General features: G+C 46.0%; 1 protein-coding gene across 1 annotated transcript; it reads right to left on the bottom strand.

Moving 5' to 3' along the window:
* Positions 1-63,571: 63,571 nt before the first annotated feature.
* On the bottom strand, positions 63,572-131,284 carry LOC146203078 (uncharacterized). Its single transcript, XM_084588502.1, has 9 exons — positions 130,725-131,284; positions 103,799-104,654; positions 102,899-103,064; positions 97,218-97,335; positions 95,470-95,642; positions 73,889-74,068; positions 72,689-72,811; positions 66,420-66,734; positions 63,572-64,814 (listed from the first exon to the last, which is right to left on the bottom strand). The coding sequence occupies exons 1-9, from the start codon at positions 130,730-130,732 to the stop codon at positions 64,792-64,794; spliced, it is 1,962 nt and encodes a 653-aa protein (XP_084444628.1). The 5' UTR covers positions 130,733-131,284; the 3' UTR covers positions 63,572-64,791.
* Between the last annotated feature and the right edge of the window lie 12,895 nt (positions 131,285-144,179).

The raw sequence follows: 144,179 nt of genomic DNA, 5'->3' as shown, positions 1-144,179 counted from the left end.
GAATAAGGTACTTCGCTCTCTACGGAGGCTTGAAAAAAAGTTCGATTGACTGACAACTGGGAAAAAATCACACGGCCGCTTGGAGGCCTGAGTACAAAACTTTCGGATAAGGTACTTCGCTCTCTACGGAGGCTTGAAAAAAAGTTCGATTGACTGACAACTGGGAAAAAATCACACGGCCGCTTGGAGGCCTGAGTACAAAACTTTCGGATGAGGTACTTCGCTCTCTACGGAGGCTTGAAAAAAAGTTCGATTGACTGACAACTGGGAAAAAATCACACGGCCGCTAGGAGGCCTGAGTACAAAACTTTCGGATAAGGTACTTCGCTCTCTACGGAGGCTTGAAAAAAAGTTCGATTGACTGACAACTGGGAAAAAATCACACGGCCGCTTGGAGGCCTGAGTACAAAACTTTCGGATAAGGTACTTCGCTCTCTACGGAGGCTTGAAAAAAAGTTCGATTGACTGACAACTGGGAAAAAATCACACGGCCGCTTGGAGGCCTGAGTACAAAACTTTCGGATAAGGTACTTCGCTCTCTACGGAGGCTTGAAAAAAAGTTCGATTGACTGACAACTGGGAAAAAATCACACGGCCGCTTGGAGGCCTGAGTACAAAACTTTCGGATGAGGTACTTCGCTCTCTACAGAGGCTTGAAAAAAAAATCGATAAGATCCCCAGGTGGTCGAAATTACTCCGTAGCCCTCCACTACGGCCCCCCTTTCTCTCTATCCACTTTCACTCCCACCTTCATCCCTTCCCTTACGGCGCGGTTCAGGTGTCCACAGAGCAAGTGTGACAGATACTGCGCCTTTCCCTTCCTATGAACCAACCAACCAACCAACTGACAACTGGGAAAAAATCACACGGCCGCTTGGAGGCCTGAGTACAAAACTTTCGGATAAGGTACTTCGCTCTCTACGGAGGCTTGAAAAAAAGTTCGACTGACTGACAACTGGGAAAAAATCACACGGCCGCTTGGAGGCCTGAGTACAAAACTTTCGGATGAGGTACTTCGCTCTCTACGGAGGCTTGAAAAAAAGTTCGATTGACTGACAACTGGGAAAAAAATCACACGGCCGCTTGGAGGCCTGAGTACAAAACTTTCGGATGAGGTACTTCGCTCTCTACGGAGGCTTTAAAAAAAGTTCGATTGACTGACAACTGGGAAAAAATCACACGGCCGCTTGGAGGCCTGAGTACAAAACTTTCGGATAAGGTACTTCGCTCTCTACGGAGGCTTGAAAAAAAGTTCGATTGACTGATAACTGGGAAAAAATCACACGGCCGCTTGGAGGCCTGAGTTCAAAACTTTCGGATAAGGTACTTCGCTCTCTACGGAGGCTTGAAAAAAAGTTCGATTGACTGACAACTGGGAAAAAATCACACGGCCGCTTGGAGGCCTGAGTACAAAACTTTCGGATAAGGTACTTCGCTCTCTACGGAGGCTTGAAAAAAAGTTCGATTGACTGACAACTGGGAAAAAATCACACGGCCGCTTGGAGGCCTGAGTACAAAACTTTCGGATAAGGTACTTCGCTCTCTACGGAGGCTTGAAAAAAAGTTCGATTGACTGACAACTGGGAAAAAATCACACGGCCGCTTGGAGGCCTGAGTTCAAAACTTTCGGATAAGGTACTTCGCTCTCTACGGAGGCTTGAAAAAAAGTTCGATTGACTGACAACTGGGAAAAAATCACACGGCCGCTTGGAGGCCTGAGTACAAAACTTTCGGATAAGGTACTTCGCTCTCTACGGAGGCTTGAAAAAAAGTTCGATTGACTGACAACTGGGAAAAAATCACACGGCCGCTTGGAGGCCTGAGTACAAAACTTTCGGATGAGGTACTTCGCTCTCTACGGAGGCTTGAAAAAAAGTTCGATTGACTGACAACTGGGAAAAAATCACACGGCCGCTAGGAGGCCTGAGTACAAAACTTTCGGATAAGGTACTGCGCTCTCTACGGAGGCTTGAAAAAAAGTTCGATTGACTGACAACTGGGAAAAAATCACACGGCCGCTTGGAGGCCTGAGTACAAAACTTTCGGATAAGGTACTTCGCTCTCTACGGAGGCTTGAAAAAAAGTTCGATTGACTGACAACTGGGAAAAAGTCACACGGCCGCTTGGAGGCCTGAGTTCAAAACTTTCGGATAAGGTACTTCGCTCTCTACGGAGGCTTGAAAAAAAGTTCGATTGACTGACAACTGGGAAAAAGTCACACGGCTGCTTGGAGGCCTGAGTAGAAAACTTTCGGATAAGGTACTTCGCTCTCTACGGAGGCTTGAAAAAAAGTTCGATTGACTGACAACTGGGAAAAAATCACACGGCCGCTTGGAGGCCTGAGTACAAAACTTTCGGATGAGGTACTTCGCTCTCTACGGAGGCTTGAAAAAAAGTTCGATTGACTGACAACTGGGAAAAAATCACACGGCCGCTTGGAGGCCTGAGTTCAAAACTTTCGGATAAGGTACTTCGCTCTCTACGGAGGCTTGAAAAAAAGTTCGATTGACTGACAACTGGGAAAAAGTCACACGGCCGCTTGGAGGCCTGAGTACAAAACTTTCGGATAAGGTACTTCGCTCTCTACGGAGGCTTGAAAAAAAGTTCGATTGACTGACAACTGGGAAAAAGTCACACGGCCGCTTGGAGGCCTGAGTTCAAAACTTTCGGATAAGGTACTTCGCTCTCTACGGAGGCTTGAAAAAAAGTTCGATTGACTGACAACTGGGAAAAAATCACACGGCCGCTAGGAGGCCTGAGTACAAAACTTTCGGATAAGGTACTTCGCTCTCTACGGAGGCTTGAAAAAAAGTTCGATTGACTGACAACTGGGAAAAAGTCACACGGCCGCTTGGAGGCCTGAGTACAAAACTTTCGGATGAGGTACTTCGCTCTCTACGGAGGCTTGAAAAAAAGTTCGATTGACTGACAACTGGGAAAAAATCACACGGCCGCTTGGAGGCCTGAGTTGAAAACTTTCGGATAAGGTACTTCGCTCTCTACGGAGGCTTGAAAAAAAGTTCGATTGACTGACAACTGGGAAAAAGTCACACGGCCGCTTGGAGGCCTGAGTACAAAACTTTCGGATAAGGTACTTCGCTCTCTACGGAGGCTTGAAAAAAAGTTCGATTGACTGACAACTGGGAAAAAATCACACGGCCGCTTGGAGGCCTGAGTACAATACTTTCGGATAAGGTACTTCGCTCTCTACGGAGGCTTGAAAAAAAGTTCGATTGACTGACAACTGGGAAAAAGTCACACGGCCGCTTGGAGGCCTGAGTTCAAAACTTTCGGATAAGGTACTTCGCTCTCTACGGAGGCTTGAAAAAAAGTTCGATTGACTGACAACTGGGAAAAAATCACACGGCCGCTTGGAGGCCTGAGTACAAAACTTTCGGATAAGGTACTTCGCTCTCTACGGAGGCTTGAAAAAAAGTTCGATTGACTGACAACTGGGAAAAAATCACACGGCCGCTTGGAGGCCTGAGTTCAAAACTTTCGGATAAGGTACTTCGCTCTCTACGGAGACTTGAAAAAAAGTTCGATTGACTGACAACTGGGAAAAAATCACACGGCCGCTTGGAGGCCTGAGTACAAAACTTTCGGATAAGGTACTTCGCTCTCTACGGAGGCTTGAAAAAAAGTTCGATTGACTGACAACTGGGAAAAAATCACACGGCCGCTTGGAGGCCTGAGTACAAAACTTTCGGATAAGGTACTTCGCTCTCTACGGAGGCTTGAAAAAAAGTTCGATTGACTGACAACTGGGAAAAAATCACACGGCCGCTTGGAGGCCTGAGTTCAAAACTTTCGGATAAGGTACTTCGCTCTCTACGGAGGCTTGAAAAAAAGTTCGATTGACTGACAACTGGGAAAAAATCACACGGCCGCTTGGAGGCCTGAGTACAAAACTTTCGGATAAGGTACTTCGCTCTCTACGGAGGCTTGAAAAAAAGTTCGATTGACTGACAACTGGGAAAAAATCACACGGCCGCTTGGAGGCCTGAGTACAAAACTTTCGGATGAGGTACTTCGCTCTCTACGGAGGCTTGAAAAAAAGTTCGATTGACTGACAACTGGGAAAAAATCACACGGCCGCTAGGAGGCCTGAGTACAAAACTTTCGGATAAGGTACTTCGCTCTCTACGGAGGCTTGAAAAAAAGTTCGATTGACTGACAACTGGGAAAAAATCACACGGCCGCTTGGAGGCCTGAGTACAAAACTTTCGGATAAGGTACTTCGCTCTCTACGGAGGCTTGAAAAAAAGTTCGATTGACTGACAACTGGGAAAAAGTCACACGGCCGCTTGGAGGCCTGAGTTCAAAACTTTCGGATAAGGTACTTCGCTCTCTACGGAGGCTTGAAAAAAAGTTCGATTGACTGACAACTGGGAAAAAGTCACACGGCCGCTTGGAGGCCTGAGTACAAAACTTTCGGATAAGGTACTTCGCTCTCTACGGAGGCTTGAAAAAAAGTTCGATTGACTGACAACTGGGAAAAAATCACACGTCCGCTTGGAGGCCTGAGTACAAAACTTTCGGATGAGGTACTTCGCTCTCTACGGAGGCTTGAAAAAAAGTTCGATTGACTGACAACTGGGAAAAAATCACACGGCCGCTTGGAGGCCTGAGTACAAAACTTTCGGATAAGGTGCTTCGCTCTCTACGGAGGCTTGAAAAAAAGTTCGATTGACTGACAACTGGGAAAAAATCACACGGCCGCTTGGAGGCCTGAGTACAAAACTTTCGGATGAGGTACTTCGCTCTCTACGGAGGCTTGAAAAAAAAATCGATTGACTGACAACTGGGAAAAAATCACACGGCCGCTTGGAGGCCTGAGTACAAAACTTTCGGATAAGGTACTTCGCTCTCTACGGAGGCTTGAAAAAAAGTTCGACTGACTGACAACTGGGAAAAAATCACACGGCCGCTTGGAGGCCTGAGTACAAAACTTTCGGATGAGGTACTTCGCTCTCTACGGAGGCTTGAAAAAAAGTTCGATTGACTGACAACTGGGAAAAAATCACACGGCCGCTTGGAGGCCTGAGTACAAAACTTTCGGATGAGGTACTTCGCTCTCTACGGAGGCTTTAAAAAAAGTTCGATTGACTGACAACTGGGAAAAAATCACACGGCCGCTTGGAGGCCTGAGTACAAAACTTTCGGATAAGGTACTTCGCTCTCTACGGAGGCTTGAAAAAAAGTTCGATTGACTTACAACTGGGAAAAAATCACACGGCCGCTTGGAGGCCTGAGTACAAAACTTTCGGATAAGGTACTTCGCTCTCTACGGAGGCTTGAAAAAAAGTTCGATTGACTGACAACTGGGAAAAAATCACACGGCCGCTTGGAGGCCTGAGTACAAAACTTTCGGATGAGGTACTTCGCTCTCTACGGAGGCTTGAAAAAAAGTTCGATTGACTGACAACTGGGAAAAAATCACACGGCCGCTTGGAGGCCTGAGTACAAAACTTTCGGATGAGGTACTTCGCTCTCTACGGAGGCTTTAAAAAAAGTTCGATTGACTGACAACTGGGAAAAAATCACACGGCCGCTTGGAGGCCTGAGTACAAAACTTTCGGATAAGGTACTTCGCTCTCTACGGAGGCTTGAAAAAAAGTTCGATTGACTTACAACTGGGAAAAAATCACACGGCCGCTTGGAGGCCTGAGTACAAAACTTTCGGATAAGGTACTTCGCTCTCTACGGAGGCTTGAAAAAAAGTTCGATTGACTGACAACTGGGAAAAAATCACACGGCCGCTTGGAGGCCTGAGTACAAAACTTTCGGATGAGGTACTTCGCTCTCTACGGAGGCTTGAAAAAAAAATCGATTGACTGACAACTGGGAAAAAATCACACGGCCGCTTGGAGGCCTGAGTACAAAACTTTCGGATAAGGTACTTCGCTCTCTACGGAGGCTTGAAAAAAAGTTCGACTGACTGACAACTGGGAAAAAATCACACGGCCGCTTGGAGGCCTGAGTACAAAACTTTCGGATAAGGTGCTTCGCTCTCTACGGAGGCTTGAAAAAAGTTCGATTGACTGACAACTGGGAAAAAATCACACGGCCGCTTGGAGGCCTGAGTACAAAACTTTCGGATAAGGTACTTCGCTCTCTACGGAGGCTTGAAAAAAAGTTCGATTGACTGACAACTGGGAAAAAATCACACGGCCGCTTGGAGGCCTGAGTACAAAACTTTCGGATAAGGTACTTCGCTCTCTACGGAGGCTTGAAAAAAAGTTCGATTGACTGACAACTGGGAAGAAATCACACGGCCGCTTTGAGGCCTGAGTACAAAACTTTCGGATAAGGTACTTCGCTCTCTACGGAGGCTTGAAAAAAAGTTCGATTGACTGACAACTGGGAAAAAATCACACGGCCGCTTGGAGGCCTGAGTACAAAACTTTCGGATGAGGTACTTCGCTCTCTACGGAGGCTTGAAAAAAAAATCGATTGACTGACAACTGGGAAAAAATCACACGGCCGCTTGGAGGCCTGAGTACAAAACTTTCGGATAAGGTACTTCGCTCTCTACGGAGGCTTGAAAAAAAGTTCGACTGACTGACAACTGGGAAAAAATCACACGGCCGCTTGGAGGCCTGAGTACAAAACTTTCGGATGAGGTACTTCGCTCTCTACGGAGGCTTGAAAAAAAGTTCGATTGACTGACAACTGGGAAAAAATCACACGGCCGCTTGGAGGCCTGAGTACAAAACTTTCGGATGAGGTACTTCGCTCTCTACGGAGGCTTTAAAAAAAGTTCGATTGACTGACAACTGGGAAAAAATCACACGGCCGCTTGGAGGCCTGAGTACAAAACTTTCGGATAAGGTACTTCGCTCTCTACGGAGGCTTGAATAAAAGGTCGATTGACTGATAACTGGGAAAAAATCACACGGCCGCTTGGAGGCCTGAGTTCAAAACTTTCGGATAAGGTACTTCGCTCTCTACGGAGGCTTGAAAAAAAGTTCGATTGACTGACAACTGGGAAAAAATCACACGGCCGCTTGGAGGCCTGAGTACAAAACTTTCGAATAAGGTACTTCGCTCTCTACGGAGGCTTGAAAAAAAGTTCGATTGACTGACAACTGGGAAAAAATCACACGGCCGCTAGGAGGCCTGAGTACAAAACTTTCGGATAAGGTACTTCGCTCTCTACGGAGGCTTGAAAAAAAGTTCGATTGACTGACAACTGGGAAAAAATCACACGGCCGCTTGGAGGCCTGAGTACAAAACTTTCGGATAAGGAACTTCGCTCTCTACGGAGGCTTGAAAAAAAGTTCGATTGACTGACAACTGGGAAAAAGTCACACGGCCGCTTGGAGGCCTGAGTTCAAAACTTTCGGATAAGGTACTTCGCTCTCTACGGAGGCTTGAAAAAAAGTTCGATTGACTGACAACTGGGAAAAAGTCACACGGCCGCTTGGAGGCCTGAGTACAAAACTTTCGGATAAGGTACTTCGCTCTCTACGGAGGCTTGAAAAAAAGTTCGATTGACTGACAACTGGGAAAAAACCACACGTCCGCTTGGAGGCCTGAGTACAAAACTTTCGGATAAGGTACTTCGCTCTCTACGGAGGCTTGAAAAAAAGTTCGATTGACTGACAACTGGGAAAAAATCACACGGCCACTTGGAGGCCTGAGTACAAAACTTTCGGATAAGGTACTTCGCTCTCTACGGAGGCTTGAAAAAAAGTTCGATTGCCTGACAACTGGGAAAAAATCACACGGCCGCTTGGAGGCCTGAGTACAAAACTTTCGGATGAGGTACTTCGCTCTCTACGGAGGCTTGAAAAAAAAATCGATTGACTGACAACTGGGAAAAAATCACACGGCCGCTTGGAGGCCTGAGTACAAAACTTTCGGATAAGGTACTTCGCTCTCTACGGAGGCTTGAAAAAAAGTTCGACTGACTGACAACTGGGAAAAAATCACACGGCCGCTTGGAGGCCTGAGTACAAAACTTTCGGATGAGGTACTTCGCTCTCTACGGAGGCTTGAAAAAAAGTTCGATTGACTGACAACTGGGAAAAAATCACACGGCCGCTTGGAGGCCTGAGTACAAAACTTTCGGATGAGGTACTTCGCTCTCTACGGAGGCTTTAAAAAAAGTTCGATTGACTGACAACTGGGAAAAAATCACACGGCCGCTTGGAGGCCTGAGTACAAAACTTTCGGATAAGGTACTTCACTCTCTACGGAGGCTTGAAAAAAAGTTCGATTGACTTACAACTGGGAAAAAATCACACGGCCGCTTGGAGGCCTGAGTACAAAACTTTCGGATAAGGTACTTCGCTCTCTACGGAGGCTTGAAAAAAAGTTCGATTGACTGACAACTGGGAAAAAATCACACGGCCGCTTGGAGGCCTGAGTACAAAACTTTCGGATGAGGTACTTCGCTCTCTACGGAGGCTTGAAAAAAAGTTCGATTCACTGACAACCGGGAAAAAATCACACGGCCGCTTGGAGGCCTGAGTACAAAACTTTCGGATAAGGTACTTCGCTCTCTACGAGGGCTTGAAAAAAAGTTCGATTGACTGACAACTGGGAAAAAATCACACGGCCGCTTGGAGGCCTGAGTACAAAACTTTCGGATGAGGTACTTCGCTCTCTACGGAGGCTTGAAAAAAAAATCGATTGACTGACAACTGGGAAAAAATCACACGGCCGCTTGGAGGCCTGAGTACAAAACTTTCGGATAAGGTACTTCGCTCTCTACGGAGGCTTGAAAAAAAGTTCGACTGACTGACAACTGGGAAAAAATCACACGGCCGCTTGGAGGCCTGAGTACAAAACTTTCGGATAAGGTGCTTCGCTCTCTACGGAGGCTTGAAAAAAAGTTCGATTGACTGACAACTGGGAAAAAATCACACGGCCGCTTGGAGGCCTGAGTACAAAACTTTCGGATAAGGTACTTCGCTCTCTACGGAGGCTTGAAAAAAAGTTCGATTGACTGACAACTGGGAAAAAATCACACGGCCGCTTGGAGGCCTGAGTACAAAACTTTCGGATAAGGTACTTCGCTCTCTACGGAGGCTTGAAAAAAAGTTCGATTGACTGACAACTGGGAAAAAATCACACGGCCGCTTGGAGGCCTGAGTACAAAACTTTCGGATAAGGTACTTCGCTCTCTACGGAGGCTTGAAAAAAAGTTCGATTGACTGACAACTGGGAAAAAATCACACGGCCGCTTGGAGGCCTGAGTACAAAACTTTCGGATGAGGTACTTCGCTCTCTACAGAGGCTTGAAAAAAAAATCGATAAGATCCCCAGGTGGTCGAAATTACTCCGTAGCCCTCCACTACGGCCCCCCTTTCTCTCTATCCACTTTCACTCCCACCTTCATCCCTTCCCTTACGGCGCGGTTCAGGTGTCCACAGAGCAAGTGTGACAGATACTGCGCCTTTCCCTTCCTATGAACCAACCAACCAACCAACTGACAACTGGGAAAAAATCACACGGCCGCTTGGAGGCCTGAGTACAAAACTTTCGGATAAGGTACTTCGCTCTCTACGGAGGCTTGAAAAAAAGTTCGACTGACTGACAACTGGGAAAAAATCACACGGCCGCTTGGAGGCCTGAGTACAAAACTTTCGGATGAGGTACTTCGCTCTCTACGGAGGCTTGAAAAAAAGTTCGATTGACTGACAACTGGGAAAAAATCACACGGCCGCTTGGAGGCCTGAGTACAAAACTTTCGGATGAGGTACTTCGCTCTCTACGGAGGCTTTAAAAAAAGTTCGATTGACTGACAACTGGGAAAAAATCACACGGCCGCTTGGAGGCCTGAGTACAAAACTTTCGGATAAGGTACTTCGCTCTCTACGGAGGCTTGAAAAAAAGTTCGATTGACTGATAACTGGGAAAAAATCACACGGCCGCTTGGAGGCCTGAGTTCAAAACTTTCGGATAAGGTACTTCGCTCTCTACGGAGGCTTGAAAAAAAGTTCGATTGACTGACAACTGGGAAAAAATCACACGGCCGCTTGGAGGCCTGAGTACAAAACTTTCGGATAAGGTACTTCGCTCTCTACGGAGGCTTGAAAAAAAGTTCGATTGACTGACAACTGGGAAAAAATCACACGGCCGCTTGGAGGCCTGAGTACAAAACTTTCGGATAAGGTACTTCGCTCTCTACGGAGGCTTGAAAAAAAGTTCGATTGACTGACAACTGGGAAAAAATCACACGGCCGCTTGGAGGCCTGAGTTCAAAACTTTCGGATAAGGTACTTCGCTCTCTACGGAGGCTTGAAAAAAAGTTCGATTGACTGACAACTGGGAAAAAGTCACACGGCCGCTTGGAGGCCTGAGTTCAAAACTTTCGGATAAGGTACTTCGCTCTCTACGGAGGCTTGAAAAAAAGTTCGATTGACTGACAACTGGGAAAAAATCACACGGCCGCTTGGAGGCCTGAGTACAAAACTTTCGGATAAGGTACTTCGCTCTCTACGGAGGCTTGAAAAAAAGTTCGATTGACTGACAACTGGGAAAAAATCACACGGCCGCTTGGAGGCCTGAGTTCAAAACTTTCGGATAAGGTACTTCGCTCTCTACGGAGGCTTGAAAAAAAGTTCGATTGACTGACAACTGGGAAAAAATCACACGGCCGCTTGGAGGCCTGAGTACAAAACTTTCGGATAAGGTACTTCGCTCTCTACGGAGGCTTGAAAAAAAGTTCGATTGACTGACAACTGGGAAAAAATCACACGGCCGCTTGGAGGCCTGAGTACAAAACTTTCGGATAAGGTACTTCGCTCTCTACGGAGGCTTGAAAAAAAGTTCGATTGACTGACAACTGGGAAAAAATCACACGGCCGCTTGGAGGCCTGAGTTCAAAACTTTCGGATAAGGTACTTCGCTCTCTACGGAGGCTTGAAAAAAAGTTCGATTGACTGACAACTGGGAAAAAATCACACGGCCGCTTGGAGGCCTGAGTACAAAACTTTCGGATAAGGTACTTCGCTCTCTACGGAGGCTTGAAAAAAAGTTCGATTGACTGACAACTGGGAAAAAATCACACGGCCGCTTGGAGGCCTGAGTACAAAACTTTCGGATGAGGTACTTCGCTCTCTACGGAGGCTTGAAAAAAAGTTCGATTGACTGACAACTGGGAAAAAATCACACGGCCGCTAGGAGGCCTGAGTACAAAACTTTCGGATAAGGTACTTCGCTCTCTACGGAGGCTTGAAAAAAAGTTCGATTGACTGACAACTGGGAAAAAATCACACGGCCGCTTGGAGGCCTGAGTACAAAACTTTCGGATAAGGTACTTCGCTCTCTACGGAGGCTTGAAAAAAAGTTCGATTGACTGACAACTGGGAAAAAGTCACACGGCCGCTTGGAGGCCTGAGTTCAAAACTTTCGGATAAGGTACTTCGCTCTCTACGGAGGCTTGAAAAAAAGTTCGATTGACTGACAACTGGGAAAAAGTCACACGGCCGCTTGGAGGCCTGAGTACAAAACTTTCGGATAAGGTACTTCGCTCTCTACGGAGGCTTGAAAAAAAGTTCGATTGACTGACAACTGGGAAAAAATCACACGTCCGCTTGGAGGCCTGAGTACAAAACTTTCGGATGAGGTACTTCGCTCTCTACGGAGGCTTGAAAAAAAGTTCGATTGACTGACAACTGGGAAAAAATCACACGGCCGCTTGGAGGCCTGAGTACAAAACTTTCGGATAAGGTGCTTCGCTCTCTACGGAGGCTTGAAAAAAAGTTCGATTGACTGACAACTGGGAAAAAATCACACGGCCGCTTGGAGGCCTGAGTACAAAACTTTCGGATGAGGTACTTCGCTCTCTACGGAGGCTTGAAAAAAAAATCGATTGACTGACAACTGGGAAAAAATCACACGGCCGCTTGGAGGCCTGAGTACAAAACTTTCGGATAAGGTACTTCGCTCTCTACGGAGGCTTGAAAAAAAGTTCGACTGACTGACAACTGGGAAAAAATCACACGGCCGCTTGGAGGCCTGAGTACAAAACTTTCGGATGAGGTACTTCGCTCTCTACGGAGGCTTGAAAAAAAGTTCGATTGACTGACAACTGGGAAAAAATCACACGGCCGCTTGGAGGCCTGAGTACAAAACTTTCGGATGAGGTACTTCGCTCTCTACGGAGGCTTTAAAAAAAGTTCGATTGACTGACAACTGGGAAAAAATCACACGGCCGCTTGGAGGCCTGAGTACAAAACTTTCGGATAAGGTACTTCGCTCTCTACGGAGGCTTGAAAAAAAGTTCGATTGACTTACAACTGGGAAAAAATCACACGGCCGCTTGGAGGCCTGAGTACAAAACTTTCGGATAAGGTACTTCGCTCTCTACGGAGGCTTGAAAAAAAGTTCGATTGACTGACAACTGGGAAAAAATCACACGGCCGCTTGGAGGCCTGAGTACAAAACTTTCGGATGAGGTACTTCGCTCTCTATGGAGGCTTGAAAAAAAGTTCGATTGACTGACAACTGGGAAAAAATCACACGGCCGCTTGGAGGCCTGAGTACAAAACTTTCGGATGAGGTACTTCGCTCTCTACGGAGGCTTTAAAAAAAGTTCGATTGACTGACAACTGGGAAAAAATCACACGGCCGCTTGGAGGCCTGAGTACAAAACTTTCGGATAAGGTACTTCGCTCTCTACGGAGGCTTGAAAAAAAGTTCGATTGACTTACAACTGGGAAAAAATCACACGGCCGCTTGGAGGCCTGAGTACAAAACTTTCGGATAAGGTACTTCGCTCTCTACGGAGGCTTGAAAAAAAGTTCGATTGACTGACAACTGGGAAAAAATCACACGGCCGCTTGGAGGCCTGAGTACAAAACTTTCGGATGAGGTACTTCGCTCTCTACGGAGGCTTGAAAAAAAAATCGATTGACTGACAACTGGGAAAAAATCACACGGCCGCTTGGAGGCCTGAGTACAAAACTTTCGGATAAGGTACTTCGCTCTCTACGGAGGCTTGAAAAAAAGTTCGACTGACTGACAACTGGGAAAAAATCACACGGCCGCTTGGAGGCCTGAGTACAAAACTTTCGGATAAGGTGCTTCGCTCTCTACGGAGGCTTGAAAAAAGTTCGATTGACTGACAACTGGGAAAAAATCACACGGCCGCTTGGAGGCCTGAGTACAAAACTTTCGGATAAGGTACTTCGCTCTCTACGGAGGCTTGAAAAAAAGTTCGATTGACTGACAACTGGGAAAAAATCACACGGCCGCTTGGAGGCCTGAGTACAAAACTTTCGGATAAGGTACTTCGCTCTCTACGGAGGCTTGAAAAAAAGTTCGATTGACTGACAACTGGGAAAAAGTCACACGGCCGCTTGGAGGCCTGAGTTCAAAACTTTCGGATAAGGTACTTCGCTCTCTACGGAGGCTTGAAAAAAAGTTCGATTGACTGACAACTGGGAAAAAATCACACGGCCGCTTGGAGGCCTGAGTACAAAACTTTCGGATAAGGTACTTCGCTCTCTACGGAGGCTTGAAAAAAAGTTCGATTGACTGACAACTGGGAAAAAATCACACGGCCGCTTGGAGGCCTGAGTTCAAAACTTTCGGATAAGGTACTTCGCTCTCTACGGAGGCTTGAAAAAAAGTTCGATTGACTGACAACTGGGAAAAAATCACACGGCCGCTTGGAGGCCTGAGTACAAAACTTTCGGATAAGGTACTTCGCTCTCTACGGAGGCTTGAAAAAAAGTTCGATTGACTGACAACTGGGAAAAAATCACACGGCCGCTTGGAGGCCTGAGTACAAAACTTTCGGATAAGGTACTTCGCTCTCTACGGAGGCTTGAAAAAAAGTTCGATTGACTGACAACTGGGAAAAAAATCACACGGCCGCTTGGAGGCCTGAGTTCAAAACTTTCGGATAAGGTACTTCGCTCTCTACGGAGGCTTGAAAAAAAGTTCGATTGACTGACAACTGGGAAAAAATCACACGGCCGCTTGGAGGCCTGAGTACAAAACTTTCGGATAAGGTACTTCGCTCTCTACGGAGGCTTGAAAAAAAGTTCGATTGACTGACAACTGGGAAAAAATCACACGGCCGCTTGGAGGCCTGAGTACAAAACTTTCGGATAAGGTACTTCGCTCTCTACGGAGGCTTGAAAAAAAGTTCGATTGACTGACAACTGGGAAAAAATCACACGGCCGCTTGGAGGCCTGAGTACAAAACTTTCGGATAAGGTACTTCGCTCTCTACGGAGGCTTGAAAAAAAGTTCGATTGACTGACAACTGGGAAAAAATCACACGGCCGCTTGGAGGCCTGAGTACAAAACTTTCGGATGAGGTACTTCGCTCTCTACAGAGGCTTGAAAAAAAAATCGATAAGATCCCCAGGTGGTCGAAATTACTCCGTAGCCCTCCACTACGGCCCCCCTTTCTCTCTATCCACTTTCACTCCCACCTTCATCCCTTCCCTTACGGCGCGGTTCAGGTGTCCACAGAGCAAGTGTGACAGATACTGCGCCTTTCCCTTCCTATGAACCAACCAACCAACCAACTGACAACTGGGAAAAAATCACACGGCCGCTTGGAGGCCTGAGTACAAAACTTTCGGATAAGGTACTTCGCTCTCTACGGAGGCTTGAAAAAAAGTTCGACTGACTGACAACTGGGAAAAAATCACACGGCCGCTTGGAGGCCTGAGTACAAAACTTTCGGATGAGGTACTTCGCTCTCTACGGAGGCTTGAAAAAAAGTTCGATTGACTGACAACTGGGAAAAAATCACACGGCCGCTTGGAGGCCTGAGTACAAAACTTTCGGATGAGGTACTTCGCTCTCTACGGAGGCTTTAAAAAAAGTTCGATTGACTGACAACTGGGAAAAAATCACACGGCCGCTTGGAGGCCTGAGTACAAAACTTTCGGATAAGGTACTTCGCTCTCTACGGAGGCTTGAAAAAAAGTTCGATTGACTGATAACTGGGAAAAAATCACACGGCCGCTTGGAGGCCTGAGTTCAAAACTTTCGGATAAGGTACTTCGCTCTCTACGGAGGCTTGAAAAAAAGTTCGATTGACTGACAACTGGGAAAAAATCACACGGCCGCTTGGAGGCCTGAGTACAAAACTTTCGGATAAGGTACTTCGCTCTCTACGGAGGCTTGAAAAAAAGTTCGATTGACTGACAACTGGGAAAAAATCACACGGCCGCTTGGAGGCCTGAGTACAAAACTTTCGGATAAGGTACTTCGCTCTCTACGGAGGCTTGAAAAAAAGTTCGATTGACTGACAACTGGGAAAAAATCACACGGCCGCTTGGAGGCCTGAGTTCAAAACTTTCGGATAAGGTACTTCGCTCTCTACGGAGGCTTGAAAAAAAGTTCGATTGACTGACAACTGGGAAAAAGTCACACGGCCGCTTGGAGGCCTGAGTTCAAAACTTTCGGATAAGGTACTTCGCTCTCTACGGAGGCTTGAAAAAAAGTTCGATTGACTGACAACTGGGAAAAAATCACACGGCCGCTTGGAGGCCTGAGTACAAAACTTTCGGATAAGGTACTTCGCTCTCTACGGAGGCTTGAAAAAAAGTTCGATTGACTGACAACTGGGAAAAAATCACACGGCCGCTTGGAGGCCTGAGTTCAAAACTTTCGGATAAGGTACTTCGCTCTCTACGGAGGCTTGAAAAAAAGTTCGATTGACTGACAACTGGGAAAAAATCACACGGCCGCTTGGAGGCCTGAGTACAAAACTTTCGGATAAGGTACTTCGCTCTCTACGGAGGCTTGAAAAAAAGTTCGATTGACTGACAACTGGGAAAAAATCACACGGCCGCTTGGAGGCCTGAGTACAAAACTTTCGGATAAGGTACTTCGCTCTCTACGGAGGCTTGAAAAAAAGTTCGATTGACTGACAACTGGGAAAAAATCACACGGCCGCTTGGAGGCCTGAGTTCAAAACTTTCGGATAAGGTACTTCGCTCTCTACGGAGGCTTGAAAAAAAGTTCGATTGACTGACAACTGGGAAAAAATCACACGGCCGCTTGGAGGCCTGAGTACAAAACTTTCGGATAAGGTACTTCGCTCTCTACGGAGGCTTGAAAAAAAGTTCGATTGACTGACAACTGGGAAAAAATCACACGGCCGCTTGGAGGCCTGAGTACAAAACTTTCGGATGAGGTACTTCGCTCTCTACGGAGGCTTGAAAAAAAGTTCGATTGACTGACAACTGGGAAAAAATCACACGGCCGCTAGGAGGCCTGAGTACAAAACTTTCGGATAAGGTACTTCGCTCTCTACGGAGGCTTGAAAAAAAGTTCGATTGACTGACAACTGGGAAAAAATCACACGGCCGCTTGGAGGCCTGAGTACAAAACTTTCGGATAAGGTACTTCGCTCTCTACGGAGGCTTGAAAAAAAGTTCGATTGACTGACAACTGGGAAAAAGTCACACGGCCGCTTGGAGGCCTGAGTTCAAAACTTTCGGATAAGGTACTTCGCTCTCTACGGAGGCTTGAAAAAAAGTTCGATTGACTGACAACTGGGAAAAAGTCACACGGCCGCTTGGAGGCCTGAGTACAAAACTTTCGGATAAGGTACTTCGCTCTCTACGGAGGCTTGAAAAAAAGTTCGATTGACTGACAACTGGGAAAAAATCACACGTCCGCTTGGAGGCCTGAGTACAAAACTTTCGGATGAGGTACTTCGCTCTCTACGGAGGCTTGAAAAAAAGTTCGATTGACTGACAACTGGGAAAAAATCACACGGCCGCTTGGAGGCCTGAGTACAAAACTTTCGGATAAGGTGCTTCGCTCTCTACGGAGGCTTGAAAAAAAGTTCGATTGACTGACAACTGGGAAAAAATCACACGGCCGCTTGGAGGCCTGAGTACAAAACTTTCGGATGAGGTACTTCGCTCTCTACGGAGGCTTGAAAAAAAAATCGATTGACTGACAACTGGGAAAAAATCACACGGCCGCTTGGAGGCCTGAGTACAAAACTTTCGGATAAGGTACTTCGCTCTCTACGGAGGCTTGAAAAAAAGTTCGACTGACTGACAACTGGGAAAAAATCACACGGCCGCTTGGAGGCCTGAGTACAAAACTTTCGGATGAGGTACTTCGCTCTCTACGGAGGCTTGAAAAAAAGTTCGATTGACTGACAACTGGGAAAAAATCACACGGCCGCTTGGAGGCCTGAGTACAAAACTTTCGGATGAGGTACTTCGCTCTCTACGGAGGCTTTAAAAAAAGTTCGATTGACTGACAACTGGGAAAAAATCACACGGCCGCTTGGAGGCCTGAGTACAAAACTTTCGGATAAGGTACTTCGCTCTCTACGGAGGCTTGAAAAAAAGTTCGATTGACTTACAACTGGGAAAAAATCACACGGCCGCTTGGAGGCCTGAGTACAAAACTTTCGGATAAGGTACTTCGCTCTCTACGGAGGCTTGAAAAAAAGTTCGATTGACTGACAACTGGGAAAAAATCACACGGCCGCTTGGAGGCCTGAGTACAAAACTTTCGGATGAGGTACTTCGCTCTCTACGGAGGCTTGAAAAAAAGTTCGATTGACTGACAACTGGGAAAAAATCACACGGCCGCTTGGAGGCCTGAGTACAAAACTTTCGGATGAGGTACTTCGCTCTCTACGGAGGCTTTAAAAAAAGTTCGATTGACTGACAACTGGGAAAAAATCACACGGCCGCTTGGAGGCCTGAGTACAAAACTTTCGGATAAGGTACTTCGCTCTCTACGGAGGCTTGAAAAAAAGTTCGATTGACTTACAACTGGGAAAAAATCACACGGCCGCTTGGAGGCCTGAGTACAAAACTTTCGGATAAGGTACTTCGCTCTCTACGGAGGCTTGAAAAAAAGTTCGATTGACTGACAACTGGGAAAAAATCACACGGCCGCTTGGAGGCCTGAGTACAAAACTTTCGGATGAGGTACTTCGCTCTCTACGGAGGCTTGAAAAAAAAATCGATTGACTGACAACTGGGAAAAAATCACACGGCCGCTTGGAGGCCTGAGTACAAAACTTTCGGATAAGGTACTTCGCTCTCTACGGAGGCTTGAAAAAAAGTTCGACTGACTGACAACTGGGAAAAAATCACACGGCCGCTTGGAGGCCTGAGTACAAAACTTTCGGATAAGGTGCTTCGCTCTCTACGGAGGCTTGAAAAAAGTTCGATTGACTGACAACTGGGAAAAAATCACACGGCCGCTTGGAGGCCTGAGTACAAAACTTTCGGATAAGGTACTTCGCTCTCTACGGAGGCTTGAAAAAAAGTTCGATTGACTGACAACTGGGAAAAAATCACACGGCCGCTTGGAGGCCTGAGTACAAAACTTTCGGATAAGGTACTTCGCTCTCTACGGAGGCTTGAAAAAAAGTTCGATTGACTGACAACTGGGAAAAAGTCACACGGCCGCTTGGAGGCCTGAGTTCAAAACTTTCGGATAAGGTACTTCGCTCTCTACGGAGGCTTGAAAAAAAGTTCGATTGACTGACAACTGGGAAAAAATCACACGGCCGCTTGGAGGCCTGAGTACAAAACTTTCGGATAAGGTACTTCGCTCTCTACGGAGGCTTGAAAAAAAGTTCGATTGACTGACAACTGGGAAAAAATCACACGGCCGCTTGGAGGCCTGAGTTCAAAACTTTCGGATAAGGTACTTCGCTCTCTACGGAGGCTTGAAAAAAAGTTCGATTGACTGACAACTGGGAAAAAATCACACGGCCGCTTGGAGGCCTGAGTACAAAACTTTCGGATAAGGTACTTCGCTCTCTACGGAGGCTTGAAAAAAAGTTCGATTGACTGACAACTGGGAAAAAATCACACGGCCGCTTGGAGGCCTGAGTACAAAACTTTCGGATAAGGTACTTCGCTCTCTACGGAGGCTTGAAAAAAAGTTCGATTGACTGACAACTGGGAAAAAAATCACACGGCCGCTTGGAGGCCTGAGTTCAAAACTTTCGGATAAGGTACTTCGCTCTCTACGGAGGCTTGAAAAAAAGTTCGATTGACTGACAACTGGGAAAAAATCACACGGCCGCTTGGAGGCCTGAGTACAAAACTTTCGGATAAGGTACTTCGCTCTCTACGGAGGCTTGAAAAAAAGTTCGATTGACTGACAACTGGGAAAAAATCACACGGCCGCTTGGAGGCCTGAGTACAAAACTTTCGGATGAGGTACTTCGCTCTCTACGGAGGCTTGAAAAAAAGTTCGATTGACTGACAACTGGGAAAAAATCACACGGCCGCTAGGAGGCCTGAGTACAAAACTTTCGGATAAGGTACTTCGCTCTCTACGGAGGCTTGAAAAAAAGTTCGATTGACTGACAACTGGGAAAAAATCACACGGCCGCTTGGAGGCCTGAGTACAAAACTTTCGGATAAGGAACTTCGCTCTCTACGGAGGCTTGAAAAAAAGTTCGATTGACTGACAACTGGGAAAAAGTCACACGGCCGCTTGGAGGCCTGAGTTCAAAACTTTCGGATAAGGTACTTCGCTCTCTACGGAGGCTTGAAAAAAAGTTCGATTGACTGACAACTGGGAAAAAGTCACACGGCCGCTTGGAGGCCTGAGTACAAAACTTTTGGATAAGGTACTTCGCTCTCTACGGAGGCTTGAAAAAAAGTTCGATTGACTGACAACTGGGAAAAAACCACACGTCCGCTTGGAGGCCTGAGTACAAAACTTTCGGATAAGGTACTTCGCTCTCTACGGAGGCTTGAAAAAAAGTTCGATTGACTGACAACTGGGAAAAAGTCACACGGCCGCTTGGAGGCCTGAGTTCAAAACTTTCGGATAAGGTACTTCGCTCTCTACGGAGGCTTGAAAAAAAGTTCCATTGACTGACAACTGGGAAAAAGTCACACGGCTGCTTGGAGGCCTGAGTACAAAACTTTCGGATAAGGTACTTCGCTCTCTACGGAGGCTTGAAAAAAAGTTCGATTGACTGACAACTGGGAAAAAATCACACGGCCGCTTGGAGGCCTGAGTACAAAACTTTCGGATGAGGTACTTCGCTCTCTACGGAGGCTTGAAAAAAAGTTCGATTGACTGACAACTGGGAAAAAATCACACGGCCGCTTGGAGGCCTGAGTTCAAAACTTTCGGATAAGGTACTTCGCTCTCTACGGAGGCTTGAAAAAAAGTTCGATTGACTGACAACTGGGAAAAAGTCACACGGCCGCTTGGAGGCCTGAGTACAAAACTTTCGGATAAGGTACTTCGCTCTCTACGGAGGCTTGAAAAAAAGTTCGATTGACTGACAACTGGGAAAGAGTCACACGGCCGCTTGGAGGCCTGAGTTCAAAACTTTCGGATAAGGTACTTCGCTCTCTACGGAGGCTTGAAAAAAAGTTCGATTGACTGACAACTGGGAAAAAATCACACGGCCGCTAGGAGGCCTGAGTACAAAACTTTCGGATAAGGTACTTCGCTCTCTACGGAGGCTTGAAAAAAAGTTCGATTGACTGACAACTGGGAAAAAGTCACACGGCCGCTTGGAGGCCTGAGTACAAAACTTTCGGATGAGGTACTTCGCTCTCTACGGAGGCTTGAAAAAAAGTTCGATTGACTGACAACTGGGAAAAAATCACACGGCCGCTTGGAGGCCTGAGTTCAAAACTTTCGGATAAGGTACTTCGCTCTCTACGGAGGCTTGAAAAAAAGTTCGATTGACTGACAACTGGGAAAAAGTCACACGGCCGCTTGGAGGCCTGAGTACAAAACTTTCGGATAAGGTACTTCGCTCTCTACGGAGGCTTGAAAAAAAGTTCGATTGACTGACAACTGGGAAAAAATCACACGGCCGCTTGGAGGCCTGAGTACAAAACTTTCGGATAAGGTACTTCGCTCTCTACGGAGGCTTGAAAAAAAGTTCGATTGACTGACAACTGGGAAAAAGTCACACGGCCGCTTGGAGGCCTGAGTTCAAAACTTTCGGATAAGGTACTTCGCTCTCTACGGAGGCTTGAAAAAAAGTTCGATTGACTGACAACTGGGAAAAAATCACACGGCCGCTTGGAGGCCTGAGTACAAAACTTTCGGATAAGGTACTTCGCTCTCTACGGAGGCTTGAAAAAAAGTTCGATTGACTGACAACTGGGAAAAAATCACACGGCCGCTTGGAGGCCTGAGTTCAAAACTTTCGGATAAGGTACTTCGCTCTCTACGGAGGCTTCAAAAAAAGTTCGATTGACTGACAACTGGGAAAAAATCACACGGCCGCTTGGAGGCCTGAGTACAAAACTTTCGGATAAGGTACTTCGCTCTCTACGGAGGCTTGAAAAAAAGTTCGATTGACTGACAACTGGGAAAAAATCACACGGCCGCTTGGAGGCCTGAGTACAAAACTTTCGGATAAGGTACTTCGCTCTCTACGGAGGCTTGAAAAAAAGTTCGATTGACTGACAACTGGGAAAAAATCACACGGCCGCTTGGAGGCCTGAGTTCAAAACTTTCGGATAAGGTACTTCGCTCTCTACGGAGGCTTGAAAAAAAGTTCGATTGACTGACAACTGGGAAAAAATCACACGGCCGCTTGGAGGCCTGAGTACAAAACTTTCGGATAAGGTACTTCGCTCTCTACGGAGGCTTGAAAAAAAGTTCGATTGACTGACAACTGGGAAAAAAACACACGGCCGCTTGGAGGCCTGAGTACAAAACTTTCGGATGAGGTACTTCGCTCTCTACGGAGGCTTGAAAAAAAGTTCGATTGACTGACAACTGGGAAAAAATCACACGGCCGCTAGGAGGCCTGAGTACAAAACTTTCGGATAAGGTACTTCGCTCTCTACGGAGGCTTGAAAAAAAGTTCGATTGACTGACAACTGGGAAAAAATCACACGGCCGCTTGGAGGCCTGAGTACAAAACTTTCGGATAAGGTACTTCGCTCTCTACGGAGGCTTGAAAAAAAGTTCGATTGACTGACAACTGGGAAAAAGTCACACGGCCGCTTGGAGGCCTGAGTTCAAAACTTTCGGATAAGGTACTTCGCTCTCTACGGAGGCTTGAAAAAAAGTTCGATTGACTGACAACTGGGAAACAGTCACACGGCCGCTTGGAGGCCTGAGTACAAAACTTTCGGATAAGGTACTTCGCTCTCTACGGAGGCTTGAAAAAAAAATCGATTGACTGACAACTGGGAAAAAATCACACGGCCGCTTGGAGGCCTGAGTACAAAACTTTCGGATAAGGTACTTCGCTCTCTACGGAGGCTTGAAAAAAAGTTCGACTGACTGACAACTGGGAAAAAATCACACGGCCGCTTGGAGGCCTGAGTACAAAACTTTCGGATAAGGTACTTCGCTCTCTACGGAGGCTTGAAAAAAAGTTCGATTGACTGACAACTGGGAAAAAATCACACGGCCGCTTGGAGGCCTGAGTACAAAACTTTCGGATGAGGTACTTCGCTCTCTACGGAGGCTTTAAAAAAAGTTCGATTGACTGACAACTGGGAAAAAATCACACGGCCGCTTGGAGGCCTGAGTACAAAACTTTCGGATAAGGTACTTCGCTCTCTACGGAGGCTTGAAAAAAAGTTCGATTGACTTACAACTGGGAAAAAATCACACGGCCGCTTGGAGGCCTGAGTACAAAACTTTCGGATAAGGTACTTCGCTCTCTACGGAGGCTTGAAAAAAAGTTCGATTGACTGACAACTGGGAAAAAATCACACGGCCGCTTGGAGGCCTGAGTACAAAACTTTCAGATGAGGTACTTCGCTCTCTACGGACGCTTGAAAAAAAGTTCGATTCACTGACAACTGGGAAAAAATCACACGGCCGCTTGGAGGCCTGAGTACAAAACTTTCGGATAAGGTACTTCGCTCTCTACGAGGGCTTGAAAAAAAGTTCGATTGACTGACAACTGGGAAAAAATCACACGACCGCTTGGAGGCCAGAGTACAAAACTTTCGGATGAGGTACTTCGCTCTCTACGGAGGCTTGAAAAAAAAATCGATTGACTGACAACTGGGAAAAAATCACACGGCCGCTTGGAGGCCTGAGTACAAAACTTTCGGATAAGGTACTTCGCTCTCTACGGAGGCTTGAAAAAAAGTTCGACTGACTGACAACTGGGAAAAAATCACACGGCCGCTTGGAGGCCTGAGTACAAAACTTTCGGATAAGGTGCTTCGCTCTCTACGGAGGCTTGAAAAAAAAGTTCGATTGACTGACAACTGGGAAAAAATCACACGGCCGCTTGGAGGCCTGAGTACAAAACTTTCGGATAAGGTACTTCGCTCTCTACGGAGGCTTGAAAAAAAGTTCGATTGACTGACAACTGGGAAAAAATCACACGGCCGCTTGGAGGCCTGAGTACAAAACTTTCGGATAAGGTACTTCGCTCTCTACGGAGGCTTGAAAAAAAGTTCGATTGACTGACAACTGGGAAAAAGTCACACGGCCGCTTGGAGGCCTGAGTTCAAAACTTTCGGATAAGGTACTTCGCTCTCTACGGAGGCTTGAAAAAAAGTTCGATTGACTGACAACTGGGAAAAAATCACACGGCCGCTAGGAGGCCTGAGTACAAAACTTTCGGATAAGGTACTTCGCTCTCTACGGAGGCTTGAAAAAAAGTTCGATTGACTGACAACTGGGAAAAAGTCACACGGCCGCTTGGAGGCCTGAGTACAAAACTTTCGGATGAGGTACTTCGCTCTCTACGGAGGCTTGAAAAAAAGTTCGATTGACTGACAACTGGGAAAAAATCACACGGCCGCTTGGAGGCCTGAGTTCAAAACTTTCGGATAAGGTACTTCGCTCTCTACGGAGGCTTGAAAAAAAGTTCGATTGACTGACAACTGGGAAAAAGTCACACGGCCGCTTGGAGGCCTGAGTACAAAACTTTCGGATAAGGTACTTCGCTCTCTACGGAGGCTTGAAAAAAAGTTCGATTGACTGACAACTGGGAAAAAATCACACGGCCGCTTGGAGGCCTGAGTACAAAACTTTCGGATAAGGTACTTCGCTCTCTACGGAGGCTTGAAAAAAAGTTCGATTGACTGACAACTGGGAAAAAGTCACACGGCCGCTTGGAGGCCTGAGTTCAAAACTTTCGGATAAGGTACTTCGCTCTCTACGGAGGCTTGAAAAAAAGTTCGATTGACTGACAACTGGGAAAAAATCACACGGCCGCTTGGAGGCCTGAGTACAAAACTTTCGGATAAGGTACTTCGCTCTCTACGGAGGCTTGAAAAAAAGTTCGATTGACTGACAACTGGGAAAAAATCACACGGCCGCTTGGAGGCCTGAGTTCAAAACTTTCGGATAAGGTACTTCGCTCTCTACGGAGGCTTGAAAAAAAGTTCGATTGACTGACAACTGGGAAAAAATCACACGGCCGCTTGGAGGCCTGAGTACAAAACTTTCGGATAAGGTACTTCGCTCTCTACGGAGGCTTGAAAAAAAGTTCGATTGACTGACAACTGGGAAAAAATCACACGGCCGCTTGGAGGCCTGAGTACAAAACTTTCGGATAAGGTACTTCGCTCTCTACGGAGGCTTGAAAAAAAGTTCGATTGACTGACAACTGGGAAAAAATCACACGGCCGCTTGGAGGCCTGAGTTCAAAACTTTCGGATAAGGTACTTCGCTCTCTACGGAGGCTTGAAAAAAAGTTCGATTGACTGACAACTGGGAAAAAATCACACGGCCGCTTGGAGGCCTGAGTACAAAACTTTCGGATAAGGTACTTCGCTCTCTACGGAGGCTTGAAAAAAAGTTCGATTGACTGACAACTGGGAAAAAATCACACGGCCGCTTGGAGGCCTGAGTACAAAACTTTCGGATGAGGTACTTCGCTCTCTACGGAGGCTTGAAAAAAAGTTCGATTGACTGACAACTGGGAAAAAATCACACGGCCGCTAGGAGGCCTGAGTACAAAACTTTCGGATAAGGTACTTCGCTCTCTACGGAGGCTTGAAAAAAAGTTCGATTGACTGACAACTGGGAAAAAATCACACGGCCGCTTGGAGGCCTGAGTACAAAACTTTCGGATAAGGTACTTCGCTCTCTACGGAGGCTTGAAAAAAAGTTCGATTGACTGACAACTGGGAAAAAGTCACACGGCCGCTTGGAGGCCTGAGTTCAAAACTTTCGGATAAGGTACTTCGCTCTCTACGGAGGCTTGAAAAAAAGTTCGATTGACTGACAACTGGGAAAAAGTCACACGGCCGCTTGGAGGCCTGAGTACAAAACTTTCGGATAAGGTACTTCGCTCTCTACGGAGGCTTGAAAAAAAAATCGATTGACTGACAACTGGGAAAAAATCACACGGCCGCTTAGAGGCCTGAGTACAAAACTTTCGGATAAGGTACTTCGCTCTCTACGGAGGCTTGAAAAAAAGTTCGACTGACTGACAACTGGGAAAAAATCACACGGCCGCTTGGAGGCCTGAGTACAAAACTTTCGGATGAGGTACTTCGCTCTCTACGGAGGCTTGAAAAAAAGTTCGATTGACTGACAACTGGGAAAAAATCACACGGCCGCTTGGAGGCCTGAGTACAAAACTTTCGGATGAGGTACTTCGCTCTCTACGGAGGCTTTAAAAAAAGTTCGATTGACTGACAACTGGGAAAAAATCACACGGCCGCTTGGAGGCCTGAGTACAAAACTTTCGGATAAGGTACTTCGCTCTCTACGGAGGCTTGAAAAAAAGTTCGATTGACTTACAACTGGGAAAAAATCACACGGCCGCTTGGAGGCCTGAGTACAAAACTTTCGGATAAGGTACTTCGCTCTCTACGGAGGCTTGAAAAAAAGTTCGATTGACTGACAACTGGGAAAAAATCACACGGCCGCTTGGAGGCCTGAGTACAAAACTTTCGGATGAGGTACTTCGCTCTCTACGGACGCTTGAAAAAAAGTTCGATTCACTGACAACTGGGAAAAAATCACACGGCCGCTTGGAGGCCTGAGTACAAAACTTTCGGATAAGGTACTTCGCTCTCTACGAGGGCTTGAAAAAAAGTTCGATTGACTGACAACTGGGAAAAAATCACACGGCCGCTTGGAGGCCTGAGTACAAAACTTTCGGATGAGGTACTTCGCTCTCTACGGAGGCTTGAAAAAAAAATCGATTGACTGACAACTGGGAAAAAATCACACGGCCGCTTGGAGGCCTGAGTACAAAACTTTCGGATAAGGTACTTCGCTCTCTACGGAGGCTTGAAAAAAAGTTCGACTGACTGACAACTGGGAAAAAATCACACGGCCGCTTGGAGGCCTGAGTACAAAACTTTCGGATAAGGTGCTTCGCTCTCTACGGAGGCTTGAAAAAAAGTTCGATTGACTGACAACTGGGAAAAAATCACACGGCCGCTTGGAGGCCTGAGTACAAAACTTTCGGATAAGGTACTTCGCTCTCTACGGAGGCTTGAAAAAAAGTTCGATTGACTGACAACTGGGAAAAAATCACACGGCCGCTTGGAGGCCTGAGTACAAAACTTTCGGATAAGGTACTTCGCTCTCTACGGAGGCTTGAAAAAAAGTTCGATTGACTGACAACTGGGAAAAAATCACACGGCCGCTTGGAGGCCTGAGTACAAAACTTTCGGATAAGGTACTTCGCTCTCTACGGAGGCTTGAAAAAAAGTTCGATTGACTGACAACTGGGAAAAAATCACACGGCCGCTTGGAGGCCTGAGTACAAAACTTTCGGATGAGGTACTTCGCTCTCTACGGAGGCTTGAAAAAAAAATCGATTGACTGACAACTGGGAAAAAATCACACGGCCGCTTGGAGGCCTGAGTACAAAACTTTCGGATAAGGTACTTCGCTCTCTACGGAGGCTTGAAAAAAAGTTCGACTGACTGACAACTGGGAAAAAATCACACGGCCGCTTGGAGGCCTGAGTACAAAACTTTCGGATGAGGTACTTCGCTCTCTACGGAGGCTTGAAAAAAAGTTCGATTGACTGACAACTGGGAAAAAATCACACGGCCGCTTGGAGGCCTGAGTACAAAACTTTCGGATGAGGTACTTCGCTCTCTACGGAGGCTTTAAAAAAAGTTCGATTGACTGACAACTGGGAAAAAATCACACGGCCGCTTGGAGGCCTGAGTACAAAACTTTCGGATAAGGTACTTCGCTCTCTACGGAGGCTTGAAAAAAAGTTCGATTGACTTACAACTGGGAAAAAATCACACGGCCGCTTGGAGGCCTGAGTACAAAACTTTCGGATAAGGTACTTCGCTCTCTACGGAGGCTTGAAAAAAAGTTCGATTGACTGACAACTGGGAAAAAATCACACGGCCGCTTGGAGGCCTGAGTACAAAACTTTCGGATGAGGTACTTCGCTGTCTACGGAGGCTTGAAAAAAAGTTCGATTCACTGACAACTGGGAAAAAATCACACGGCCGCTTGGAGGCCTGAGTACAAAACTTTCGGATAAGGTACTTCGCTCTCTACGGGGGCTTGAAAAAAAGTTCGATTGACTGACAACTGGGAAAAAATCACACGGCCGCTTGGAGGCCTGAGTACAAAACTTTCGGATGAGGTACTTCGCTCTCTACGGAGGCTTGAAAAAAAAAATCGATTGACTGACAACTGGGAAAAAATCACACGGCCGCTTGGAGGCCTGAGTACAAAACTTTCGGATAAGGTACTTCGCTCTCTACGGAGGCTTGAAAAAAAGTTCGACTGACTGACAACTGGGAAAAAATCACACGGCCGCTTGGAGGCCTGAGTACAAAACTTTCGGATAAGGTGCTTCGCTCTCTACGGAGGCTTGAAAAAAAGTTCGATTGACTGACAACTGGGAAAAAATCACACGGCCGCTTGGAGGCCTGAGTACAAAACTTTCGGATAAGGTACTTCGCTCTCTACGGAGGCTTTAAAAAAAGTTCGATTGACTGACAACTGGGAAAAAATCACACGGCCGCTTGGAGGCCTGAGTACAAAACTTTCGGATAAGGTACTTCGCTCTCTACGGAGGCTTGAAAAAAAGTTCGATTGACTGACAACTGGGAAAAAATCACACGGCCGCTTGGAGGCCTGAGTACAAAACTTTCGGATAAGGTACTTCGCTCTCTACGGAGGCTTGAAAAAAAGTTCGATTGACTGACAACTGGGAAAAAATCACACGGCCGCTTGGAGGCCTGAGTACAAAACTTTCGGATAAGGTACTTCGCTCTCTACGGAGGCTTGAAAAAAAGTTCGATTGACTGACAACTGGGAAAAAATCACACGGCCGCTTGGAGGCCTGAGTACAAAACTTTCGGATGAGGTACTTCGCTCTCTACGGAGGCTTGAAAAAAAAAATCGATTGACTGACAACTGGGAAAAAATCACACGGCCGCTTGGAGGCCTGAGTACAAAACTTTCGGATAAGGTACTTCGCTCTCTACGGAGGCTTGAAAAAAAGTTCGACTGACTGACAACTGGGAAAAAATCACACGGCCGCTTGGAGGCCTGAGTACAAAACTTTCGGATAAGGTACTTCGCTCTCTACGGAGGCTTGAAAAAAAGTTCGATTGACTGACAACTAGGAAAAAATCACACGGCCGCTTGGAGGCCTGAGTACAAAACTTTCGGATAAGGTACTTCGCTCTCTACGGAGGCTTGAAAAAAAGTTCGATTGACTGACAACTGGGAAAAAATCACACGGCCGCTTGGAGGCCTGAGTACAAAACTTTCGGATAAGGTACTTCGCTCTCTACGGAGGCTTGAAAAAAAGTTCGATTGACTGACAACTGGGAAAAAATCACACGGCCGCTTGGAGGCCTGAGTACAAAACTTTCGGATAAGGTACTTCGCTCTCTACGGAGGCTTGAAAAAAAGTTCGATTGACTGACAACTGGGAAAAAATCACACGGCCGCTTGGAGGCCTGAGTACAAAACTTTCGGATAAGGTACTTCGCTCTCTACGGAGGCTTGAAAAAAAGTTCGATTGACTGACAACTGGGAAAAAATCACACGGCCGCTTGGAGGCCTGAGTACAAAACTTTCGGATAAGGTACTTCGCTCTCTACGGAGGCTTGAAAAAAAGTTCGATTGACTGACAACTGGGAAAAAATCACACGGCCGCTTGGAGGCCTGAGTACAAAACTTTCGGATAAGGTACTTCGCTCTCTACGGAGGCTTGAAAAAAAGTTCGATTGACTGACAACTGGGAAAAAATCACACGGCCGCTTGGAGGCCTGAGTACAAAACTTTCGGATAAGGTACTTCGCTCTCTACGGAGGCTTGAAAAATAGTTCGACTGACTGACAACTGGGAAAAAATCACACGGCGTCCCCCATCCCTCGCAATTCCCATTACACCTTCCTAATGTCGCGAACCACATTGCAGGTCCCACTCCGTCCTGCTACCTCCAAGGGGAGATTATATGGCAGGCCTACTTCCTTGGCTGAGGTTTCGCTTTATAGCTCCCCCCCCCCCCTTTTCTTAAAACTATATATTTTTTTTCTATTCTACCTTCGCTCGTACGAAGGAACTTTTTAACCTCCAGGACCAATCCATTTACTCTTTCTCTTGGTCAGACTCCGTTGTATAGCATATCAGTACAGGCAGGGACTTAATATGCCCGAATTATTTAGGTTCACCCGAACCTAATGAATGTCGTTCTCTACACTTTCCTTTTCTCTACTTTGGGGTGGAAATATATAATGGTTCTATTCCATCAGAAAACGATTCCATGCCATCGCCCTTACTGCGAATGGGCGGGCGAAATTTGAATATGTGCATAATGAGCTTGCGTTGCTCAACGACACGTGACGTCACAAGGAAGTGAAAAATATGGCGTCAAAAATGACATATATGCACTAATTGGATCATAAGATGCGCTTTTTTGGTTGGAATTGTATCAGGTAGTCCCGTCTGTGTGGAATAAAAAACAATTACGCCGCTGTTCCTCGCGGAGGCTCTTGCGAGGCGGCAACTGCCGCGACTGCCGAGACGTACGCGATCGACATATGCGGACGAACAGTCCTAATGCCGCCCTTGACTGAGGAGAGGAATCAAACTGTGCAGTGACTGTGTGGAGAACTAGCTGAACAACTCAGTGGCGTTCGCGACACCGCCCTTCGGTGGAGCGGTAGGTGCGGGCGTTGCGTTGTTTTGGCGAGAAAGCATATCACTTTGCATCGAGGGAGCAATTGGACAGACGCAACCTTCCATGAGCGCCTGCGTTTGGCAAGCAATCTCGGCCGTGTTGGCGCGCAGAAGTGGATCAACTTCGCTGGGACGGCGGAGAAAAAAAAAAAAAAAAAACGATATTTCAAGGAAGCTTATCTCTGGCACGGCCGTACGCTCAAAAGCAGAATTTTCGCATCGCAAAGCCTACTAAGCCATTAACACAATGTTTGAAAGGATGTCTTTTTGCGTCGTCTCTTGACGCGTGCACGACTTTTCTTAACGGTTTGCGCTTCCGGGCAATGCCTAACCACAGGTATGCGACAATGACATGAAAATTTTCACCATTAATGCTCGACGGCTGGCCTTCGTACACGACACCTTCGTTTGACAAGGTTGAACTCACAGACCGATCGCAGTTTGCAAGGTTATTTGCATATGAGGAAGCCTCAAACAACGTCTATCGCACCCAATCGCACTCACCTACTCTACGGCAACAGAAGAGCGATATTATTGATAAAGCCTTGGTGTCATGAGCTGATCATACAACAGCACAGTTGCCTAGAAGAAGCCGGATTGGATCCGAAACGAGCTGTTGTCGGCTGTAAATGAGGCTCCGACTATATAAAAGCAATATTTTTCTGTATATTGTGAGTTGTTTACACTTTTCCGTTATTACGTAAAAGTCGTCATCCATTATTATACATCTTAGTGCTACTAAACTATTACAAAATCAAATTGCTAGAAATTTAAACTTGTTTTATGGGTCTTTGTTAAGAAAAAAAACAAACAAAGCAAAGCATTTCTGTGTGCCTTTTACTATCTCATTGACTATTTTCGTAAAACGTCAAGTTTTGGCGTCATGTTGACGCTCCTATTGTATTCACCTCATGCGCTGTTTTGACGTCGTCGCCTGTGGAATGCAATCGATTTTGGCATCGTTAAATTATTGCACTTCTGACTGCGTTGTGCCACCATCGACACCTGCTTTCCCTTCCACTCTGACAGGGCGTTGTGGTTTCCGTCGCCCCTCGTTCCTTTTCCCAATTCTTCCTCTTCTCCACTTCCCTCCTCGCCGTCATCCTCGGAGGCTTCACACGGATCACAATGACGCAGATAATAAAAAATAAAAAATTCTACTACTACTGCCCGTCCAGTAGCAGGAGTGATTCAGAAGTAGGAAGTTTAAGAGAATAGGCTCTTGGGGCAATGTCGCAGGCGACTTGGGAGGCAGGTCGGAGCAACAGCGCATTTATGACAGAAAAACAGCGCGCAGACAAGACAAATGTAGCCGAGAGACAAAAAAACAAAACATTTGCATCACTGAAATGCGAAAACAAAACGACTACTGGTCGCGTCGCTCAAAGTAGGAAAAGAAAAAAGAAGGAGGTGTCAAAAAAAGAACAAATAGGTTCATGTTGATTTCACACCCAGCGCAAGGAAGGTTAGTGGCCGCAGCAGCGCGCCAGAACTGCTGCCGTGGCAAATATATATATATATATATATATATATAAAGAACACGAATCACCTATCATACAGACAGCCTTGATATTTCTTCGTGATTAATAATGTGACCGACGGTGTTAAGTCGGGAAGAATAATTACGGGCCTAAGTGATCACTTTACTATATAAATGATCTGCGAATGTAATGTACTTATTAAAAAAAGGTTAACCACTCCGATTCTCACACTGTAATAGATGTACAGGAACCTAGAGGTGTTTAGGAATGAAATAAGCCATTTAAAGATCAGCCCGGTTTTTGCGTGCAAAATTGCTCAGCAAGCGTATGAATTATTTCTTTCATTATTTAAGTCATGCTATCACAAATGTTTTAGGGTAAAAATTATAAACAAATCTAAAAGGTTACGCAAGCCTTGGATGACAGATGAGTGCTTTAAAATGATTAAAAGAAGGGAACAGTTACACGCAAAGGTCGTGAAGACAAGGAGCTTGGATGACTTCTCAGCTTTCAAAGAATATAGAAATTCTGTCGCAGCCACTTTGCGTAAAACCAAAGACGCGTATTTTGAAAACTTAATTAATAATTCAACTAGTCAGACTGATGTTCTATGGCGCGGCTTAACGAACTATTGAACACTGGTACACGAAACAGTCAAGTACTTCAACTAATAGTAAATGCTAAAACACTAAAAGGGAAGGACCTTTCGGACAAATTTAACAAATGCTTCTCAAATCTCTCCTCAAGAACACCTATACAAGATAGCGCTGAAATTAAGAAATATTTAGGTGCACCTAATAATAAATCTGCCTTTTTTGAACCAACAGCTGATGAAGAAGTTTACTCTAGCTCTATGTCCTTAAACAATAGCAAGCTCGGGACGTTGATAATATTGAAATTAAACCCGTTAAATGCCTCTTAGACCTACTGACTCCAGTTCTGTCACATTTACAACGCGTGTTTACACACTGGTGCCTTTCCAGATATTATGCAGTGTGCTAGAGTAGGAGTTGTATATATATATATATATATATATATATATATATATATATATATATATATATATATATATCAGCCGATAAAATGAAGTTTTCCAATCACCGACCAATCTCGATGTTGACTAGTTTTTCCGAAGTACTAAAGAAAATAATATGCAAGCGAATCACGTGTTTCTGTAATAAGCACAAGCTTTCATCTCCACAACAGTTTAGGTTCCGTAGAGGCATGTCCACCGAATTAGCTTTGTTGACACAGAATTATATATGTTTAGAATGTTTGAAAATAACAAATTGAACCTAGGTATTCTGATCGATTTTTCGAAAGCATTCGACAGATTTGAGCATGAAGTTTTTCCTACAAAATTAGAGCATTATTGGTTTCTGGTAACCTTCTCAAGTCATATTTAAACCACCGCAAGCAATGCGTCATGAATAGCGAAGGTCACTCTTGCCTACTAATTGTCACTTCAGATGTGCCGCAAGGCAGCATATTCAGACTGGCTTTATTTACTATTTATAGAAATGATATAATAAACTCCAGCACACTTGCATCTTACATAATTTATGCAGACCACACAAGCATTTTTTTTTTTTTTTCCAGTCAACTAGTGTCGAAGAACTCACTGATCTTGAAAATATTACACTTGCGAAACTCTTCCAATGGACTCAAACAAATAGTTTACAAATTAACGTTGCCGAAACGAAAGCCATATTATTTACTCTATACAGAAGGTTATTCGTCAGGACGTTACGTGTATGGGGAGTACATTAAAGAAGTAAAACGTTCTGTTGTATGAGAGTCATATCAGGCATTTGCTACATGACGAATTGCTTTCTTTTGCAATAGCAGCAATTAGGTAGGGCTCAATTAAATTGTGTCATTGAATTATAAAAAATTAACTTAATTTTAGTTGGAAGCATCATTCTAAACTTAAACAGCACCCCTCAAGATCTTGCCAAGTTTCCCACCACGAGTTTCTCGTGGGCATTCATATTTAGATGTTCACTGAAGGTCACTCCCAATGTTTTTATTTGTTCGGAACCAAGTTTTATGTTAAACTTACAGAAACTTAATATCGTTATGAAGTAAAAACACAGTGTTAAAACTAACAACGACACTTTCAACTTATGTCATTTACAACGGCCCTTAGAAGTACCCTACATATTAGAAACAGACAATACTGGTCTATACTCTCTTCTCACACTAATCAGAACCGACATATGCTGCAATGCCACATGCCTGCTTATTTCATTTTCCTACAAACAGAAAATTTAGATATAAATAAGCTTAGTAAATACAACTGGCAGAATACTTTATTCTAGTAGACATATGGGTTTAATTAGGATCATTTCTCCGACACCAATCGCTCTTGTACTGCGGATGTATTGTAACCTTTTGTCACCGTCTACTTTCCTGCTTCTAATACGTGAACTTGTGTACACTCGATTGTACCTGGCTCTTTGGAGCTGCGGGCACCATTGTTGCTTTCCTGTAAATTATGTTTCATTCGTTTTCTGTGAGTTGAAATGTATTCGTAATATGTATATCATAGTCTGTGACGAGTTGATATAGATACATATGCATTTCTTACATCACAATTATTTCAGACATAGCACCTGTCTATATTGTACATTCTTTTGCATACTTTTTGTTTGTTCTACATGCATATATATATATATATATATATATCTGAGACATGGCAGTAATTGAATTACAGTAATGAAATTACTGTAATTTAATTACTTTTTGGTTATTTGTAATGTAATGAATTACTTTTTCTAAATTGCGCCGCTACTCCTTCAGTAGATAACAAAGTAGAGTGCGAAAGCAAAAAAGAAGCGAAAGCAGAAACGACGTGCGGCGAGCTGAAGCCAGCGTAAGGGATCGGCAAAAGGAGACAAAATTGAGCAGAACAGTGCGTCTGAGACCTCGTGTGTAGCAGGATCACTTAGTGCTGCTGTCCCATGGCAACCATTCTCCAAGCAGTAGGATACAACGCGTCAAGAGAATGCCGAAGGGAGAGATGGTGCAAGAAGGCTGGTTGAAAACTAGTTGGGAGCGCGGCGTGGTGGCCCTCCCTGTTGCATCGGCTAGGGCGCAGTGATGCCTGGTTACACTCGTCACCACGGGGCGAGGGAAGATTGATGTTGGGGAAGATAGGCAGAAGGGTCCATGGCGTGAGCCACCGTGGCTTGAGCATTACTGAGCAGTGAGCACAAGTTGCCGACGTGGATTCTTGGGACTGCGGAAGCAATAAATAACCTAGCTTCTTCGGCAACTTCAAATGTTGGAGACATCTCCGGGCCAGCAAGACGCTGAGTTCGCCAGTCATTTCAAGATCGTTCGACCATGCTTCTGCTTTTTTTTTTGCTCTTCTCTTGTTTTTGTAATGGCAAGTGCTGTAGGAAAGAGGGAAGGAATAGCTATCTGGAACGGAATTTGGCGGGAAGACGAAAAAAATGTGTGTGCTTCGCGTCTGGAGAACAAGTTGTTTTTTGTTTACTAGCTTTACTTAGTGTTTGCATGGATGGAAACTAGAAAGTAATGTAAAAGTAATTGAATTACTCAGTAGAAGTAATTGTAATGCAATTTCATTACTTTTTGGAGCAGTAATGAGTAATGTAATTTATTTCCTTTTCAAAAGTAATTTTGCCATGTATGATATATATATATATATATATATATATATATATATATATATATATATATATATATATATATATATATATATATATATACATATATATTACATTCTGTATAAAATAAAGCATAGTGAGAAACAATACCAAAAGTTCAGAAACAAGTAATCAAATATATTTTTACGAAGCGGCAAGCCGATGAAGACAGGAGACAGAACATGACCGATGACGATGGTAGATGACGTTTTTTTTAACGTTCGTGGGCCTAGCGCGAGCGCTCCTGCCCGCGCCACTGCCCGCTTCTTCTTCCTTGTCGTCCGTAACAATATTATCACTATGCAGTGGCAGAGGCGAGAAAATGCTAAGGCAATCGTTCGGTCACACATTATTGTCTTAGTGCGTTGAAAGTACAGCTTTCGAGTTGTACGTTCTCTCTGTTCACTTTATTTAATATTTTGCAGTGTTTGCAAACTATCGTTGTGCAGTATGTTTTTACAGTCCAATGTTCATTGTAACGGGTGGCAAGGTTCGGGACATTGCTTTGTAGTTTCGTCAATTGCTTTAGAAATATACCACCGTTTTTTACTTCCTCTTTAAAGAGGTTACATAACAAGAAATCACACATCATCATAATAGGTTATTAATATAAACAGCGCGAACACGAAGACAAGGGACAAGAAACAAGAAAGCCACAGTACATGCGCTGACACACAACTAAGCCTAAGCCGTTTACTCCAAGGCCCAGAAAAACAAACATGAAGAAAACGAAACAGTCACGTGAAACAACCCTTGGGTTCACCTGCTGCATAAAAAATTACTTTAAAAAATCACTTAAAAAAGACACCTCTTTGCTTGAAAGAGCAAGAGACGTCTTGCTGACACACTTATCGTCCGTTGAAATAAAATATGATTCCACTATCTCTCTCGTTATCTTCTCTTTGTGGCGATATAAAATCTTAACACTGTCAAACTTAGGAGTGCACTTCTTCTTGTCCTTCTTCATTATTTCACATGACTGGCAATGGGATACCAGAAACGTTTTGTCCTTTCCAATTTCCAAGTTGTTACAGAGCAAGACGTCTCTTGCTCCTTCTAGGAAAGAGTTGTCTTTTTTAAGTGATTTTTTAAAGTAATTTTTTATGCAGCAGGTGAACCCAGGGGTTGTTTCACGTGACTGTTTCGTTTTCTTCATGTTTGTTTTTCTGGGCCTTGGAGTAAACGGCTTAGGCTTAGTTGTGAGTCAGCGCATGTACTGTGGCTTTCTTGTTTCTTGTCCCTTGTCTTCGTGTTCGCGCTGTTTATATTAATAATGAATAAGTACCAACTCGCCAAACAAAGTATCTTGGTAAATCATAATAGGTATCACGTCGTGATTTTAAGAATAGTCCATTTGTGTGAAATCGAGGATGAATATTTCCTACATTATGAAGAGATCGTTTTTGGAGTGCGTGGAACTTTTGTATATTTTTCTTTGTTGTAGATGCCCACACTAACTGAAATTACCATAACCTTAAGAAAAACAAGGTGTTACAAATGGCCATCATGACCTTTCGGCGAAGAATACTGCGTTTACGATATATGAGGCCGACTACATGGGACAGTTTTGTTGCCAAAAAGTCGATGTGGTAATCCTAAAAAAAGGATTTCATGAAAAATAACTGCAAAAGTTTAAAACTGAAAACAATTTCGATTGGAATAGACTGCAAGGTTATATTCCTGTGTACGCTTATGTATCTTCCTCTCGTCTTCTACGGCGTCTCATGTAGCCTGAGTCGCTTTGGGACGTTAAACCCCGCAAACAAAACTAAACGTCTGATAGGAATAAAATGCGTTTAGTCTTCGGTACATTAACTGTCAGGCAGTTTTTGTCAGTCCATTCTTTAAGGGCAAGCATTATGAAGTCAGCATAGTCAAAAAATTGTTCTATATCCTTTCTTCTTAAAAAGATGCTCATGTGGTCGGCATATATAATAAATTGTGCAAAAGGGGCGATTTTATATTATTATGTAGTACATATTAAAGAGAAAAGCACCCAAAATACTGCCCTATGGTACTGCACTAGATACTTGCAACTGTGCCGAGATAAAGACCTTAACAGTACCCGCATACCTCGTCAAGCGAACAAAGCTGCAACCATAAAACATACGGCGCACTGCAAGACGGCGCACGTAGAATGGAGAGACAGGGCGAATGCTTGAACAGCTGTGCTGCTGCTGCCCGTGGCAGCTGCTCGCTGCTTCAGCTCACCAGACCGGGCGCGACGTAAGATGAGCACTGAGATGTACGCGCCGAGTGCGGGGCTTGGCATTCCTTGAGCGCTCTACAGTCGTGCGGTTTTCGGGTGACGAGCGAGATGGCCGGAACTGGTTCCACCGCAGCAATTGAGTGTAATTACTATCGCTATAGAAGTCATGCTGCTGTAAATGACGGGTAGCTACACACCTCTAATTACAGCGATGTACCCAACTACTGTACCTAAACAGTTTAATTGAATTTATAGTTGACCAGTTTACCAGGTTACTAGCTGACACGATTCACCTGTTTTCGATGTCTGTCACCACTCGGTTTACTGTGCCGCAAAAGCCAACCTTAGTTTTAAATGTTACACGTGTTCCTTGCCTAAATGCCCTTAAATTAATTAGCAGATAGAACGAGAAGAAGAAGATGGTTTCCACGGTATGAAGAAGAACTGAACAAGAGTAAATGGGGTCCACTTGTCGAAACGTTGGCTCATCTGCAAACTGAGGCGTGCCCCATTTACCCTTGTTCAGTTCTTCTTAAATAAATTAGTCACGCAAGGCTGTATAGTCCACCTAAATACTGAGGAGTATTCTTCTCAGCGCAATTCAATTTCGAGCAGTGTCGCTCCGGCAAGCACTCGCGGAGAGCCTCGAATAAGACTCTTTGTCTAATTAGAAGTCGTCCACGCGCCGGTATTTCCGTGTTTCCCGAGACTTTCAAATTCGTTCCCCGGTTGGAATACGATGCGACAATGGGAGGCAAGGAACATCGCGAGGGCCGCGCTCTGTATTTATACACGTGCCTTCAGCGAAAACACTGAATTGACTTTACGGTGTGTGGTTTGAGCATGTTACCTTATTTTGGCACGCTCGCGACATTCCGAATTTTGATGAGGTATCTATTTGTGAAGAAGACCGACTGTTGTCAGCTAGCATTCCATCGCACATTGGTAGCTGGCCGGGCTTTGGCTCTCTTTACGCGCATCGTGTTCACCGCTGTCGCCTGGTCCCCGATATCCTCTGAGATGTCTGTTTTGAATGCCAGTTTGCATAAGATGTGGCTGGAAGGTGCGTACTTTTTGAAATTTCCGGACGAATAAATGTTGTAATTTAGTAGGAAAAAAATCTGGAAAGTGTGGCGGGCGCGTTTGGAGCCACTAACTGCCAGGATGTGATGGAAGGACCGTGCTTAGAAACGTTTTGGCAATACACAACAGCAGCGACACCCAGGAGTATTTTTCCAAATAACCAGAGCAGTGCTTAGAAGCCATCTATATACCGTTTGTGCGTTCTCTAGGACTTCCGCCCTAAAACAGCGCCCTATTTTTACAAAGTGACCTGTGACAGAGTCGGTATAGCCTGCTGAGTGGTGTTTGTATTTTAATTCAATAACGTTCATCTCTGGGAAAGTTGGCTCTTTGAACGTGGCAAATTTTCTTAACTCTCAGAACCACGTTTACCGCGATACTAAAGACGAATTTTGCTTTGTTTTTGTAGTTGTCATTCTTTCAAGCGTTCTATTGGTTGCGGGTCAATCACTCCCTAAAAATGGTCCTAAGCAGCATGAATTGCTTACTCACAAAGTCTTCTATTTATCCTGCACTAATATCCTCCCTCTGCCCGACACAAGCGCCTACCAAGGACGCCTTTAAGTCACTCCTAGGCGTCCAATTTTCCCCGCGCCTTGCAGCCCAGGTCTCAATTTACACCACCGATAACTAACCCGTTGAGGCTTGTTTTCCTTGCTCCCTACAATGCAAACTGTGACGATTCTGTGGTGACATCTTCGCAATAGCTATAAAACAGTCGCACATTGTACACACTGAAAGGGCTGGTGCTGGGTATGTCTCTCTGATACTCCGAATAAGTCGTCATTTGAGCAGTCCAAGGTATTTAAAACACATCATTTGACGTTTAAGCAATTATATAGATCAAAGACACCGGGCAAGCATCGATAGGTGACTGTGCAATTTAGTTAGAAATTCGAACTTCAAAGCAAAGGCTCCGCTTTAAAATGCCATTTGAAAGTTTTCGAAGGCTCCTTTTCAGAGTCAATTGCATTAACTCCACATTATTGGCTTCTTGTCAGTCTTAGAGACGGTGTGGGTATAGTAGCAGTTTGGTGTCGAATTCTGAAAGCAACCGCATTCAACAAACAGCTCTTGAGGGCGCCTCGTCTGTCTGTGTGGGCTTATTTTTGCTCCTCGACAATTGCGCTTCAGCCGTCTTGACACCACAGATCAAGACGTCGCTGACACGGAGTGCTTACCGTTGTGAAAACCCGCAGCACGGCTCCTCCGCCACTCACTTCCAGCTGTCGTCTCGATGGGCGCCGCGGAACTTTGATGGTGTTCCCACCGAATACGTGAATTGTCACGCAGGTAAATTTGAAAACGCATACCCTCCCACGGCAGTTTACAGAATCTTACATTTGCGATAGGTATGCCAGAGGGCATCAAATACGAAACGACAGCTTTGAAAACGATATCCTTTGAATGTAGCGAGGGGTCGGCAAATTGCGAATGCCTGATGGAATGCCGACCGACAGGAGTCGATCTTCCTAGTAAGCAGAGGCTTCATTAGAATTCAGAAAAATTTTTCCGAGTGCTCCTAATGTAGGCGGCCTGTTTGCGAAGTACGCCGCGGAAAAGTGAAGCTTTCTTGCTGAAGGCATGCAAATAGCCTCTAAAAATAGGTCGCTGCTCTCGCTACATTTCACTTCTCGCGTTGTTCTTTCTCCTATGAGCGAATTCGGAAGCTCATGAAAATGCAACGACACCAACCTGAATGATTTCTGATGAGAAAAAGCGGTCCATCCAAGGCCATTCCAACTTTCGCACTAGCGATGCCATGTCAAACTGAATGCTTCAATGAAAAACACTTTTCAGTGTCTTGACGAGTTACAGATTTTGTGCAGATTTGTGTTAGACAGATCACTGCTATTCTAGAAGGCGTCTATGTATATCGAATGCGAGAAAGTATATGACGTAGAATTTCCCTACTTCCTACACGTCCTGCGTTGGCTATTTAAGAGCTGAATACAAAACCAGCATATAAACTGGCACACGAAACATAACGACGGGAGAGCTTTATACAGTTTTATTGGCACTGTGGTTTGCGCGAAAATAATTAATATTCAGTGGCGCACAGGTTATATGAATGTATTTCTTCAGCATTAGCCCGAAATTGAATGCTGTGTTATGCTCGCGCACGAGGCGTTCGAAGAACTTGGGCTACTGAGCCGCAACGTACAGTATCCTTCAAATGAATGCGCAGATACCGTGCATTTCCTGAAAACGCCGAAGCTAACGCCGGTAAAGTTCATGTTAATATTACTTGTGACCGTCCATTCTGACGCTCCGCCACTGTGATCGAATCCTAGCCACGGCGGCCGCTTTTCGATGAAGGCGAAAAGCAAGACGCCCGTCTGCTGTGCGATGTCCGTTCACGTTAAAGGACCCCAGGTGGTTGAAATTGCCCGAGCCCTTCACTACGGTGTCTTTAATAGCCTGAGTCGCTTTGGAACGTTAAGCCTCATAAAACCTGAACCTGAATCTTCCATTCTTGTGAAGTGAGATACACCACGTGGTTTAAAAACTTATCCGTGTTCATGCGAGTTAAACAATTTAGTTCGAGCGATAGTCGACAGAGCTGCAACCTCTATTATATTACTTTATTAAAACTTTTCAGCGTTTCGTTATGCGCAAAGGCAGTCGCACAGCTTTCATTGGCTACTTCTGACTGGTTACTGCCTATATGCAAAGCAATTTGTACTCTAAGAAATTTTAATTCCAAGAGCTCTTAGACTTCCGAAAAAGGGCTTAATGCCATGATTGGCATCAGGCCTTTAAATATAGCCGGGCAATGATTTACTTTTGGAGAAAATTGCACTTGCACTGCGTGTGGTAACATTGAGGAACGCATGCCTTTAAGTGACATCTGTGATTCCTTCATGCCATACTTCTCTCTCTCTCTCTCACCCCTCACCCTCCTTTGCACATTCTCACCCCAATTTACTTTTGGAATGCAGTTCTTGGTATGGAACTATAAATTGCAGTAACTACTTTGAATTCCTCGTTGCACTAAATGAGAGCGGTCGTAGGTTGTATTTTACTGCGAGTGTAACTTCGTGAACTCTTCTTCGGGGAAGAACTTTGCAATTGAGAAATAAATGATAATTATTCGCAAGTACAGTCCCGGTACCGCGGTCACCTCCTCCATGTACTCACGTATAGGATTCTAGGACATCTTTCAATTGTGAGAAACGCAGAACAGACTTAGACGCAAATTTTTGCCACGATTCGGAAGCTTAGGCTATTCCTATTAAAATGTGCATTGCAGCTTTGGTTCTCTGTGGAAGTTGCTACTACGGGCTGGAGCAGAGAAATCTTTCAGAGCATTTTGTAGCGAGAGCTCCATTGGCCACAAAGCCGCATTTTCGCCGGGACGATGGCCGCGCCGAGGCGGTGGCCGAGTGGTGATCGCACCGCTCCTACATCACATCTGACGAGCTACATCAGTGGTGTGGTACTAATAAATAATGGCTTACTAGTCACTAACCAGTACTAACTAGTGACTAACCGGTCAATAACTAGTACCAGCTAGTATTAGACATGACTAAATCGTCAGAAGTAATAAAAATGAGTGGCTATGACGTCACCACATATGACCGGATAGGACTTCATAATGACGTCACCAGGAAACTTACGCATATACGAAGTTGACCCCGCCGGGCGCTCGAGTCAGGCTAAATCAGTGGTGTAGTACTTACGACTAATGGCTAAGTCGTTACTAACCAGTACCAACTAATGAGTAACTAGTCACTAACTAGTATTAATTAGTTATTAGTCATAACTAAATAGTCATGAGTAATGACAATGACTGGCTATGATGTCATCACATGGTAACGTCATGACCGGATGACATCCGGTCATGTCTATGACCCAGAAGTGACATCATGATGGCCTGTGGAAGAGCATCCGCCTTGCATTCGGGAGGTACCAGGTTCGAACCCTGTTTCCACCGGGCACCTACCGGTTTGCAAGGGGTACAAGGTTTCCCCCGGCCTGGTGCTTGGCTCATCTGGGGTGAAATCCTTGGAAAAGGGGCCATGGATCAAAAATCTTCTTTCAAAGCGAAAAAAAAGCCACATAATGGTTTTTCTGCTGCGAGAGGCGCACTTACTGTTTTCCGTTTGCGGTACGAATCACTTTCCCATCGGCGCAACTATTTGGGACCAATGCTTTCCCAAGCATTTCAACCCAAGGAGATGAGCAACACGGCGGGGGAAAGCTTATGCCCATTTAAAACCGGTGGCTACCCGGCGGCACCAGGGATCGAACCTGGTACCTCCCAAATGCGAAGAGGATGCTCTACCACAAGGCCACCGCTTCGGCCTAAGAAGCTGCCCTGATGGGACAGTGATCCGTTCTGCCATCGGACAATAATATCAAAAGCCCATAATGTGACCCTTTTTGGGACCTATGAACCCTTTACCAAGCATTTCCCCCCAAAGAGCCGAGCACCAGGACGTAGAAAACCTTGTACCTACTGAAAAACCAGTGGGTACCCGGCGGCACCAGGCATCGAACCTCCCCCAAATGCGGTGCGGACGCGCTACCACAAGGCCACCGCTTCGGCCTAAGAAGCTGCCCTGATGGGACAGTGATCCGTTCTGCCATCGGACAATAATATCAAAAGCCCGTAATGTGACCCTTTTTGGGACCTATGAACCCTTTACCAAGCATTTCCCCCCAAAGAGCCGAGCACCAGGACGTAGAAAACCTTGTACCTACTGAAAAACCAGTGGGTACCCGGCGGCACCAGGCATCGAACCTGGTACCCCCCAAATGCGGTGCGGACGCGCTACCACAAGGCCACCGCTTCGGCCTAAGAAGCTGCCCTGATGGGACAGTGATCCGTTCTGCCATCGGACAATAATATCAAAAGCCCGTAATGTGACCCTTTTTGGGACCTATGAACCCTTTACCAAGCATTTCCCCCCAAAGAGCCGAGCACCAGGACGTAGAAAACCTTGTACCTACTGAAAAACCAGTGGGTACCCGGCGGCACCAGGCATCGAACCTGGTACCCCCCAAATGCGGTGCGGACGCGCTACCACAAGGCCACCGCTTCGGCCTAAGAAGCTGCCCTGATGGGACAGTGATCCGTTCTGCCATCGGACAATAATATCAAAAGCCCTTAATGTGACCCTTTTTGGGACCTATGAACCCTTTACCAAGCATTTCCCCCCAAAGAGCCGAGCACCAGGACGTAGAAAACCTTGTACCTACTGAAAAACCAGTGGGTACCCGGCGGCACCAGGCATCGAACCTGGTACCCCCCAAATGCGGTGCGGACGCGCTACCACAAGGCCACCGCTTCGGCCTAAGAAGCTGCCCTGATGGCACAGTGATCCGTTCTGCCATCGGACAATAATATCAAAAGCCCGTAATGTGACCCTTTTTGGGACCTATGAACCCTTTACCAAGCATTTCCCCCCAAAGAGCCGAGCACCAGGACTTAGAAAACCTTGTACCTACTGAAAAACCAGTGGGTACCCGGCGGCACCAGGCATCGAACCTGGTACCCCCCAAATGCGGTGCGGACGCGCTACCACAAGGCCACCGCTTCGGCCTAAGAAGCTGCCCTGATGGGACAGTGATCCGTTCTGCCGTCGGACAATAATATCAAAAGCCCGTAATGTGACCCTTTTTGGGACCTATGAACCCTTTACCAAGCATTTCCCCCCAAAGAGCCGAGCACCAGGACGTAGAAAACCTTGTACCTACTGAAAAACCAGTGGCTACCCGGCGGCACCAGGCATCGAACCTGGTACCCCCCAAATGCGGTGCGGACGCGCTACCACAAGGCCACCGCTTCGGCCTAAGAAGCTGCCCTGATGGGACAGTGATCCGTTCTGCCATCGGACAATAATATCAAAAGCCCGTAATGTGACCCTTTTTGGGACCTATGAACCCTTTACCAAGCATTTCCCCCCAAAGAGCCGAGCACCAGGACGTAGAAAACCTTGTACCTACTGAAAAACCAGTGGCTACCCGGCGGCACCAGGCATCGAACCTGGTACCCCCCAAATGCGGTGCGGACGCGCTACCACAAGGCCACCGCTTCGGCCTAAGAAGCTGCCCTGATGGGACAGTGATCCGTTCTGCCATCGGACAATAATATCAAAAGCCCGTAATGTGACCCTTTTTGGGACCTATGAACCCTTTACCAAGCATTTCCCCCCAAAGAGCCGAGCACCAGGACGTAGAAAACCTTGTACCTACTGAAAAACCAGTGGCTACCCGGCGGCACCAGGCATCGAACCTGGTACCCCCCAAATGCGGTGCGGACGCGCTACCACAAGGCCACCGCTTCAGCCTAAGAAGCTGCCCTGATGGGACAGTGATCCGTTCTGCCATCGGACAATAATATCAAAAGCCCGTAATGTGACCCTTTTTGGGACCTATGAGCCCTTTACCAAGCATTTCCCCCCAAAGAGCCGAGCACCAGGACGTAGAAAACCTTGTACCTACTGAAAAACCAGTGGCTACCCGGCGGCACCAGGCATCGAACCTGGTACCCCCCAAATGCGGTGCGGACGCGCTACCACAAGGCCACCGCTTCGGCCTAAGAAGCTGCCCTGATGGGACAGTGATCCGTTCTGCCATCGGACAATAATATCAAAAGCCCGTAATGTGACCCTTTTTGGGACCTATGAGCCCTTTACCAAGCATTTCCCCCCAAAGAGCCGAGCACCAGGACGTAGAAAACCTTGTACCTACTGAAAAACCAGTGGCTACCCGGCGGCACCAGGCATCGAACCTGGTACCCCCCAAATGCGGTGCGGACGCGCTACCACAAGGCCACCGCTTCGGCCTAAGAAGTTGCCCTGATGGGACAGTGATCCGTTCTGCCATCGGACAATAATATCAAAAGCCCGTAATGTGACCCTTTTTGGGACCTATGAACCCTTTACCAAGCATTTCCCCCCAAAGAGCCGAGCACCAGGACGTAGAAAACCTTGTACCTACTGAAAAACCAGTGGCTACCCGGCGGCACCAGGCATCGAACCTGGTACCCCCCAAATGCGGTGCGGACGCGCTACCACAAGGCCACCGCTTCGGCCTAAGAAGCTGCCCTGATGGGACAGTGATCCGTTCTGCCATCGGACAATAATATCAAAAGCCCGTAATGTGACCCTTTTTGGGACCTATGAACCCTTTACCAAGCATTTCCCCCCAAAGAGCCGAGCACCAGGACGTAGAAAACCTTGTACCTACTGAAAAACCAGTGGCTACCCGGCGGCACCAGGCATCGAACCTGGTACCCCCCAAATGCGGTGCGGACGCGCTACCACAAGGCCACCGCTTCGGACTAAGAAGCTGCCCTGATGGGACAGTGATCCGTTCTGCCATCGGACAATAATATCAAAAGCCCGTAATGTGACCCTTTTTGGGACCTATGAACCCTTTACCAAGCATTTCCCCCCAAAGAGCCGAGCACCAGGACGTAGAAAACCTTGTACCTACTGAAAAACCAGTGGCTACCCGGCGGCACCAGGCATCGAACCTGGTACCCCCCAAATGCGGTGCGGACGCGCTACCACAAGGCCACCGCTTCAGCCTAAGAAGCTGCCCTGATGGGACAGTGATCCGTTCTGCCATCGGACAATAATATCAAAAGCCCGTAATGTGACCCTTTTTGGGACCTATGAGGCCTTTACCAAGCATTTCCCCCCAAAGAGCCGAGCACCAGGACGTAGAAAACCTTGTACCTACTGAAAAACCAGTGGCTACCCGGCGGCACCAGGCATCGAACCTGGTACCCCCCAAATGCGGTGCGGACGCGCTACCACAAGGCCACCGCTTCGGCCTAAGAAGCTGCCCTGATGGGACAGTGATCCGTTCTGCCATCGGACAATAATATCAAAAGCCCGTAATGTGACCCTTTTTGGGACCTATGAACCCTTTACCAAGCATTTCCCCCCAAAGAGCCGAGCACCAGGACTTAGAAAACCTTGTACCTACTGAAAAACCAGTGGGTACCCGGCGGCACCAGGCATCGAACCTGGTACCCCCCAAATGCGGTGCGGACGCGCTACCACAAGGCCACCGCTTCGGCCTAAGAAGCTGCCCTGATGGGACAGTGATCCGTTCTGCCATCGGACAATAATATCAAAAGCCCGTAATGTGACCCTTTTTGGGACCTACCTATGAGCCCTTTACCAAGCATTTCCCCCCAAAGAGCCGAGCACCAGGACGTAGAAAACCTTGTACCTACTGAAAAACCAGTGGCTACCCGGCGGCACCAGGCATCGAACCTGGTACCCCCCAAATGCGGTGCGGACGCGCTACCACAAGGCCACCGCTTCGGTCACCACTGGCGGCAGCGTCATCGGGGGATTCATGCACATACGAAGTTGAATCCGCCGGGCGTTCGATCCAGGCGTCCGTGCGGCGCCTTTCATTTGGCGCTTCCTCGAACTCCGCACCACACAGCATATGGAAGCAGACTCAATGCAGCAGGCGTCAGCGGCGTTTCAAATTGCTTTGCAGGAAAAAAAAAAGGCGCAGTACCTGTCACAATTCGCCGCGGACGCCTTAACCGTGTCGTACGGAAAAGGAGGACGGCTGGATTGAAAATAGAGCGAATGAGGTGCCGTAGTGCAAGGCTTCAGAACACCGCGCAACACACGCTTTCGCCTCATCTCACTATACGGGTCCAAAGTGCCCCTAGGCGTAAGTAAAGCTGTTTCTCATAGTTAAATATGAATGACCGCAACAAGCTCAACCAGGGAAACGTACCGTCTTTGCCAAAAGTAACCAGGCTGCGTGTTCTGCTTCTCAGTCGTGTAACAGAAAATTCGTATCACTATTGAAGCTGCTAATATGTGTATAGTAATTACGAGCTCCTGTCCTCACTTTTTAACATGTTGTGATCTTCTGTGAGTCCACGTGTGCTTTAGAATACAAGCGAGAAGCAAACCATGCAGCCTGGTTACTTTCGGAAAAGACGGTATCTGTCGCTACGTATATCCTGGCATAGCTGAGCTAAGCCACTGCCAACTTTTTGCATATGCTGTTCATACAGTCGATCCTGGATATATCGAATTATTGCTTATATTGAACTCTCAGAACAAAATCTTGAAATTTCTATGCAACAGCATAGGAGTCGTGCTCGCGTTTATCGAACGCCCGCTAAATAGAGCATTCATATATCAAACTGCTCGCCGTACCCCTGCAAGGTGCGCTTTTCCTGAAGACATCGTGACAACTGTTTTTCGCAAACGAAGCTGGATCGTCTGCGCAATATTGGGCAGCTCCTGACTTGGCTAACTGTGTAAACCAGCTTGATGCGGTAAACGTCGAGTCCGCTTGAAAGTGGCCTTCTGCCTGCCGTGCTTGCTTGCGACGTGACACTGCTGCGATGCGGAAAAGCCAGCGTTGAATGAATCAGTTGTCACGTGGTGAAGCCAGCCTAGCTGAGGGAAGGCTTACCGCAATTGTCGCATGGCATGCTTCTCTACTGAAGACAAATAAATCAGCTGTACAGTGCTTTGTACATCCTTGTACTTTGTGCAAAGGAAAATAAAATCTGATTTGATTTGATTTGATTTATTTGTGTTATTATAGCATTTATAAAGTGTCAATAACAGAACTACATTTCTAGTGAGCTGTGGCGTTTCCCAAAGTCCAACCGCAGTAGTTTTGATGTAAACCTCAACACCAACGGCACATGTACCAAGCGGCGCTAGACGTTCGGTGTGAGCAGCGTGAGTTTCGACGCTCCAATCTGTCTCTACCAAATATTTAGAGCACGCGCCCGCGTCCACGGAGCGGCACGTAGGGGTGCGCTCCTTTTTTCGGCGTCTGCCGCGATGTGAGCCTCTGCACGGGTGCGCGTACGTGCGCCGCGCGGGTCGCCATGCCCTAGGCGAGCGGTGGGTGTCAGTACGTCGGCGTGGAGCACATCGCTGCAGGAAAAGTGCCGCTAGATTTGCTACTTCGCATTGACGCTTCTGTGTTACAAAGAAGCTCATGCCTTCTCATGTTTTATATATCGAACTTGGATATATCAAACTATTCAGCGATCCCTTTTGAGATGGATATCCAGGATCGATGGTGCTGTTATGCGTATGTTGATGGGAATGGTCTAAGATTTTGATTCGCGGCCACTATTGAATAGCTAAAATTGCCATAGAAAACCAATGGGCTGCGTTTTTGGAAACAATTGGGAGGCAACTGTCTACTTGTGTACGATGATTTTATGCGCATATTGGTAGAAGTGGTCTAAGCTCCCGGTGCGTAGTAGAACTTTAGTTGTGAAGTTTCTTCTACACTCTGAAGTAATAGAGACTGCCAACGAGCACAAATGGGTGTGGTTTTTGAAAATGTGAAGAAACTAAAAGCCTTACGAGGGAGGATCTGTGGATATACTGTTTGTTCTCGTAAAGTTATGCAAAATGGGATAAAATTACGCTCGAAAATTTTCGCAGAAAACGTCCATAATTTTTGGGTATGTAATCATCCATCGCTAGCCAGCCGCGCTGAGGTATGTCTGGCCGTCTCTCCAGGAGGTGTCGTTGGAGAGATGAACTGCTGGCCGGAAAAATAATGAGTTGCCCCCACAGAAGGCACACATAAAAAGACCAGAGCTGGGATGGATACATGTAAGAGAAAGAAGAAACAAAGAAAGCGTCGTTTAACTCTACCTGAGGTGGTGCGCCGCTTTCCTAGAGTCTCGGTGGAATTAGCTTAGGGTCAACGCGTGAGTATTCTCAATTCCGGAAAGCTAGCACGATCTCGCACGTAGATTAGTCGATGGGTGTTTATTTTATGTGTAGGAAGTCTGCTAAGTGCCACAGCAATATATGGTATAGTATGTTTGGGAATAGGTGGTTCGAAGGGGGCCTGAGAACGGACAAAAACGTGGACAGAGTTGTGTTGGCCGCCTGTGGTATGCATTTAATAACTGTAATTACGGTTCGTTTTTTGTCGTATTGAACAGGGTGAAGCGAACGCTCAGTGACGCATAGAAAAGATCAAGGTCGTTTTGCAACTGTTCTGACCATCCGATGACGTGGGCCTGGTGCCATGTCAGGGTTTCGTACGATCAAAATCGTCAGGTTTCTTCGCTCTGCAGGGCCTTAGAAAATGAGTTCTTCGTTTCAAAAACTGATATGGCACCGTATTGCTCACGGCTTCGAGCTCCCCATTGAAACTAACCACAGAGAAGTTAATTAGTAGTTTTAGTTAGTTACAGTATATAAAAGAATTTTGCAGAAAATTTTGTTCATCGCGCTGGGGAATTATTTCTGCAAATATTTTTTGACACAGATGAACTTGGTATAAATGTGACATGAACCGTAGTGTGTGGTGCCGAGAATCAGGGTTGCAGAAAAACTTCACACTAGGCTTGTTGGTTCACAGTTACTAAAAGGATTTGCCGCGCTAAAGGACGACACACGGAGAACGACACAAACTGTTCTTCTCTGTGTGTCGTCTTTTTTATTTTAAGCGCTGCGAATACTCTTAATAATCAGGGTTGTACCGCTGGGACTCGCACTTGCCCAGCTTTTCCTTCCCTTGTCTCTCTGTCGCCGGTCATATTAGTTCGGCTCTACACGCTGTTGCGACCGTACAGCTGGCGGGCTGTTAGCGCGTCGTCCGACCAGCCGATGTTAGATGAGAGTGCGTTTCCAAGCGTAGGAATGTCCAGCAGCGTCTCCCCATGTTTCGTTGGACGAGATTAATCCTTTCCCGGGCGAATCTGCTGATAGCGACTGCCCGTCACGATGCCGCAGCTGTTCGGGACAAGAATGGGACCGAGCGATAAAACTTTTGCCCACATCCGTGAAGAGCCGTGTTAAACAGTGGGCCGGCCGCCGTTGTTGGAAGCCGGCGCCTGCGACGCCGTACGTTCCACTTGTGCGCAGAAGAATCCGCCTGCACCACCGTGCAGCTGTACTGAAGTATGAAGGGGTATCCTTGCCGTTCCCACAATCTGACAAGAGGAGCGACCGCGCCTACTGAAACATTACTATAAAATCTTATGCACCATGCTCGCTGTGCAGGGATGTGTGTGGTTGGCTGTTGATCTTGGATGGATGTGCCTTGTGTTTGATTGGATAGCTTCATAAGAGAGGAGCTGGACCTGAAGGGATTTAAGGACGATGCTCAGTTGAAATGGATGCTTTAGGAACGGTAATGAAGGCTCACCAGGAGTCCCGACGCTTGTCGTATTCGGCTGTAGCTTTGAACAAAAAAAAAAAAAAAATAGCAGCAGCTCGTCCAAAGGCTTACCGCAGTGCAGTATTAGCTCTTGATAATATTACTTCTTTGATAATATTTGGCCTGGGTATAAGCTCTCTCAGGTTGTGTTTACGAATTCCCTGCAGTCGAAACTTTCCGTATCAATAGCCTCTTTAGTACAAGTTGACCACCGGCGGCCTGATACTATAATTTCATTTGATGACCCCCTCCCAGGGAATGCTAAGCATTTGTCTGCCAATGTATTAAATGCCCTTATAGAGGATTATCTAGACAATTCTCCGAGCCATATTACCATTTTTACAGATGCGTCTCAGCAGGATGAAAAAGCAGCTATAGGCATATACTCCCAGGCTCTTGACTGGAGTTATTCATTTCGGGTCCCAGACTATACGCCAATTTTCGCTGCTGAGTTTCTGGCCATTGAGTTGGCCTTGACTAAAATCCCTAGTAATATTTCTAAGGTCATTTTTCTTTCTGACAGCCTATCCGTGCTGTCATCGCTCGAAAATTCGAAGGACACTCTGCTTTGCCGTTCTTTTTATTTTTTCCTTCCTCCTCACATTTCAGATTTGCGTTTTGAATGGGTCCCAGGCCACTGTGGTATTACATATAATGAAAGGGCTGATTTGTTTTAGCAAAATCCGCTCTTAGTGGACCTCTTGTTCCATTCATACTTAATACCGTTTACTTAACTTTAGCACGATTTCAAAATTTCCAACATCTCCATCACCTCAGTAACGAGCCTCTCCTGTCTGCACCAGATTACCAACACCTCAGAGGACCTTGGCGTGGCCGCATGTGTGTTCCAAGGCTATGTGAAGTGTCTATGACTCTCTTGCGCTGGAGATTACCGAAACTAAATCTGTATTTATGTCGTTCGGGGCTATCCACTACTAACCTCTGTGAGTCTTGCAAAGAAAATGAATCCATAGATCATTTTTTTCTTCTGCCGGAGGTTCGCATCTCTCCGCAAAATTTTCTTAGCAACTCGTCTCTCGAGATTAGGCCTTCCACTAACCATTCCAGTTCTCCTCTCCTTTGGGGCAAGCGTCAAGGGACATGCCTTAAAACCAGTGTGCGATTTTATTCATGATTACATAATTTCATCAGGTAGATTCCTATGCTAGGTACGATTTCATTACCTTTTCTTTTCCTTTTTATTTTTTCCAAATTCTAGTTAAACATCCATATTTATCTGAATACTCCGGTCCATGCACATAAAAATTTACAATCTACAATGCACCCTGGCCAATCCACCGCCGTGGGTACGTGCCATTTTGTCTCAGGTCATCATCATCATCACAACAGAAGACAGTACTGCGTTTCTTGCTCGTATATTCATAAAGGTAAATCATAGCGGTACATGTGTTAAAATTTGGAACCATAAAAATATTAATAAACTGAGCCGTTTCACTACATCTATAGTACAGCAGTGATTATTCATTGATTGCTACAATCTGCGCGGATCGGTATAGTATCGACACACTCCCAGCTCGGGGCGTCTCCTGAGCTAGCGAGCTACCTATCGTCGGCAGCAGCTCATCATCTATCGTCTTATGTCATCGCCTATAGTCGCCTTCGAGCATGCTATACTACTTTTACTTGAAACAACTCGTCTTCCATCAAGGCAACAGGACCCCATTTGCCTTTCCTCTCAGTATGCATCTTATCCCCTTTTCCTTTTCGCCTAGCGGCTTCTCAAGACGGAGAGTCGTGACCACATCAACAACGCCCGCGACTGGCCATCTATCACTCCCCTCTGCGTGCACCTTCTTCCGGAATGGTACATAATCAACAGGCAGCGCACGCGTATCGAGCCTTTCATCTGGCTGCGCCATTTTAAAGCTTACGCTGCCTCGTGCGCGCATATGAGATGTAGGTCGCACATATCCGCCGACGCCGTCAAAACAATGTTCTCGGAAGCAACGAATCTTGACAGGCCGCCCCCGGCCTGTACCCGGACGCGCGCGGATACGAGGAGCGACAGACGTTTGCGATGCCGTGCAAGGTCTATTTCGCTCGTGTCGCTGCCGCGGACGCGGCGTCGTGATGCGAGCGCGCTCAAAGGCCACCAGCTAACAGAAGAGAGCCGACGGAGAGCGTTTGCGAGTTGGGGAGGTCGCCCGGTAGTGCACCCACAAACCCATATCCTGAGCAGTACATCCTGTGCTTGATGTTCCGGTGGCAGCGTAGCGTACGTTGTGCGTTGCACTCCTCGTGCTGTCATTCGAGGCTGTCCAGCCGGCGCCGTCACGCCACCCTACCAAGTCCCTGCAATGCTGCGCGACCCTTCTGGTCGGCAGCTAGTTGACAGACAGGATAGTGGCTTCGCTGCCGCCACGGACACCCAGTGGGCTATGATTAGTGTGAGCGCTAAAATTCCGCTTTTCTGCACGTTGCTACCCGCTCATGGTCGCGGGCTTAAATAACGGGGAGAGGAACGTGCGTTAATGCCAAGAGGCCTGTTGATAATGCCTCTGGTGAAAAATGCGTGTTCTGATTTAGCGGCGAACGTGTTCTTAATTTTCGGTATCATTCGGGGGTTTAGCGAATATAGTTCTAAATGAAAAACAAATGTTTGCCGGCATAAGCTTTAGGCCACGACGGACACCTCTTGCTGCAAAACCCTCTGTTTATACTGCTAAGTACTAAATCTCTCTAATTAACCTTTTTTTTTGCGCAGTTCGGCAATTAGTGGCAATCGGAAGTTTCAAGCTGGAAAAAAGGTTAGCCATATCGGTTTTTGAAACAACTTAAAACTTGAACGCTACAGGTGTTTCGTTTGGGCTAGTTGGTAGCGCCCGTCCTGTCTACTTCTGTGTCGTCCTTGTCTTTGTTTGGGCTTTGTTTTCAAGATATCAGTGCTCTTCAACGCAATAAATTCTTGTACATGATTTTTTTTTTTTTGCGAGAAACCGAAACTATGTGCATTAGCCGCAAGGAAAGTTCGGTACAGATGCGAGACGTCTGGTGCTGACGTGTTGCAGCGCTACAGTGGCATGACACTCAAATGGAAGCGTACTCATGGATGCACGTAATCATGGATGTAAGAAGGGGGAATTGTCCTCAGGGAGTGATTAACACTTCCTCGTGTCTACTGAATGTGCTACGACTCGAGTAGGAGCCTAATGCGCGGATTACTTTCGGTTTCTTATACAACAGGCTCCTTGTGCTGCGAAAATGGCTCTAAAATGCACCCTTAGGCATCTAGTACAAACACCTGGCGCCTGCATCCGAATGTATGCAGTTGGTATGAACCCACAGCATTCGGTATTACGGCACGGGTTACAACGAATGTAAAGCGCTGAAAATGATTTCAGGGTAGTCACGATGTGAAAAACGATACAAATGACCAGAACAACCCAATCTCAGGTATTGTACGATATGCAGGAATCGGAGACGCAGTCTCAGTGCGCTGCCAGTCGACAGCCAGGCATGTGTCGTATACTAGCTCTACGAAATTTTTACATACAACTAGGCTGAGGCGCATGAATTCACAAGACCGCAACAGGGCTTTAAGCCGTGCAAATAACTCCTTTGAGGCTCAGGCGGTCCTTCTGATAGCGTCTTGCACCGGCTGTGCATGGGCCCTTGGATTGCGTTTACTGCATGTATGCCCCTGAACTTTTATCTTGGCCCTACGCTGGTTTTTGCTTCCTAAAGCCCAGTCAGCTGATCAGCCACGCTCCTATTTTGGGAAACTCGGTCCACGAACTGCAATGTCACACGGCTGTTGCTGCGACTTCAGCAACTTGAACAACTTTCGAAGTACACCGAGGCAGGAGTCCCGGCGTTTGTCTGTCGGTATCATATATATATATATATATATATATATATATATATATATATATATATATATATATATTCCATTTCTCATTCCACTGCTCGACTGACTTGCCTTTAACTTGCGTGCTTGCAAAACTCGAGCCAGCGCTGTTACCTGTTAGCTGTTACCTGTTAGCACAGTGCCGATTTTCGCATTTTAGTATGCACTGACAGCTCGAACGCGGTGCATTTTATGATGGGAATGCTATTGTCAGCTCCTTATTAATCATGATTATGAACCAAATGCCGTTTATTGCTGCTTCCTCTTGAAAGTGAGCTCCTGCTCTCAATTATTGGTTGAGATATCAAAATTTTAAAGTGAGCTCTATAGTTTGTTGTCTTCACCTCAGTTGCTTGCCGCGCAATTTTTACTTGCGAAGCTGACGAAAACAATAGCATATAACAGACAGTTCCTCTCGCGATCACGAATAAACACGTGTACATAGCTGACTATATTCTATATATTTAAGGTTAGAACTAGGGGAGTAGCCGGCATAAAGCGAGTGGCGCGTTTCTCTGGAATCCGTACACCGAATCGCCCGTTTACGAACCACGCTGTAGCCCCTTTTCTTGCGGGTGTTAGCGATAGAGTAGAAAACTAACTTGTTCGCGGCACCTTACGACGCAAGGCAGTGGCGACAGTGACGATAGGTACACGGCAAGATCGCTGCCGCATGCTTTGAAAATATAGCCGGAAGGCACGCGCACTGATACTTTTTTTTTTTTAATTTTAGGCCACCGCCGGCTCACAACGAAGTCAGTGAGACACTTCGAGTCTTTTCACGATCACGAATGGGCAGAAAAAAGTGCGAGTCGACGTAGAATGCCTGCGAGATAGGCAGCATACGCACAGGCGCCGTTGTACTAACCCAGTCAGCTTTTTCTTTGTCGCCACGAGGCGGTGGTCCCGTATTCAAAACTCCAGCGCAAGACTCCTATATAGCTCCGTCGAAGTGGATTTTGTGGTCGTATGCCTCGTAGTTTTCAGCTACGGCGCTGCGGTGACTGTGCATTCCCAGACATAAATCAACACACCAGGTGTTGGCGGAACTCCGTGTACAACTCTATAGCACAGCGCATTAGAAGTGTGGACACAGGCGCCCAACCATACCGGCAACAGGAAAGGAGACATCAGTGGAGTATGGCGGATGAGGAAGTTCTGTATTATGCTATGCTTGGCGAAGACTTTTGTGACGCTCAAGGCATCGTGTCACTTTGGATTATCTTGCAGAAGGCTCCATTAAACGCCCATCGGTCTTGGTGACGGGATCACATTGCATCATACATGCGTTTTAACACATGAGATATGAAATGCTTCACTAACTTTCGGCCCTTGACACCTCTGGCATCGGACAAAAATTAGAGGGCCTCTTAAATGTATCTTAAGAGGAGAATGGCGTAAACCTACCCTTCCTATTCTATAATTTGCCTCCCATCGTTAGCCTCTTGTCGGCATTCGTTGCAGTGCTACATATAATTATAATTGGCTTACAGGAAAGGAAAGGCGCAATATCAATCACACTTTCTCCGGCAAGTGTGAGTTTGGACGGTACACCATCGCTCCGGTCGCGCGGCGTTCCTTGGCGCGCTTTCAAGTGTGGCATTGCCGATGGCAGGAACGCATCCCGCCTCAGCCAATCAGAATGCCGCAAAAGTTGGACACACTTTGTCCACGACAGCATGAGCCATTAAAAGCTTTCGCCTTAAAACCTGTCAACGTCATCCTTGCTTTTGACTTCTGGCTCCGCACGTGTGACGACGCCAGAGAGCTCATGAACGGCCACTCGGCACTTCTGCTATTTGTTTCACGCCCGCGTGTCTTTGCGGTCTTGGGAAATAGACGACCATTTCTCCAAAGTGATCCACGGTAGAATGCGCCAACGACAAGTGGGAATGGAGCCTTTCAACGCTGAGTTGTATTCTGCGGCTGCCGCAGCAATTAATATACACAACACACGCTGACCGTCAAAAAAATAAAAATAAATGCGCTTCCACATGCACCGACGTTTGTTTGGGGGACCAATTTCTATAGAAGAAAGTAAACCTACGTGTCGGTACGGACAAACATCGGGTGTTTGGGCGAGCACTTCCGAAAATTCCTAAAAATAGTAGCTTTGAAATAGAAAAAAAAAAAAAGAACACTTTGCAGAGATATATTCTATACTTCGGCGGACACAATATGCTGCAAACCTCCTCTAATAACCCGGCTGATAAACTGAAGCCGAATAATAAAGTTTTAAATAATCTGATTGGGTAATTACTCTCAATGGGCAACGATCACAAGTTTTTCAATAAAAAAAAAAAAATAACGCATTTTCGAATGCCCTGCAGTGCGAGCAAATCCGATGCTTTTTTTCCGTAAGAAAGAAACTGAACCCAAGAGACGCGCAGAAATGCTCGGTACAAAAGCGACGTCCGGTGGTGAAAGGATGACGTGGCAACGGCGCCAAATTCGATCTGCCTGCTCTGCTGTGACGTGTCATGCTCTTTATTTCGCTCCGTCGCTCTTAAAAGCAACCAAGACGCAGCTAGCAATGACTGGCCTTTCCCAAAAACCATGTTGTGAGGCAGAATTATGTGTCATGACGTGGCGCAATACGGATTGTAGTTCGAACTGAGTGCCGTAGCCATCGCCGGCCGCCACTTCTGCACTGAGCTTTTTACGTCTCTGTTACACTCAGCTTCGGTTTCGTGCGGGAAAATTCCTTCGCGCTGCACGGCAAAACAAAGCAAAATGAGTTTTCCTTAGTTTCAAAAATTGATATGATATTATCTTATTCACGGCTTAGAACTCCCCGTTGGGTCCAACCACCTAACGGCGATAGTTAAAAAGATAATAAATGGGTTGAGTTAATCATGCAGCTTGATAATTAGAAGAATTTTCTAGCATACTGCGTCCGCTGCGGCCAAAAGTTTGTTACTATTATTATATTATTTATATTTTGAATCCACTATTTTCAGGAGTATTTTAAACAATTCGATGAAACACCCGGTCTATACATGGATGTCACACAACTTTCCCGATTATCCTATTTTATTCTAACAACAGTTTCGGATAGTGGACAGTCCTTCTACAGGGTAGAATTCTAAATTCAGCCCTGAAGAAGGACGGTCCACCGTCCAAAACTGTTGTTAGAATAAAATAGGAGTTGTGTGACATCTTTTTTTAATTTCCCTGACCCATTAGTCAAAAGCAAACTGTCTATAGTTATATAGTTAAAGAACTTAAGTTAAGAAGTTAAAGAATTTATATATAGTTGAAAACGTTAAAGGGTATTCGCTGATTTCCGAGCTAAATTTAACCAAGCTCCTAAAAAAGCGGTGTGCCCCTAACCCCAGTGAAACAAACTGAGAGACGTGCAAATCGTTTGCACGTCTACGCCGATGGTTCAGTGAATGCCGTGCGTTCTTCAGGCTCCATGGTTATACCCTCAATTAATATAGAAATAAAAGTTAGGACAATTCACCCGACTTCTTCAACAGCTGCAGAGCTAACCGCTCTTCGTGTCGCAATTAGGCATATCAGTCAGCAGAGCCCCCAGCGGTGGTCTATTTTCACAGACTCAAAAGCAGCCCTGCAAGCATTAAAAGCGGCTCTTCGCCGTGGAGCTCATGAACAACTCGTTGCGGAAATATGACAAATTCATCCCTGTGCAATTAATGGAGGACATGACATCATCTTCCAGTGGCTTCCAGGACACAGCGGCATAGCGGGCAATCTTCGGGCGGACGAAGTCGCACGAATAGCCCACCAAGACGGCGATTGTGTATTGATTCCCTTTTCCAGGACAGACGCAGCGGGCAGGCTTCGCGCACTTGCGCGGGAACACACACTCTCCTTGTCGAATTCTGGCCAGTTTGCGAACTGCCGCTTAAAATCCCTGGACCCTGACCTGAAGCTCCGCCTTCCACCTGGCCTACCCCGACGCGAAGAAACTTTGCTGTGCCGCCTGTGGGTGGGTGTAGCATTCACAAACTCGTATTCTTTTATGATAGGCATAACAAATGGAGCCCTACATGTACAAACTGTGGATACGACGAGTCTATAGGCCACTTTCTTTGTGAGCGCCCGATATACAGTGAGGAAAGGAAGTGTCTGTGCCATTCGCTGGAGAATTTCGATGGACACCCATTGAGTGAAACTAAGATTTTAGGTCCCTAGCCACGGCGATCGTATGCGGCGAAGGCCTCCCAGGCACTGCTCCGCTTTATGAGAAGCACAGGCCTAATCGAAAGACTATGAGTTTGCTATGACATGACTGTAACGTGATGTGATGTGGTGTGTCTTTTATGTGACTGCATTAACTTCAACTATCCCTCTCTCACAACTTTTGTATCCACTCATCCCCTTCCCCCAGTGCAGGGTAGCAAACCGGTTGCTTTTACTGGTTAACCTCCCTGCCTTTCCTCCTCATCTTTCTCCTCCTTTGAGAGCTGTAGATAGTCGCGCGGCCTAGACTGCAGTATTTTTTCTCCAAGAATAATTAATTAGCAAATACCAACTGTCTGATTTGTAATTATTAGTTTCGAGAACACAGCGTCAACATAGATTTTATAGACGGTGTTAAAAAACATTTTAGCGAAATGTTTGAGCAAGCTTTCGTTCACGTAAATAGTTTCGTTTTTTTTTTTCTGCCCATCTTAATACTCAGCTCCATGCCAGCTGTCAGCCACCCCACCAGAGCCATGCCCGTGATAATTCGTTCACAACGCCGACGCCGGATTTTCTGATGAACGGGGCCTTTAACGCTATCGCGTTAAGGAAAGCCTTGACGTGTCAGCGGTACCACTTCAGCGTCCCGAGTCGTGTCTCAGAGAACAAAATGCTCTTATCTGGAGTGCTATAAACGATGAAGCATTGTGCATGGACCGTTCGAGACCTATGAACTAACAACTGGTCAGTAATAGCTTTCCTTGAAAGCCAATAACTAAAGCTAGATAAACACTAAAACTGACAGTGTTCCCCAAACCAAAATTAAAAAGTTAACGAAACAGTGTTAACTAGTTACTTAACTTCGGCCACGTAAAGATGCTTCAGTCTGGGCTAGCCGACACGCAACAGCTCTCACGTTTTTTTCACTGTTTCTTTAAACGCTGTTACATTTAGCTCAGACACCTGGTATATATATATATATTGTAAGATACCGCGTTAGAATTGGCACCCTGAGCAAATTTAAAAGGCTTCTGAAAGAGAATTGATAATGATGAAAGTTATTTAACTAATATTACTTTACTACTGAAGCACATTTCGAGTAACTATTGAACGCACGGCCTCTGTCAGGAAAGCAATGCAATGGCGATCAAATGCGTTATATAGGACCCGAAGGGAAAGCTGGCTTCATTTTCAGTTGACTTCATTTCCATAGCAATCGTAGCCTGAGTCCATTTGGGACGTTTAATCGGCACAAACCAAAGCAAACCCTAATATTCGTTTTTTTCCTAGCTGAGATTTAAGCGCTGTCTATGGTTTACCCTAGTACTAGTTTCGTAAGCATGACAGCAACTCGATCCATCAAACATGTCGGAAAAATAATTAACATCCTAGCATTCTTTGGCAGTGAATGGCTATTTCAGGTAGTTTCAGCCTCATCAAATGTGAACCTCAAGTTTTAGAAACGGAGTATGTACGAGTTTATTATTATTTTTTTTTTGTTACCTCTACTCTTTAACCCGAAGCGATTTAATAATGCTGAAGGAGAAACGACGATGTTTTGCAGCACATGTTTCTTCAAGCTTTCATCGCTGGATGCGCTAGTCTCATCTCCTGCAAGAATGGAATCTGCGTTTACTTCGAGCCGCCTACTTCTGTTTTCTTGGAACCATTTTTTTACTTCGAAGCATCAAGACACATCCTGCGTGCGGCCTCATCACTCCCGGCTTCTGCGTTGAATGGCTTGAACCGCAGTGAATTGCGTCGTCAGAGGAAGCTGCTTATCGCACTACTAGTTGCCAATTTGTTCTCTTAAAGCGGCGCTTTGAGGGCAGTGTTTCTGAGCAAACGTTCGGCGACGTCTAAAGCAATGCGCTGCTTAATAAAGACCCATTGCTTCATTCCCCGCGTATTTACTGTGTTCGCTTCGCTTATTATTCTTGGCGGCTGCTCTTTAACGGGCTTGAAACAATTTCTGTAAATTGAGCTTACATAATGCGAGTAAAACTTCTGAAGGCGTAACTGTGCGATCCTCCAGGGACACTATAGATTGAAGCCCGCGTCTGCTTTGGACGTGATGTACCTCATTAAGTGGAATCACTTGTACAAAACGAAATACGATAGCGTTGTAACGACAGCGGCTGGCCGTGGTATAAAGGTCAGATGAAAGAGTTAACGCAAACTACTAGTGACCGAGTATACCGCTTGGTAACGCTTTCCGATAACAAAGAATGGCAAAACACGAAGGCCATTTTAATAGTTATAACATCATCCGCCGTATGTGCAATGGCAGCAATACAAAACTGACGGAGCAGCATTTTAAATACGTGCATTTAGTAATACGGGTGTGCTTAAACATCAGAGGCAAAAACTAACAAGAGCCTCGTATGAAATGCAGTTCATTCTATAGCGAATTTCCAATCCTTTGTATTTTAGCCTGATATAGCATAAATCGCAGATATCTACAGAGATAGTATATGTGCTAGATAGAGTAGATATAGTAGACAACTAACCTCCTTGCTCAACTTGAAGAAAACCCCGCCACAGTGACTCAGTGGTTACGGAGCTCGACTACTGTTCCCAAGGACGCGGGATCGAATCGTGGCCATGGTGGCCGCTTTTAGGTGGAGGTGAAAAGCAAGGCGCCCGTGTTCTGTGCGATGTTAGTGCACGTTAAGAACACCAGGTGATCGAAATTTCCGGAGCCTTCCGCCACGACGTCTTTCATAGCCTGTGTCGCAATGGGACGTTAAACACCACAAACCAAACCAACTTGAGGCAAAAAGCCAATCTTCACTTATGGGGGCACAACTGATCATTCCTCTTCTATTTCACTTGGCTTATTGCATTTACTGTGCTTGAAGCTTTGTCCGTATGTTATTAAAAGGATTACTTTCTTGTATTCGAGCTTCTATAGTTAGTGCGTTTATAAATGTCACATTCTTGACCATGTGCTGATGCCTGCCTGCTGGCTTGGTGTGTTGCGCGTGTCAGGCCTGCTGCTGAAGACCAAGGCAGTTGACTTGTCACTTTATGCATCGGTTCCACTGCAAAACTGTACTTACAGGAAATTCTCTGCATAAACTGAAGTCTTCACTACAGGCCCATGGAGCTGTTGCAGAAACAAATGTTCATTTTACGTAAGAAGTGATGTTATCATTCAGCACGCTCGATAAAAAGACGAGAGTCAATACACTAACACAATAGCGCGCCACGATGCTCTATTATAACATGTCGTCAACACGCAAGCTTCGTGCAGCCGATGTCACTGCAACGACTCAAGAACACTCGGCGGTTGCACCTCGTTTGTCGTTCACCATTCAGCTGGCTTAGGCTTACTGAAGAAAAATAAGCAGACGCATCAGCACAAGACTTGTGTTTCTCGCCTCCCAGCTCACGCGCTGGCCTCCGAGTCAGAAGAAACAAAAAGGCTCTGCGACCGATTCATTCTCTCCCACAGTAAACAGGAACTGTTTTCCAACGCCGCCAGCAGCTGCTGTCTTTCCCAGAGCGCACGACCCGACGACGCCTACGCGATCCGGACTGAGCGGCTCGCGCACGGGCGAGGAAAAAAACGCATCAAAAAGGAAATCCGCGGCGGGCAGCGGAGGCACAACAGGGATGCATCACGAAGCCGCTTGCCGTCGCGGCCAAGTCCCGAAAGGCTTCGCTATTGTATAACGCTCGATTAACGACGAAATGAAGAAAAACAGCGCAGCAGTAGCGATGGCCCGCGCGCGTTCGACAAAGCAGGAAATGATCGACTATTCGAGCGCTTACGGCTGTGCACGGCAGCCGCTTGCCTTCGCCCATCCGTCGTGCTCGGGGCTTTCCTGGGGCCGCCGAGCATTAGTGCCGCCGAAATCGCTCACTCGAGCGTCTGTCTCAGCGGCGGTGCTGGTTATACCTGACCGCTTACCGCGAAAACGCGCGAGCGCTCAGCAGGCGGAAAAACTGAGACTGTGTACACCCGCAGGTGTTATGAGCTGCGCCGCTTCGGGTTGTAATGAAAGTCGATACCGGAAGTGAAAAGCGCTCTCCGGGCCTTTTCAATCTGGGGAATCTGAGGCGCGCGCGCTCTCTCTCGAGGCCTCGTCCATATTTCCGCCTTGTCCCTGCATGGAAGCAGACCGACCGATATATATATAACACGACAGCCCCAGATAGCGGTTGTAATGCAAGAATCGAGCCGTGTGCACGTCGTGTCGCCGCAGAGAGAGCGCTGCGAGCTCCAGAATGTGAGATAGAAAGAAGGGGAGAGGGAAAAACAAAATAAAAGGAAGAACTGGAGAGGAATAACGAACGGCGCATTCTGGAAGACAAAAAGAACGAGGAAATGTGTATCCCGCCGCTTAGTAACTGGCTTAGACCCCCCCCTCATTCCGATTGTGTCTCTCCTCCCTCCCTCGCTTTAGCCCGGCTGATAGGTTGCGCAATGACGACATGCTTTCGCGGCGCTCATGTCGTTGTTGCGCCCTCCCCTCGGGGCCCGAATCGAGGACGACGCAATGGAGCCACCGCGCTTATCTCTGCTGCTCGGGCGATTCGAAACGCATCGTTGCATCATTGGAAGAAGGAAGAGACGATCCGGTCGCCCACGTGGTGTGGCCTCGAGTGAATTAAAAACCGAGCGCGACGAACGACAGTCCAGCTTTCTCGTCGATCGCGACGTCAGTTGATTGCAAGAGTCCCAACACACGTTCTCTCGAGCCCTTCTCGACTGACGACAGGCGACTAGCAGGGTCTGGCCTGCGTAAACACTGTCTCGAAGCAGCTCGCGTTAAACACGAGACAACTGTTAGCGTCAGGCAGTCGCCTTTTGACTACTTGAAACTCTGCTCCTTTGTTTCGTGGGCACCACCAGTAAGAATCTGTGTGCTGCGGCGGTGTCAGCCGTGAGTGACAGCGCGAAAGAACAGGAAGAACACAGACTGCTGAGGTATCACGGGCTTTTCATTTGTTTTATTGTCTAATTTTACGACGTGTGAAGGCACTTGGATCATAGAGCAGAAATGACAGTTTCGCGCGCCACGCGCGCGCTAGATTCGATAAATAGGTTACTATACGACGCAAATGAAAAAATTGTAAAAGAGAGAGTTAAAGCGGGCTTTCCTGCGTGCTCTCTCTCCCTCTTTTCGCGTGTGGGAAAGGGGTCACGTACGACCACACGCACATGCTCTGAAGTAATTAGGTTTATTCTTTCGTTATATGAATAAAGTATCCCTCTAAGCTGTACTAAAACTGTTGTAAGCAAAATACTTAAGCCAAGTGATTGCTCATTTCTGAGGTTTATACCTTTTGATCAACAAGAACGAGAATATAGTATTATCTTTCTTTTTTTTTTCATTTTTAAACAAAATACAACTTGAGGCTGCTGTCACGATGGGTGCAAATATTGCAGATAGGCAGCACCTTGATGACTAGAAACTACAGTGAGCATTTAAACTGAGCTTCCTAGCTCAGTTAAGAACAACAGACAGAAACACGCTTAAGCTCAATGTAAATTTGCGCAAAGATCGCTCAAGCTAAGCTCGACTCTCTCGGCGAAAACGAAACGAACAGCATTCAGCGCGTGTAAAGCAATTAGGCAATGGATCTATAGTGCAACACAATGAAATCAATTCTGTGCAAAGGCGGCAAGACACCAACAAAAGCTTGGTTAGGTTGGTGCTTTTGAAAGTTCAGCACCGACCAGCATTGGAGCAGCGCTTGATGCCAATAGGTCGAATTTAAAGCTGGTAATAAGTATTCTCCATCTTACTCTCGCTGCTTCTCTCTCTCTCTTTTTTGCACGTGCTGCCATTACAACCCTTTCACGACACCTCTGCGGCGGTTGTTAAACGACGAAAATGTGAAGCATATTTGAGGTAATTCTCCTGCGATGTCTGGCTGCGGTAGAGAAGGAAGTAGTATTTCACGTTAATGTCCGCTGAGAGAAGGAAACGCGTGTCACCGACATGTCTCAACAACAAAGGAGGAAAACATAACAAGATTGAAAGAAAGGGAGAGATAAAGAAAAAAATAACAAACTCAACAAGTCTTAAACTCTCGAGTAGCGGGAGAAGGGACGGAAGTGGCGCTTGATTCAGCCGGGCAGATGCCCCAGCCGCATCGCGCCGTCGGCTCCCAAAGTAACGCTGCGTAATCATCCGCCTTCAAGCCCGGGTTTCAAAAGTCCGTGCCACCGTCTCCTGCGGGCAGAAAGCAAATAAGAAGCAATCAATGTACGATGACCGCATTCTGCACTCAGCTGCCGACGGCGCATACAAGTTTCCAACGTTTAATGTGATACGGCATAGGCCTCCGCACACTCGTCTTGACGGCTTCAGCCGCGCGCTTCCTAACAGCGAGGTTTATAACACGGCGATGCCATCGGTTAGGGGGATAACCAGGGGAATAGCGGGGCGCGAATGAAGCGACGTTGTCTGCTTCAGAGCACATGCTGAGTATTGTCTTGCGCCTCTTGTGTCTCACCAGGCGTCGTTTCTTCTAAGTTTTGTTCGCGACTATAGAACCTATAACTTTCAGCGATGAAGAGAATCAGTGACGCGCCATGCGTGCAGCTTACTGCACAGCAAGTATTTTTCGTCACGGGTTTCGCTCGTCGCTCTCTGAGGCTGGAAGCGAAGCGCACAGCGCACAGCGAATAGTAATAGTAAATGTGAAAGAGTAAGCCCACGCACTCAGCAAGCCATGTGGAAAAGACAAGTTACCTCCAACTCAGGTGCCAACGACTGTACGGAAAGCGCGGCTGAATGCAGACGAATGTGCGTACGGCAGATGGAGGTGCGCATGGTCCGAAATTCAGCTCCTGCGTTCGGTTCGTGCCTTTGGCACCTACAGATAATTTCCCCTCGATGCGCATTGTATCTTTAAAAAGCAGATTACGACAGAGACAGAGAACCAGAAGGCGTTGAAACTTTCATATGCTGACAGCTTTTTGTGTTATCTCAAACGAACACTCTGCGAAAAAGCTAATCTAACAATAATGGGATGTCTTGGCCACTTGTGGATAGTGCAGCCAACTCCTTCAGTTTAATACCAACATCATTTGTTACAGTACGGCTCCTTAATTAAAGTTGTAAGCAGCATCCACATGCATGCGAAACTTTGCGCAGGACGAGATTTACGCAGATTAAGAGCCGAACAACAATGTGCACTGGACTGCTGTCCTTGCGCGTTTGCTGCTTCACGATAAAAAACTATTGTTTTTTAACGCCTGACCTAGACGTCCAGCGAGAAATACGCAGGCGCAACAGGTTTTCTTCACGTGCTGTGAATCTTAATACAACGGAAGGGGATAACCCCATGACCTCGTTTGCGGCATTGCAGTTAGTACATTGCTACTCTTTACGATGACTCACCAATGCGAAAATTACCTGCTTGTATCAGTATCAGCTATAAATGCAGACTTAAACATGACCACCTCGAATGTCTAATTTTTCTTTGGTTTAGTAACAACATACTTTTTTTGTTTCACCTAGTTGAAAACGCGTCGGTCATATTCTCATAAATCATTTAGACGTGAGCTTGCTTTAAAAACGGAAGGGAATTATTTGCCTGAAAACAAGGCATAATAAAATGCATGCTTATTCGCTGTTCCGCGTGAAGTTCGCAAGGGGGGGGGGGGGGGGGGGTAAGATTAAAAGAGAATTGTTACCACTCTCACGCTACTGAGTAGGGAAAATGCTCACAGCGATGGAAGACAAAGCTCCCTCGCGCCATCAAAAGAGGTTCACAGCAGTCTTTCTACTCAAGATCAAAGAGATGGGCCGGAAGTGGGCGCCAAGCCTCACCGGTGTTCTCTCCCGTCATGGCCTGGAGCATCCTGAAGGACCTGGACGGGATGCTTCCGCCGGTGTATTTGCGAGGGTCCGGCTCGGCCTCCTGCTGTGAAGCCGGCACGTTTGGGTGCGGGAACACCTTCTCGGGCACGTGCATTACCCCGGTCTGTCCTTGCGGTCCGCAGTAGCCGCCTGCTTCGGGGCCGCCCAGCTGGATCGTCATCTGCGTCGTCTTGCGCGGCTTGGGGCCCCCTTGCTGCTGCTGCTGTTGTTGTTGCTGCTGCTGCTGTTGACGTTTCTGGTCAAAAACAGAAGGGGCTACAGAACCTGTACGGAGGAAAAAAAGACGAAGGTGCGGTCAAGGTTGACGTCGCAGTAAAAACACATGGCTTCCACCGATTCGCGCATCTTTGGGACGACATCTCTGCGCTGCACTTTCTGGTGAAGCCGCCAATGACTCAGATGTCGCTATCGCCAAGCGAGTGCGGGGAGTAGCGGAAGTTGCCAGCAACTTAGCGCATTCATAATGTTCAATATCGCGCAGTACTTAAGCTTAATATAGCGGCAGACGAGTGTGGCGGAGGGACGCGTCGACGCAAGTGCTGCGGAACCTTGCTGTCCCCGCCTCGACAGGATCAGAGAGCAGCGGCCAGCAGCTCAGCCCGGCCAGGACGGGCCATAGACAGGCAGTGACGTCCACTCGACGGCGTCGCTTAGCGCGCAAAACGGACGCGCGACTTTCGAATCGTGTGAGAAATGGCCGAAATTTGTTCAGACCCAGCACCGACGGCAATCGTCCTTCAGAAATATGAAAACCTTGCATGGATATTAGGAATGATCAGGCACATCTTTAATGCAAGCAGATGTCTATCTGTGCTAGTGCGAACGTCTACCAGAATTTCTTTCCTAGCTTACTAAATGGCGTAATTCACCATCTTTCTGACGTCCTCCAACGCCGATATTACTTTGTCGAAAAATGTACGTTTCGATAAGGAAAACCTTTTTTTTTTGTTTTTGTTTAGAGGCGGACGATATAAGGGGAAGCTAGTCTTGTAATAAAAGCGCTCGCACAAGGAAAACCTAAAAGACAACAATTTAGTGCGCGTGCTCGAGCTTGTGACAAATTTCCTTGTGCTGCTTTCGTGCATTTTCTAAACTTTTGAAGCTAGGTACGTAATGAAAAACCTAGCTTCAAAAGTTTAGAAAATGCACGAAAGCAGCACAAGGAAATAAATCAAGCATAGCGCACCAAGCCATTTCGCCAGTGGTGACAGCTCACTACTTTTCCTGCAAAGAAAAATGGATAGAACCCTGCTTTATTATTATAAGTAAAATAGCGGTCAAACGCAAACGAGCTCTTTTTACATCAAAATTCGAACAAATGAACAACGACCACTATAGCATGATCCGCGATGCACACATAAACATCTGCGTGGACACTGTTGCGGATATGTCCTGGCCTTTAAGTTTGAGAGCGAATATTGTCCACGCGTCGCAAGTTCAAACCTAAATGTCACCAAACGAGTTGGCCTAAATTACATCCCGCGCTCGTTCGCGCGTTAAGGTTTTCATACGATGATCACTGCCTCAAGGCGTAAATGGGGTCAATTTTACATACGAAGGGAGATTCGCGGACCTTTGCTAGTTGTTCCGGCGCTTCAACATACTGTCGTGTTTGTGCTTCGCTTGTCGAAGACAGTTCGGCCGTGTGGTTGGTAATGTCGTGTACAAGAACAGGGGGCAAGCATTCACGGCACAGAGGCGACTGCCAACGGTGACGAATTACTCGCTAAAGTTGCCATGCAAACGTCTGCGAAACAGCAAATAGTGGCGCCATTATTTCCTTGCCTCCTTCCTTCATCGGCAAAGAACCCTGCAACAGAATTTTACAAGCATCCCGCGTGTACACACAGCCAGGCGCCTGCACACTTGACCTCAATTGGCCGAACCACTTCAAGCGAAGCCGCAGTGGCCACCCACCACGAAGCGTGATGGGTCCGCGTAAACAAGACAACGGCCGCAGCGATGTTTACCGCTTCGCGATATTTAACGCTGGGAACGTTTAACGCTCTGGAGACACACACGGGGCGTGTTCTCACCCGCACAAAAGAAGGCCGCGCGAAACAACGAAGTCGTTGTGCCACGTCGCGAAGGGTGAAAAGGTACATTGCTGCCAGCCGAGGGAACGAGCCGGCACGTGGTCCCACCGACCCGAGAGGTGTGAGGGCAGCAAATTACATAAAGACAAACTGGGCAATGAGCTGGAGAAGTAGAAACAGCTAAGAGACAGAACGGTCTCGTGTGACCGACATAGACGGCGCGCTGGGCACGCAGGGCGGCTGAAGCGGCGGTCAGGCGCGAATAGCCTTCCCGATCAAACTTCTGGACAGCTTGCTATTTCCCCCCTCTTTCGCCGGCTTGGAAGGGAGCGCGATGGCGAACTGTGATGGGCGCCGTCCTTAGCCTCGATTCGGCGGCCGCGTTAGTACGCGCGCCGAAAGACACCCAGCTCGGAACGGGAAGCAAACAAAGAAGCCGTACTGCGAGCGCCGTCTTTGCACGTCCAGAACAAAAGACTCTTCGCAGGCACTGTTTCCTTGCGCGGAGAGAATGCAGAACGCGGAAAAGCGAGCATGCAAACAAGCGAGCCTCACACGTACGCGTGAGGCGAAGACAAATACCCGTGCGGGCGGCGCGGAGAAGCAAAGTGGTCGGAGCTGGAATAAGAGAAAAAGAAATGAAAAGAGAGAGAACGACGCGAGAACGGAAAGCTAACAACGCCACGGACGCCGAATGTGCATCGCTCTGTACCTAAACTCGTCCCTTTCTTTTCTTCACACCCAGCTCTATCCTGAGGAAGTTGAGAGACGTTAAGCCGCAGCAGCTGCGCGTTTTTATTTTGTTGGCAGCGCTTTTGCTTCGCAAGGCTTTAGTTAAAACTGACGTCAGCTTCCGAGGCACCAACATCAATGTGCCCCTCAAGGTATATTATGATCGCTAATAGACGTTTCTGTTATAGAGCAATCATCGCTGAATGTGCCGTTCCAGTATGTATATATAGGCACCTACGTTGCATTATAGTTTGATATTTTCTATACCTTTGCGAACTTTCGCGTTTAATAAGACCGGTGCTCTATAGGCTGGAGACTCATTACTATGTTAGCGAGTAACAAAGGGGACGGGCGCACTGCCAATCTTAGCGCTCAAAAAGTACGGCAAGCATGCAGAGAAAAAATGCACCGTCCAATATTTTCTTCTCCAGTCACAGCGGATGAGCAGCAACACCTGCTTAAATTTTAAGCATGGAGTAGACAGCAAAAAAAAAAAAAAAAAGAAAAAAGTCCTCTTGTTTTTTTTTTTTTTTTTTGTGTGCTCTCAAATAAATAGCGTTCTACAGACATACTAGCTGGGTGTCTTACCGGTCAGACGGTAATCGAAGTCCCATGAACATTCTTTGTTTTCAATACGACGAGACACAACAGTGAGCCTAATTCTGGCAAAAAAAAAAAAAAAAAAAAGTTGCATATTACAAAAGCTGCAGGACAATCCTGCTTTTGAAATTTCGCGAAATTGGAAGTTTAGATCCATTGAAAACAAGTTATAAGATTTTGTATGGCGTAAATTAAATCTTTTTACGGTAACTATGCAGAAACGTTTCTATTTAAAGCAGCGAAAAAAAAACCTCTTTGACTTTCGGGCAAAACAAAGAGCGAACATTGTCCTCAAAGTAATGTATTCTGAAACCAGCGCTTTTCGGGACAATAATGGCACAGGAGGAAGTATGAACTGGCTCCTGAAATGTTTTCAAACTTTTCTGAAGTTGTTTGTACTGCTATAAGAGAAAATTCATACTTGTAGGGTGGGCATATTGTGTTTGTTTTTTTATTATTATTATTGTTACGAAGTGAAATTTACTTAGTTCGAAAATGACAAAAAGTGACCAACTTTGGTTCGCATTTGTCAGCATCGAGTTCATTCAGTTCTCATGACAGCTCTTTAGTACTGGTAATTGCAGAGAAACAAAAAAGCGCTCAATTTTAATGTTTGTTAGACTATAAAATTAAACGCACAATAGAGCCCACATCTCGTCGAGTTACCATTACACGATACTGCACGTTAAAAACATTAACGGACACAAAATCGACTCTCCGCGTTGACTGCACGCGGTTTAATTTTGTTCAGCACGACGGCACGATCTATAAAACGGTTTCTTTGCTTTGCTTCTGTAGGTGCGGCTAATGTGATAGCCACAAGTCTGCCATACTTATAGGGCATTTCAAGGTCATTTGGCTGGATACCACATTTGTAAAACGCTTAGGTCGAGCTTTCACAGCAGCCTCTTGATCAAGCACAGAAGTTCCATGAAGCTTTTTATTTGGAGATGTTCGCACTTCGGCCAAGGCATCTTCACGTGAACTAAGACGTTGAAACTGAAATGATTACCACAGCGCTGGATACCTTTTGTTGACTCTTTGCCTTACATACGTTATAGTACCAGATTACAGCATTATTAGGTTAACGTAGATCGTCAGTGTTTTTGTCATGTGCAAAAAAAAACTCGAAAAAAAAAATAATATCGCTTGACTGTACCTGAGCTCGCTTTGGATTGCGTCAGGGCCTAAAATGACCGGCCAGTTATCCCACTCATCTGAACGGGCCTCACGTGAGGTTATGTAATTATCTTGCTTAAAAATTTTTACACTGGCTTGTTATTAACCGAATGGTGCCCTCATTGATTTATTTATTTATTTATTTATTTATTTATTTATTTATTCATTCATTCATAAATCATAATTTGGCTAAGTGGAATAAATGGGAGAGTAAATAGTAGGACAGCCCGCATGCATGAGTCTTCTAAAAGAGAAAAGTGTCTTTTTACAGCTACAGGTACTGAGATTCAGTCCAAAAACTCGGTATTCTAAAGTGCATAACAACTTCTGCGAGGAGTAAGCGGTGATGTAAAATTCACTAAAGCAAGAATGAGCATGCATGTATATGAAACGATACTAGTTTTAAATAAAGATAAAAAAGCGTCGAAATAAGATCAGACTGTATTTTCAGCTTGCAGTAGTCGTATCTGCATGCTCACACAGAGAACATGGTATACTGGTGGCACATACTAAAATAGGCTATGAGATAATGTTAGCTTCTCATTTTGTGAATGTTTTTCATTGTGCTCACGAATATGTACCCATACAGAGTCGATACCAAGTTAAAAAAGGAATGTTAGCTTTTTTAACGGTCATTACGCAATCTTTTTAATATTTTACGACAAAATAATGAAACATATGACCGCTCCGTTAAAATGGTCAGGTTATAAAGTTGTTTCAGATAACTTTGGCGATAATCGGTGACCATATATTTAAGAAAACACGTGAGTTAAAGTTAATAACTTTTTTTTTTTCATTTTTGAATTCTGGAACATGTAAATTTGTTCCTCACAAAAGCAAATTTTGCTGAAGATAGCAGAAAGGGCAGGTGAACATTGAGCAAACTTGCAACGCCAACTCGTTGGTCCATCTTATACCGCTCTTGTACTGAAAAGTGCCCTCTTTAGAATGAATAACTTGTTTTTCGCTGTTTTTGCTGCGAAATTTCAAAAACCAATAAGTTGTGTGTGTGCGTGTGCGTGTGTGTGTGCGTGCTTCGATCTGAAAAAGCTCGCGTGTAATTACTGAATCAATATTAAGTAGTGAAGCTTTTCAGTTTTCCTTATGCACTGATCCAAACGTGTCATTTTACATACATGCAGAAGTACGTTTTTCCGCACCTTGCACTCCAAAAGGAAAAAATAAAATCCGGCATTGCTTGCAAAATTAAGGTACATTACTACGTGCTGACGCATTTTGCTATCAAGTATAAACAAATCACTGCAAACAAAAAAAATGACTTGTGGACCTTAATGATTGCCCTCACTGTTCAAACAATATCCCCAGCTTATACCTAGCGACAAGAGCTAACAATTTTCGGTCACTAGTGACTAATTTCAAGCCCTAATTTCAAGTTGATCGACGTATACCACTTAGAGTACGCTTTTTGACACTTGTTCTCTTTTGGGAACTAATTAGCACCTGGCCTAGGAGCAAAATTGTTGGAACACCTTCCCTACAAGGGATAGCCTTGTTTTGTGTCGTAGTTATCTATTTCCTTTTCACTTCTTTTCTTTTTTTCTCTCAAGGTAAGAGAGGAAGGAATGACCCGAGAATGCGCTTCCAGCGGCCACCGAAGTCGTTAACCTACGTTTCGAGCGCGCGCAAAACTTGCGGCGGACGCGTACTCACCGTCGTCTCCGGTCATCTCCTGCAGCATCTTGAAGGAGCGCGAGGGGATGTTGCCACCGCGGTAGCGCGGGTTGATGGTCGTGTCGTCCAGCTCCTCCGGGTGGTTGCAGTACTCGCGGATGTCTGCACACGCCGTAAAGCGCCACTTAGGGTCGGGGCACGACAGGAAGACGCGCGCGGCAAAGTCCAAAATGAAGCGCCGATGCAACGTGTTACGGCACCGAGACAGCGAGCGCCGACTTTAAACGAACCTATTATCATCCATGACGTACTGCTTCTGTAGAAACGCTCCCGCTGGTCTACAGCTTCCTCGAAAGCGCACGAAAACAATTTCGGTCAGGAAACTGTCATCTCGAACGCAGGACGTGCGGTGAAATTTACCGTCTGTCGCAAAAACTTTCAGGTCGCCTCGCCTGCGACCAGGGGAAGTGCGAGACAGTACCACGACGCATTTACTCGGAGCTAGCCGTTGCTTCAAGAATAAAGCTCGGTTTGAGTAGTGCCGATACCGTTGCTTAGCTGGCTCAAAGAAATTAACGGGGCCGTTTTCCAAAGAGGTTCTTTCTGGTCAGTTACGAGCAAGCTCGTCTGGAAACTTTTTCGATATTTTGGATGGCTCATTTTTCACACGAAAGCACCGTGCATAAACGCTAAGCACGAAAAGAAGGGCCACGTGGTTATTCATTGGAGTTGTTAAAATTTAAGGACTTGTAGCAGCCACAACAAATCAAAGATTTTTTTTATAGGATTTTATCTCGCTCACGCGAGCTGCGCGCGAAAAGCGCTCAAAATTTTTACGACCATCTGATAGCTTCCCGTACGATCTTCACAATTGCATGGCAGTGGACTGTATAGCTCGCAACTGTTCGTGAGAGTTAAAAAGTTTCTGTACGGTTTCACGCAATTTGGATGGTTGCTGTCACGTTTTGGGTGGCATCCAGGGAAGCCACACGCAAGGACAAGGCATGGTTGTGTTTCCGTGCCAAGGTGACAGACTACTTTACAGAGGCTAGACTTTATAAACCGCAGCTCTCTGCGTCGTTCTCGAAGTCTGGAGCGCGGCAGCGCTCGTACTATAGAACGAGAACTGACAGCTGAACTATACGACACGCCTTATCGTAGTCCCGTTGCCGCCGAAAGGTGCCGCAGGTAAAATGCACTTCTCGGGAATTCACAAACGGATGTGCAGAAAATGCAGACCTGGGGGTGGTTCCTGCTGCTGCGGCGGGTAGTAGTACTGCTGCTGCTGCTGTTGCTGCTGGTAGGGCTGATCGTCGGAGCCGGTCATCTTCTGAAGCACCTGGAAGGAGCGCGATGGGATCTGGTCTCTCCGCAGGCCGCTGAACCTCATCTCATCTTCCTCCCGTGGCTTGGGTGGCGCTGCTGCGAGAACGGCAGAGAAGCAAGGCTTAGAGGGCCATGTGTGAGAAGGAGCGACTGAGTGAAGAATAACGGGCATGCGAATCGTCGCTGTCTCTAAATGACCAAGGAAAGAACTGATTGATCATAGGTTTTGTTGGCGCATGAATCGGCAACGATAAAATGAGAAAGTAGAGGACGCGGAGCCATATTTCAGATTGGCGGTCAGGGTGTTTATACTAGATAAAATAAAAAAAAAACATAAAAAGGGTCAGACTGAGACTGACAGAAGGGTCACCGATTAAGCGTGCATTCAAGAATACAGAATGGTATGGCGACAGAGAATGACTATAAGCTGCAACTAAAAAGACAATGGAAATGAGCGAAAAGTATGTGAGCGAATTAGTCCCTGAACAGCCAATTATGCTGTCTGAACATGAGCGGGGAGTGGACCTTCACAAGATTAGGTCATGACATTTAATGGATAACGGGATGAAAACAAACTGCAGTTCGCATCTTTCACAAAGCAAAAACAAAATGTGTGCTTGGCCGAGTCGTGCTTTTTTTTTTATTATTTTAGGAACGCAAAAACGTTTCGAAGAAAAAAATAAGATGTATCCAACGAAATACCTGTATCAAGCCATCAGTACATTTCTAGCACAAATGGGAATAATATGAGCGTCGAGACCCGCTGTTTTTTTCAACTGCTGGCAACACCTGTGAGTAAGTTACAGCACGGGTGGCAAGGTAAAAAATGTTGAAGACGTTCGGTATTTGTGCAAGCCTATTCCACTGCATACAGAGGTGCCAGTAGGACTTGCATTGAAAAGGCAATAAAAATTCGGAAACACATTCCTCGCTCATATTTCCTTCTTTGATGCCTTAGCATAGTAAATTTTGAACTTTCACTCTTGATCTTTTTCGTGAAACAATGCGAGTCAAGGTAATCACAAGCCGTAAAAGAAGTGCTGCATGCACTGCTTCATTTCACTAAACGAATGCCTATTTTAAGCTTTCCTTAATGCATCTAATGTGGCTATGAAGAAAAAAAAAAAGAAAGAAATAGCGCTGCTCAAAAGAACGCCGATGATTTGCACGTACACTGAGAAAGGACGCAAGATTATAAACAGAAAATGAAGAAAAGAGCTAGTGAACAATACGAATGAGCCTCAGTCGTGAGCACAAGGCATGAATGAATGAACGCTATGAGAAGACAGTTTTCACAATACTGCGGTTGTTTCTTAGTCTTCCTTTCCGAGTACCGGCAGCAGCGTCACCAGCCAAGAAGGTTATAAAGAAAAACTACCAGAAAGGGGAATACTTCTATAAACTAGAATCTTCAAACACGGCACGCAGTGTTCTCGGCACGCGAAAGTATTTCTTATTGGCGGCGCCATTGTGACGTGGTCGCCAACAGAGTTCCTCTTTTCCTACTGCGGACAATAGCGGCGACCGCGGCATAAACAGCCCCCCATAAGAGATGGCTATCGTGCCTCGGTTCCTCGGCGGCCCTTAGAAGTGTTTGCACTTGTCGATCGATGCGTCCCCCTCCAACACGCAGCTCTGCATCACTGCACCGCGCCACAAAGGCGTATCGTTTTCATCTCCTGATGTAGCGTTCAGGAAGCCGAAAGGAAATACTTCCGTGCTAGTGTCTCTGAAAATTATCGGAAGAGAACAAAACTTAATAATTTTTTTCCAACGTGGACCCTGTCATGAAAAGACAGCAGACATAAGATACATCAAAACTTGTAAAATAATTAAAGCGACATGAATACAATGCGTGCATATTGCTTTTGTGTAAGCTAATATAAGTGCATGCTTCCCTGAATCATGCGGCATGATGAAAATAATGTTTTTTTTTTCTTCTCTACGTGTATATTTAATGCATTTGAGAGAATCTTTGTCAGGGAAGAGGATACGCACGCTAAGCTGTTTTGGCGTTCTCCTATAGTGACCAATAAGAGTGGTGTACGTTTTCACGCAGAATGCTGTGCTGAGTATATTCGTTCGCCAACTGGTTTGCTATCATATCACACGCATAATAACTCCTGAGAGCATTTGAGTTTAAATCTGGCGTGGTGGCAATTTGCCCGTGAAGTATATAACAGTGCTTAAGTTTCGGGCTGTGCTTTGCAGCAGAGGCGGTATTTATAGCATTTCTCTTAAGCAGAGCTTCAGATGCTGCGTGAAGCTCGCAAGGTCATGACAGCATCTTCGCACCGCTCTGGCAATGCTTCTTTTGTGGAACCCAATGAGTTCGAAACGACGCCCGCCTCGCCTAGCTCCTTCCACGCACGCAGTGAGTGCGCGCGCCTAATGCAGTGCGACCATTATAATCAGAAAAGTTCTACGCCCTGGAAGTGAGCCGATACGACATATACGAGCGCTGAAATTGCGCTGTGGATGTAAACGCGGAATACTAAAAACGACGGCACCAAAGGGTAAGACAGAGATCCTAAGTGTCGTATTATTCCTACTTCCTCGTTTAATCACACAAATTTTGAGGGCAAATCATGAAATGTGTATGCCAACAACGTATGCTTCCTCTTTTATACCTTGCTTGATCATCGCATGGTCGTATGCCTAAGCTTCCAGCTATAAAGACTGTCAGAGCCAAGACCGAAAATGTACCGGTGCGGACTAAAGTAAACGAAGCATACTGTTTGCTACTCAATTTTTTTTCGCGCGTTGCATAATTGAAACTGGCAGCCGTGGTATGTGCGAACCGGTAGTAGACGCCAGTGCCCTTTCAGGTGGACAAATATTGTTGTCTCCAGTGCAGGAGGCGGGATTTTAATGTGAATGGAAAAGCGTGCTCCATTTACTTATGTCCGCACCTGTACATGTACTTCTGTACATATGCACTCGATATATTTGATCAGATCAAAGTGAGTTTTGAAAAGAAATAGTTCAAATTGCCCAGACTTTCGCCATGCGAGATGGCCTTGTAAAGACGCCAGCACTATCGACCACCACCTGGCAGAACCAAGCGCGAGCCCTTCGCCCAGACACGAGCAAGCTTGTATAACTACCCGTGCGTGATTCCGCGCGTGTAGTGCAATATGCGGCGTGCGAAACTTTTTTTCCGACTCTCACGTGCACGCACACGGATACAAACACTGGGCGGTTCTGCGGACGTATCTGCTCTCACATCTACGGCGGAGCGAGCGATAAGTAAGGCGTACGTGCTCCTACATACGCCAGAGAGGAGGTTCCTGGATTAGTTTAGACCCACTGAGCCTTTTCTTTAAAGATTCGCCGAAAATATCAGTATATTTGTTTTAACAGGCAGCGTTTCACCTGTACGTTATCTCGTGCAGGCGCGTAGTCCAACTGGGCAACACAGTACCGTAGGCGGCGTGCTGCTAAGTGATGCGGCAGTCGCGCAGATAGCAAGATGCAGGCTGTACTTCCTCGCGAAACATATTACCTTTATTGTTACGTAGACGTAGAAGATATAAAACTGACGAGAAAAAAGGGGGCTCTAACTCAATTCCTGCCACCTCTTGGTACGAGCATAAGTTTAACTGATCCTGTCGCGGTAATAACGAAAAAGTTCTGCGCGGATACGAGCGAAGCTACTTCCAGAAGAAAGAAGGACGGGGGAAAGAGGAGCGCGTCGAAACGGGGCGATGCCTTTGACCGCAGGAATTCATTTCCGGCTTTTCAGTATCCCCGATGGCGGGTCTTCAAATATTTCAGAATGTGGGCGTTTTGGTCGAATCACTTCATACGTGATGGGTATCCAAGAATTAAATAATCCCTTCGATATAGCGCACCTTCATGACAGAACAATCAATCAGAGACATCGTCGGTTGGTGGCGCGTAGCGGGCATATCTCATTCTCTATCGCATCTCATTTTTCTTCATAGCTCGTAGTTAATCCCTTGTGGCATATGCAAAGGAGCGCGCATCGCGGGCATTTTGCACAGCCAGATGCCAGCGATGCGTTCGCTCGAGCGCACCAAAGCAAATGTGCGACCGCGCGCCGCGCACTCTCAGAGGCGGAAGGGCGTACTCACTCCTCGTGTACGGCTCGTACGGGACCACGCGGACAAGCACTTTCTCCATGCCGGCGGCCGGGCTGCTGCTTCGCGCGGCCAACTGCGTCGTCGCCCGCACCGGCTTCGGGGCGACCGTCAGGAAGAGAGTAAAACTTTCGCCCGCACGCGCACGCCGGCAGTGTCCCCCGATTGTTTTTCCCTTCCTCGGCTGCTTTGCCGACCGGAGCGAGGAGAAAAAGCGAAAGCGGTACGGGACTTGGCTCAAAGCGTTGCCTGCCATCCCCCGAGGGCACCGCTCTCCTTCCCCGCTTTCCGCCGGGCGCGTTCCACATAACGGCGGAGCGGAATGATCGGCTCCATCGGCTCGACGACGTAACGCCGCGGGCGCGACGGATACGCGATGGCATTCGCCCATATGTACCATTGCGGGCTTCGACCATCCTGCAGCGAGCCGCCGCTTACGGCTTCGCCCGAGATGAATGGGATGAAGGAAAATTATGTTGAGCCTCGAAAAGCTGGCAAGAAACTGGCAGCTCGTCCCCGAATGCAGCGGCCACCTGTGCGATTCGATAAATTTATTCGGAGTAAGCTTGGCGTAAAAGAGAAGGCGTTTATTGCGAAGACACAAAGCTCAGCAGCGTTGAAATAAGTAGTTTGATGCAACTTATTGCACTCTGCTTCTTTGCGGTTTCGGTAAATATGGTAGATTCATTAGCTTCGTAGATGCGTTCTCAACTAGTGAGAGAGACTTGCGTGCCGATACCACTTTGCAAGTGCAAATAGTAAACATGGAGACGAATTATAATAAGAAAAGAACAGACGTGTACTGTCAGTGCGAGATGAATGTGATTATTCTCTTCGAGTTCCGTTCCACACGTTTGATACTAGTTGAAAAGCTCTGAAATGCCTTCAGTTTAAATTCTCCGCGATTGTATCCGTAAAAGTACAGTAGGAAGTTGACAATTTTTGGTCTAATTTAAATTGTGCTCTACTGCCTTTCCTTTGCAGCTTTCCATCTGGCTCTATTGCTACCCGGACCACATTTACGCGACTTAACAAACTGCGAATTCGCCAAGCCGTAATCTCCTCAGCGCATTTTGGGGAGCACTACTTCCATCTGGCGTCGCCGCTGTGGAATTTTTATTTTATCCCAGCCCAGAAGCCACGCACCGTTGGCCACACAGTTCGTGTCTTCGGGCGAAATAAGCGCACGAGAAAGTGCTCGTACGTGAGCAGCCTGGACATCCTCTCCAAACGCACCCCAAGTCGAGCGACCGCCAGCTTTTCAAGATGCACGCTCTTCCGCTCTCAAAATGTTTTCTGTCCCTTTCAGCTGCTTTGCATAAAGTTTCCTTTTCTGAACTCGAACTGAGATATATTTTTTTCCCCTTTCTCGAAAGAATTATTTAGTGCCAGTTTCAGTTTACTCTTCTTTTTCGAGCTGATGGAAAAAGTTCAAAATCTCTTTGGCGACGTGCTCCACATTACGTGCAGCCAGAGCGATGATGTGTTATCGCTCGTTCTTGGTAAACCTGCGCCAGATTAGGAGTCGCTGCAGCCGCTGCTTGCCAGCCAGGTACGCACACACTCGCTGGCAGAAAATGAAAGTATTCGCGTGCGCGGGCACGTGGACCGCAACGCAATGGACACATTTATTCCCTGCAAAGCAGCGGCCGGAAGTTCTCTGTCACTGGCAGGGCTAAGATGGCACAGTGGAGCTGGCGGGTTTCTGGGAATGGAAAATAGGAGCAATGGAGGATGCTCAAGGCCTATGACGATTGTGGCTCTGGAGAGATGCGTACGCCTTGGCGACCGGGAGCGTTAAAGCAGGATTGCGCAAAAATAAATTGAGAAAATGAACTTCAGAAATGCTAAAGTGCACCAACCTGCGTATATAGTACACGGTACCTGTACGAAGCGCCAAACAAAGGTGCTAACGGTTTGATACTTTGACCCTAATCTCTTAGGAAAACGAATGCAACTGAAAAATTTTCTAACATTCCTCTTTATCCGTAGTTTTGCCTCCAGTACTCTGTCCTGCATAAGAGAATGTGACCTTCAAAATCTTAGTTATCCTCCTAGAAAAAAAAAAAGAGCCTTGCCCTTGACCAGTGAATTTGAATCATACCTTAAGGTAACTGCTGACCAGGATGCTCATAATATAAATGTATCCTACAATTTTTCCAGATGATTGTACAACCTGTGATAAAAAGTTTAAAGGATTCTCTCAACTTTTATATTTATATCGTTAATCCTTTCCTGTCATCATCTATCAGGCTTTCCAATTTTGTTGGCCGATTATGGTAAACGACGCGCGAAATAGTAGCCAGAATGGAGAAATCAATGGCGTAATGAAAATGGAACATTACGGCGAGTGCTTAACTATCGCTGTAAAGGGGGCATGTTTATCTCGGCAACTAACTTCAATCCGAATAAGAGTGAAGTTAGATTGCAATTGATCATTTTATTCGTTTTCCTAATTTTCCTCATCAAAGCTAGCAAAATGTATATAAACACCGGGCTCTACGCAGTCGCGTCGGCTCGGCGTGACGACAAAGAAAAATAAGCAGGCAGGCAGTTGTTACAGAGGTGATCTTCGGGTGAGATATAGATAATCCTGGATATTAGGAGAGAGGGGGGGGGGGGAGGGGGGGGTTGCATGCTGTAGTGAGCGCAACGCTCGGTTTGGGGCGATTGGAATGCGTGATTCGTTGCATCGGCGCTGCCTTGTGGTGACCTTGCTCGGCGGTTACGATCGCACAGACCTTATAGTTTGCGCTGGCCTTACGTATGCGCGCGTTGATACAGAGGCTAATCCTATAGTTCTTTCTCACACGTTACGCTTCCGCGAGAATGAGTGGCAGAGCGGAGGACGGGAGAAAGCTATATCAGTTTAGAAATAAATTGTATACCGACGAGTCGACCCATCACAATATACGCTAATTTGCAGCTCTCGTACACTCAGAGGCTGACAATGAAGCCGGCGCGGTCCGTGCAGAGATGTCTGCTTCCGAATTAAAGCCTCGCACAGCGATACAAAGCCCCATTGCCCTTATTAACGTCGAACAAAACAAAATCGCAGAGGGATACTTGAAAACATGCCGTACTAACGCGGTAATCGTCTCTTTCGAAGACTGTAGTTGCCTGCAACAAGCGATCAGCGCGTACAACCAATAACAGGGGCGACCAACTGAGAAGTTCTTTTTCTATCAGGCACATAAGTGTGCGCTGCGAGCGTTTTTCTTCCACACACACAACGAGACACACGACGAAATGCGGACGCACGCAGAGCAGCACAGAGATTGCAGATTATCAAATATGACGCAAAATTCTCTGCTTTGACAATGATCAGCTGCGAATACCTCGAGAATATGACAACGCAAAAAAAGCATTGCACTATTTTGTGTTTGTGCCCGTTATTAAGGAGAGAAGAGTCCGTATGCGAGCGAGGACAATTACAGGTGTGGACGTTGCACTGTGCCCGAGAAACTCGCGTGCACGTAAGATGTTTGGCAACACTTCTGCACAGTGTCCCATGCATCCGGCGATACAATTGCAAATACAGAAGCGCTGTAAACAACTATGCGTCATAAAGGATGCGCAATATGCATATATGCAAGTTAGAGTTAACGACATTTGTTGAAGGGCTACTCCGCGACTGATATATATGCGCATGGCCGAGTCAGCGAACGACGCCATTGTTAAAGGTTGTTCCGTTACCTTCGCGTGACTTCGTTCAGTCAGTGATAGACGTCAACGGCCGTCGGAAGTGTGACATTTTGGCCAACATCGCCTACTTTCGCTTTCGCGACATCGCCTAAACGTCACCGAACTACAGGCACTGTAACCGAACGACAGTGAGGAAAGCTTACGACAGCGCAGGGCTGCCCACAGCCTCGCTGATATTGCGCAACGGCATTCGTCGTTCGCGTTGCACGATTAGAGTGTAAAGCTGATCACCTACTTTGCATCTGTACTAATTCACTCTGTATCACGCAAAAAAACAACAAAAACATTAATCGAAGCGGCTGTCAACGACGTGCGGTGGTGTCACGCATACGGGACGAATCCAGAGGCGACACCAGGAGCGGCGCGCTGCACTCGGCAGCGCGTTTCGCCCCCGTACACGTATCGCGTGATGCGCACCTAGAACTAAGGCATAAGAGCAGGAGCACCAACGAGCAGGCTGCGGAGGGAATCTGAATAAATCACTGACAGAAATATTATCGCACAACAAAAAAGCGAAGCGGCTTGAAAACGTTTCGAAGTAAGAATTAAGAGTGCAAGCGCCTTTCGATTGGTCGCTTTCTCATTCTCAACTTCGCTTGAGCTGACGAGGGGCCGCTCTCAATTTTAAACCGTTTTCTTCACGAAGAAGACGGAGGTCCCTTCACCCCACATTCTCTTGTAAGCGTTTTTAATTGGAGTATTTACACAAGCTTGATTGCTGTATTTGCGGTTTATTGTGAAAGGGATGGTTTTCGCGCTTTCGAAAGTGCCGCATGAGCACACTGCGTGGCCCAAGCTTCCTTCACAATCAATTGCTGCTTTCAAATTGCCGGGCAACTTTATACCACGAGTTTCGTCCGCGGAAAAAAAAAAAAATGTTACAGTGCAAAGAGAACAATAAATACCGTGATTCGGCCGCGCAGACAAAATGAACAAGTCGTGTGTGTTCGCGCTGTACTTTGCAAGTCGTTGTCTTCATCAACTTACATTCGTGTGCAAGTCAGTCCAAAAGGAAGACCACGCAGGTACGTGCGCGCGAAAGCCAAAGTCTAGGCTATAACAATAACAAGAAAAACAAAAAAGGAGCTGACAAGCGCCATCTTACAATCATGCGTGAAATCACATTAAACGGCAGGATATTAGAACCAACAAGTATTGTTGAAGTGCATTACCTTAGTTAATCTATTTAATGCCGTCGCATTGTCCACGAATAATGAATAATTAAGAGGTCGTCAATATTCGTTAAGACATCAGGTAAACGACATTTTTCCTCGTTCCTTAACCCACTGTCACGCCTCATTACGAGGTTGAGACTGCCACACACTTCAAAAACACAGCGTTCCGTTCATTTTTGCCTCATTTCGCGGACCGAAAGTAGCGATCCTAAACTCTTTTGATGACATTGCGCTGTGGTTCTGCCGAAGATTATCAAAGACGCGAAAAATGTTGAGCCTTGAAGACGCTATTGGCGCATTCTTTATTGGGCATTTTTCACATCTTTTCTGGCGTTAAAGACCTGTTGGAGTATGTGCTGCGGAATGGATATGCTGTTTTTTTCCTTGATTGCAATCACTCATGTATTAAGGTAGAAGCTTACACGAACAGAGCTAGATGACTGTTCTGGACCGGACTCTTTGGGCTTTCGCAGTAATCGTTCCTCGACAATGTTAATGTATTCTTTTGCGAAAGTGGAGTAAGCTGCGAATTTCACCAGTCCGCACATTCCTTTGGATTTTGATTCAGGTAATGAAGAATTTGCTCTATACGGGAAACGCTTAATTGCGCGGATTTCAGCGTCAGGCCCCCAGTGTCTTGGTGTACACGACGCGCTCGACCTAGCGGTAGGAGAAATCGATTCGCGACATCACCGCCGTGGTTTCCCGTCACCAAAGCCCAACCATGCCTCTACTTACTAGCACTAATCTGAGAAAAGAGGTTAGTAAGAACCGGCGCAGCTCGCAGAACGTTAGCCCGTCGCTTCCTGCGAGTTGGGATTCCAGTTAACTTGTTCGAGCTCATTCAACAAGATACCGGGCGGAAGTCGACCCTTTAACCCACTGGGCCCCTCCTAAGTCCGAGAGAGCTCTTCAATTAAGCGCTTAGTTTGCGTTCCCTCGCAGAGAAGGCAGGCACCGCAATAGTCAGGCTTGCGGCAGCACCAAAGTGCGAGTTCGCGCTGAACAATTGCAGGGTCGGGCATATGTCTGCCGCCGCTCCGGAGGTCATCACCATTATACGATCTCCGCCGCAGCCTGCAAAGGAACTTCACGTGAAAGGCCGCGGCGTGTTACTTTTTATCAGGTTGGCGAAGGAATGAGCGGACCGCAGCGGACGATTCCAACGCACCGTGGACCGCTGCCAAGGAGTGTCCGTTCCGTGTTCGCGCTGAGGCTTCGCGCTCCGCAAGGTGTCCCTCGCGGGCGAGGGCGATGGAATATGGTGCATTAAATAGCGCACATCGAGCGCTAGAAACGCCGTGCGCGTCGTATTCCTTGCGTAATGCGAACGCGTAGGCAAGCGAAGAGAGCGGCGTACGCGCGCCGGGCAACCATGTACGAGAACATGGCTCGACAGCTTAGGCAACCTGCGAGCGTGTGCCTAGATTGCTCTGCACGCAGACGCTTCGCGGAAGAATATAATTGCTGCTGCGCGAGGAGGGTGGTGGCGTGGTCGGCGTGGTAGGGAGTCACAGTGACACTTCGTATTCTTTACCCTCCCCCCCCCCCCCCCCCCCATTTCTTTTTCAGGCGTTTTAGTCAGTTTACGTGTAAAACTGCTGGAAGAATCGCGTTTTACATCGCGTTATTTTTTTAAGCTTTCATCTACACAAGACCTTTCTGTTTCTTTTCAGGTATCACTGCGTATGCGCTTCGCCAAAGCCAAGCAGCGAGTAATTGAATAATTTATGATAAAACCAAATGATGTTTGCAGCGAAGTCAGCAAAAACAAAAAAATAATAATAATAATACAGCTTAGGAAGATGAGCGTTGTAGAAAAAATTCATTCGAAATTTGAAATTTTTAGCAAGGAATCCAATTCAAGTATTGTACGTCCGGAAAGAAAAGTACTGAAGAACATGTATTAAATTTTGGTTTCACAAAGTTTTGGACTGCCAAGGTTACAAAAAAAAAAAAAACAACAACAAAAAAAAGAAATCTTGAAGGTCGAAGCGTCTCAGTGATAATTTACAACCACTAAGAGGTTATTTTATTGTTAATTTAGGAATCTATCTAGGGATAACTGGGGAAAGGGGGGCGGGGATAGGTTACCAGCCAAAGAAAAGTACATGAACCTGCGTTGAAGAGCCGAAGTACATTCAAGTTATATTCAGCAGTCTTCAGGCGTCCCGACCAATCTCTATCGGCAATTCTAATAAACCCATTTCAAGTATGGTATGCTAACCTATCTTGCTTTGTGCAGGTATTTAGTGCGCCCTTAGCATTCAGTGCACTCTTAGCGAGTGGTTGGAATGAGGCCACTTAGGATCAGTAGGCTACACAGCACTTCGTGGCACGTCATTGCTGCACCAGAGAAGAGCACCGAACATTTCTCTTTTGTGGTGCACATGCCGACAGAGATTGGTGTCCGTTTTTCAAAGCTTTAAATCTGATCATAACGAAATGCATCTTAACGGACAGAACCTACACTAAAGTGGAGAGAGGTTGTGTGCTGAAGCTTAGTTTAAGTCTTGCCCTAATATTTTTTCAAAGAGATGGCCGACATATTTGGCGCGTCCATTCCTCGAACAGGGTGGGGAGCAGCTGCCTTGTATTGCGATATCCGAGGTCCGTTTGCGTTTAAAGCAGACGGCAAATCTCCTTCAGAAGTCTCAAGTGCACTACTTAGTTGACCTGTGGCTCAGACAACCGGCTGGAAATAAAAAAAAAAAAAACAAGAAGGGAGGAGCTCGCCGTGTTTCTATTTCGTTAAAGACGACAGAAACACTATCAGTGGGTTTATCGTGCCGTTAGTGCCTTAGCTTCGTTACGGGACAGGTTGGAATTATTCAAGGCTAATTTTATTGACATTACCTATTAAGGGCAGTTATTTTAATTACCAAGTAGGTTCCTGCGCTGCATTCAAGAACAATGGCCCGTTCCCGTGCATACGTTCAGCAAAAAGGCGACATGTTCCGACTACCGCGACGGCTCTGAGGCGGTTCCATCACTGCCGTCAGTACGGAGATCACATGCCTCTCCTTAACCGAAAAAAAAAAAACAAAAAAACATGAGAATCGAGTTTTCAGAAGTCTTCCACTTAGGTTATTGTCTGTTGGTTCCATTGTTTCGCTCGATTATTCTTTTATTTTTTGTGTCGATGACTCCTCCTTTTAAAGCGCACCCCTAAGTAAGACCACGTATGCTTTAATCGCCGGTCAATCGGATGCTCGCGCTAACAAACTACCAAAAAGAAAAAAAAAGGGAGAAGGGGGGGGGGGGGGGAGGCGTTGTAGTGTAATGTGGCGCATTGGGTTCGTTGGTACATGAACGCAATTTTCTGAACTGATAAATCAACCTGGACAGAGGATAAAGCGCTCGCACTCCTCTTCCGAGAATAGGTCAAGGTTGATATTAACTGGCCTCTGACCACTAAAAACTACCATACTGTCAATGAAACAAAAAAGCAAACTACTAATTCTCCCGTAAAAAAAAAAAAAAATAGTATTTGCCAAAACCTCACCGAAAACCACTTTCGAGGACAAACACCGCGAAAAGTCTGCCCAACATTCCAAAAATAAGACGAACAGTCCAAACGGTAGTCACGAAGAAAGGGGAACGACAGTGAATTCCTGATTATGGGTGCACACCTAAGAAGCGCCGTGAGAGTAAGGAAGACAGAATACAAATTGGAATAGAATAATAGAAGTGCATGTGCCTATACGTAGACACCGCACGTGGTGTTTGTGCCAACGAAAAAGAAGCGCGTGAGGTCTAAATTGCTAGTTTTTCTTCCGTAGTGTGCATCGAAGGGAGCTTCAATGAAGGTTGGTGTATAGTTGGTGATGTGATATCACTTGCCCCTCTAAAACAGGCTGATTTCGGTACATACGAGGGATGGTGCATAGAAAACTGCTCCCCGAAACACACTAAATACTGGAGCCCTATCTCAGAATATATGAGCTCGATTGTTCTCTCGCGTATAGATACACTAGTAAGCATATTTTCGAGCTTTGTTTGAGGACAAACAGATATACGGAAGGAAAAGAGAGTAGAAAACGAAAAATTTGCATGGCGGGAAAGGAGGATAGTGTTGCATAAAGCCGTCTCCGATTACTTTCATTTTTTTTTTCATTCAACGTTTCTACATAATCCGATAACCCGACAAAAATCACAACAAGAAACAGCAAAAAAATACCAATGAATTATAAAGCAAGCGTAAGCTGTGTGAGAATTTATTATCTGCTGTGCGGGTGCATTATAGTAGGGCATTATCAGTTAAACGCGGTCTTCGTGGAGGCCGACCGGCGTCGAACGCTACGACCTCATCGGCATGAGGCACTATACGCCCTCTTGTTTCGTGCTTTCTGCGCATAGCGACTCGTGACCTCTAACTTGTTCTCATTGGAGATAACAGAGTCAGACCTTTCAGTATAGTATGTAATCGCGTGCACCTTTTCACTAAGACTACTGATAGGTGCTTAGAGCGCCTTCTGGAAAGTCGAGAAAAGGTGGGCCTGCTTTGCATGAAAATGTGCACCATGAATTTCGATTACAGGCCAACGCTGATGGGGAATAAGAGTCAGCTCCCAGCGGAGAGCAGAGGGACGCGGGTACCGCCACGGAGGAGGCATAGCAGCTAATTCAGGTTCCCATGAGACGCAGCAGCGGCTTTGTTGTTGTGGCCCGGATATTCCTGAAGTTGGGTCAGATGTGCATCAGCAAAAGGACTCGGAGATTTCCATGGCCTTCGAAGGAAATTAAATGATCACTAGGCGACCTGGCATGCAATTACAATAATGAGGCGCGTGGAAATTGGTTTGGTTTGGTAAAACTTTATTTCCCATAGTAGGGGTCCTGGAGATGGAAATTAACAATTTCGTCCTACGCTTTTATGTTCCGCGTTGCGAGATGATGACAGTGCAAATACACTTTTCTAAGGCTTTTCTTGTATATGGCTTGTTAAGGTTCGAAATACACAGCCACTGAAAAAATATTAAAAGAGAAATGGCCCCGCCGCGGAGGCTCAGAGGTTACGGCGTTCGACTGCTGAATCGAAGGGCGGAATCGAATCCTGACCGCGGCAGATGCTTTTCGGTGGCGGCGAAAAGCAAGACGCCCGTGTGTTGTGCGATGTCAGTGCACGTTAAAGAAGCCCAGGTGATCGAAATTTCCGGAGCCCTACACTACGACGTCCCCAGTAGCCTGGGTCACTTTGGGACGTTAAAGCCTGCAAACCAAACCAAAACAAACCTAAAAGAGAAATGGTAATCTGGGCGGAGTCGGCGATGGAGAAATGGGGTCGTAGACTGACTGAAACAGACATTGTGAAGTTTGAGCCATGTTTGCGACACGCACGTTCTATAACGAGTTTCCCACGCCGCTTAAGAATTTTATGGAATTAAAATGCGCCACGGCATTTGTATGTAAGGAAATAAAGGAGGAGTCGTGAACGGCTGCGTCGAGCGAAACAACAGTTCGAAAATTGCATCGCAAGTGTGCGCGACTGTAAAAGCCTCTGTGAATTGGTTGCAGCTGAAAATTTTCGCCGCAGCGTGAGAGATGCTGCAGAATGTCAATCATTTTGATGAATCTTTGAAAAAGTCAATAAAGTGTAATAACGACACTGCGCTTGGGCGGATACAACAGGTGAATCGAGGAGGGGGACAAGCGCCGTTGAATGCATTTTGTAGAAGGTGAGTCATCGTGCAGGAAATAGCGCGCACCCGATGCCCATGCGTTCTGGTGTTTACGTTGTGTGGGAGCAAGTGGCCTACATACGCTACATGACCGAGGGTGAGGGGCACGCCATGTAATGCCACTGCGCACATCGTATTCGCCAATTGCTTTAGAGTTCACGGGGCAACCAGGATGAGACGTGAGGGCTGCTTAGCAAAATGCCGGGAATGTGTTAGAGAAAAGGAAAAATGAGAGCTGAAAATGAATTTATAGCAGGCAGCAGTGTTCTAATTTGAATATAAATTAATTTTTCCGAAGAGAAGGCATAAATATCGGCGAAAAAAAAAAAAAGATTGTGTTCAAGCCGACCATCTCGTCTTGGAGGAAGGAAAGCAAGACAACATACTAGCGACCATGTAGAGGACATCAACATTATATCTGAGATGCCCGTTAATTATTGTCTCTCGCACTGTTTCCATTTTGAAATATTTAAATTCATGCAAAAAGGCTTGCATCGAGCCCTTGAAGGCTGGACTCCAAATGGGAAGACACGTTTTTTCAGTTATGCACAGCAAAAGAACAGTAAAAGGCTGAAAAAACACACACAAAAAAGAAAAGAGAAAGAAATGAGTTCCGCATTCATAACCGTCCGCTTATGATCAATTGATCAGTGACTGATTGACTGAGTGACTGATCGATGCATGGATAGCAGCTAGGCTGCTTTCTCGAAAGCGTACGCCTGTTCATCGCGGTGACACGCGTGCAACAATGACTCGGCGCGACCGAATCGCGAGGCGCGGATGCAGGCACTTCTCGCCGCCACAGCCTCGCTGCCTCCGGACGCCCGCGCGCACAGCAGAATACGCGCATTGAACGGATTAGCGGAAAGTGGACTCCAAGCGTTGCGCAATTGGCGCCAAGCACGTAACCTATTGCGCGGTCTCCGCGACGAGTGCATTGCGGCCGGCCGCGTTCGTTGTTCGCGGCTCAGCCGAGCAGTAGCGGGCGCGCCACAGTGGCAGCAACAAGAGGCACACGGCGTTCTCCTTCCCGGTGAAGACGGGGAAGGGAATGCGTTTCGGCCCGTCGACCGCGAACAGATTATCAGATTAGAGCAAGGCGCGCACTACGAGAGCCCCGTCGCCGCCGCCACTCCTGCGCCTCCATCAGATTAGTTATAATGCGGTGCTCGCGGTGAATAACGGGACGCACCGACGAATTCGCCTTCCGGTCGTCAGCACGCGGAGGGAGCGGATTGCGTGCCGCGGAGGTGTGGCGATGCCGCCGCCGGCGAAGAGCCTCCGATCGGGAGCGACTGCCGTTGCGGGCGCACGCGTGCGCTAGGTCCCCGCTCTCTCCCTCTGTACGCGGAGAAATAAGGTTGCAGCCGTAAACATGGGCACACGCAGGTATAGTGCTCTTTGTACGCAACGCTAAAAGCCTATGCGCGGCGAGCACGCCCTCCCTTGTGCTCGGTAACTGTGGCATACTGCGAAGCCTGTATTTACGTGTTGAAGCGGAGCTGGAAAACCTGGGACGGAAGTGAGGCGTGAAATTGAGGGATATCAAGAAAAACGAGAGAAAGAAAACTTGTAAAGGAGCACTTGAGAGGCTTTTCAACTCACCCTAAGCCGGAACAACCGAATGGCCGATGCGTGCTCTAGTTTGTTATATGCGCCATTATACACTGATTGCGAAAGTGAGCGGCGCGAATAGTAAGAAACGAAAACACACAAGCGCGCGCACACAGGCACCCACATACGCGCAAAGGAGGAAGAAAAATGACAAACCGAACATGTAACGATTACATTTATTGCATTTATACTTGAGAGAACTGTGGCGTCGCTGTGGCTGCGCAAAGTAGCGGAGGTAAGCAGTTATGCTGCTATGCGGGTAAGTCACAATGATTTTAAGATATTTATTGCGGGTTGCGCATCCGCTCATGCGACCAGTCGGTTCGCGCTGGAATGGTTCTCTACATGCCGTTCTTTACGAGCGTTAAATATATACAGGAAACAAAGCTGTTGGCAGCTTGCCGCACATGCTTTTATGCAACAACGAAGCACCTTGGCGTGTAGAACCAGACTCGCTTTAACACCTACTGGAGCACGGTATATAGCGCAACTGCATACTGTGCAGAAATAGCTGTCACGTGTTTTCTTTGTTTCTCTGTTTAAGGCGACCTCACTTTAAGGACATTTCGCTTCAGCTTTCATATTTCGACGAGAGCAATGTCCTTCGTTTTACGCTATTCCTGACAAATCGGCCCCAGGGAGGCTGTGATTCCATGCAATCGCAGCGCCACGATCCACGGCCGAGAGAGCAAAGGTAGACACTGATTAGGACTCGCAGCCTTCCATGTCTCTACCTGCCTCAGGTTACGTCTGTCGAGCGTCCGCCCGAGCAGAATGCGGACAGCGTGCCTCCGCTTGTAGCACACATAACGGAGAACACTATTTGTAATAGGCGTGCCTTTCATAGCTTAAAATGCGGGCTCGCTTTTATCGCGACCTCAGCGACTGTATAGGCAGTACATGACAATCAGATTCGCAGTGGAACAATCGTAACTTTGCCTGCGCAACATGGCTTCTGGTTACTGAGGGCAAAATTATACTGACCCGCGATAGTTATGACCTGCATAAATGTGCATAAGGCAATGAACGTCAACACTGCGGAAATGGGTTAACGAGTTAAACTTGTGTTATATTCATTATAAGTTAAAGGCGCCAAAACAACACGCACACACACACACAAGAAAAGAAGAACGGAGGCGCTCTGTCCCGTTCTTCTTTTCTTTTGTGTGTGCGTGTTGTTTTGGCGCCTTTAACTTATAATGAATAGACACCAACTAGCCCAACAAGAAGTTCTCTTGTGTTATATTGCAGACAAAATGTTTTCTTTTCATGATTTTTTTTTTTTTTTTTGCGGTACTGTTATCTTTCCCAAGTGTGGAAGCATTTGGTACTGAACTTTGATCGAGGTACGAATGCGTTCTCTTGAAAGAAAAAAAAAAAAGAAAAATGCGAATCAACACTAGTTCTTGGTTTCTCTCTAGACATTTGTTGCAACCCCAATAAATAAGTATAAGCATTGACTGACCAGCCCGAATATCACTGCTTCTTATTGAATCGATAAGTAAGCATTCGGTTGTTGTCGTAACAAAGTTCTTTTTTTTTTTCTTTTTGCGGATAAAAATTTGCGCGCTTGGCGATTAAAGAGAGCTCGAATAGAATCAATCCTGGACACCACATTGTAAACTTTGAGCAGTAAAATATTCAAATCCAACTGACAACCGAGGTTTATTACTGGCGATAATATTCATTTTTTGTTGATATTTGGCTGCACCATCCTTATGAGCGTTACTAGCTTCAGTTATTCATAAAATCCCTCCATCTAAAATACACGGATAAACTTCAGTTCGTTATGAATGCAGTTGTAAATAAGGACAGAGGGATGGACTTGTGTAGTGTTATGGTGTAGTTCCCTTTTTTATCAATTTAATAAATGCTCTGATCCTATGAAAAAGCACGAGTATCAGACATAGCAAGCAAACATAGCAGACATAGCAGCTACTCAGCAGCGCTTGATAGGGCTAGAAGGAATGATCACATTCTTCGATGAGCACAAATAAGGAAAAACTAAGACAAGGGCAGCACACATTCAGGACATAACGGACACGCTTAATCATGGGTATATTTAAGTTTATACAATTACATCTCTTTCTCTCTCTCTCTCTTTTCATTTGGGATGCTTCCTGATAACGAAGAAATACGTTTTGCAGAAATCTTATCTACTTAAAGGGCAACTCCGGGGGTTTTTTGACATTCGAATATTGTAGTGAAACTTTTACCACAGGTTCTTCTCTCCGTCCTGACGCATTCTACAAAATTCGGGTGCTGTATGATAATCCGTTCACGCGCAATACGGCTTTAAAATATGCCGTTTTCATGGCTTAAGTTGAGACTATTTCTGCCGGCAACACTGAGTTTCTGACGTCACAAACAGTATACAGGCGTTAATGTATACTTCCCGCGTGATTATGAAAGTGTGAGGCTTATATTGAACTACCTCAGACATTTTATGCAGTGCGTCATGATTTCCATACTTTATTTTCACCATCCAATGCACGTACGAGTGTTTTTCTAATACTGAGTGTGACGTCACCATTTCCTCAAATGTGACGTCGTTTCTGGCCGTGAAATCAGTTTCGGTTTCGATTTACTGTTTTTCTTTTTTAAAAATACTTCTAATTGTAATTTTGGAAAACGGCTTTTGTGTTGGAGTCAGGACGTGACGAGGAATGTAATTCAATTAAAAACACAAAATGATGAAAAAACCACCGGAGTTGCCCTTTAATCCTGAACAAACCTTATCGTTGCTGAGGGTAAGTAGAGATTTGTTACAGCAGAAGAATAAAGAGAATTAAAAAAAAAAAGAAGCATCGAGTCCGTATTTTCTTTTCTAACATCATTACGTGTACGCAGGCGGAAACACGTCTTCTAGAAAGACAGAAAGCTGGCGGATGCGGAAAACGCCCATCCTGGACACAAAGGAGCCTCATGTTGCGGCACGAGACGGCGAGTTTTAGAGCGTACATTTGTTTGCTCTTCGTTTCCCTGCAGTTTGTCTACGGTATCACAAATGGCTTTCCTTTTTGTTTTTTTCTCATCGCGTGTAACCGTTCTAACAGCCTTCGACAACAAGACTAGCGGGACAAGAGAGAGAAAAAAATGGAGGAGGGAGGGTGAACGACCATTCGAGAAACGATTTAGAAGCCGTGCGTCCTCAAGCATTATTGCTTCCTTAACGCTCGTCCAGGGCCCATCCAACAGGTCCGGCGGCAACTGCCGCCAGAGAGCACAGCTTTCCTTTTGGGGATAAACGAGAGCAGAACTCAATGGAGAAAGTTAACCGTCCGTGGAGAACCTGCGCACTGCCGTCTGCAGTATCTCTTGCTGGGCTAGTTGGTCCTTTGGTTGAGCACTGCCGTCTGCAGGCGAAGGAGTATCTTCTCCGGAGCATTGGCCAGCTCTCGGCAAAGAGCGTAGCTCTATCTCCTAATCTGTTGTCAAATTACTGTGAGCAAGGTGCCCTTCCCTGTTCACGAGAAACACCAAATGTGCACGTCGTAGAGTACGCTGTGTTATGGCTGCGTGTGCGAAATTGTATAGGTGAGATACTTAGGCTCGGAACTATATAAAGGGGCGCTATTACTCTTCTTGAAGCTGGGAAAAAGGATTCTCTTGTGAGGAAAATTATTACGAACTTTGTAGCTTTGCGAAGTCATCAAGCGAGTACGCACGACGAAACTGCAAACAAACAGCTCAGAACCTGTGCGAACCGATTACCTATGGTCAATGGGAAATAATTACGGCTAAGGACATGGTCCTCAGCTCGGACGTTTTAATCAGAGTGTGCTCTCTTCCAGCTGTGCACTGGCTACAAAAAAGGATTAGAGCTAACTAGGGACAAATGAGCGAACACCCAATTGCATTTTAGATAAATGCAATTCTCGGCTTCTGTTTTCGTGTTTGCTGGCCTTGTTCCGCCGATATCTTACCACTGGAGAGCTCTAATGGCCAATACAAAAAGCCTTCTTCTCCATCCACGTTTTATTTTAGCTTAGGTATCCTTCATCTAAGTAGTGAGCAAGCAGGGAGAAGAAAGTAGAGCGTAAGCGATGGACGTATCGGGAACTGCTGTATCTCCAATCGCTTCGACTTCCAGCTAACACGATATATAGTATATACACCTCGTTTTGATTAAAAATGAAAACAGCGTTGAATATTGATAGCCATGCAAAAGGTGAAGCGGAAGCGTTGCTGAGAAAGGTTTATGCAGGATTTTCGCCTGCGGTAGGCACGAGGGCAAAAGTTATGGGATCCTAACCAAGCAATCAGCGCGATGAAGAGAATGATTTCCAGGAAGTCGTGAGGGTATGGGAGCCAGAATACTTATGGGCAACTGCGGGCGCGTGAAGAGTCAAGAAAGAGATGGAAAAAAGAGCACAGATAATTGGCAGCGATAGCATGACAGAAGTACTTTCTACAGGGCATTGACCTGGGTTATTCATTGGAATGGCGCAAGGTCACGATCACAGGAAATAAGACGGATAGAAATATAACACAGAATTCCGAATTTCAGGTTTTTTTTTTTCTTTTTCGAGGAAGCTTTAAATCTCGCTAGTTAGGAAGAAGTAAGAATTGCGATTCTTCAAAATTCCTTGAAACTCTGTAAAAATAATTCTTTTCGCCAGGTTTTAGTGCAAAAGTTTCATGAATAAAAGAAAATTCCATAACTGAAACATCACCGTTGTTCGCTTATATCGCCGTCGGGTTCACGCCTCGGGGGAAAAAAAAAGAAAACAATTGACAAACTAGCAGTCGAAACGGGCTCTGGAATGATGCGTAAATCAGAGCTCTTCAATACTACCAGTTGCGAAACTTCCCATAGGACCCATGTATAAAAAATGGGGGTATTGATTGGTCAAAACTCCGGTGTATACAAATAGTAGCGGTGCCCGCGGCCACTAAAAAAACTGTGTCTAAATTTAAAACTTTCAGATTGTTGACAAATGCACAATCATCGGGAAAATAAAATATGTTCGAGACTAGCAGTAGCGAAAACTGTTAGACTTAAAGCCGTAGAGGTAATAAGGTGAAAAAGAAGAAGAAGAAAAAAAAGTGATTTCTAGAAGGCAATGAAGGCAATAGCAAAAAGCTTCTACTGACCGCTTCCAGATGGCGTGACATCCGAAAAAGGCACGCAAAAATTTGTATTTTTTTTTTGAAGTGGAGTTTTGTAACTGGTACGACCCAAAAGATCTGGCATAAATGGAATCCAGCCTCACGTGGCTCGTAGCCCGGCGAGTCCGTGTCGGTGATCTTCTGCAGCACACGGAAGGAGCGCGACTGCACAAAGTCCCCTGGATCCGAGGCGCGCTGTCCGGGACGAGGCAGGGATTGCGTCCGGTTTGGGTCCATGTAGCGCTCCTGCTGCTGCGACGAACCGTCCAGGTTTAGCCTGAAAGCGACACACGTGCCGGTTGACGTCGCACCACCCGCACCGGGACAACATGCGACCGGCAAAACTGAGCTCTTCGACCTGATCTGCGACTGACCGAAAGAAGTTACGACGAGACGTGCAATTTCGCTAATCTTCGTTCAACTGAGCAAAAGTTAATGATTTACAAAAACGACGTGCTTGCAAGGGGAAATATAAAAGACATTGCCCATTGTGCTTCGAATATAGTCGTAGTGACTCCTGCTGCTTCAAAACTTGGTTTGCTGGAGAAGAGCCTACTTTTGCTCGCGCATATCACCCGCCGATTCGTTTTGTTTGTGGTCGTATAGGCGACGGAAAATGTCAAACTAAACTGTTCTCGAGGCTTTGATCGCGTGTCTCCGTAATACAGGTGTGCGAAAGAGTTGTGCACTTGAGTACATAATCGCATACGCGATTCACGACTGTCGCGACCGCAATTTGATTGGAGCGAAATGAGCAAGAATGTATTGCGCCGAGAAGCGCGGATTCAGGACAGATGAGCTGATGTGCTTTCTGGATCGCATCGTTTACACTTATGCTTTCTACTTTGATCATGGCACGTAGCCTTACCTGCACTTTCTCGCGCCAACAGTGTCTATTTACTGTGATGAAATTTCGCGAAATTTTCGCTTTTTATGGCTCGCTTTGTGTGCTATCGCACGTATAGGCTCGAAAAGTGTGTTGTTCCATACGCAAGAAAAGTGAAAATACGCTGACTCGTGGACTAAACTAAAAGAGAAAATGGCAAAGAAAGGATCACTTCATTATTGCCTGCTGCGAAATCTCGCGGGACGCCGCAGGAAGACCGTTCAGAGCCCCATTGAAAGCGAATTGTACCTCACGGCGCCTGGAAACGGGCACGGCGGACAATCGGAGACTGCGTGAAGCTCAATAAAGGAAACGAAAAGAGAGAAATGCACACGCACAGGATCTGTGTGGCGGGGTGTACGCATCCTCTCCCTGCACTGAACACCGCTCGACGTAGCTCCGCTCGTGCGCGTTAAAAAAAAAAAAAAAAAAAAAAAAAAAGACTGCTCCGTGTTGCGCATTATAAGTGCGGGCGCGTTTCTCTTATTGAGAACGAAGCGGTCAGTTAGGAAATACGAACAGTGGTGACAATAACGCCTTTGCACAAAGAAACACCAACGACGCTTTTATTGGGCGAAAGCCATAGCAACGCAACATATAACCATTTTCTCTGGAAATTCGACCGGCGCACCTCAAAGTAGTCGCCGCGACTGCGCGCTGCGACTGTGAAGGCAGTTTCGGCATATAGCGGCGGAGACGCACCATCGTTATAAATCATTAAGCGAGATAAGATAGTATTCATCTACGCAGTTTCATGAATGGTGCAAGGCGTGGAGCACGAATGGCGGGGTTCTATTTCTCAGTTCTCATTGGCGAGAAAAACGCGTTTGCAGAGTCGCAGCACGCAGCGTAAAGCAAAATTACTTATTATAATTTTTTTTTTTTTTTTTTTTTTTGCGCGCGAAGGCTAATCAGCCAAAAGAACTTCATTCCCAATGCGCTGAATGAAGTAGGACTTCTACGCACCCTTCCATCTGGCGGCTGGGAGGATCTCCCCATCCTTCGCCCTGAGCTGCTGCTGCCTCCTGGCGGGCATTGATGCGCCTCTGAATCCGCGGAGACTTGATCTCTGACAAGTCGAGTCCTGCGCCGGAGAGTTAAAAAGTGTCAAGTTAGCGAGTATAAGGAAAAAAGAAATTAAGACACCATAAAGCAGTTTGGACAGGAATGACTAGGAGAAAAATGAGTTTCTTATCTTTTTTATTCTTTTGCGGCAACAAGACTGCACGCAAAATTATAAGTATTCAACAGAAAGGCGCGACCATCCGAGCTGTGGCCAAGAACACGGAAAACCTTCAGGCCAGAATCACCACGCTTTACACTGTTTAGTTTGAGTTAGCGGTACCTTTGCGTGAACTTCTATGTTAAGTTTATGATTCGGCTGCGAATAAAATAATCGGGCTCTTTTAATTATTTTAGCGCATGTCCAGAGCGCCACTCAATTATTAGGCCTCCCTCGGAGCCAGTGCGAGCACTGCAAAGAAAGAGGCGTCGAACAGCTCACAACCACGGCAATGACGAGACATGGCTGAAACTATATGGAGAACTGAAGCGCCATCCTCGGAAATAATAGGCTAACACCGTCACTCTCCATGAGTTACACCACTTTAATTTGGCTACTGTCATAACTCATCCACGAGGCCTAGGCCGCCCTTAGGATGCGTCCGGTGCCCCGAGCGATCGAAAGGAGGGTAACTGCTTTAGTTCTCATCTCTTCACTAGATAATTTTTTTCCCTGATTACAAGCTTACTTATGTGAGACACTTGTATTTACATAGGACGATTAAATATTCAGCTGCCAAGATTACTTAGAAGCGCACTTGTTTCTGGCGAAAACAAGATTGTTTTTTTTTTTTTTTTTTTTTGCATCAAATGGGGCTGAAAATTTGACAGCGTTCTCAGAAAGCTTCGAAGAAAACATGAGAGATAATTTTCAAGGGCAGCTGAAGAAGCTTAAAGAGGATGAATATATGAAGCTTCCACGTAAGGAATACGAAGCCTATTTGTGGCAGCATTTGAATGGCTGATGTATCGGCTAATAAAGCTCCGCAGTCGTTCAGATTTCCCCGCAGTACACAGAACCGAGCTGGATTCGTAACAAGAAACGGTGGCTTGAAGAAAAAAGACCAAGGCCACCGACTGTATAAGATCATGAAATGCTGTATGACAGCATCGGACGACGGAGGTCAACCTCTGTTCGAAGCCAGCAAAAATCTAAAAATTTGGCAACAAATGATGTCATTATGACTTTTTCTCCACTCCTTTAACGCATTGAAGAGACGCATACATTTTGTTACGTCTTTTTTTGTGTGATTACATCATCATTTAACATGCACTAGACTTACGAACTTCACATACATTCGAGTCGCTGAATCTCGTACAAATCTCAAAAACCACTTCAGCTTCTTCTTAAGACCTGCAGCTGGTAGGAAACTTTCAAAAGCCATATAATGGCCACTGGCTAGATCGATTTAGCTACCTTTATGTCGCATCAAAAAGCAACGTCAATTAGAACGTTTTTCTAGGCTGGACGGAATCGAAGTTAAGTCTGTACAACGGAAATGGGGCGTAAGAAAATCCACATGGCTCCACTTTGCATATTTTTTTTCCTATTTGATTACAGATCTTCCCTTCGATATTCTTTTTTTAGAATCCAACTTTTCTTTAGCGCTAATAAGCAAACAGCTAGTGGTCACACCACAAGTGTACTTCACCGAAAGCTAAGCTGTTATGCGGTGAACGCAAAGCGGCGTTCTTGATTCAGCTATTTCTTGCGAGAGTTATTGATCGATTTTGCGATGTACGGAAGACATCGCTTTTGCAAACTACTGACTAATCTACTAAATAATATTGCCTCGGCTTTCATGGAAAGATCTGCCCCAGCAACTAAGACAACGGGAGTCCATTATGTGAATTAAAAAAACAAACAAACGCAGATGCCGCAGCTCTTTCGTTGTCGCGGTAGCCTGGTAGCTCTGTTGACTTTTTTACGCTGTACAACTCAAAATTTCCTTTTCGTTGCAACAAATACGTTTGCATGATAAATATAAATGAACGTTTCGTGGCTACTCACGCAGTTAAAAATAAACACAGTGGTTGCACTGGGAGTGATCCGAATGCCTTAAGCTCAAGACCTAAAATAACAAGTCTAGGCACGCGATACCATATGAACATTTTCTTGGTGGCCAGCACTCGTTCGTTATATTTAAAGTACACTGTATGGCACTCCAAGTTCAACTTTCAAAGCTACAGATTTGCACTGCAAAAGTGGGCGCCATTCCGTTCTGTGTAGACCCCATCATTGCTGATTTAATGAATAAACGTTTACTTAGGCAATCCAAGACAACCTTTCCGGTTAAAACCCTGAATGCGATGCTCAGGTGGCGGCGGTGACTACCCTCCAAGCCCGGAACAGCAGGCACTGTGTTAGGGCGAAGCTAGTCAGCCGCTCCCCCATAGAGGTTTTGGTAGAATGAGGGTTGGGTGGGATAGAAAGGATGGCATGGTAGTTCCCAATAACACGGCAGAGGGAGGGATGATACCCTCTCCCCCCCCCCCCCCCCCCAAAAAAAAAGGACGCCGGAGGACTACGTGAGGGATGAACGTCGGAAAAAAATAGTGCTTAAGGAAAGATTTAGTCTGCAACCGTCTATAGAAAATTGCTGCCTGATTCACCGTGAGTGGCAGAGCGCCGCGGGAAAGTGGGAATGAGAGCGATTCATCCCGATCCTCTTCCGTGGGGACCAGGAGGGGTAATTTTCGGGTCCGTTGTACGAGCTCGCTCAATCCCAGGGAAGGCGGAGTGACCCCATACCCAGGCCAGAAGATATTTCTTCGTTGAGATTGACAGAGTGTAAGCGTGTGGTCCAGTAAGCGCCGTTGTGTGGGGTAGGACAACTAGAAGGTAGTGCTTCCATGCGCCATGAGCCGTTCCTCCAAAAGCGGATCGGTGCGGATACCACCATTGCTTTTGGCATGAAAAGTTATCTAGCTCATGATTAACTACGACAGTCACTCCTCGCTTACTGGCGCACAGGAGGCGCACTCGTGTACTGATTGTCCCGGCGCGACGCGCACCGAGTCGGGCCTATACTATGTGAGATAGAAAGCGTACTCCTGATATGTTCGAACTCGCTGACAGAGTACAGTAGGGAATAAGTTGAAGCTGTGCATCCCAAAGAGGCGAGGATGGCGTAAATCTGGGGAGACCAGTGCAATTGTTGAAACTGTACGATGCAGTGTGCTTCGAGTAGTTCTTTCAGTGTGTTCTCATCCATGCATCCCCTCGAGTTTGAGAGAGGCAGCTAGTAAAGCACGGGAGACCTAAGGCGATCTTGAAGGCCATGCGAAGGAGAGTGGATTGGGGTTTTACTTACCCGGAGTAAAATTCAGAATAAGGTGGGTGATGAAGGAAGAGGGAGAATATCAAAGACTGTACTATGCGTAGGACGACAGCCTCCCATAAGCTACGATGGCTAATGGGGATGATTCCGACCTTGTTCAAGACAGCATGTGCTCGTGTGGTAAGCTGGTAGAGGGGGTCAGTTGTATTGATATTCGTTTTCGCAAACAGCACTTCTAAAAACAGTTTCATCGTCGCTGCAGCCCCAGTACCGTGCGCTTCGCTCTACCAGTTGGACTGCCAACAGCGGAATGCTTGCTTACTTCAGGTTATTTGTCCAAAATGCATGCCTTTGTCAAAAACAACCAGGCTGCATGATTTGTTTCTAAGTATTGTGTAGTGCAGCACCTATCACACCACTTAGACTTTAGGTCTATGTGCTGCAAAGAGAACTATGGTCCTCACTTTTAAATAACTTATGACTTTATGGAAGCCGTATGGGTTCCACGATAGGAATAAGAAGCAGAATATGCAACCTGGTTATTTTTGGTAAAAACTAGAAGCCATAGCTTTGTTTTTCATCATTCATATACAGTTGCGTGGTGCTAAGTTGGGCTAATATGTGTAAGCAATATTGTGTGTGTGTGTGTGTGTGTGTGTGTGTGTGTGTGTGTGTGTGTGTGTGTGTGTGTGTGTGTGTGCGTGTGTGTGCGTGTGTGTGCGTGTGCGTGTGCGCGCGCGCGTGTGTGTGTGTGTGTGTGTGTGTGTGTGTGTGTGTGTGTGTGTGTGTGTGTGTGTGTGTGTGTGTGTGTGTGTGTGTGTGTGTGTGTGTGTGTGTGTGTGTGTGTGTGTGTGTGTGTGTGTGTGTGTGTGTGTGTGTGTGTGTGTGTGTGTGTGTGTGTGTGTGTGTGTGTGTGTGTGTGTGTGTGTGTGTGTGTGTGTGTGTGTGTGTGTGTGTGTGTGTGTGTGTGTGTGTGTGTGTGTGTGTGTGTGTGTGTGTGTGTGTGTGTGTGTGTGTGTGTGTGTGTGTGTGTGTGTGTGTGTGTGTGTGTGTGTGTGTTCTACTTCTGTTTGAGCATGAGAGAGGGGAGGAATTCACAAAAGGAAAGGTACAGGAGGTTGGCAAAGGCAGAATACTTTAGCTTGTTGCTCCGCACCAGAGCCTGTGCACGATGGAAAAACGGTCATAATGAGTGTGAGTGAGGTTACAGGGACCAGGGGTGCCAGTCTCTACACAAATTTCGTGCTAATAGACCTATATTTATCCGGCAGCGAAGTTTTTTTCAAAGCGAAGTCTTCCTTTATTGCGCTTGAAATTTTTCAACTCTTCCATACTTATGTATCTTATTTCATACCCATAAACTCCCTTTACCACAGTCTTCATTTCCTATCTACTTGCCCACATTGTCATCAGCCCCTTGAAAGGTTCAAGAGACGTCTTTTTAAACACCTTTACCTTTTATTATTGCTTAAGCAGTGTATAGTCATGTAGGCGGATTTCGCGTGGGTATGAATTTGTTAGTGCTGTAAAAGATGAACTAGTTGGTATATCGAAAAAAAGAATGGTACCATAGAATAGGGCGTAAAGGAAAGGTCTGCAAGTGACAAAATGGTTGTTGTGTGTTACTTAGGTAATTGACTAGAGCCAATAACAATAATAAATGGTTTACAGAAAAGGCGCAAAGTCTGTCCCACTTGTTTTGTGGACACTTTACCCACGCCGTAAAAGAAGAATAGATGGTTTGGGTTTTTGGTTTGGCTTGTGGGGTTTAACGTCCCAAAGCGACTCAGGCTATGGGAGATAACGTAGTGGAGGACTCCGGAAATTTCGACCACCTGGGTTTTTTGACGTGCACTGGGGAGTGAGAGCGCAAATAGTGAAAGGGGTGCCGTAGTTGAGGGCTCCGGAGTAATTTCGACTACCTGGGGATCTTTAACGTGCACTGACATCTCACAAAACACGGACGCCTCTTCGTTTCGCCTCCATCGAAACTTAATTAGAGCCAGTTAAGCTGTTTACCGGAAAGGAAAGGTCCCGTATCTACTCGCGGAATCCCGCTGACACATCTCGCGGACAACACAGCAACTCTTAGGCTTATGCATTCCTCCAGTGCTCACTCTGCAGCGATCTCGAATTTTTTTTTTCTCTCCACGTCAGTATGGCTTAGCTTACCTGCATTAAACGTTATTTCAAACCTTTGACATAAAATGACTACGGTTATCCCGAGTGCACTGTTTTTTTTTTTTTTTTTTTTTTGTTCACATTCTTAAAGAACTGCCTCAGCACGGAAGGTCAGATACCCACCACCGGGTGTGTATGTGAAGGGCTTCTTGTCCTTTGTGGCAGCGGTGTTGAGCAGCTGGGGCGGCAGGTAGCAGAAAGGCTGCGTGCCGTCCTGGGGTCCCTGGGCCGCGATCTGGGCCGGGTCGTAGCCACTTCCGGACGACCTTTGAGCGGCCTTCTCGGCCTCCTGCCAGGCGAGACGAAGAGCCCATGAACAACACACACTCAAAAAGAAAGGAGGTGGCACGAGGTCGAGCGATAAATGACGTTTTTTTTCTTTTTTTTTTTCCACGCTCTGTTTTATGGAGCGTGTCGTCCGCCGTCAACCGAAGGCTTCGCAAGCGCCGTTCTTCCCGCATCTCTCCTCTTATGCAGCTGGAATAATTTCTTTGCCTTGAGGTGAACGGAAAATTATGCCACACAGTAGAAAATAGGGCGCACCTTATTCATGAACTCTTCGGTAATCAATTCTCCTACGAAGCGCCTAAAATAAGGAGAACAATAAATAACTGCTGCAACTGCGTCCCTCTAGGAACTCCCTTCCTTAACTTGGTCCTTGGCTTCTACATCTTCGAATAATAAAGTTGCGAAATAAACCTTAATTTTTGAAACTCGGGCAGTTAAAATAAGGCCTCGCTTGAATATCGGCAGTTATGTGCTTCGTCGTTAATATTTTAATCATGATAAAATTGATGTAAAGGGATGTAAAACTGAACTTTAGCGCACCACACACAATGCAACGATCTGGAAATTTTATACAAATTATTGCATTCGTGTTATCCTTGCATGAAACAAGATATCGGTCAACGAATCTTGAAATCATGCTGCCCTCATTTAGCAAAGGAAGGGGAGACAGAAAGGTCAGAGACGTTGGCAGAAAAGATGTGTTTTCATCTTTTTCTTTTTTTTTTTTTCACGCACTTGCTTTTGCCTCCACGTCGGGCCACCACCCGATGGCGGTGGTGGTGGAGGCGGCGGAGGCGGCGGTGGAGGGCCACCAGGGCCACCTCCACTGCTCTGCATTGGGGGCAGCGAGGGCGGTGGTGGCGGCGCAGCTGTCTTGGGCGACGACATCGATACTTGAGGAGGTGGCGGTGGAGGAGGGGTGGGCGGCTCGTGACGGAACGGTCCGCCGCTGCCGTATCCCCCGGGCACTGGCGACGACGACGTTATGGGAGGAGGTGGAGGCGGATACGCGTACGGCTGATCATCGTAACCCGCGGTGGCGCTTTGGGGAGAGGGCACCATGCCTCCTAGGGACTGCGCTGGAGGGGGTGGTATGAAAAATGCTCCGGGGCTTCGTCCACCGCCATAGGCAATGGGCGATGCGTTGCCCTGGCGTCCACCAGCCGGTGGGGGCGGCGGTATCTGAAAGGTGTTGGGGCTGTAGCCGCCGCTAGACGGCGACGCCCTTCCTTGTCCGGCTGGTGGTGGCGGCGGTATGGAGAAGGAGTTTTGTGCTGGCGGTGACATGGTACCCGCAGGTGGAGGGGGCGGAATGGGAAACTTGGGTCCGCTTGCGTTGAAGCGGCCGTTGGGTGAGGCTGTCCTCTGGCCACCAGATGGTGAGCGGCTTCCTCCACTTTGCATAGGGAACAGTCCGCCCGTGCTGCAGTACACAGGAGCGTCCGGAGTCTCGGGGGCCGGAGGCCACTGTGGGGCGGACCACTGGGGACTAGTGGGCGTGCGGTTGGAGGCAAAAGCCATCCTGTTCGGGTCAGAGGATCCCCCTGGAGTCATAGGCATGTTTTGGCCAAAGGGTCCGCCTGATTGTTGCCTGCGAAAGCAAGCATCGAAAAGAGGGTCGAAACTAGGAACAGGACAATTTTTGCGGATATAGGCTGCAGAAAAACCGAAATTAAGAGCCATTCACGGAAAGAACTAGAGGGAATCATGTTTTAGCCACGACGAGAGACAATTGTTCTCACACTGGGCATACAGATATTGAAAGCGAGCTCAGAGATGCAAAGCAAAAAGAAAGATTGTACAGATACTTATGCACTGTTGCCATCGACCCGATTCTTATAGTTAGCAGGAGACCTTTAAAAGATCGCCCATCACGCAAGCCTTATTGGGTCGAGACCTAGCGAGACCATTCGACGAGCTCGATGCGTCTGTTTAGCTTCACCCCGTAGTAGCTAATTGATACTTCCTCGTTTGCAAGGCGTCGTAATCAGAGATAACGTTGCAAAATGTAATATACTTAACTAGTGCACACGGTTCTTTCGCACGGCTAACAAAATAGCACAGCGTCCCCAGAAACCGTGTGGATAGCATACACGGAAAAAGGGACAAGACACCATCAATCAGTCGGCACAGGCGTTTAACGTCGCCCATGCTGACTAAAATATTTAGGATAAGGTTATCGAGGTTACGGCGTGCCCTATCAATTTTGGGCTTCCAGTTGACGAAGGCTCTTCTTGAGAGACACTCTGAACTGGCGGTAGCCAAGCTTTTTGCAGTTTCTTGCCTGAATGACGGTATGCCTTAGACTGAGCTCGCAGCATGCAGCCTTTAATGCGCTATAGGCGAGCCCTAACCATCGCCATCTTTGCTACCCGCCTTCCTTGAAGAAATAATAAATAAATAAAAGGAGTAAAGATAAGGGGGGGGGGGGGGTAAGATTCACATTCAAACTTTTTGAATTTTTTTTTTTTTTTTTTTACGAGAGGGGAGGGGGGGTGGTGTGATATCGGGCGCTGGTTAGATTCGCGAAAATGCGGTAATTATCTGAACTTCAAACTAAAGCGTAAATCATTATATTCATGAATTTCCTAGTGATCTGGCTGCATTATTATTTCACATACTGAGTGATCCGCTCTTGATTAGTGATGCTTGGACTGTAATAGAAATTCACACTTTGTATCTGGCGCACACATGCACGCACACGCAGAGCGAGATAGATAGATAGATAGATAGATAGATAGATAGATAGATAGATAGATAGATAGATAGATAGATAGATAGATAGATAGATAGATAGATAGATAGATAGATAGATAGATAGATAGATAGATAGATAGATAGATAGATAGATAGATAGATAGATAGATAGATAGATAGATAGATAGATAGATAGATAGATAGATAGATAGATAGATAGATAGATAGATAGATAGATAGATAGATAGATAGATAGATAGATAGATAGATAGATAGATAGATAGATAGATAGATAGATAGATAGATAGATAGATAGATAGATAGATAGATAGATAGATAGATAGATAGATAGATAGATAGATAGATAGATAGATAGATAGATAGATAGATAGATAGATAGATAGATAGATAGATAGATAGATAGATAGATAGATAGATAGATAGATAGATAGATAGATAGATAGATAGATAGATAGATAGATAGATAGATAGATAGATAGATAGATAGATAGATAGATAGATAGATAGATAGATAGATAGATAGATAGATAGATAGATAGATAGATAGATAGATAGATAGATAGATAGATAGATAGATAGAGCACAAACTACAGGGCCTGCGCTAGACGACAGTACTAGCTCGTGTGCTCTGTCCTCTTTCCAATATGTATTTTTTTTATTGTGAGGTACCGTCTTTGCCAAAAGTAACCAGGCTGCATGGTTTGCTTCTCGCTTGTACTTTAAAGCGAACAAGGAATACCAAATGATAAGAACTTGTTAACAAGTGAGTAGAGGAGCTCGTCTTTACTTTGCACAGATTACAGCTTCAGAAGTGGTACGAATTCTCTGCTAACTGGCTGAGAAGCTTAACACACAGCCTGGTTACTTTTGGCCGAGATGGTACATACAATGCCTAGATACACAAAGAAAGGCCTTGCTCTAACGGAAAGCCCGTGGTGGTTGGTGGACTGGGGCGACGTACTATCACATATTCAGGCTTAAAACCTCTCGTATTTAATGGAAACAAAAGAAACAAGCCGCCTTGTTACAGCTTAACCGTGCGCAGATTAATGAAAGAAGGTGCAGTTTATAATAAAGCCACGGCACCAAACGTTCAGGTGCACTAGCCTGGACTCAATGTGAATAGCCAAAATCATTCTAGACTATATTGCAATCTTTCATTTCAAACCTGCGCAGCTTCTTCGGAGAACCCATGGTTACAGTGCCCGACAAACTACGTAAAGCTCTTTTAAAAACTCTCCAAATAAACCAAGTCGTCGCAGTTTAAACTCGTTCTTTCGCTACGTCGGCCACTCGCACGTCTTCTCAAAGCTCGTGCATGCGTTACAAACTGGTCAGCACAGTTCGTTCCACTCAGAGGTTGGCCGCCACCAGTGCGCGCATACAAGCGCTGCCGCGCAAGATGACAGGACCCGTCATAGCTCTCGTTCTCAAAAACAAGCTGCACGAGCGGTGCGCTATGAGCTCCCGTCGAGAAGCGTGCAACGGCCGACCAGGGAAGAAATGACTGCGCAGGCCATGGAAGCACGTCGTGAATACCGCGTGTGCCAGATGCGCGCATTTATAGCTGCCGCTTGTTTGAGACCCACGGGGGCCGAGCCATTGGGTTAACGCAAGAAGAGCGCATGTTTTTTTTTCTTTTTTTTTTGTAATATTGATTACCGTGCATCTATTATTTTTTTTTTTTTTTTTTTTTTTTTACGCTCTGACTGAACTGAGACGTTCGGACTTCGCTCAAGGGGCAGCATCTGCGGCTCAAAAACCGGTGGATATAAATATAGAGGAGAACGCCGGGGCGGGAGTGTGGGAGGGGCGCGTAGAAAGAGGCCCTGGCACGATGACCGAGCTTGACGATGCAATCCCGCGACCAAACCCCGTCCGCCGCTTATGTGAGAAGACGGCGCAGACACGACGTCTGGAGCAAGAGTTGCTAGCGCCCGGCTCCTGTGCGTTTCCCGGATTGCACTCTCGAGCGGAGATATTTCACACAGGCCGCCAACCCAAGTCTCGAAGCAGCTGGAACATACATAGCAGGAACATACTGCCGGAACTTCACATATTGTATTTGTATTAAATGCTTTGCGTCCACGCGCGTTGGGCTGAGGAAATTAGGTTGCGTATACAGCACAGAACTTTGGCAGCATTCAGCACCCGAAAAAAAAAATGAAATAAATCGCGCTTCATAGCTAACTAATGAATAAATGTTTAGGCCGGCAATGCCGCATTTCTACTACCCCATGCACTGAGCAGGACCGCGAGAAACTCGGGGTAAGATTTTTGCTTGGTCCCTTTATTAGCCCACTTTAAAGGCTGCATTGCTTGAGCTATTAAGTAGCGGATAATTTGACAGCGAAGTAAATGGTTTTTTTTTTTTTTTTTTCAGATTTGGGATAACCACGCTCTTCCTGCCGGCGGGAATCTGGAAGGAAAAATATGCCACTATTCGCAAGGAGGCAACAGCGCCGGATAGCGCAGAGATACGCAAAAGACCAAAAGGTCATTACTAATATGTTAGGATAATATCTCCACTTATACTGAACCAGGTATACGATAATGCTGGGTCCTATATCTGTGATCCTGCTTCCTATGCACACATATACAAAAAAGCGAACCCAATTCTCTCAAGACTCTCACACGCCCACAGAAATCGATGCGCCAGCTAAATGATCAATTTCAGAACATTGCACCGCATAAGAGAGCAAGAGTGGGGGGCCATGTAATAACACCAGAAAAGAAAACCAGAAAGATGCCTGTTCGTATGAGTTTCGTGACATACATAGGCCTTAACTCGTCCGTAGAGTGTTTCAAGGGCGCTGTGCTAATGTAAAAAGCCCTATATTATGGCGAATAGCATCAGCTCCTTAAAAGTATCAAACGCTAAGACGCTAAGACAGGCACGCACAACGTTCAAGCCCCAGAGCTGCAACTTCGCTGCATCGGACTACGGAGAGGCATCAGTGCAGGAGTACCCCCCCCCCCCCCCCGCACCTTTCAACTTCATTATTGTTTTTTTTTCTTTTTCTAGGGAGACTTGAATCAAACAATGAAATTATGCGGCTGGATACATTTGATAGCTTTTTTAAATCCTTACAAACCATGGATTTATAGATGGGGCAGGGCATCCCAAAGCGGCTGATGTTGCAAGGCCGAGTACATTCCCGCTTAGTGAAATACAGTACATTTTTTGTGAGCAATTTCCTTTTTTTTTTAATTCAAAAAGAATCATCATCATCATCATCAGCCTGACTATACTCACTGCAGGGCGAAGGCCTCTCCCATATTTCTCCACTTAACCCGGTTCTGTGCTAGCTGCATCCGCTTGACCCCTGCGAACCTCTTAATCTCATCCGCCCACCTAGCTTTCTGCCGCCCCCTGCTACGCTTTCCTTCCCTTGGAATCCAGTTTGTTACCCTAAGCGACCATCGGTTATCCTCTCTTCGCACTACATGTCCTGCCCATGCCCATTTTTTCTTCTTAATTTCCACTAGAATGTCGGTAACCTGGGTTATTTCTCTGACCCACTCTGCACGCTTCCTATCTCTTAATGTTACCCCTACCATTTTTCGTTCCATAGTCATCTGCATTGTCCTCAACTTAAATAGAACTCTCTTGGTTAGCCTCCGCGTTTCAGCCCCATAGGTAAAAGTCCATTACCTTCAAAAAGAAGGTAATGGACAAAAGCACACATCTGTAACGCAGATGTACAGCAAATACATTGCCGCAGCGTTAAACAGACACTGACACCGCCATGCGATTGGGCTCGGTTGACCGGCACGCGCTTGTCATTTCTCTGAGCTCTCTCGTAGGTCGGCTAGCTCAGCCGTGCATGATTTCGCCAGTACTTGTGTGCGCCCCAGTCAAACTCTTCCCTCAGCTCTACCTGCTTTATATCCCAATATATCGGAATTATTCATGACGACAAAGGCAGCGCTTGTTTCAGACAAATCAAGTGATGGGCTAAAGTAAACAACAACAAAGAGAACTGCTTAATGGCAAGCATCGCTGATTGAATCCCAGGCTTCTGTGGCAGTCACCCGTTAATGCAGCCAATGTGTTAAAAATGGCCTGCTCTCAAAATCGAGAGCACGCTGAAGAAACGCCTCCGCCGGCACCGTCTAAATTAATACAAATTTCTTTTCTCCACTGAAGGACGCCAGTGGAGGTGTGTGTGTGTGTGTGGGGGGGGTGGGGGGGGGGGGGGGGGGGGGAGTATTTTACGACCACTTTGTTCGTTCGGGTCGCATACGACTGGGCGAATCCAATTTTCTTGGAGCCGGTCCTACAAAGTTAATTCGGATGAGCGCAGTGTACCACGAGAGCTCTGCAGAGCAAGCAATGCTGTCGGCGACATTATGCTGTTCGAACGCAATGTGGTCTTAGCATTCGGGGCCTGCGAGGCAAACGGCAGCCGCGCGCGCCACGCGGCCTCGGGGCTACAGTTTCGCAAATTGTCCGGCGAGTCGAACGCATGGAAGGCGCGACCTTCGCGGCTCCAAGGAGACGACAGCCGGAATGAAGTCACGCACTCGCGTGCACCGCGGCGCTGGCCCCTTGCACGGGGTGGCGCCTTCGAAGCGCGCTGCGTTCAGGGCAGGCCGCCAATGACTCGTAACAACGAGAACAAAACGCCGGCACTCGACTTCATTCGAAACCAGCGCACACGCGTGCCAGCACGAAGGGCGGCATTAGAGACACAATGAGTGCCCACTCTGCATGCACCTGAAATCGGTCTTTTCACTTAATTTTTTGCTTTTTTTTTTCTCTCATTTCTCTTAGCTCTGGCGCTGCTGATTTGCTTCTTTTCGATAAGTGTACTTCGTGCCTTGAGTTTCCGTTTCCTTCTTTCTCGTTTCCGTCATTCTTCTCGTGATTCTTTTTTTTCTTTTCACCAGTCGTGAGTCGAATTCACGACTTTTGCGTAAACCGAAGGCATGGGAAGCCAGCAAAAGACGCATACGAGCTCGGCTCGAGCGTGTATGGACTTTGTAACAGCGTGGGTTTGCCAGTGCTTCTTTGTTGCTGAGTCGTTCGCCTTCGAGTCACGAGTAGCGCTCACAATGGGCGCGCCGTTGCTGGCTTGAATGACGACGTCAGTTCTGACGGGTTCCCGCGCCTTGTCACGTCTTGTTTGAGGGACATTAGCCTTTCCAAAGAGGCTCAGAAATATGAGGAGCCCGTGCGTGAGAGGATGCTTTGGCCATCGACTTGACATCTGTATGCCGCTGCCCTTCTACTACGCCGCAAATAAGGAAGGATCCTGGGGAAAAAAAGAAAAAAAAAAAATGCTAGGCGCCGAATGAAGGCGCTGCACCTTGTGGCGCGGGGCAAATAAATCTTGCTGAGGGAATACTATATTAGTTACTGAGGTCGCAAACTGTCGTCGCCTTTTGGTGTATTGACTTCCCTGCCTGTCCCAGATTAGCAATATAGCAGGTATTGTCTCTTTCCCCGTCAAACAATGCTAGGAAGCCCGATTAACGAATTACGAAGGTAACGCGATCAAACAACATGTCAATGCGACAATTGTTTCGCAGGCGTGCGTAATCAGCGAGGCCTTCAGATTATTTGCTGTTATTAATGCGAGAGCATTCCTTCGCTACGTTCACAGTTTTCTGTCCGCAGATCGCGACCGCAGAACGTGTCCGCAAACCGCGTCCGCAGAATGTGTCCGCAGAACGGGTCCGCAAAATGGTGTCTGCAGCAGTTGTGAGTTATTGAGAAGTGGTAGAGGTTAAAGAGTGGTGTCAATCGATAGAGGCTGACGTAATGCTGTGTCGGAGAAATAATTAGGCCAATAAGTTAATTAGGTAATCAATTATAGGCGAAAAATGTAAACGTAAGGGCGAAAATTGTCTCATTAGCCAATGGCTTGGCGTCACATTTGATGTATCTAACACCAAAATAGTTAATTAAATCAGTCAATTAAGGTGACGTCAAGGATGTGAGGTCACGCAACCTCAAGTCGAGCCAAAAGATGGCATAGGAAGGGATTGGCGCGTAATTTAAAAGTACCAAATACTAAAATGGGTAAACAAGACGTGAATTAAGCAACTAAAAGCAACCAGAAGCAACCAACAGCAGCACCCATGCTTTTGCATTACTCCAATGCAGATTCTGCAGTGCTCTTTAATATTTTTTTAATGTAAGTGCTTTAAACAGGTATGACAGTTTGCCACAGATATCACAGCGGAAGTCCTTTCGGCAACTTCGCGATCTATGCACAAAATAAGGAAATATAGAGGTGAAAACTGTCCACGCTTCCTTCACTGCACTGTACTCGTGGAAGGATACTTAGAGAATTAGTCCAGAACATACCTGAACTATTTCATTGCTTGCCGTAAGAAACACTCAATAACAAAAAACTGAAAACTGCGCACATTGGCGTTTTTTTTTTTTTTTTTCTCATCGCAGGTCTGAGCGACCATACTTTTCATACCAGAGCGCTATCCGAGATTTCAGCGTTTTCGTGCATTGTGGCACCAGCAATATTGGCTTCAGTAGGGGGGCGGGAGGAGGGAGTGGAAAACCTTCCCATAGGAGTTTTGACAATGCATATACTTCCTTGTAGGCACTAGAAATAAGCTAGACAGCTTGATCAACACATTACGTTCCAGCATATCTACGAAACGCTCTTCGTGATTACGGGCCAACTTGCACTTTACAACCCATGACTAATGGTTGCTTGGTTTGTGGGGTTTAATGTCCCAAAGCGGATCAGGCTATGAGAGACGCCGTAGTGGAGGACTCCGGAAATTGCGACCACCCGGGGTTCTTTAACGTGCACTGACATCGCACAGCACACGGGAGCCCTGCTTTTTGCTTCTATCGAAAAGTGGCCGCCGAGGCCGGGATTCGATCCCGCGTCCTTGGGAACAGTAGTCGAGCGCCGTAACCACTGCGCCACCCCGGCGGGGTCAACCCATGACTAATCTTGCCGGCCATGTCAAGGCAGTCGAAGAAAGTCTGAGACTGCTTAAGCTGGCAGACGATTCGGATAGAAAAAATTGGACATTTCGTATAATAATTAAATGAGATTTATGGAGTCAGATTGTGAGATGGTGAGCTTTGGTATAAATTCCCGGTCATATTTGCCAGCAAATCTTGACCGCAACACTTAGTAGGGAGACTGAGTACATCTGTAATTATATTGAGGCTAAAAATACCTAGGAAAAAAGTTAGTGTCTGTGCCACTTGTTAGTGTAACACCCTTCCGCGGCGTCACATCTTTTTGTTGATCGCCCCCCCCCCCCCCCCCCCCCTTCAGTATTCTGACGGAATTGGCATGGGACGATAGAGTTTTTTTTTTCTTTTTTTTTTGGTCCGAGTTAGGTGTATAGGAAACCAAAATTTTTGTTTGAACTATATATTTTAGATCGCAAATAATGCCTTTTTAGTAGAGATGTGCGAATATTACAAATTATAAATTTTGAATACGAATCGAATGTGCTAATTATTCGATTCGCATCAATATTAAAGAGAAAGAGACATTCGCAATTTTCGGAATGTTCGAATATTACCGAATACATAAATAATTTTCGTTTTCTTCGCACTGCGCTTCATCGCAATGCCTAACTGGTTCAAATGCGCAGTGAAGCATCCTTTGGACGTGACAGGGCCATGTTGTGAAGAGGGATCATCCCTTTTGCAAAGATAGCCTTCTCGACAGTGTGCGCAAAACGAACAGCAGGACGAAACCGGGAAAAACTGTTGTTCTTGCTTCGGTTTCACCTCAAAAGCAGAAAACCATCGTGCAAGTGTTCATCAGACAAAATTACTGTGATGCAAATGGTTTTTAGCAGTTTTCAAGCCAATTCGATGATTCGAGCTGTAAGCTAATTCGAAATTTTTTTTTCTAGTCTCTTGAAGGCCGGGTTAACGTGAGTTTGGTGTATTCAGCAGAAATATGGCAACTATACACTGCTTTGTGCAGATACTTTCTGTACAAAAACCGGTATACAGAATGCTGTATGATATTTGTATAGGATTTTTCGGTAGGGTGTGCATCATCATCATCATCAGCCTGAATATACCCAATGCAGGGCGAAAGTTTCTCCCATATTTCTCACATTAACCCGGTTCTGTGCTGGCTGCATCCACTAGACCCCTGCGAACTTCTTAACCTCATCCGACCACCTAATTTTCTGCCGCCCCCTGCTACGCTTTCCTTCCCTTGGAGTCCAGTTTGTTACCCTAAGCGACCATCGGTTATCCTCTCTTCACACTACATGTCCTGCCCATGCCCATCTCTTCTTGATTTCCACTAGAATGTCACTAACTTCAGTTTTTTCTCTGACCCACTCTGCACGCTTCCTATCTCTTAATGTTACCCCGTACCATTTTTCGTTCCATAGCCGTCTGCGTTGTCCTCAACTTAAGTAGAACCCTCTTGGAGCCTTCATGTTTCAGCCCCATAGGTGAAACGTAGGGTGTACACTTCTAGTTTAATTTTGCTTGCAAATATGAATTCTGAAGAAAGCAAGATGAACACTGTTTTCTATATTTTTTTTTATTTTCTGTCTTATTTTCATTTCTCAGATATAGATTTCTCAGATATCGATATTTAAAGGCACCCCCCCCCCCCCTTTTTTTTTTTTTTTTTCATGCAGAAAAGTTCTGTGGAAGCAGAACTTTTCTGCATTGGGGGGTTCGCTAGGGGGTTCCTTTTGGATCGTGTTTTTCTAGGACTATATTCGTCAAAAAAATAAAGTAGATGGCGGCGGAGAAGAGGGATTGTGGGGTGTTAACATTGTTCTCTCATGCAAAATTTCTCTCTTGGAACCAGGTATACAACAGAAACTCCCCTGCCTCTATAAACATTGAAGAACTGCAGCGAAAAAGTATGGTCAAACAGTAAACGATGAGAGCATGCGCGGGCCGCAGTAAAAAACAGTGAATGAGACGTTTGTTTAAGTTATGAAGTTTAAAGTGTATATTTATTCTACTTCCGTTCAAGAACCCAATTTTATCTGAAATTATCTTCGTAGTTTCTTACAGGGCAGCAGCTACAACAAACTGAGGTTGTTTAGGTATCCTCAGCTAAATCGTATACCTTATTATTCCTAGCTTAATGCTGTTGACTCCTTTCCGGTAGACACGTTCTGGTTCATAAAAGCACAAAGATAGTTTTTCCGCTACGCGTCCTGGATGACGATATTTTTTTTTTGTCCGAAATGAAAGACAGGTGTCGCTGCACAGTCCTTGCTGACATTTATTGAGATATTTAACCCACTTCCTCTGCACCAACCCGAATGCTAGTGCTTTCTTTTGAATACATAACGCCTTTCCTTGGTATATAAAAGCCACTTATATAACTGGGCATGTCGAGCATGTTTCTCAGTAACTCAGGTCATGACATCGACGTTATCTTTGGATGAATACGGCCTTCTCGCAAGCAGCCTATTTCTTTAAAGCAGCAGAAATCTAATCTGCAGGCAGTGCAAGAGCAGCAAGAGCCCAAAACATAAGTTTGTTTTGTTTTTTTGCTTTTTTTTTTTTACCTAGATAGTAATATTGGAACTCAATGTCCACAAGCAGAGTAGGAATCGAGCGTGTTGTGACCAGGAAGCAGTGTCAATGTTCTTGGCGTACCCAATGGTCACACTCTGATTTTTTTATTGGGAAAACATTATAACCAGGCAGCGCAAACCATGTACCGAGCACTGGTACTGTGTGTGCAATATTGGCCCTATACAAGACCACTGCATATCAACACACTATCATATTGGACCGACGGCTTGTGCAACCTGGCTTACTAGCCCATTAGAGGAAATTCTGTAGGCTACCGTTGTTACTGTTCTAGTTGAGGCCGACATGGCCGAAAAATGACGACGTGTCCACTACTGTTCCGGAGTGGCCGAGTTCGACCACGATCGCCGGCGGCTGCGTTTCGATGGAGGCGAAACGAACAGGCGTCCCTCCCGCAGCAGGGATGACAGTGCACGTTAAAAATCCCCAGGTGGTCAAAATTACTCCGGCGCCCTCCACTACGGCATGTCTTTCTCTCTTTTCACTTTCACTCCCACCTTCCTTCCTTACCATACTGCGCGGATCAGGTGCCCATAGAAACAAGTGTGACAGATACTGCGCCTTTCCCTATCTGTGAACCAATTATTATTATTATTATTATTATTATTATTATTATTATTATTATTATTATTATTATTATTATTATTATTATTATTATTATTATTATTATTATTATTATTATTATTATTATAATTATTATTATTATTCACGTGTCGCCGTCATACACAGCGCACACCGCGGCAAAGCGGCTAGGTAACATGAGACATGCGACCGAGCGAGGCGCACGCGTTACGCCATGATCAAGCGCGCACCAGCGCGCTGCGTAGGTGCTGCCGCCGCGAGTACTGCAGCCGAAGCGGTGGAGATGCACGATTTTCGCCGTGATGGAAAGAGAAGTGTCCACCTCTGCGGCTGCACCGGCTGTGTGCGGTCGTACTCACAAGCACGCAGACGCAGGTGAGGCACGCAGAGGGAAGAATAAAGCTGGTCGTGCGAAGCGAAGAGAGCTGCACTCGCAAAAAGTAATGCACTCGCTTCGCCACACGTGAGCAGTCTCAAATGTACGGTATTTTTTTTTTATCCTTTCTTGTGAAAGAGTTGAAAGTTTCGGCGCGCTATTTGTGATGTTATCTTAATATGAGATGCAAGAAAACCATGGGGGAGGTATCTGGGTAACCAGGCACAGAAAAAGGTATCGCGGAGTGACGCAGTGGTCCGAGAAAAAAAAAAAAAAAAAAAGGGGGGGGGGGGGGGGGTAAGAAAGGCAGTCACAGTAAAAAGAAAAAAATACATGCCAATAGACACAGAAAATTCAAAACGAACAAGAAAAGCTCCGGCGAAGAGCGCCACTACCGAACCCTCTTCTTTTAGTTTTCTTTTTTCGTCCTATTCTAAATTTCTAGATCGATGTCATGAAAAGCTATATGTTTGCGAGACGTTGAAGAGCAGTTTACGGCTAGAGGTTACAAGAGGGCAAGTAACCAATGAACAAAGGAGGCTCCCCTGGGCCAATGGCCGAAGTCGTAAGTCCTACGGGCCTCACAGCAGTGGCCAAAATGCCGCACGCGGGCCGCAGACCACTTGTTTGAGAACCCTAATTTAAACAATAAATCATAACCCAATGTTTTTGCGCCATCACCGAGAGTTGTCCTATACGATTACTCTTGAGCAAACTGTCCAATATGATAAGACACTGAATACTATACGTAGGCATGAGAGCTCATCTGCATGCATGAAATAAAGCTGCACTAACTGAGATGTGCCTCTTCAGGATATGGTAGAAGGAAACTGTAGTAACGCCGCAATGGCTTCACGCACTGTTGTAGCTGAGAGGCTTCAGAAGACATTTGATAGAAAGTATTTCTGGACAGTTGTCAAACCAGAGGTACTGGATAATCCGTGCGCAGATAATCTTTTTTTTTTTTTTTTGCTTAAGCAGGCAGCTACCGTGGGAACAACGCATACGTGCTTCTGAACATAGTTACGAGGCCCCTAAACTATATATGACATCATCCGAGGGCGACGCGTCATTGGAGAGCGCTTTTCACATAGATTGTCGTGACTGAACCACGGCCTGCTTGGGTGTTGTCGCTGACTGCGGCAGAGATGCGAAAACCAGACATTACCGCCAAAGAAGAAATCCCAGCTTAGCCAAGCGAAGGAGCGCAGTTGCGTATGGGTCTTTTGGACAGAGTCCTTGAACTCGTGACCTCGGCGTAAGCAGGCGTCGCTCGCATGCCTTGAGAAGCAACTCCACCTAACGCGTTATTCGATGCTTACTAAAGCATTTCTGTTTCTTTCAGCGCTCATTTCAATTTTTCTTGCGCTGAACAAGAGTACTTGCTGTAGGTCTGATATGTCCGCTTCTACCGTGCGTCTTGCCTTCGTGACTAGTGCGGGTTTTGTGTGAGTACTGCAGTTGTCTCAGACAATGGCACATTTGAGTCTGGGATTGCGCAACCAATCACGACCTGGCGTCAAGCCGAGCACGCAACGAGAAAATCGATTCAACGGCGGACTGCAGCGAATACCAAGGATAACGAGGCATTGCACCTGCCCCGTTGTCTTTGATATATAGCAGCAGCCCGAGAGCTTGCGACTATTACCGAGCGCTTTCTTTACTCTGGAAGAGGGCGATCTTTCTTTACCAAAACTTGCTCTCGTTTGTCTTATTATTTATTCATATTGTAGAAGTTCGCAATTTTACAAACTTCGAAAGGCTATTCGCTTCTCATATATCGTCTATTATTTCTTTACTCTCTGAATTTTAACTTTCTGCCTAATGCACTTCTATGTCATTTTTATCGGGCTGCTGCGGCTTGAAATCGCGTGCTTTGTATGCGAGATTTAGTCACCTTCGTTCCCATTTCTGTTTGCCGAGCTTTTTTTGTTTGTTTTCCTTGCCTGGTTTAGCGTTTTAAAGCTTCCCTCATTGGCCTTGTAGTTTAACGTCCACAGACAGTTTTTCGCTGCGCATAAAACGACGAAAACTGCTGAATGATTCTTCATCTGCTGATTATGTTACTTGTATCAAATATGGTGTGTTGTGGTGGGGTTTGGGTATGGTATGGTATGGTATGGTATGGTATGGTATGGTATGGTATGGTATGGTATAGCGTGGTGTGGTATGGTATGGTATAATGTAGTATGCGGTGTTTGATCCCCAGAAGGTATACGTTGCAACGGGACGCACCGTAGTGGACAGGTGCGGACTGTTGTTTCCATGGGTACCCAGAACGACACCACCAACTGGTAAATGATTCTTTATGTTCTATTTGCGTTGTTAGTAGTCATTATGACATGCGATGGTGTGGTTTTGCATAATATGGCATGGTATGGTATGGTTACCATACCATACCATACCATACCATACCATACCATACCATACCATACCATACCACACCACACCATAGCATAGAGTACCATACCATACCATACCATACCATACCATACCATACCATACCATACCATACCATACCATACCATACCACACCATACCATACCATGCCATACCATACCATACCATACCATACCATACCATACCATACCATACCATACCATACCATTCTATGGTATGGTGTGGTATGGTATGGTATGGTATGGTATGGTATGGTATGGTATGGTATGGTATGGTATGGTATGGTATGGTATGGTATGGCGTGGTATGATATGTTTAATGTCCTAAAATAGAACGTGAGCTCGGGTACGTTGTTGCGTTACGGGCCGGAAATATCGAGCACCTGGCTTCTTTAGCCTGTACAGACATTACACAGCAGATGGATGTTCTTGCATTTCGCTTCCAAGATGAAACGGATGCTCGGCCAAGATTATATTCTATGACGTCGTACTCAATACAGAACTTCTAAACCCCTGAGCCTCTAATACGATATAATTAACGCAGACATTATAGTAAGCGCGAATAGTACGCTCCCTAATCGGAAAACAGTGCATGTAGTACAGCTTCAAGGGTGTACGCGCTGACTGACTTTGCGGTGAGATGAGGAAGATCTCATGCACGCCTTTTATCCTTTTGCGCTTAATTCGCTTCTTTTCTTCATCACCCGAGTGGCAGGAATACCCTGCAGATGGTTCATGAACCATCATGACATCATGATGGTATAGAACGCTGTATTCTTTCTCGTTCGATCATCAATTATACAGATCGTCAGACACAATCTTCCTTCCTGCATTTTTTTTTTTTTTTTTTTTTGCCTTCGCCTCTCGGTGACCCTTCGAAGGAAGGAACAGCGGGGATACGAGCGAAAAGCAATCTCCTCTCGCAGCCCTCGTTCAATATTATGTCTTGCCGTCCTCCTGCCTCGCCTCTAAATGCTGCCGGCGTCTTTCTTGTTTATACTGTAGCGGATATTTTGAGCCGCAATAATGCTCACCAGCTGAATTTAAATGCCGTCGCGTGAGTTTAATAAGCTTACCGGTGCAGTGGCACACTGCGAAAAATGACCTTTCTTTGTCACGTGTTCATAGCAACCCTCCTGGACCCATGGAGACATGAGCGGGGTGAATTTGTGCAAAGCTCTTGTATTTGATGAGCAATTGCACGAGAGCGTGTACTACCAATTTTGCTCACAATTTTAGTACTTAGGCGGGTCTATTTCTCTCTACCCAACTTATTTTCAGGCGTTAATTGGCTCATCCAATATTAAGGTGCGGTCTCATCCGCTGCAGAGTGGTACGAATGAATGCTTTAATGTCTGCCTCAGCTTGGCCCTCATGCGTACTATTGGCATTAAGGAAAACGTCAAAACAGACTTTGCGAGAATGATACATTTTCGCGCCATCAGTTATGGCGGTTCTTATATGGGCAGACCTCAGGAGGTTTTGTGACAATGGAAGGAGCATATAATGTGCCCATTTTCGCTCTCGCTATTGGATGCATAATCATATCTTCTACGAAATATTCCTTTTCTTGCCGGTGACTGGTGTGATCCGCTGATGGGACCACTGACGATGAGGAACACTATGTTCTAAAAGGTTTCAGAGTTCAAAGAGCCTCAAGGGGACAAATGTATGAATTAAATGTTCAAATAAATGAAACGACGTCTTTTTTTGTGATCGTATGTAAACTGGTAACGTAATCGCCGAGCAATCAGGCACAGACGTTGAGACTTCTCCGCGGTGCACCGTATCGGGCAGGGGCTGCGCAGTGATGACACCGTGTATAGCGGCGTCAGCTTTATACCGAATTAACGGTTGCTTGAACGAAGAAAACCAATGCCATCGTAGGAATAGCCCCCGAAGCGTTGTCTGGAGGCATTGAACAACGCACGGTAGCAGTCGCCTAAGCCAGCAAAAATGTGAAAATTCGACTAGAATGACATCACCACAAGTTTCTTCGCTCTCCTTTGGCCCAATGAGCGGAAGCCTGAATGTCATAGCGGTGTTAATTGGCGATTACGCAATCATTTTAGATGCTAGCGTCAAACTCTTTGGCATGATTTACCCACAAGCTCTATAAATAGTTGTCCTTGAATCTTGTTTAGGTGCGAAAAAACCATTTTAGCTTACCTTTAGGAAACTATTGAACCCAGTTTTAACGTGCGATGACTAGTTCCGGCTTTCCCACGCGAAGAACATCACCAAAACTGTCACATACCAACCAATTAGCCCATGCTCTTTCTGGTAAATATACTTGCCTGTCAGGGTGGACTAATATTAGCGAGGATAACTGATCAGTTTGTGACAGTTCTTGTGATGTGCTAATCGCTTAATTCGGTCCCTGGCTGCATTGCTAACTAGATAACCTTGCCGGGTGAACACCGAACGAACACAAAAAAACAAAATAAATAAAAAAAAAAAACAAAAAAAAAAACAACACAGCTGGGCTAGTTCCAGCGAGGAAATAAATTTACGATGCTATGTGAGAATTTCAAAGCGGAACATTGAAAAGGAAGCCCCAACTTGCCGAATATTAAACACGCACCTGATCCCGTCCTAGAACGAGGTAAATGTCACGTGCCGAATTCAGGTATCAACTGTTCTTGGACACATGTCTGTTTATACAGTCAGAAATGCTTTTCGGGAGATGCCCTAGGTACTTTGTTGTGCTGAGCTGAAGGGAAGGCGGGGGACGGGTTATACATGCTCAACAAGGACGCTTACTGGAAAAAGAAGGGAAAGCTAGGAGTTGCGAGCTTGATTTTATAGGCAGGAAGAAAAGCGCCCCACGCCCTTTCCCCCTCCTTTAAGGCGTGCGTGTCTGCTTACACGGCTCTATCCCGCCAAATAGTTTAATTTTTCCGCCATATGGTTTTGCACGGGAGTAGGGAATCGAACCCAGCAAGCTCAACTCCAGCATGATTCACGAAACTCGTCCGTGTGAAACTTTTGCAGTTAACAACTATTCCATAAGTATGTCACTACATCGCATTTTCCTCCTCGGTATGACAAGCAACACTTGTGCATCGTTGTGATATTGCTAGATAATTTATTTCTGCGACAATTTTATGCTGTCAAACGTTTGTGTTGTAATTTCTGACAAATAACAACTGTGCAGAAATGTTGCGTAGCTGGAGTAACCTTTGCATCACCGCAGCTTTCACAGGTGGTATACCATGGAGTCCTTTGCAGTAATAAAGGGGTTCGTGAAATCATCAGTGCGCGAGTCGTTTTAGGAGGCCCAACTTGAAAATCAAGCCAAACTAAATCATTCAGAGTACCACACAAGGATCGATGGCGCGAAGTTTGATTCGCCAGCGACAAATCACTTCTTGTCGGACAGTGACACAAGTCCTTGCAGCCTCTTTGGCCACAGCTTGCTCATGAGCCTCTTATCGCTTCCGATAGCACTTCTACAGACTGCGCGGTGGAGGCTTGCCATGGCACCGCAGTGATGCCATGGCTAGTTTTTATATAATATTTACTTCCCTTCTGACAATGTCACAACAAACATACGGTTTGATGATCTTTGTAGTACGACCACGAGTTCCATGATAAGTGGCACTAATCGCATTGTTTCAAAATACAAGAATTAAACAGTATCACAGAGGAAAATAGATTCATAACAAAATTTCACGTAGCACCTATTGGTTTCTTTTGGTCACCTAAGGAATCCACTTAGCATGTTCATAATAACCCACTGTTCTCTTTTTCCTTTCCACCCGCCGGGGTGCCACAGTGGTTGAGGCACTCGACTGCCTGTGGCCAAAGACGCGGGATTGACTCCCGGCCACGGTGGCAGCTTTTCGATGGAGGCGAAAAGGAAGGCGCCCGTGTGCTGTGCGATGTCAGTGCACTTTAAAGAAACCCAGGTGGTCGAAAATTTCGGATCCCTTCACTACGGCGTCTCGCATAGCCTGAGCCGCTTTGGGACGTTAAACCCCACAAACCAAACCATATTTTTTTCTTTGTACTGTTTAGCAGTATGACCCTCGTTTCCTAAAAAATTGGCCTAAGCGTTGCGACTGGAGGACAGCGTAGGTGGAAGACGGAGTGAAGGAGGGCGAGTGAGATACGGGATAAAGAGAAGAGAAACAGGGGGAGGAGGCGCACAGCACCTCTATAGCGAGAGCGCACGAAACATGCGCTCGCATCCGAGCGTCATCACTGAGGGCTCTTCAGCACTATTAGAATCCGACGTTATCGGCGCTTAGACAAGCATCACGCGCAGCGAGTCGCGCTGCGCTGTGATTATGCTACTCTATGCCTTTGGTGCGCCCGGAGGAAATTCCGTACATTATTCTGTATACGTCAACGTGATGCCAGTGTAGAGCCATCGCCGTTGTGTCTTCTGAGCATCAGCAGAATGATATCGCCAATCCGCGCGTTGTCTTGAGCGGCTGGTTCATCACTGAGCCTCTTTCGAAGCTTCGAGCGTTGTTCAATTAAAAATAATACAATTAATAATAATACAAAAATAATACAAATAATAAAAAAATAAAAATAATAATAAAAAAAAAAATAAAAATGCTGCATAAGCGAAACTGGCTTTGCGAACGTGACGTGCAAAGAAGGCCAACACAGACTTAGCCGCAGAGAACTCACCCGTTGCGGGAGCGTTGGTCTGCTTTATTCCTTCTGTGTTGGTCTCGGAAATTGAGGCTCTCGGTGTCATAGACACAAGGGCTCTGCCTAATTGTTTGTACCAATGGCTCAACGACGCCGTCAAACTCAGCACTCGTGTTTTTACTGCTCGTGCTGCCCGCACCGCTCCTGAAGTCAGCCGGCACTTTTATCCGCGCTATGCACTGTGTGCCGACTCATTCGATGGCACCGAGAGCTCAACAAGGCCGGTGCACAACACTCTTTTCCAGCTTTCAAGCGCGTACGTCACGGGTGAGCGATGAAGGGTCAGTATATTAAACTGCGCGCGCGACTACGATTCGAGTGGTGTGCGCGCGTTACTTCATTTGCTGACCCTTCGCGACCCATTCCATAGCCGTGACGCGCGCTGCTGGCTTTCGCTGGCCTTGTCAAGACCTCGGCGGTGGCGCACCGACGCGTGGACGAAGCTGCAGCAGCCATTTCGGCGCTGTGTGTGTCCGGGGCGCTGGCAGCTGCCAGTTTCGTCGGCTGTGCCAGCGAGTCGCAGTATAGAGGTGGTTGTTTTTGCCAACGTGACGTAGTGAGTGCATGCGTGCGTTACGTTGGCTTGTAAAAGCGCCTGAAGTTCTTGCTGGCGACGGGGTGAGGGGCAATAGGTAGAGACGGAGGGAAGATCAATATAAAATGTGAATTTGTAAATAAAAGTCAACCATAATGATTATGCAGAAATTTCAATCGCATTGTACGATCGCCGCTGAATTTTGTTTTACCTTTTCCTTGTTTACAAGATTCACTGCAACCGCAAGTCCGCAGATTGCTTCTACAATGTAGCTATATACATGTTAATAGTAGTTTGGTTAAGTCTATTGGATTTAACGTCCCAAAGCGACTCAGGCTATGAGAGTCGCCTTAGTGAAGGTCTCCGGAAATTTCGACCACCTGAGGTTCTTTAACGTGCACTGACATCGCACAGCACACGGGCGCCTTGCTTTTCGTCTACAACGAAAAGCGGCCGCCGCGGCCGGAATTCGATGCCAAATCCTAGGCCACAGAAATCGAGCGCCTTAACCATTGCACCACAGCGGCGGGGCTTGCGGATAGTTTTACTGCAGAAATATGCGTACCGATTGTTAAGATGAGTCTTATTGCAGCGTGCTGCTGTTACACTGTTATAATTCGAGTGTTCTTTCGAGCTATGATAAATTCTCGAAAAAACTGGCAATATATGCACTTTACTTTTCTTCCTCAATTTCTGTCCCCCCCCCCCTTATAAAAAAAAAGAGAAAAGAGAGAGAGAGAGAGTGCCCACACTATCAGCCAAGTAACGCGATTTTTTGCAACTTAATGTGTTTGTTCGACTCTCAGCTGGTCGCAAGAAAAAACAAAACAAAAAACGAACTTCAAAATAAAAAGCGAGATGCCTGTGTTGTAGCTTATTTTCTTTATGATCACTGATGTTACTACTCATTATTTGCCTGCGTTATAGGTACAAAAAGGCTATAGTCCGAACGTGATGTACACAGATAAGCGCGCGAAAAAAAAAAACGACAACAGTTGCTCTGCAGTTTACGGACCAGAATTACGACAGCATATATTTTTCATTCGCCAGTGCAACGACTTTGTGCTAGGAAACAGTAAGTATACGATTGCCTGTCATAAATGCCAGACTCGAAGCGAATAAGCGGTGTCGACGCCAACACTTCCGTATCGAGTCCAAGTAAAAAAAAACAAAAAACAAAAACAAATGGCTGTCAGTAAGCATGCTTCGCGCGGGCATAGCACGCGTGAAGGGAGGGAGCCGGCTGTGTGGTCGCAATTTTTCGGTGGCTGTCAGGTCGAGCCGCGGGCGAAGAGTCTCCTAACCGCTCGTCCTCGACGTCAGCACCGATATATCGGCTTCCCGGTCCGGTCGTCGTCGGGTATGCCGAACTTCGAGAGCTGGGGGCGCCCTCACATTTGGATCCCTGCCAATGCAAGTAGACGCCGCCGGAAGGAGCGCGTTGACTCGGTACCCTAGCACGCCCAGTCGTTACGCCAAGCGACGCAACAGCCGCGACGCGAACCTTGAGAAGAACTTTCGTCACGGCAGCACGCCACTGTGAGGCCTCATGCTCATAGAGGCACGTGGAAAATCTGTTTTATCCGTTAATACGCGGTTATTTAAGGCGATCATTTCAGGGGTCCGAGTTATTCGTCGGATTTGTAAGGCGGCTTTGCTATGAAACCTCGAGTACTGATGGAGAAAACCATGTATCGACATGCAGACTTAGTTGTCGGTATTGACAAAAGTATAGCTCCGCGCAGTTGACCAGACATCGAATTTTGTCCAGATTTGATATAAGAACGCCACAGGTGCGAAAGATTTGACGGCCACGGATTAAGGCGATTAATAAGTCTAGCTGTGAGCCTTCGAGGACCTAGTAATAAAGAAATCTTTCGTGGACTGCGCCCAACTGAATGTCTGCATACGTCCACTAAACGTCCTTGTAGCACCACAGTTATTTTCAGTACCGCCGCATAATTTTACCAGGAGGAAGTTTGTTTGACCAGTGCAAGCATTTTCGCATTTCCTCAGTGAAGTTCGGCCGAAACTAACGACCCGCTCTTGTAACCGTACACGGCGCCTGCACGTGGCTGCTTGGTTAGCGAAGAAAATGTTAATTGTACTTTTACGCCAAAATAAGCGTTAGTGTGTTTTGACGATAGGTCATGCCACATGCCATTGTCTTCAATAAATGCCATGGATGCAGCCAATCAAAACTTCACAAGACTCTTTTTGTGATGCTCGTCGCGGCCTAATCCTGCCTTCTGCTCAAAATCTAATGTCGCCTTTCTGTGAAAACGAGAGAGAAAAAAAAAAGGCCGAACTGATTGTTGTATGGGAAGTAAATAGCGGAAAGAGCCAAACGGATGCAAACGTTTATACAAGCATCACCTTTACTTTTTAGGGCCATGCTGCCGGTGCAAGTTATTTTTTGCGCGGCTCCTCGCTATCGCCCACACGCGGACCCCCCTTGTGCCTCTGCTCGCTTGCGTCGACCCTGACGTACTTGCCCGACTACGGCGCTCGACTGCTTAACCAAAGCGCGCGGGATGGCCTTTAGGGATAACGTGAATGCCAGGGTCCTAGCAGGCTGATTCTGACATAACCGTCCCATGTGAAACGAGAGACCCAAGTTGGCAGCTCCTGCCAGCCCACATATAAAGCGCTGCTTCAACCCAAATTATCAAGGGACTTTACTTCAACCAAGCCGTATGAACGTACCTGACGTCACATATCACGTGAGCACCAGCTGCGCCTCTAGCGCGCCACGCCGACCGCTTTTGTGTCACGTGGGATGTGACGTCACGCGCTGCGCGGTGGCTGCGACCGCCTGCGCCGACCGCTTGAGTTGGTAGCCCAGCTCTCACCATAGTGTCACGTAGGGTGTGACGTCACAGCGTAACGTGGGTGCGGCCGCGCCACGCTGAAGGCTCGAAACTTAGAGTAGTATTGTTTCCACAATAAAAAACACGGTGATGTCATCAAGTGGCCGTATGTCTCACACAATCCGAGCAGACACGATGTATTACTGTGAGCATCCAGACCGATTCATGACAAAGGCTACCGCCACTTAAGACAATTGTACAGATTTAGCTCGTCAGTATATACGTAGCATTAGCGGTCCTCAATGTGGCGGCAATTTTCCTGACATTCGTATCGAAATTATGACCTGGTTAGTTTATGGGGTTTAACGCCCCAAAGCGACTAAGGCTATGAGAGACGCCGTAGTGGAGGGCTCGGGAAATTTCAACCACTTGGGGTTCTTTAACGTGCACTGACATCGCACACCACATGGGCGCTTCTTCGTTTCACCTCCATCGAAACGCGGCCGCCGCCGCCGGGATTCGACCCCGCATCCTTGGGCACAGCAGTGGAGCGCCCTAACCACTGCACCATCGCGGCGGGGTCGCATCAAAATTATTACGCAACCATTCATTGTACAGCGTTCACGGGGATATCATGCGATTTCTCGCTGCGTATATCAAACATCTGCAAGTCAAGGTTGAGACTAGCTCGCTACAGGGATTCGAACCGACAACGTATGTGTCTTCAATTGTGTGCTTTCAAACCGAACTTCAAGATTATTAAGGCTCCCAGGTGCCACGTGAAGCTTGACAGACAACATCGAATACGCAAATACGCATATCGAATACAGTTTACTGGTTGATAGCACTTAAATGTTGAAAGCCACACTCGAAAACATTCCATTCGCTGGTGTATAACGCTTTCTCATTCCTGCACGTAAGCAGCCTTAAATGTCTGCGCCGAATTTTGTTTTATACTACTTTTTATAGCATACTAGTAAATGTGTTCCCTCGTTATTTCTATAATCCTGCCACGCTGTATCATCGGGGGAAAGCAATAGACAGGGAGAAAAAAATAACAACGCATGATTTGACCAATAAGGCTGTTTCCGAGGTATTTTAAAGGTTGAATGCAATTGCGATGGTGAAATTTTGTATCCTAACGCTGAGTTTTCGCACTGATGTCGATTTTGAGACGTGATTACGACGAGGGCGAGTAACATCACGCGCTGATGAACCTTCCCAGCAGATCTGATGGCAGATTAGCTTTCACTATGAGAGAAACGATACTGCAGACTTGGCTACAAACCACGAAACTGCCGCACACGTGCAGTTAATCTTTACGGGAAGAGAATATTTATAACCCTACATTATTAGCTACTTCAACGATATAGGCTCTTACTCTTTCTCATTCTACTTTATATCCCTTCATCTCTGCTCCCCCAGTGAAGGGTAGAGAATCGGTTTCTTTTGCCAGTTTATCCCTCCTACCCCGTTCCCCCTCATTCCTTATGCATGAAAAAACTACAGAAAGGTTTCTATTGTTACGACAAAAATTTTGGGTGGGTTTTGGTTGAAAACCTGTACAGACAACATAACATTTTGTAGAATTATTATCATCATCAAAAGTCAGAATTTTCTGTAGTCACAACAAAAAGTAGTGCAGAACTACAAAAAAAGTACTAAAGAAATATAGAAAATTGTGATGCTTACGACATAGCTACAGTGTATTTTGTTAATTTTGACGCGGTTCTGCAGCATTTTGTTTTGTTTTCCTCCACCTCCTCCTCCTCCTGCAACAGTATACGCCAAGTCCTGTTCATATGCGCAAAAGAAATTGCCACAGTTTTGGCGTGACAATCATTTTTATAATTTCCACTTGGAAAGACTAGGGATTTGCTTATTCCACGGCTGCTCATGTACCAAGTATTTACTTTCTGTACATTTTGCAGGTTCTAAATGACGTGCAAAGACCTAAAACTGAAGTTAGACCACCTTGCAAAGCGGTCCTGGTAATCGAGCTGTGTTATGCAAGGTGCATCGTCATTACTACAAATGCACGCATATCTCCCGTCTTAAGGCTTTATGCAACACATGTTTCCGCGTGGTCGGCGTTGGCGTTATGAGCGAAAATTCATGTGCATGCCTCTCGCAGGTGGTAGGTACAGGAAGGCGACATGACCAAATATTAATTGGTCGCCGAGTTGTATGACGTCACGGAGCCACATGGCATGGCAAAGTTAAGGGGCTTGAAAGCCGGCTATGTTCCTTTGAGATTAAAGCGGAGTCACTGTATCTATGTTAGTTTACCTTCCACATAGTGCGCTAGCTTACAACTGTATGGTGCATGTAAACGACCAGGAGTCCGCCAAGAGCGCCGCAGACGAGAGCCTTTAACTATGTCGTGTCATACACTCAAAGGCGCGGCTTATGTGTCCTCCCGTCTCTTTTTTTATCCGCGAGAGAAAATGAGGCAGATGGCTGCAACTGGTACTGCATTAAGGAGCAGAGCTGTTTACCAGACATGAAACCTAACTGAAAGTTTTACAAACATTGGCTCTATGATTAGCATTTGATCAGTGCGGCTGTTTTTACATTGCGATTAGCTCTTACAAATTGCTTTTAAGTGAGGAGGCGTAAACCTGTGTGGAGCTCGCTCCTATAGCTTTTCGCTGCTGGTAGCGACAGGGTTACGTGTGCCGTAATGGTCACGGGATGCGTGACGCCGTCGCTCAGGGCCGACGCCAGTGTAGCCACTCACACGTTTATAATCAAACAAACAGAAAATAGTGTGAACAATTTGCTTTTTCTGAGATCTCGGTATAATTGTTATCATTTCTTTTCTTTCTTTTGGCCATATGACAAAGAAACATGCAAGAAAGTGCAGGAGTCCAGTCACACGGCTGTTGTGCTTCCAGAACCAAATTATAGTAATATTTGCGATCAAATCTAGCTGAAATGAGGTGGAGATATTATTATATACGCCCTACTTCCCCTCCTTCACCCTCCCCCCTCCCGCTCCCCGCTCTTTTTTTTTTTTTTTGTTAAGAGCCACAAAAACTGGCTAGATCAATGCGAATTCTAAATAGCAGCCACTCAGTGAGACTCCAGCGAAGAGAGAGCCTTTATCCTTCACGGCTTTCTGCTGGCTTTCTGCCATACGTCTCGGCCGGTTATACTTTCCAAGATGGCCCCGCTCACTGTCAGGCAAAGATGGCTACGTTTCAGCTTCCGGCTGAGAGCTGAAGAAAGTGAAAAGAGGGCGGCAGCTAATTTTATTTTTGGCAGGCGTTCATTTTGAGAAATGGAAGCCCAAAATGGACATGTTTTTCTCCTGCTTCGAAGTACGCAGCGAGTGGTATGCTACGGGTAAAAAAAAAAAAAAAAAAAAGAATGGGAAATAGCACGGAAATAGCACACAATATATATTAAGGCAAGCACCACTCGGCAACTTAGATATAAGCTGCAATTGCGGCTACAAACAGCGTGAAGGATGTGGTTTGACGCGTGATTGATGTAATGTTAACTATGGACTTTGTGCATTCATATTCCGTCATTACTCGGTACCATGGGACTCACTGGAAACAGCATAACGCACCATGATCACTGGCGGAAAAATATACATATGAAAAGAATGTAAATATAATAACGTGAATACAAAACAGCGCGCATGAAGATATGATGAAACCTAAATTTCGCTATGTAGGGGGTCTCTGTAATTGAAGCAATTGAAGCTGCTGTCAGAGAGTGGTTTTCGACATCGTCCCGAATGTAAGTAGCAAGCCTCTCTTTAGTAATGTTTCGTTCTTATAAGCGTTAAAATTGCATGCATCACGCAGTGTATTATCCCCCCCTCCCCCTCTTTTTTTTTGTTTTTACGAAACCCCAGTCGCTTACACACTAGCGAATGTTGATACGCACTAGCTTATGCCAAAACTAATACGTATCAAAACACCGCTGATGTGTTGCTCAAGACGACAGACCACACAAGCCATCATCAGCACTCACCACTGAAGAAAGAAGCAATAGGTTCGGCGTTAGTATGTCTGGCAGATTCAAGAGGCTTACCACGACATCTCTTCCTGCGCAGATCTTCCGACAGTGACGTCAGCAACGTGCCCTGCTGCACTGGTTTCTTTCGACTCAGTGAAGACCCAGGAGCCAACCGGTGGACGGGCACATGTGTAGCGGCACGCTGCTCGATACGCGCTACTACAACGGTGATTCACGGGGCCCACGCAGTCAGCAGGTATCGGGAGGAAGACAGGCCCAGTGTACCGGTCGAGCCTTTCTCCAAGACACGCCGCTGCGGCGCTTGTTACAGAGGCGTAGCAGGCCCTGCTGTCCCAACACCCTGGTTCGCAACCTTCTCGGATTCACCCGAGACCCTGACCGAACTGCGAAAAAGATGGCGCGGGTGCGAGGGCGGCCTGGCAGGGATGATCAAGGCTGTGGGTAGGGCGAGGAGGGAGGCACGTCGGGCGTCTCCCTACCGCAGCCAGGAGGGGTGGACGCACAAAGACGACGTTCTCGGCAGCGGGCGCGAGTGTGCCTCTTCTGTCTTGTCGCTCGAAAGACGGGCTTCGCCCTGGTCCCGCAGAAACAGTCGGTCGGGTGCCGGTTGCGGCTTGCCCTGGCCAGAGCACCGTAACGCGGCTCCTATTTTTAGCCGCGGCGCGGGAGCTCTCTCCACCACCGGCGGGCCGTGGGTTTGCCCTCCTCGAGACCCGGACTGCCCGAAATTCTCTCCGCTGTGGCGGCTGTAGCTAGAATGGCGGCCGCACTTTCTCGCTGTGACGGCTCCGCGCTGCCCCCCGAGATGCCACTCGGGATATGCGCATTTTGCTCGCAAGCCACGTGCGTTCGGGATAGAGTCGGGGTGGGGCAGGAATTGGCTGCGTGAGCGCCTGCTCACGCATTTTATTGACGCGATTTTGCATCTGAGTGCCAGAAATAACATAATGTCTACATTTTCTTTTTACGGTGTCCTAAAATTTCCTCCAAGCACTATGATTGTATGCTCAAATGGGCCCGTAATAAACGTTGCCAATATATGTCCGTAAGCATAAATTGGCTACACATAGCGCACATTACGTACATTTGCGTGCAGGTATAGGAACATGGGTTATTCATGATACCTTGGTATGCTCTGCAAGAAGGTGAGCAAGAGAAAGCCAAATACGATCATGTCTGCAATAGCATACATAGTCAGATATGGGAACTCCCGTAAGAAGATAGCAGGAATGATATAAGCTGAGACAAAGTCCTCCTGAAATCACTCCGTGGCGCTCGACATCACAAACAGAAGAAGGTTACGGGGAGAGAAAAAATGCATGGATTTCTGCCCTAGTCTTACCATGCATTCTCGAACATGACTGCGAAATTTTGAACTATAGAGCCAAATTTAACGAAGAGATCGTAGCGAGATATCTGCTAACCTCGTACCTTGAACCAAAACCAAGACCAATTTGGTCACGACGGAAGAGAAAGCTTCGAAACTTTCCTTCTTTTTTCAGCTATCCGTGCATTGCAAGTTAGCAATGGCCGCTTATCCCATATGTTTACTAGCAGTTTCAGTAAGAAAGAAAACAAAGAAAACAACAAAAGCCAGTATGTGCAGGGCAAACAGCTATATCTGTTGAATTGTCTCAGTGTACGAAAGAGGCCAAGAAAAAAATGTCAAGAAACCGTGAATGCTCCTCAGTGTTGTCTCCTCATCGACTAGTGCTGACCTTCGATATTCAAAAACCCACGAGGGAAGAAGCAACATGTGTGCTCATAGGCTTGTTCCACATACTTGTTCCACATAAGCTTCTATGCAGTTGGACCTTCTTAAGCGTTTAGAATGTCAACCTCCGATCATGTTCATTTCTTCATGAATATGCGCAAACACACGCATTTAGCGTGTGCAGTTGAACCTCGCTATAACGAAACTGACGGGGCACGTAAAGAATTTTGTCCAAGCGAAAATTTCGTTGCGGCGAAATCAGTCAGAAAACACTGAGGTTAGACCCCACAGTTGAGAAATGTAATTTATTTATAGATGCGTCGGTCAGCTGCTTCAGCTGTTTTGCCGTGACTGCCGTACGTGCTGCAATTTTTATACCCAGTGAGCAGTTACCTCACAATACGGTCGTCATGGGCCCCGATAAAACTGTGCATCATGCCAAATGTATCCCTCGCAGGTGATGTTGCTACACGATATGGATTGAGTGCTGCTCGGGCTTAGAAGGAAACGGAACCTTATACCTGCACCTTGTCCCAAGGCAGCCAGTCCAATCGTCATCGCCACTAAGAAATAGCGGTCTTCATGTGTTGGTGATTAGGTGGGTCAGTAGGGCTCATTACGATTTAAGGGAAATGTTTTATGAAGCAAAGCAATGTAGACTTACATAAGTACCCAGATTGGTGGCGATATGCTCATTGTATTATTAAATGCATTTCTAAACTATCCTTCCTTAGCAAGAATTTCATTGAAGTAGAAACGCGCTCCAAAATTGTTTGTTGTGGCGAGAAATTTGTACCCCTTGTTTCTATGGCGAGTTGATGGGGGATAAGAAATATTTGAGTGGAGTAAAAATTTCGTTGATGCGGCGTTCGTTGGAGCGTGATTTGACTGATAAAGTTCGTAGGTTAATTTCTAGATAACTAAAATGGTGTAAACAGGCAAAGAGGCATTTCTTTTAAACTGACATGCAAGGATAATTTTATTTTGTTCAGGTGTCGTCACCAGAGAGTGATGAGCGTCGGGAAAATACAACCGTATTACATGGTACTGTCAAAGGTGCGTTATTTAAAATGCATATGCAAGAAAACAAATCTAAAAAAAAAGAACATTACGAAACTACCCCCATGCATGTCCTTGAAAGCCTTATTAACAAAAGCAACAAAAGGTACGTGGCCGAAGGGCCACATTTATCCACTATGAAGCGTTACCCGAGAAACGACTGGCACATATGCATCCCATTTTATTTTCTCTTTTGCTACTTCGTTTTTAGTCACTTACATAGTTCAGACCCATGCCCAACTAGTACTATTCAACTGGCCCTTGTGCATAAGTTTCAGTTCTAAGAGGGATTTCCGCACATCATATTTGCTTGCATATAAGGCAAGTAGAAGCCCTCCAAACTTAAAGGTATACTGAACAAATATCCAAGAATATTTAGAGAGCACCACAATTGCATTCTTAAGACACGATTACAATAGTACATACACATAATTCGAGGTAATTTTGAGCGGATGGCTTTATTTTTAATGTTTTCTGAGCGGCCGCTGGGTCACAGGCAGCGCTCCCTTCCAGCTAGGCAATGGTCTGAAAAAAAACAAAAAAAAAAAAAAAAAAAAAAACAAAAAAAAAAAACAACTAAGGCAGACTGCGTACTCGAAGCCAAATAACAATATAGGCGCGCTGCAAAAATTCAGAGCAAGTGAACGACAGTGAAGCAGCGCTAAATGTGAAAGCAGCGCAAAATCTAGGACCTAGAATGAAGTATGACTTCCATACTTAGTGGTAACCTAAGCCAAGACAACGGTCTAAAACGGTTACGAGGTCACATGCCTGACGGGGGTCATACGAAAGGCACTGGTCATATGGGTTGAACGTTTACCTAAGAGTGGCCATGTGGCCGTCGCTATCCATCACGTGATCAGATGCTGACGACATTCGGTGTGAACCCACAGGGGAGGGCTCCATGTAACAGCTTTCGCTGTAGAACGTTATCGTACTGCAGTCCCGAGCTGTGTACGGCCTTCCTCCTCCATCGTTTAATGGCGACTGTCTGCGCTAATGAGCCCGTGGGCGCAGAATCGCATCTTTTGCCGAGGAGGCCGCATTTTGACGCATGAAAAATGCAAAACTGCTTGCACTCTCGGGACTCGAGAAAGTAGTCCACGTATTACCAAATTCGGAGCCTTGCACGACGAAGTTGCATGTGAAGTTTTTGTGGGCGTCATATACAAAAATAAGTTATTATCAATTATATCTGCCATGTAGCGCAATCGCATGTCTCGTTTGCGCTCTGTACAACAACTTTGCTCATCAGTTTAGGGAAACAGCGCAGGACGGGATGGGGCGAAGAAAAAAACAAACTCAGATTTTACATCCAGCTTTTCGTCCTAATGACCTCCATTCTTCATCAAAATACCACCTTTAACCAATTTGATAACCTCTGTATACTTAAAGAGCTAAAAGAAAGGACATCGAGCTCTTGATATTTGAGTCAGCTGCGCATACTTCCAAATTAAAACGTCAGTAGGATTGAGTCAAAGCAGGTATGGTTTGCCCTTAGCAACTGATGCTGTTGTCGTGTAAGCGGATTCAATGAATAAAAATAAAGACAAAAGAGGCGTCTACCGCTATAATTACCGCATTCTGTGTGTATGTGACTACACACACACACGCACGCGCGTACGGCTTTAATGATGTGTGAAGTTAATTGGCCAGAGCTTTACCACAAAGAAAAAATTATGCTTAAAAACAAGTTCATTGCAGTGTAATTTATAATATATGTGCGCATGCCTTTGCTCTTCTTTCAGAGACGTAAATGTAGCCAGTTTCTACGAGAGGATTATTTATTTTCCAAACATTTTTGGCCTCGCTTCTCTTCAGGAAGGTTCTTTTACTGGCCATGGCCTGACGTTTTCTGCCGGTTAAAGTTATCGTCCATCATTTATTTTATACCCAACAATTCTCGACAGTACCACTGCATTCAAATGGCGTCCTTTAGTGGCGACCTTCCCCTCTATCTACATGTATGACGAGCCGCGCAACAGCTTTAAATATGCTTAACGTTTGAGATACTCATTGTCTACACCTTTGGAGGTGGCCCACAGTGAAATACAAACCTTTACTATACTTCGTCTCACAAGATATCTGCAGCACTGCGAAAGGCAGAGGAGCCCTTGCAATTGTGCTCTTAAATGCCTCTCGCCTCTGCGCACTATAACAGACAATTGTGCTCCTACTGTCCCCCCTGTCAATTTGGGGGGCGAGAGGCGCGTAGCAGCACAATTGCCTATTGTAGTGCGCGTGATCCTGATTGGACCGGGGTGCCTTCAAATACTGCTGCACTGCAGCGGAGCACAGTGATAAACATCAATGCTTGCTTATATTGCTTCCTTCATCGTACTATAGCACTGTTTAAAACAAAAAAAATACAGATGCTGTTATAAGTGAATGATAGCTGAAAATCTGGATATTTATGTCCTCGATTTCTGCATTTCTTGTGTAATATATTTGTCGATATATCGCATACATCTCAGTTCATTACTCGGATTTTCCCTTATCCGCGATATTGAGCATAGGCTATCAACTCTGGGAACAACAGTATCGCTTTGTTCATGCCTGCATGGGGTGCAAATAACGGCCTCATCAACATTGAGGTCAGTGACGTTACAGATTAGTTGCGTCAATGGGGCGTGCAGTGCCCCCTCCCGCCATTCTACACACGTTTGCACACGAGCATGACCCGAGAACATTTTTATGGAGGGGACATGCGTAACAAATTAGCCAGGGCAACGACCCTGGCTAATTTGTTAAGCATGTTCTAGTGCTTGTGATGTTGATGACAGAATTCCCTGTTTTCTTTACCATGAAACACAGAGAAAACAGCTGCGTTCAGAACCTCGCAGAAAGGATTGCTCTTCAAACGAAGAATGCGTGTATGAACGGGATTTTACTTTGTTGAGGCAAAACGACGCGAAATGGCGCGAATGCGAGTTCTGCCACTTGGCGTGACGAGAAGAGGCGTTTCAAAGCGAACAGAAACATGCAAGAGAGGTCGCTGCTGCCAGCACAATTAAAAATGCTTGTGTTCATTTCAGCAACCGCAGTACATCCAATCGTTAGGAGAAAGCTGTGCGTATAGCCACAAATCACCAAGCATCAAACCATACAGCCGTGCTATATCTATTATAGCCGCGAAGATGTCACCAAATGCGAACGCATGAAGCTGTGCGCATCAGAGTCACTATTTTTATTGGCGCAACTTCGCTTAGTATCGAAAAAAGAAAAAAAAAAAAAGACCATCAAGCACTCGCGCTAATGGACATTCCGAAAGTTGGCTGCAGAACAAGCAAATAGAATCGTACAAGTTTAGCAACAAACGCATAATGAGTGAAGAAAGGTAATCCTCCAAACCTTTTGTCATCAGCTACAGGAATCACTGTGGCGACAGCTACTGCAGCCGTCTCCGCCATTCTCTAAACCCGCCGCGGACTCTCCTCCAGCCGCGACTTCCGAGAGGCCTGAAGAGCTCCGTACGCCCGGGTGCTCGCGTGAAGCTGCCCGATTCGCGAGCAGGGACAGCTCAGCGAGCCGCACTTGCCGATGCGCTGCCACACTGTTTGGCGGCCCCGAAGGGCTTCTCAGGTTGTGGAGTGGCAAACGCGTCGCCATGTTTCGTACAGCCGTGCGTATGAAGTGTGTGCGTGCGTGCGTTCAGAAGTGGGAGTCTGGCGCCACGTCTGGGAAAGAGAGCCGCCGCGCATTCGTCGCCAGAGTGGAGACATGGCAATGTGTTTTCTGTCACACAACCGGCCGCCCTTCGCGACACAGTGGTGGACGATGTTTGTCGTGTGAGCGCGCCGGCGATGGGATGTCAGGCACGCAAAAACGAAATGAGAAAAGACCGAATGTCTTCGCCTCAGTGGCCTTGCATTATGTATGGTACAAAGAATGTGCCTCCGAAGAATGCGCTGTGTGTATGTATGTACGGCGTGTTTGCCCCCTTCGTCCTCTCTCCTCCAAGGAAAAAGGAAAAAAAAAAAAAAAGAATACTAAGGCGGTGCATTTCGGAAGCCGCATTGGGCTCGGAAGCCGCTGAAGAAGCGAAAACTTTAACGAATAAAGTGAACCTAACGTGACATGAAGTTCAAAGCGATTCTTAATGTGCTATGCTCGTTCGATTGTATTAGCACCTCGTGAGGCAGCGCTAAGTAAAGCGTTCACGCGTTTATTCTCTTTCTATGTGACGCAATCTTAGTGAGAGAGAGAGCGGCCAGGCTGAAACTCAATTGTCCAAAGTGTGTTCAGTGCTCATGGAAAACGCAGCAAAGTACCAGTTTCCCTCCTTCTGCTTTTGAATATATCGTCGGAGTTCAGCATGTAACATAAGCTTTGGCCGGTCCCTGTAGTTAAGAGAAATAACAAATACAATTGGCAACATAAAAGCTTTGCTTACTTATGAGTTACATTTCAACTACAATATAATTTTATGTACAGCTCGTCTTCATGTTATCATTATTAACGACAGACACAAAGAGCAGTAGCACTAACATATTAGTAGTTTGCAGTAAATTCCGTTCTTTTAGAAGATCAAACGTATATAATGTTGCCTTTCCTGCCTGCACAATGAATGTAACCGAGCAAGATGCCTTCGCGAGAAACATGGAGGACAAAGCAATTCTTCTCAGGGCAAAAAACAACTTGAGAATGTTTATAATGAGTATGAAACGGATCTAAACATGAATAATACCGCTCGTGTTGATTTGCTTTTTGATCCTAGTTTATGTTTTTTGTTTACAAGCGACGGTACATACATGGCCTCGTCACTTTTTTGCCTGTACGCGAGACGCCACCAGTTTGCTCTAGAACGGTTCTGATGACGCGCAGTAGTTTTTACGTTGCTTGAGATTGTTGTAGGTTTAGGATCTTTATCTGTAAAGTTTGCATTTGGCGTTCGAGCTGAGCACGCCCGAGAGCGGGAAGTGATCCTTATATTCAATGCTGCAACGATGTTCAAATATTTTGGGCTCAAGTTCGCTTTGTTTGCGCGTCAACCATGCCTACTCTTTGTTTCTTTCGTCCACGACTTGATAGGGTGTGTCGTCGCACCACTCAAGACACCCCAAGATATGTATATGTATTGCTGCCTGAATGGGCACCGTTCTACAAAAAAAAAAAAAAAAAAAAGGAAGACGAGGCCAATTACTTTAAAGCCAGCGTCTATACACTAAAGCGAATTATACATAATGGTAATAAACACCTCTCCCCATTTCACCTGATATTTAATCGCTCTATTTCAATTCTTGCATGAAGCGCAGTTTGTTTCGAATTATTCAACCATCCTTCTGACTAACTTCCTGGCCCGGGCAGCTTCCGACTTTCTTTCGCAATAACTCAATCCAGTTCTCAGGCAAGACGACAAAAAAATGAACAAACTCAAAACACGAGCAACCAGGACGACTTTAAAGGCAGTGGGGGTACTCTGTAAAAGCAGAAGTGTTCGTTCGTTATACGCAATGACCATCATGCTATCCCCATCACATCCTAGTTTTGTCAGGACTCAAAAAGACCAAATGCGAAGGCACTCATTCGGCTAGATAAACTGCACTGCTTAAATTATGAATGCCGGTCGGCACTCACAAAGTCGTTTGAATAAAACTCGCATCTCGGCGGAGAACGCATGCAGGACGCCGCGTAAGTTTAAGCCAGAGGAACATTTAACCTTTGAACTTAAAGGAAGCGCGCCTATTTCAAGAAAGTTCGAAGCAGAAAAAAAAAAAAATCTGCATTTTACAGCCTGCTGCAATAACTTTTACTACGTATATGTTAAAAAAAAAAAAAAAAGCTCAAAGACGACTTCAAAGGACTGCACCTCTCCCCGCACACAAAGGAGCTGTTTCGTAACAATGAGGCTCTTGCTCCAGACGCTCTACTGAAGGCCAAAACATCTCTCCGCAACCACATTTTTAATTTAGCGGTTCCGTTGTGTCTCCAGTTCTTCGCGAATCCTACTCGAGCCTTTGTTACGCAAAATAATTTTTTAAATATACATTTCGTGCTCTCCTGTGCCATTCGAGTTGTAAATTCGCCATTCTCGGTAGAGGAACTTGTACCTCCAAAAAATATATTGAGGAAGAAATAATGTAACCATGTGCAATCTACGTATCTACGTATGGAAGCCAGAACTCCCATTTCAGGTAATCTTTTACTCCGACAAATGCTGAAAAGATGTGTTGGCATTCGTGATAAAAGAGTCGTCCTCGACAGTGTTGTATATGAGCAAACCGTTCTTCAAGGATTTATTCTCTGTTACTTCAAAGGTGCACCATATGCCCGTGTGCCGTGTGTGTCTTTGAAGCAAGCAGAATGGGTGCGTTCTTTCCCACCATCTCCCAAATTCAACTAGTGGCATTTAACTTGCGAATGCGAGATTGAAGACATCGGTCATCAAAGTTGTCCCTGAATCTGCTTCATTTATTCATTAAAAGCGCATAGCCCACCGCTGAGCGTATACCTTAGATTTGACCGACAGTGCCAGCCAGCCACGTTCATTCTTTCGGTGTCTACAACTAAAGCAGCCACACGAGCGGCTGTCAGCTCCGAAGCACCATTACGCAAACGCCGAAACAGCGCGCCGCCAAAGCATACTGCATCCGTCTCTATGCATACGGATGCGTCCATCGACGTTGTCGTTTCGTCGTTCTGCTCCTTGCCAGAGCCGACACACACGAATCCACTGTGTGCATATTGAGGCGTGCTCAGGGCGGGTTTTCGCTACGTATATCCCAAAGTTCGCGCTCGCTTGTAGAAATTCTGCTCATTACGAGAGTTTCACGCAAATGAGAAAACTCCAATAATTATGTACTGCCTGAGCTCTAGAATGTAAACGTTCGGCTTCTTCCGGTTAATTGAAACTAATTACTGTGTCTTAGATAAACGGGCTTATCTCCAACGTATTTTCCCCCGCAGTGGAGTTTCTGCTTAGGATATCCCACTGCCTTGAAGGCAAAGACGGTGGATCGGGCCGACATTTTATATAAACTCAGCTAGTGAGAGGGTGTGTTTTCTTAAATTCTATACAGAGAGGATTTGAGATGGTCTCTCGTGTTAAATTGTTTGCATCGATATTGACTTCAGAAGCGCTAAGATACGTAGTGAACTTATACTCGACTATAAAGTTTTCGGCCAGCCTGCAAGGCCGGTGATGGTTTTCCACGTGACAATATCAGGGATAGAAGTACCCTGTGTTATGTTGGGTTTCGTGGCGCGTAGTCAAATTAAAGGCCATCATGCGCCTAAAAAAGGGTGTTTTCTTTTTGTATGAAGAAATACTTTTATAAAAAGCTCGTTCTATAGGAAGCTAAATAAATAAATAAAAAAACTCTCGAACATTCAACCAGGGCATTTTTTATTAGCTGTATGGAAGAACGGAATAAGATGTGTTGACTTTAAAAATGTGACTCTTATTGCTTCAGTAATATAGAGTCGGGTTCCCTTCAATGCTTCAATTCGCTCATACGAGCGAATTGAAGCATTTTGATGCCAAATATCCCACGTAGCCAAATCTGGTAACGCGCATTTCCCTGTCCCTCGCTTCTTAATTTTATCACTTCTTTATCTACCCACAGAGTTCACAGAAAACTTGTGTTCAAAGTTGCCATGCCTGTTCCTATTATAGAAATGTATTGCCCGTAATACGGCATGCGAAGTTATCGGAGTGATTAGTGTAACACAATATGTGAGCTTACGAGCGAAGCTATTTGCTTTAACCAGCGTGTACATTATTTTATTCGGTGCCACATATTAATGTTCTGACCAATCTCTGCTCAGGGGTCCGAGATATCTTCTTCAGAAAGGGGGCTCGAAGCGTCCGCGTGAAAACCTATCCTTTCACATCAGGACACGGGAAAGAGATGTGAAAAATTGCCTCTGGTGCATTCCACGTGGATCAATTACGGGTATTTTCCTCATCCAATCTTATGGCGATACTGTGGCTTACATCGACGCTAAGCCTTTCCGGACGAATAGAGTTTCCTAGCCTCGTCGGATCTTAAGTGGAAAATGAAACCACAGCCTGGCGCCCTGTCTGCAAGGTCGAACCTGTCGATAGCGTGGACGATTCCAGAACGATTTCTTTGCGACTAGAATGGAATGCAATAGCAGACTTGCAACACCAGCTCTGGAAAATGGAACTGTGATTGAAGCTCCGCTCGTATCGCCGAGTCTTCCGTTATGATCCGTTGCTGTATCACTTTTCTGTTTTCCTTCCTCTCGTCTTACCTCGCCTCGTTTTCGCGTGCGTCTAAAAAACATCGTTTGCCAGCACTGGACCCTTTGCGCCCTTAGTCATCAGAGCCGTAGAAGCACGTCAACAGCAAACGCCAATTCGCGCTAACGCTTGACGTTGCTCTTTGGTGGTCCTGTAATTCGTAGCTGGCGCTATTTATGCGCACGTATAGGATTGTGAAATTTCCTCTCTGATGTCGGACTCAGATCCAGCTAACGCGTAATAATAATAATAATAATAATAATAATAATAATAATAATAATAATAATAATAATAATAATAATAATAATAATAATAATAATAATAATAATAATAATAATAATAATAATAATAATAATAATAATAATAATAATAATAATAATAATAATAATAATAATAATAATAATAATAATAATAAATCAATCTTTATTTAATGTGCGCAGGAACAACCGTGTGGTCTTTGTGCTGCAGCACAAATAAAAAAACAGAAAGAAAAATGAAAAAGCATAAACATGTTTGCGCACACAGAGAGAACACAAAGAAATAAATAAATAATACATGAAATGAAACTGAGACGAAAAGTATCACGGAAAGTAAGCAATCAATCACTTATATACACAGTGAGAGAATTTTTGAGCACACCAGATAGAAGAGAGAAAAACAACAACAAATAACTGACATTGATTATAGTAATATAGAAATATACATAAAATAAACAACCATTCCAGGCGCAACAAGTGCATGGCACTTAAAACACAGGCTAGAAATACAGAATAATACAATAAAGAAGTAAAATTGAACAAGGGACAGTAAGATTCGAATATAAAGTTTAAAGTTTAAATATAAGTAAGAAACGGATGAAAAGTAGTTCAAGATACAGACAGTATTGAACAGGAGAAAAAGCAAAAAGTGAAGTAAATACAATATTAAGGCTAGAAAGTGGGAGTTATATGTGATAAAGTACTATTTAGAATACAACGCTACGAACATCCAATGTAAATGAACAGAGCGAGTTTTGGAAGATGTCAAGGTGAGGACAAAAAGAGTTAAATAACCACTGCATCCTGTCCAGAGGGGAGTGGGAATGAAGAGGAGAAACCTGAAATGATCTGAATTCCCTCATGCTCTTTCGCGGAACGCGCAGTAGGATGTACTCTAAGAGCTGAGGGCACATAATGTGGCCATGAAGGAGTTTGTACAGAAATATGATATCAAGTCTGATACGACGGCAGTGAAGAGAAGGAAGATTCAGTTGGGCGCTCCTGGTGGAGCGAGAGGGGGAAGTTGCGCAAGGAAAGCGATAATGAAATATCCGTAAAAATTTTTTTTTTACTCTGTCAACCTTGTCCAAGTTCGATTTGCAAGTTCCATTCCAAACAATTGACGCATACTCCAAGACCGGCAAGCATATGGAAAGGTACAGTTTTAGGAACGGAAGTGGAGTATGGAACTCTCTCGAAAGTCTGCAAACGAGTCCGAGTGTGCGCATAGCCCGCTGAGCAATGCGTTTAGTGTGAGAGGAGAAGCTGAGGGTGCGGTCAGAAAGTACACCAAGGTCATTAATTTCATCAACCCTGTCCAACAACACAGAATTCACAGAATAATGATAGAGAAAGCTATGTGTTTTACGAGTAAAGGACACAACCCTAGTTTTGGAAGAATTGAGGGTAAGTCGATTCTTCGCACACCAATCAGAAAAAGCAGATATGTCCGATTGCAACAACAAGCAATCTTGAAAAGAATGTATTGCCTTGAATATTTTTATATCATCAGCATAAAGAAGAAACGAGGAGTTCTTTAACGCCGAGGAAACATCATTAATAAAAACGGAGAAGAGAAGCGGGCCTAGTACTGAACCTTGAGGAACTCCACTCGTTGCAGGGTAAACGAAAGAAGTCTGTCCATTGACACTGACAAAGCAGAAGCGATCAAGGAGATAGTTGCGTAGGAGGGCTACGAGTGAGACTTCAACGCCAGAGAGTAGAAGTTTTTCAAGAAGTAGTGAGTGAGTAACAACGTCGAAAGCTTTGCTCATATCACAGTACACAGTGTCAACCTGACCCCTCTGAAGGACTGCAGCAGAGGCATACGTCATAAACGTGACTAGGTTGGTAGAAGTAGAGCGACCCGACATGAAGCCATGTTGATTCGGTACTATGATATGTTTGAGATGGAAGGAAAGTACGCTGTGCAAAGCTAATTCGAAAAGCTTAGAGGTTGCACATAGAAGAGAAATCGGACGATAATTGGAAACATCAGATTTGTTTCCAGACTTGAAGACAGGAAACACGCGTGCTATTTTCCACACGCGAGGAAAGGCAGCATTTTTTAAACAGTTATTAAATATGGCAGTCAGTACTGGTACAAAGATATAACTGAAGGCATTTATTATGGCAGCTGGAATGCCATCAGGCCCAGGAGACAAAGATGGTCTCAGACGCTTAAGACTCTCAGTTATCAACTCCTCGTCAAAGAGAATGGAATTAGATAGTGCACCAGATGGGAGGCAAACGGAATCACAATGTGGATGTTT

This window comes from Amblyomma maculatum, chromosome 1, assembly GCF_055883805.1.
Source record: "Amblyomma maculatum isolate TAMU_Amacu chromosome 1, ASM5588380v1, whole genome shotgun sequence".
NCBI classification, from domain to species: domain Eukaryota; kingdom Metazoa; phylum Arthropoda; class Arachnida; order Ixodida; family Ixodidae; genus Amblyomma; species Amblyomma maculatum.
The sequence above is the reverse complement of the archived record's forward strand: the minus strand, read 5'-3'. Positions and strand labels throughout refer to the sequence as shown.

Bases quoted from the DNA above. Each gene is read 5' to 3' on its own strand.
- LOC146203078 (XM_084588502.1), bottom strand. The intron at 95,643-97,217 runs GTGCGTAGAAGT...TGTCGCTTTCAG, and splicing joins CCCAGCCGCCAGATGGAAGG to GCTAAACCTGGACGGTTCGT. The intron at 64,815-66,419 runs GTGAGGCTTGGC...TTCTGCCCGCAG, and splicing joins CATGACGGGAGAGAACACCG to GAGACGGTGGCACGGACTTT.